Genomic DNA, 144,179 nt, shown 5'->3' on the forward strand with positions numbered 1-144,179 from the left:
TTCTCTTCAAATCTCTTTACTCATATGATGGGTGTATTTGTTGTGAGAGAGAAAACACAGATTAAAAAAAAAAAAAAAACAACAACATTCAGAGAAATGAGTGTTTTGGCAGGTTTCCCAAGATAACTCCAAGGGAAGAACCAGGATGTGGCCAAGGGCAGTAAGTAGACGGTCAGACAGCATGGAAATGGTGTTCTGCCAACACCATCCCGCGTACTCCTCGGTGATTGATATTAAATCTCCCAATGTCAGTTTCCCATTGGTAATAATGAAGGTAGAAAATTATGCTAAGCTTGGAAAGTAAGTACCTGGCACAGGGGCCTGAGATAGACATCAAGAATCAATCATGGTACTTTTTTCCCATTGAGCCAGTGATGGGTCCCATGTTCTAAGCACTCTCTCAAGGCAGATTTAAATGATTACAATTGGCACATTATCTAGAATATATGTTTCATTGCTGCACCAAAAATAATCTCTAACATCCCTTTTGGATCTAATATTTTAGCAATAGATTGTTACTGTGGGAAGAATAATGAACTTAGGATCAGAAGACCAGGTTTAAATTCTGGTTTTGACATTTATTACTTCTGTGACCTTAAGCAAGTCAATTCATATTTTAGCCTGTTATTTTTAATCTGAAAAATGGGAATAAAGTATCAGTTTCCTGGGGTCAGCATAAAGGTCCAATAAGGTATAGAAGAATACACTCAAGAGCATATAGCGCATATTAGTACATTGTGAAGAGCCAATCACCCCTTAAACTAAACATCAGGGGGAGAAATGCAGGTGATGGTTGTGGAGGGAATGTGAAGGAGGAAGGGAAGTTCCTTAATCCTGTGCTATGTAACGCCTCTTCCCTTATTTCTCTACTACTAGTGATGATCCCCATATCCTGGTCCTGGGGTTAAAATCAGCAGCCCACCCACCCACATCCCATTTATTCCACCCCATGAAGAGGCATGTCCTCATCTCTCAGCTTTGGATATCTGCCTCATAAATCACCTTCTGGATGGCCTGTCGAGGGACAGCCAGAATCTATCAGATCCCTTTTAGTTTTTCCCCTACCCTTACTCCCATGTTTTGTGTAATGAATTAAATCTATTTATAATATCGTATCTCCCTTGCTTCTCCTGCAAAGGCTGTGAACTTCTGCATTGGTCAAGGACTGGAGAAAAGTATGTCTAGTCAGAAACAGCAGGGAAGGGCATAAACTGTGAAAATATGTGCAGAAAATCCATTGTCTGCAGATAAAAATAAATGACTAGCCAAAAATTGTGGACTACAAGGACAAAGTAGAGGTTTTCTGCCAGAAAACCAGAGCCTCCATTCTGCTCTCTGCACCTAAATGGTGGCATCTCTCCTTCCGTTTCTTCTATCCTTTCTTCTCCAACCATGTGCTGTTGGAACTCTAGACAAAATCTGAAGTCTTCATTCCCCATAGCCTGGAGTTCTTGAGATTCACTTCTGTGGTAGAAAGAAGTGGTCAGATGGAGTTTCAGGTGCCACCACAGTGGAGAGAGAGGGTCCTTGTTGAAGCCCAAGTTGGACAAAAACATTGCTTCTCAATGACTGTAGTAATCTATGGTCGAGATCAAATATCACATGTTAGGCTCTCTACAGGTTCAATAGGTTTGGGTAGATTGGAAGGGACTAAGAAAATAATGTACAATGAAAGTTCTATGTTGGAAACACCACTGAGTTTTAATTGAACAGCATACGAATAAATTTTGAGAACTTCTTTAATCTTTTAAGTCTCTTTTCCTCAGAAACAGAGTTAAATTGTTAAATTGTCCCCTGTCCCTACTCTCAAGCCCTAGGGAGCTTCCATACCACCCTGAGTGTTCATTGGACATAATTGTTTTAAATCAATTTCATTCTCAGGGATGTTTATGGAAACTCTCTGTCCCTCCTTATTCTAATTTGGCCACGGGAAGATGTTCAAATTGATTGTTCAAAATCAATTTAAGGGACCATTAGTCATCCAGAAGCTAATTGCTGTTATTATCTTATTATTCATCATAATCCCAATAACACAAGAATAATGTAAAACTGAAAAGGTAAATCCAATTTGCTATGCAGTCATCAGAAAAGATCATAGTGATTTCTGAAGCCCTTGGGAGTGTGTTTCAGGTCTCTTTGCTCTAGTCTATTTGGTAACCATAACTAGGCCCTGTCCTACTGTCCCAGGCCTAACCTTGATCCTTGAGATGGGAGCAATACATGGGGTGAAGCTGTGGTGGTAGGAGGACACTATAGAAAGGTTGTGGTTCTTGTTTTGATAGAACTTGAGATCTGAAAGAGATGATGTGTCTCTTTACTACCATGTCAAAGACAGAGACAAATAAGTATAAGAGCAATTCACCATTTGATATAGATGCACTAAATAGGGGTACATAGGTTTATTTTTCAAAGGCCTTGGTGACTTTAAAGCTAGGTCCCGAATGATATTCAGCACTTCATTATTTCAGCAAAGAGAACGGAACACATTCTACCCAAAGGGAATTGCATGACCAAGGCACAGGGCTGGGGGTGTTTCTAAGGAGTGGTGCCACTCCCAAAGTTCTGAGCAAAGAAAGCTTGGATCAGAAGGAATATATATTTAGAGATCAAACTAGAAAGGAATAGTGACCTGTACCTGCAATGGGCCAGTAAAACAAGCTTAGCAGCTTGGATTTTATATTGGGGACAAGAAACCTTTTTACTGTGGAAAGGTATTAATAGAATTCTCTGACATGTAATCAGGGAGAGAACTCTGGTGCTAATCTTGCAAGCTGGTTTAGACGTGGAGGAGTTTAAAATAAAGAAATGGCAAGATATGAGTCTTTGCAAGTATTAGGGGAGATGAATAAACTGAGCTATGCTCCTAGAACCTTGTTGCCATGAATTTTCTTTTACATGATTTTTCCATGGTGAAATCCTATATAGAAATAAAAATGAATGCATTGCATCTACAAATGATATAGATAAATTTTGATATAGAAATTGAGTCTGTCTACAAAACAACAGGACTTTTTAAGCTTTAAAATATTAATTTTGTTAAGAAAAAATATATAGCATGGCAGGTCAGAAATAAAATATTTTAAGTTACAGTTACCAGAACTTGATGAATGAGATCCCTTTCTTAGAGACAATTGCTAAAGATGGTGGAATGTGATGGTCATCATCACCCTAAGTACATGTATGAAGACATGAGGATGTGACTCTACTTTGTGTACAGCCAGAGATATGAAAAATGGTGCTTTATATTTGTAATATGAATTTTAACAAATTAAAATTTTTAAAAAATTAAAAAATAAAAAGCTCTTTTAATACAGGAGTTTTGTCCCACTCATCTTCCAATCCCCACTATCATTTGGAATAACATTTTATTTAAATGAAGTACCAAATATTGGTTGAATTCAAATTCCAAGAGTAAGAAAATATTTTAATATATTATGTACCATCAGGATATTGATTATATCATCCAACTTGGACTTCAATTCATAGCATCTGGTTCACAGTTGATGATTATTAATGTTAACAACAGGATTTTTTTTAAAAGCTCAACAACTAGAAAACTGTAGAATACACTTAGGGGTATGTAACAGTATTCAAACTATATTTTAAAAATACAAAAATTATAGACAGATTAAAAAGTGTTTTTAATCATTATGCTTCTTAACATACATATTTTTACATATCTCTGTGTGTTTTAATATTATATTAATAAAAATAATTTGTTCTCCCGTAAATACTCATTTTAGGGAGTCATTTTCCCTTAAGCAATAAGCAAGTACGTAATTGAGTGAAAAATACTTCTAACCTCTGATCTCTTCCTCTCTCAATTTTCCAGATTATTCAAAAGAATTATTCTGCTTTATTTTTATCATTTCATCAACATTATTTTTAGACAGATATTATTTATAATAGCTACTACAGTCCTCTGGCATTTTGTATGAGTTAACTCTTACAGATATTTGTTGTGGGAATTTCACAGAATATATCACTGTGGGTTTGAAAGGTTTCCATGCTCCAGTTAAATGCTCAACCCACTGCTCCAAGCTTCAGAGACTCCAGCAGTTGGTCTTGGTCTCTGACTACCCAGATCTGGTCCGTTAACATATACATCATTGATGTTAAAGAGCTGGCATGAGTCAGACTAATATGTGAAGCATTTTGCAAAGTATAATTCATTGCATTTCTGTTGCAACTCTATTAGACATCACAATCTTGACTTTGCAGATAAGGGTCCTAGGGCTCATGGTGATAAAATGTCCTATCTTTTTCAGGCAAGTGGTAAATGGCAGGACCTAAGTTTGAACTCAGGTAATCTGAATCCAATGCCATGTTTATACTTACTTTGGTAAGTATAAGAGAGTTTATACCACTCTGATAAATGTACATATCTGATTAATTTTGCAAGCTAAAATCATTCCTTTGATTTTGATGCACCTTCATCATTTTCAGGGAGAGCAATCTATTCACCAGTTCACTGATGAGTCTGAACTCCTGTGGAAGGAAGAGAAGAATCAGATAACATCAGTCAAAAAATGTGAAGGCAAAATCATAAACTGACCTATCCCAGCTTGTCAAACACATTTTATGTCCAAATTCATGAGGGAATATCATAGCACAGGGACTAGAAGAGAAAGTTAAGATACGATATGGATCATAATGTGAGCTGTTAAATAAGATAAGGATGTGGAAATGAGAGGGGGCTGTCCAAATCATAGGGTTCACATGAACACTGTAATCTAGGTCTCTGTTGGAATAGGCATTTGTCTCTGAGAAGGTAAATTATCTTGAGTCTTGGCAAAAGAACACTGAAGAACCCAAATTATGGGTAATCTGTTTCCCGTGGAATAAAGACTCAGTTGTCATGCTGTTTTAAGAGCAGAGCTTCACAGAAGTAAACAAGGTTCATTAAGAACAAACACATAGGTCATGGATTTAGCCAAGCCAACAGAGTTCCTTGCTCTAATCTAATTCTGGTGACCAAGAAGTTAGACTCTTGGGTGGACAGCCTAATCCACAGGTCAGGCTCAATACTATCAGGTAGATACCTGTCTCACTACCACGAGTTTAAATAAAATAAAATGATCAAAGCTTCACAGAACAATTAGCACAAGGTAAGTGTTCAATATGTAGTAAGCTAAAGGTAAAAAAAAAAAATGCATAAGTTATAAGGCACAGAGAAGATTCCAGACCTAACAAAATATTATTTTTAACCCGGTTTGCTTGGGGTCATGGGATGACGTCCACTCTCTAACCTTGCTGGGTTAGGACTAATTCTGTCCTCCTTGGCTTCTGTAGGGCAAGATTACTGGTTGAGATCTCACTGGGTCTTAACACCTTGGTAGGGTTGGGGAGGGCAGAGGTAAATGCAGGCGAAAATTGGAAGTTCTCACCAAGGAGAACACAACAAGGTCTGGAAATGAGCACCTGGATAGGCCTCTCTTCAGCCTGAATTATAATTGCTGGGTTTGTTTTAGTAGTCATGTGTTTATTTGTTTAATCTCTCCAAGTTGACATATCTGGTATAAATACTTCCTGGGTTTTGGTGGATGGACCCTTAAAAGTCGATGAAGGGAGATTTTGTTTCTGTTTCATCCTACTGATCACCTTTAGTTCAATGACATTAGAAAAAGTCAGGGCAAATTATAGTTAGCAGAAATTATATTACATTTGTCCACCATTTAGAAGAGCATCAATGCACTTGGAAACTCTCAACAATAATAGGAATACTGGCAAGAGAGGGACAGCCCTAGATTCTGGTCCTTCCTCTTTAACAGTTTTGTGTAAATTTGACTTCTCTCACTAGGACTGTCCTGATTGCAACCCTCCTGATTGGGATAATTATAGCAATAAGGTACTGTAGTGCCAAAGAAGCTAGCCAAAGATAGGAGTTAATAACAAGGGATGAAGAGAGTAGAAGGGTTTGTGAGAAAAGTGTTATTTAACTTGGGATGCAGAGGCAGAATGTCTCAGAAGATGTTCAGGTCACTGAATATCTCGAGAATGAACCAAGACTTAAATTTTATCTTCTTTATTTTAAAATATTTTTTAGTTGTAGAGGGACCTTTGTTTATTTATTTAGTTAGTTTATTGATATGTGGTGCTGAGAATGGAACCCAGTGACTCATACATGCTAGGTAAGTGCTCTGCCACTGATCCACAACCCCAGCCCTTAAGTTTTATCTTCTAAAGTATAGGAGCAACGTACTGCCGGGAAAAGAACAATTGAGAGGATTAGAAAACATGGGATCCTGATTATCTGTGCACCCTCAGGCAAGCCATTTATATTAGCTGATATGAGTTTGAAGAATGAGGAAGTCCAGGGCGATTTTTGTGTAATTTTTTTGAAAGATGTATTTTTTTATATATATAGAGAGATAGATTTTTGTGCTCAGAAGACAGGTAGCTACCCTTTCCTTTAAGTCATAAATCATCCCTTTAATTGATAATCAACTGTCCATCAAAACTGGAAGGATGCTTTTGCCTGTCAGGTGTCTGTTTCATTCTTTTGTATTTGGTTTCTGAGCATTCTGATATATTGGCAGCCCTGACCCTGCCAGTTACTTACAGGAAGGCATAGGGTGGGGCAGAAAAACAAAATGCCATCTTCAGTAGATAAGAGGAAGAAAAATATTTATCTTTCCCTAATCTTTCCATCAAAAATTAAGGCATCACCTTAAATGTTTTTAGGAGGTCATGTCAGGTGAGGGCATATAAATTGAATGAGTTGAAGAATAGTAGCCATGATGCATATAAGCAATTATGTGTTTGTACCCCTGGAAACATAAGGCTTCCTAGAAAACCATGAAAAGTCCATGGTCTTAGGGTCAGAATGTCTGCTTTTGAATCCCAAACCAGTTCCAACACCATGTGTGGCTCTGACAAATGACTACTCTTCCTGGAGATGTGGCTTCTTGTAAGATGGTCATAAGAATGTTTCTGATGCAAATTTCTAGGAAGAGTCAAGGAGATAATATAGGTGAAGATGCCAGATCAAACATTTGTCAAATAAAAAGAAATTAGTAATGTTGAGAAATAATGGTTTATTGTTCTTTATTGTATTTTGAGTTCTCAAAATACAAGAACAAAGACTGAATCTAAGGTAGGTTGTTGATCCAGCTGAAGGTTAATAAGGCCATCTCTAAGTGAGCTGAGTCTTCATGACATTGCAGAAAAGGAAGTCCAGGGTGGATCACACTGAAACCAGAGTGTAAGGTGTTTGTTTGGCTCTTAGAGCAAGTGTTTGTGGTTCCTCCCTCCAGGACATGCAGTTCTTCCAAATTTTGTACTTGCTTCCCTATTCTGTACTTCAGGTTTATTCTCTGCACCCATAGCTGCCTGCTTAATTCTATTTACTCAACTCTAGAGCTGCGTGGTAGCCTGTGATGACTGTTGTTTGGGCTTCCAGTTGCACATTATTTATTCATTCAGTTATCCAAACAATACTCAACACATATTTATTGTGTGCAATAACATCTTCCATGCTAGTGATGCAGCATGGTGAACACTCCAGCCGCTGGAGACCTGGAATTCTACTTAGGAGACATGGGCAACAGCTAACCTGTTGGATCAGAGGATGATTTGTACAATGTAGGCAAATCAAGCAATAGCAGGGGATAAGAAATATTGTCCAGAGTGGGTACTTTCCATTTTTAACACAATAGTCATAGAAGCTATCACTGAGGAGGTGAAATTTGATCAAAGTTGTGCAGATACCTAAGAGAAGAAAATGTGAAGAACTTTGCATGGCAGCAAGTGTTAAAACATGAAGGAAGACAAAAAAGTTAGAATAGATGGAATGAGATGAGCAATAGGTGAGGTTGTAGAGGTAAGGCAGGGCCCCGAGTTTTAGAGAGTCTTGCAAACCATATTAAATACTGTGGTTTACTTGGAGTGGAATGGGAAGGTGCTGAACAGAAGAGTTATTTATGGTTCCTGCATTAAGCATAAACCTAGTTGAGGCAAAGGTAGCAGATAAGGGAATAATTCTAATTAGAGATACATGGCTACAATGAAAGAAGTGGCAGAGAAGGTAACAGGTGGGCAGATTTGGAGTCGGAGCTGCAACTGTCCATGATAAGATTGACTGTGAGGTGATAAAGGTGTCAACTGCTGAATTGAAACGGAATTCCCAAGACACGTTTTGACAAGTGAAGTCTGGGTGTGTGGGTAGACCTTTTCCTACAAAGTTCTCTCATACCCCACAAGATTATGGTGGTAATAGCTCTCCTCTACAGAACAATGGTGGCAGCCAACCATGGGGACAGTGTGTGACCCTGTTACATGATGGAGTTCAGGACTATGGGGCTCTCGTTTCAGCAGAGGGGAAGGAGACGGATAGTTATCCATAGAAGTGACAGGGGACATCCCACAGAAGGAATTGAGTTGTCACTATTATTACCATGCCTTGTTACTAAAAGTCCTCTTGTGTTCCTTATTTCCCTGATCAGGATAGGATCTCTAGAGAAATTACATAATAAATTCAAATTTACAGGGCCATGTAATGGTTGAAATAAGACCTGGTCCTAAGCTGTCCACTTCTATGTTTCTTTCTCTGCTGTGTTCCAATATTCTCCTTGGAGTGCAGATTCCTCCCTACACCTTTAATTTTCATATTAAAAAATCTCCAAGTGATAGTCTCTGTCCTTGATGTGAGAACAAGGCAAATGAGTGTGCAACGATTTTGAGTGTGTCTCCTGTGTCTTCCCAGTAGAGTTCAGACCAAAGACCTGCCAATTTGTAATTACATGTTTTTGGTCCAGTTACTTAATAGCTCTGAGCCCTGGGATTATACAGGACTCTTGCTTAAAGTCACCAACAACATGTTTGTGACATGCTCAGCATATTACCAATGCCCATATTATATTTCTTTTAAAATGTATTAATACCATTTGCTATTATTAGTGGTAATTTCCCTATCTTGGCTGGGTCAATGAATAGACATGCAAATGGACAAAGGAATATTCTGTGACAACATTTTTTTTAATTTTTGGAAAAGCCACTTTATTAAGGATTTCTGGTTCTTTGATCTGCTTTGGCAGCCATCTAAAAGGGTGGGGATTCCAGTTTCAAACTATACCTAACACATGCTGGGTTGTCTGAATAGAATGGCTGTAGAGAGGAAATGGCCAATAATGTTAAGAACAGAGTCTAACAAAAATGTCTCCAGCTGCAAGATCATCAGGCCCGGAAATTATTTATGCTATTGTTGATCTAGAATCCACTACTACAATTTTAAAATTAATTTAGTCTAATTACCCCCACTTAATAAGATAACTTGTCAGTTATCACCACTCCCATAATCTCCTGAATTTCCATCTCTTTTTAGCCTGAATTATCCTCTTATAAGATTGTTTTTAATGTATTGCCAAAAAAAAATATCCTTGGAGGTATAATTAACTTTTTCATTCAGAATCCTAATTTCCTCTCCAGCTCTGTTGCTGCAGTATTTAAACTATTTATTATGCAAACTTGCATAACTTAAACTATGAATTATGTACAAACCTATGAATGCAAGCTCTGTCCTAATCATGGCATTTTGGTGCCTTTCTAGTTCAAGGTAAGCAAATGTGTGGGAAATGAATGCTGCAATTCACAAATGGACTTACATCCAAGATGAGGCTTTTTAAAGGATGATTTATCTATGCCAGTTAGTATTTTTTAATCATTTAAAAATGTGCATTACTTAACTCATATCAATTTTAATTGTTCCTCTTGCAAATGATGGAGATTTTGGTATGAATTTTTGTATACGTGTCTTATGATTAACCTATTTCTCCAATCGTTCATTCACTCATGCACTCCTTCTCCAGCTAATCGAATATTTATTGAAGAACAACTGAGGGTTGACTACACTAGGCATAGAAAGGTAACAGTCAATATAATGTACTCAGTTCAGAGGGCAGGAAAAGTGTTCCAGAGAATTTCATGCTAACTTTAAGAATAAGAACTAGATGGGCAAAAAGTGGGTGCAAGCATTTATATCTATGAACTTCTACATATGTTGGAAGGGGTGGACAAAAATTGAAGTGGACAGAGGGCAAGAATGTGCACAAGCTAGAACCTCCAATAAAGCATAACCTATTCAAGGATGATAAAAAAATGTATGATTAAAACTGAGAGATTTAAGAGAAGCAAGATTTAAGGCTGTAGAATAAGCAATTGAGAAACATATGCTTATATCATTAACATTAACTATCCTTTAACTTGTCTTTCTAGAGATAATATTTTAAAATGTCACTTAATACATGCTAGAAATAGACTTAATAATTTTTAATTATCAGGTGACACATAAGCAACAAATAGAATCTCAGCAGCAGAAAACCTGAAAAAAAAATCTCCATTTTTTTTTTAATTTAATTGGTGTGTCCTCTGCAAGTTGTGTAACTTTTTGAGCCTTGGTATTCTCATTTGCCTAACAACGTAACAGGGTTGGCATCCCATAGACATTGTAGGCAGTTCAAGAAGCTACTACATTTTGTCATTAAAGTTCAAATGTGGGACATCTGATTCTCCCAAATACACATTCATTGCCATCTTCAATCATCTTCTAGTCATTTGTCTCTAAAGTGGAAGAAGACAAAGCACAGAATAAACAACAGCTCATCTTTACTATTCTAGAACACACTCTAGACTCTGCTCTGAATGATCACTTATGTCTAAACAATGGAGCAGTAATTCCTGTTCTTCCCACTTTACATAGGAGGAATGGAAACACAGAAATTTTTAAGTAATGTGCCTGATATTTGTTAGTGGTGGATCTAACACTTGAACCCAGGCCATCTGGACTGCAGCATCCTTCCTTCACTAATCCCCAATAGTCCCTCGCTAGAGGTAAATGAAGTAAATACACAAAAGACAGCAAGCACCTTGCCATCTTTGCTGCTGGACGCTGACTTCATTTTCATGTGATTCCTAATGATTTCAGAAGAGAAAACGTACCCTGGTTCCAACAATGCAGTGACCTAGAACATGACACAGAGAAAAACCTCATGAATATTTTGCCAAGGAGAACAACACATGAATGAAGGAATAAAGGCTAGTGAAGAGGATCCCAGCAAAATAGGAAATAGGCTGGGCTGAAGGTCACGAATCAGTCCTCTATCACTTATGGAAAGCTACTTTCTCTATCCAGAAAATTTGTATGCCCTGAAAAACAAAATAAGGTGATAAAATTAACCACTCAGGTAGCCGTCATGATGGATATTTTGTTCTAAGATCTCAAAATGAGTAGTCCAACTTTTAAAATGATATTCCTGAGATAAAACTTGATATTGAAGAAAACATTTCTTGGCAACTTGCCTAATAACATCGAAGGCAATTAAAACTAAAGTATTTTTTTTTTCCTGGAATCACATTCTATTGCACCAGCTGTGGAGTTTATTTGTTTGCTCAAGTTCGCCCAGTTGGAGTTAATATCTTTGCTTTATATCCCTATTGCACTTTCTCAGTCCCTTTGTTGCAACACTTGTAACAGTATGGCTAATATTAAGATTGTTTGTGTATATGCCTGTCTCTCCTATTGAATTAGAGCCCGCTAAAGGCAGTGACTGCTCTTATGATGTCTCTGTCCCCCACTGTGCCTAACATTGTGCCCAGCATGTCATAAAGACTCAGTGAATATTCATTGACTCCAGTGTACTCACATCTCTGCAACTTGACTCAATTTAAATTTTTGAAATTATTTCAATTTCTTTTCTGTTGACATTTTCTTTATAATAGTAAAAACCAGATTGCTGTTTATAAGAAGCTTTGCAACCGAATTTACTTTTGGTAGTTGTCAAAATCTATAATGAAAAAATAGACAAAAATTTAAAATGAAATCAAAAGGTAATAGTGAAAAATAAGATTAATCTACACTGGTAGCAGAGGTTAAAACAATAAGAGATGTTTATACTCCAAATTGTGTTAAGAAATACATATAAGAATATCTCAAGTTAAATCATGGCTAATTTAAACTATACTATAATATCTCCAAATGCTTCTACATGCTTGCACACAGATTAGTTTCTAAAATGGGATGAGTTATATTAGTTACACATTATATTTGGAAAAGAAACATATGTGAAAATGTAGACGACTTAATTTCTATTCTCTGCTTCGCCCTTTACTTGCTGAGTTATCAGGAGAAAGCAAGTCCATCCTTATGGTTTAGATATGAGGTGTCCCCAAAAAAACTCATTCATGAGACAAAGCAAAAAAAAAAATTTAGAGGTGAAATCATTGTTTTTTTGAGAATTTTAACCTAATCAGTGCATTAATGCCTGATATTGATTGACTGGGTGGTAACTGTGGGCATTAGTGTAGGCAGTCACTGGGATCTTCCCCTTAGGATTTGTATTTTGTCCATGGTAAGGGGAGTCTCTCTCTCCCTGTCTACTTCCTGGTGGCCATGTCCTGAGCCACTTTTCCTTCACACACTCTTCTGCCATCATTTCTGCCTCACCTGGGTCCCAGAGTAATGGAGCTAGCCATGTATGGACTAAGACCTCTGAAACTATGAGACCCTAAATTGTTCTTGTCAGGTCTTTTGTTTTTAGCAGCAAAAAAGTTGACTAAACCATCACCCTATGTTACTCATGTCCCCGTTTATCAATATGAAAGGTAACAGTTATCCTGAATGATTACATGGTAGGGAAGAGTATACACTCTTTAATTTGATTTTAAGGATGAAAAACTCTGGGTTCCACCACTAATTGGATACATGACTTTGGGCAATTCTTTAATATTTGTATATTTTATTTTTTCATGAGATTTAGATGATAATAATACCTTTTCAAAAAGTTAGTGTAGAGTTTAAATACAATAATTGTTAGTATAAAGTCTACTAAGTAATAAGTTGTTCATGAATTTTAACTATTTTTATACCTCTACTTCATTGTAGTAAGAATCAAAATAATTTTGCCAGGAATTTTACCAGTGACAGACAAATATTTGCAAATTTGAAAGTATGCAAATGGAAAGATATTGATAAAGTCTTTACATGCAATAATTAATTCACCCTTTTTTCTCCTCTCAAAAGAAAATGAGTCTCTTATCTCTTGAATGAGCTGGAAGTTATCCATAAGTATATGTAATGGACATAGGGTATAACTGTAATACTATAAAAATCAAACAATAACAATATAATCATGAGTAACATATGAAAAGCAGGCACATGCTGTTTCTATAAAATGTCCAAGTTCCATTATGCATTATTGCCTCCAATACCAAGCCTTGAGAAGATTCTGGGGAACTGGGCACATGAATATGTTTTATACTGAACAGATCTGGGACCGGTAAATATGCAGGATTAGGACAGTGTTATCAAGTTTCAGCTTCTGTCCCAATCCTTAAAAAAAGAATATAATAAGTAGCTTCTTTTTTAAGTCAAATAAAAAGCCAAGAACCAGTAGGCAATTCTAGTGAATGCTCTTCATCAATATTTAGGGACCTCAAGATATCAAAGATCTCACAGGTCATAGTAAATGTTCTCTATCTTTTACTACACTTAGGAGTGGGAGATTCACAGTAGGAAGACAGAAAGGACTGCATTCTGCTGCCTGCTGGACTCCCAGGTGCAACCATGTTTTGATCTAGAGTCCAGATATTTCTGCACTTCCCAACAACCCTCATTGAGGTTTCTCCTGGAGGTCAGAACTTCAGTGATCAATCAACCAAAACAAGACAAACAAGGGGGCTGACAACTAGAGGAAGGAGAAAAGTGGAGGAAACAAACAGGGATCTGAAGGAGAAATTAACTCAGTCAAAACAAATGAAAATTCATATATATATATTAACCTTACTGAAATATAAGGGCATGACAGACAAACTGTATAACATATTATACAATGTTAACAAAAAGAGCCATGCACTAGACATAAATACATTTAATATATTTAATATCATGAAGTGTCATTTTTTCAGAAATTAAGATGAGAAAGAGAAACATCAAAAGATGATATATGAAAGAATGATCAAGAATGCAGATATAAGTGATTTTGACCCAAAATACAGGATATTTAGAAGTCTCAAAAAGAAAGAAAAAATGAGTGGACATTAAAAAAGCAATTAAACAAAAAATGGAAAACATTAAGAAAACCATTTTGTCATAATATTAATTTTTCATTTTAGTGTTTTTGTTGGTATGTTATAGTTATACTTAATAGTGGGGTTTGTTGTAATGTATTCATAGATGCATACAGAAATTTAACTTTGATATAAGATTTCTTTAAATATATCAACATAATTCTCTATATCAACATAGTAACGGGGAAAACTTGATGGCTTCTATATTAAAATATTTTAAAAAGGCATCCAAGAAATTCACAAATCACACTTAATAAAATATAGTTATACCAGAATTGAACAAAATTATTTAATGTTATATCAGGAAGATGAAAGAAATGACTGCTACCTACATTAGCACTCAAAGATCTCTTGATGTTCTAGCAAATACCAAAAAGCATAAAGTCCAATATTTTGTGCATTTAATACTTGAGGACGAATGATTTAAATCTCTGTTTTTCAATAAGGTCATATATCTAGAGAACCTAAAGTTTCAGATAGAAGAAGCTTATAGAAATAGTAAAACAATTTCATAAGGTAGCTAGGTATAAAAAATTATATGGTGTGTGTGTGTGTGTGTGTGTGTGTGTATTCATTCTAGCAATAAGCAACTAAAAGGAGCAATGGAGAAATAATAAAGCTAGCTTCAAAGTATAAAATGAATACAAATCACATTAACATGAAAGGAACAAACCCATAAGTATAAAAAGCCCACAAAATGTTATCAAACAACACAAAGAAAACAAAAGCCCACTAGGGAAAATGATATTCCTTTGAATGGAATTACGTAATATTGAAATAGGTCAATTTCCATTAGTACTTAATATAAAATAAATTATGAGAGTATAATATAAAATTAAATAATTTCTAATTAGATTAAAACTATATGCTTTACCTTTCTATAAATATCTATCTCTTACCAATTTATTAGCCACAGAAGACTTTCAGAAATGATATTATAGTTCACATACTATCAAATTAATATACATCAAAAGTATCAAAAGGTTGTCTTGCCTTGCCTTGCTAATATTGGAACAGGTTATAACAACCTTGTGTTCAACTCAAAGTCACATTGGAATAAGAACAGAAAATACATCAGTCTCTGCAGGCTAATAATAGCTTATCTATTCTGACACATTATCCAATCATGATAGCTTTGCCATATTTTAGATAAACATGCCAAGTGTACTACTATTTAAGGACCTTTACATGTGCTATTCCCTCCAGTTCGAATGCTACCCATTAGATACATGCACAATATGCTCTTCAGCATCCTCCAATGTTGAAATGTTATTTTATGATAAAAGACATCTCTGGATCCTCAACCTCAAAGAGCACCCCCTGCCCTTTGTTCCCTATGTCACCCTGTCATCATCCTCAAACAGTTAGTTACAAATTTAGTTAGTTAGCCTGTTGTTGTTTTCTGCTTTCCCCTACTAGACTATAAACTCAATGAGAATGGGTTCTTAAGTGGTTTTTGTTTCACATTATAAATCCAGGACTTAGAAAATTCCATGTCACAAAATATACATTCAAAATTCTAAAATAAGTCACAATATTTATATGAGAATTTAAAATGGAACAAAGGCAGCATTTCTATATGGGGGAAAGGGATGGTTGGACTAAATAGAGCTGGCACAACTGGCTACCCATCTGGAAGAAAATTAAGTTGGAGCCTGTCTTACATCATAGAAAAATAAATTCCAGATGGTTCTGAAGCTTAAATACAAAAATAAATGATTAAATAAATAAAACAAAAGTATCACAATATAGTCTAAGCATAGGGGTAAACTTTATAATTGAGAAAAGAAAGAGATGATTAAAAAGACCATACTTGTCTGTTAAAAAAAGAACATATATGTAATAACTGTTATCTTATATAGATGATATATCTATTATTTATATACTACACAGAAGTATATATGCCCATATATAAACGTAATAAATAGCTTTAAAAAAGACTACAGGAAATAAAATATTTACCAACTTGGCAGCAAGGAATGAAGATTTGAGATCATTTATTAAAAATTTATTACAAATATAAAGAAAACAACTAAGAATAAAAGTATATCATTTTCAATATCAAGTCTCATCATTTTCAATAGTCAATGACAATATGAAAGATTTAATATCAGCTAAGAAAGTACAACTTGCAGTTATTATGAAGTACACTTTCACATCCACCAAATCAGTGAACTTTATCCATATGTCTCATTTTCTTATATGTAGGTCATCTATAAAAACCTAGAAAGTTTTATAGGACACCCATAAATTTGCTGAATTTAAGTTTTTATAAAGGTATCCTATAGATAAGATGATGGGATATAATGAGTGAATGATGTCATATTTTGTAGTGGCATTACAGTATAAAAATGCTATCATCCATTATATAAATTTGCATTTCAATAGAACTTCTGGAGAGCAATGTGGCATTATCAATAAAAATTAATATTATTTATACTGTATGTGTCAATCAACTTTGGTTGCAATAACAAAGAATCCCCCAAATAACAATGACTTGGAAAAATGATAGTTATTTACAAGTATGAGATTCATCTGTGATTCTGGTGTAGTTGGTTAGAGTTTGTCTGTATGGGAACCAGGTTCAAGGCAGTCACTGTTGAGGGACTGTTCTTCTTTTGAGATAGCACAAAACTCAGGAAAGTGTTAAGATTTTACCCTTCAATGTAACCCCTTTGATTCTAGCAAGTTCAAATTCTCTGAGGTAGGAAGGTGCATTTAAACCTAAGGCATGAAGAACAAGAGAGTGAATACTCTAATAAGTAATAGTAATACTTAATTAATACTTAGTAATACTCTAATAGGTAAAATTAATAGTAATAAAGTATCTATCATCTATCAAATCAGAATGTTCACTCTACTCACCTATCCTATGGAAATCACACATGAATATTTATCTATGCAGAAAGCTGAATAGTGTTCCCCAAAATATCTAAGACCTAATCTCCTGAACCTCTGAATATGTAATCTTACATGGTGAAAGGGAGTTTGTATATGAAATTAAATTAAGGGTTTTGAGATTGTGAAATCATCCTGGCTTGTCAGTGTGAACCTGGTCATCACAAGTATACTTATGAGTGGGAAGAAGGAGGATCAGTTGGTGAGAGATTTGTGTTGATGGAAGGAACAGGTTGAAGTGATGTCAGCAAGGTGCTAATGCACCGGAAATGGGAAGCTTCGAGAAATGAAAGATAAATAGGGAGCAGTTTTTACCCTAGACCCTCCAAAAGGAACTGACAATAGACTTTAGGACTTCTAATCCCTAGTATTGTAAGAAAACTATTATTTAAACTACTAAATCTGTGATAATTTTCTTTTTTTTAGGTGGACATGATACCTTTATTGTATTTATTTGTTTTTATATAGTGCTGAGGATTGAATCCAGTGCCACACACATGCTAGCTAAGCACTCTACCACTGAGTTACAACCCAGCTCTGTGATAATTTTTTTTTATAATGACAATAGAAAAGTAATTCTTCCTCACATGTGCCTTACCAGTCCATTATTTTTTGTGCAAACATCAGAAAGTATTTACACAAATTAAGATGTCTATGACATCACTAGATGACATAATCTTATGAACCATAGTTGTATATTGTTGTTAACTAAAAGGTCATTATTGTTGTTAACTGAAATGTCATTATGCGCGCGTGCGCGCGCGCGCACACACACACACACACACACACACACACACAAGGATGCTAATTACAACATAGTTGATAATGCCAAAATATAGAGACAAAGCAGATTCCATTCATTATTAGAGTGAAGTTAAAAATCACAGCACACCACGGAATATGTCTAAATCATAGAATATGATCTACTAAAAATATGAATTATATCTGTAATGATTTATTTGGAGGATATTTTGAGTGATATTATTGAAAAAAGGCATATCAAAAACATGTAATATGATCCTATTTTTATAATGAACCAGGGTGATGATATTCATTTTTATGAAATAGAATGGTATTTACATTACTCTACATGTCTGCATTATATATATGTACATATACACATATGTAATTGTAAATATTTTTGGTATATACTGCATATATAATTTAATTGTAGCAAAAATATATAATGATATACATCCATATGTTGCCTTGGTTACCTGGGGAGCACACAATGATGATGATTTGGTTGGAGGGAAAAGAAGAGCAATTAGAAAGCCTAACTTAAAAGAAAATAAAAACCTGTATGATGTGATTTGAATAATATAAAATTACATATATAATCATAAATGCAAAAACAGTTAAGTGCCATACACATCTACATTGCCTCATAAGATTATCTATGGTTTATTTTTAATTGGTGGGGATGGGGGAAATTTAGAGATGCAGTATAATGTAAATAGCATTATAATGATAATGTATTAACACACATATATGCATACATACATCTGAGCCCTATGTACTATTCTTGTAAACATAAACAAACTTCTGTGAATCTATAATTATTTCCAAATAAAAAGTTTAACAAAGTGAAAAACGAGGGCTAAGTATATAATTCAGTGGTGGAGCGTGTGCTTAGCCTACTTACAGCTCTGAGTCAGCATAAAAACAAAACAAAACATTTTTTCTAAGTGTTTTTTGTTCCTTTTATTTTAACTATAGGATTATTATTATTACTATTTTTCTAACAAGAGTTGATGACCCATGTTAGTATAATCTCAGGATTATTTGGCATTACTTAGTGTAAGAACTGTTTACTGATAACCTATTTGAGCCAACTATCATAACAGGCAATGTTTATACAGTGTAGATTTCATCTCTTTCACTTGAAGAGCTTAAATTCGACTAGGGGTGCAAGACTAGAGAGACAGGACAGTTACTACCAATAGATTTCCAGCCACAGCCCACTAGAGCCCAGCTTTAGAGGAGATATCACAAGCTCTCCTCCAAAGTATAGTCAGAAAGAGCAGATGTAGTTTATCATAACTTATATTTTATATTTTGTTAATCACAGAAGTAACAAAGTCTCGTGTTTTTTAAGAAACTAGAATGATTGAGAAAAGTTGACAGAGGAAATCATAAACATTCTGAGTTCTTTCCTTTTGGTTTTTCATATAACATAAATAAAATTACATTTATACAGTAAATTGAACCTTATCTTTATATTTTTCCTATATTTAAATTAGAACATTAAATTTCATGTTAATACAAATTAACAGTAACTTGTTTTCTTATAGCACTCTCAAAATCACCTTTTATTTCTATTTTTTTGTTGAAGTAAAATTAATATACAAAGCACTGCACATATTTAATGTATACAAATGATGAGCTTGGACACATGCATACATCCATGAAACCATCACCATCATCTGGGTAATAAACATACCTATCACCTCTAAACATCCGTAACTCCATTTGTTTCAGTTCATGTGATATAAACTTTTGTTTAGCACCAATTCTCTTCACACGTTTTTGGTATGCAGTACAGTGTCATTAACAATGGTAAGCTATAGGCACTATGTTGTATGGCTGGTTTCTAACACGTATTCATCCTGCCTAAGTGAAACTTCAAACTCATTGAACAGATCCCTATTTCATCCACCCCCTATGCCTGGTAACCTCTGATGTAGTCTTGTCTTTTCTGAATTTGACTATTTCCATATCTCATTTAAATGAAATGAGGCAGGATTTGTCCTTCTGTGACTAGTTTATTCCACTTAACATAGTATCACAATGTATAGCATTGTGAAATTATTCAATTTCACAGATGTATAGTGTATGTCCACCTTTGCTGTGCCAAGGGGCTGCTGGTGGTGCCCAGGAAGAGGGAGCAGCAGAGTCATTGCTGGCCTTCACCTTGACTGAACCATCCTTCTACTGTCCTCTATGAAATGTCTTTCCACGTTTTCATTGTTGTGAATGAGGTTCTGATAAACATCTTACTGAAAAATACTTTCATTGAATCTAAGAATGTTACTTTATGATATATTCCCTGAAGTAGAATTATTTGGTCAAAGTGGAAAAATTATTTTTAAGAACTTTGATACCTTTCACCTGCCACACAAATTAGATGAAGAAGGTTGCTGAACTCCAGGATTCACAATCAATCATTGTGACCTTGATGCTAAGCATATGCCATATAAGAGGCTAACAACCTTGCAGATTTTTTTCAAGTATTTTATCCCAGTAGATAAGACTCAAGTGAAGCTAACCTATCACTAAAAGGAGATGATGTATAACATTTATTTACTTGGGGTTTATTCTACATCAATACTACTATATATTTGCTATTTTTTATCATATATAGAAAATCCTCCACAAATCAATACTTGACCAAAAAACTTCTGCACACATAAAAGACTGTAGTTTAGGTAATGCTTTGATTTGCACGATTTCATTTATGACCAACAAGTTTTATCACTCTAAAAATATGTTTCCATTTGTCTGTTTTGCCCCTGAGTTCTCTCATTCAATAAATGTGTGGTAGCTGATTTTTCAGAATAATGTCAAAAAATAACTTCACGTGTGATTTACATTTGAAAAAGGAGGGAAGGAAAGAAAGTCAGTGGAGATGTTTTAAAGGAACTTTATGAAAGTGTTTGAAGCTTTGAAAGATGATTTCCCCTCCTCCTCAACAATTTCCGACAAAAGCTCAATTTGGTACTTTGCCCTCCAGCTGGTGATGTCCCTTTAATTTTACAGGACCTTAGTTTGCCTTCTTTTCTGATATCCCAATGAAAGAGGAAACCAGACAATGTGACTGTACTGATCTGAAATGCTTCCTTCTCTTGTTTCTCCCCCACCACCTCCTCACCACTAGACTTTCCTTGGAGAAATGCCATTCTTTCTGACAATGGAATTCTGTTGTTACAGTATTACATGTTACTACATGATTACAATAATGTAGCTATTCTATGAGGAGGGTACAAAATAAAACAATTCCTGAACTTAAAAGACCCACAGAGAATGTAGACAAGAGGGAGGGAGGGAGGGAGGGAGGGAGAGAGAGAGAGAGAGAGAGAGAGAGAGAGAGAGAGAGAGAGAGAGAGAGAGAGAGAGAGAGAAAGAGAGAGAGCGAGGGAGCGAGGGAGGGAGGAAGAAAGGATGAATTAAGGAATGAGAAAGGGAAGGGAGGAGCATCTTAAGGATTAATATTCACTCAAGGAAACCATTGAGATGCATCTTCAAGACATACAAATTAGAGTCAGCATATTGTTCAGGGTCTGAGTTTGTGGAACACAACACAGTAGAAATCTGGTTAATACCAGATGTTTGGTGTTATGTTCTATAGTGATAATAGCAATAATTATAGCTTCCTACTTTTTATGAAATACACCACTTTGCTGGCTTTGAAGTGCATCCTCACAAAACCCCTGTATGGCAGGCAACTGAGCTATTTATTACTAATCCAGCTTGCAAATGACCAAGCCTTGAGGAGTCAATGGTGGCTCAGAATGGTTCAGTCACTTAACACTGGAGCCTGTATTAGGTCCAGATTTTGTGAATCCAGATCCATTTTTTCTTTTTTCTCATTGTACCCTTTAAAATTGCAAAGGAGGAGACCATTTATATATGACTCTGTTATCCCTGAACCAGTCATCGTGATCTTTGCTGAATCAGGGAAAAATACAGCAAGAGGTCTAGAGAGAGGATGAGATATTAGAGAAAAACAAATGTCCTTCTTATTTTTCAAAACGTGGAAATAAGTTAAGTTTGACAAACTACAGATTGTTGATTTTGACACCCACCCAAAACACAATTTTAGAACAATGAATTGATGGAAAGATTGGAAGGTCCCTGGGAGCTGGGATGACTTATCCATCTTGAAATCTTTTGTTGTCTGGGCCTTGGCATGGCAATAATTGACTCACTGTAGTTTCTCTAGGCAAAAATCCCACTGGAGAGTGTCTTCTGATACGTGGACGGACCATAGCTGCTTTGATTTCTTAAAATCTATAGCAACCTCATCCAGTTATTTATGTGAATACATATAAGATGCTTGCTCTAAGAACAGTCCTTGCAAATTAATGGCTACCTCCATGTAGAATTTTTGGAGCTGCCTCTGTGTTAAGCCAACCTCATTTTCTCTTATATTAAGTTTACTAGACCAGAAAAAGTTAGTAGATAAGATGTGTCTGGACTAGATCAAGACATTTGTCAAATGTCTTTCCTTATATCCATGTGGAAAAGGCTAGTTGTAATTAGAAGAACTAGTGACCGGCTGAATGATTTTATCCAAATGGATTCATATGAGTCGAGAGTGAAATTTCTAGTTGGCTGCTTTGAGAGGAGGTAGAAAGTAAATTAATCTCTTTTGTTTTCATTTTCATTTCACAATGATAATAACGATTTTTAATAAATATTGTTTCTGGGTTTTTGTTGTTGTTGTCGTTATTCTTGTTTATTTGTCTGATTAGGAAAGATTTCCCCCAGCCCCCATCTTTTTTGGGGAAGGGTCCTTTCCTTCAACCCATGTGATCCTGGGAGCACAGTCAACATTTTTATTTCTGTTCATCTGACTAGAAAAATAGGTATGTGATCCACCCTGACCAATTAGAAAATCCCATCTTCCCTGGACCCAGGGATGAGTGACCTTACACTGTATTCAAAGCCTGTTCTCTATTAACTACTACCCTCACAGTCTAGCAAAGTCAGGCCTTGTTCTCCTCTAGCTTGCTGGGAAAGAAACTGAGGTGCAGGAGAGCTCTTTACATTTGCTCAAGGTCACCCATCTAAAATTTCTGCGTGCCGACTCATATCCTGTGACATTTTGTTTTCCAAGCTCTTCACCCAGGGTCAGTGTTTCCATTAGGCACAGTAGGCACAAAGGCACCTTTAGGGGACCATAAAAATGTTTTTATTTTGATTGCTTTTTAAATCAGAAGAAATCTAGTAATACTGAATGTGTGATAATGAATTCAGCCTCGATCCTATCCATCTTTTCACCAACGGAGCCTCAAAATGCATTTAAACATTTTTAGGGGAGAACGGGCTCCCTTTGGCAAAGTACATAGGATATGCACAAGGCCTAACATAGCCCTCCCTCCATGCCAACCCCACTTCCTCCTCACACCATGTCAGGTGTGAGAGGAGCTTACATGTGGCGAGTGTGTGGGCAGCAGGGAAGAAGGTTAGGACAGCAGACATGTATAGGGACAGCTTCATGGAGAATGAAGCAGACCCTGTGCAGAAGGAACAGCTGTCATGGTTAAGCTGTACCTTGCGCTCCCTCTGCTTCCTTTGTCTCTGTGTCCTCAAGGATGTCACAAGGGGAATTTCTATCTTTGCTGCCTTCCACATGGGACATAAGGTGCTTTCAAAAAGTTTCTTTGAAAATGATGAGGAGGCCAAGGAGATGAACATTTCCCTTTTAAAATTCCAGGAAATCTGAATGTAGCAACAAGAGCAGCCACAGCTGATATTTGTGTTATTCTTCATGGCTGAAAATTATAGGTTTTGGATTCTACTGACTTTTTTTTTTTGTCCAAATCTAAGCCCCATTCTTTCTCAGCTGACTCACAGCCTGGATTTCACCTGTCTTTATGTCAATAAAATTTAAAAATATGTACTTTAGTCATTTTTTTTTAATGGAAGAAGTTTAAGAAGTTACATAGGCACCCTAAGCTCAGTATCCTCAGTGGAGACACACAGATTAATCATCAGGAGTTATGAAACACCTTGCAGGTGTTCAGCTCCCATTGTCTGTATGAGAAAACAGTTTCACAAGGCAAAAACAAATTGCTCAAGATCACAATCAGCACAGTTCAAATTTGGTAAAGAATCACTGAAATGGCAGAGGCTTCTATGAAGATGAGACCATCAGCAGTTACGTTAGGTTTCAAGTTGCTGTGAGAAGGCAAGGATTAACATAAATTCAAGAGAAATGCTCTGCTACCTCCCAGTCCCATCCTTGTCTCCACTATTATTTCTGAGCAGCCAACTTGTAATATTTAGCATCCCTTGTTTCTGGCTTTGGTAGCATCTTGGGTATTTCACACTTGATTTCTTGGCTCATTGGGACATTTCTAAGGAGACCAAGAGACAGTCACTTTTTTATTTTTAATGCAAATATTTCTCCCTTACCATTTCTACCAAAAAAAATCCACCAATTCAATGATTATGGTTACTTAGAGTACAGGAGACTTTAGTTATGAGGTAGCAATAATAATTACTATATTAATAAAAAAGACTATTTATTCTTTTTATTTTTTAAGAGAGAGTGAGAGAGAGAGAGAGAATTTTTTAATCTTTTTTTTTCTTTTTTTTAGTTTTCGGCTGACCCAACATCTTTGTTTGTATGTGGTGCTGAGGGTCGGCAGCACGCATGCAAGGCGAGCGCGCTACCACTTGAGCCACATCCCCAGCCCTATTTATTCTTGATCTATCCATCATGTTATATAGTTTGTAAAATGCTTTTTAATGTAGTTTCATTTAATCCCTGTGATACTGGGAGGAAGGTAAGACAGGGTATTATCCTACCTAATTTACAGATGAGAACATTGAGGCTCAATAAAGTGAATTAATTGCCTAATATCACACAGTCCTGAACTCAGCTTTATATCCAAGACTTTTGCATGATGTCCTTGGTGACAATATGGTAAACTTCCAAAGATTTCCACAACCATTTACTTAATGAGCAATTGGATAGCCACATTTTTTAGGCCTCACTTTGAAGACGCATGTAGTTTTTATGCTCACGATATAATCTAGTTCAGCCAATGTTGAATAAATATATTGAATAAGATGTGATTCTGCTGGAAGAAATAGGAATAGTCAAAATATAGATTTTTCCCAGAACATTAAGAACTTTGTAATGTAGTAGAGGGGTAGATGTACTGAGAGAAAACTGTGCTGAAATCAGGGCTATGCCAAATAGATACAGAAAACGTATGGGTGATGAAACGGAAGAGAAATTACCTCCTTTTGGGAGATTGGTGAAAGATTACAAAAGAAGACTATTGTTAGGTTTTGAGGATAAGAAAAATGTTGATGGTCAGAGAAAGAAGAAAGAGAGCAGACTAAAGAAATTACTGTGAGAATGTATATACAGTTCCTAATGTGCTTATAGATTAGCAAATATTGTAATTTTCATTTTGTGCATTGATCATCATGAGCAGAGAATTTATCAGCTTCCCTAAAATTTTAGCTCGTGGAATTAAGAGAGGAAACTTGATTCTGATCTTCTGTTCTTCCATCTACATGGCTCAGACCATGAGGGGCCTGATCTCTCCTTATACAGGGCTCACCAACTAGATTTTCAGATGCCTCCTCCAATCTGTCACAACAGGACAACAGGGGGGCTGCTTCTTTTTTTAATGTAAATTTTTTATTTATATATGACAGCAGAATGCATTACACTTCTTATTACATATATAGAGCACAATTTTTCATATCTCTGGTTGTATACATAGTATATTCAAACCAATTTGTGTCTTCATACATGTACTTTGGATAGTAATGATCATCATATTCCACCATTATTAATTACCCCATGCCCCCTCCTTTTCCCTCCAACCCCTCTGCCCTATCTAGAGTTTGTCTATTCCTCCCATGCTCCTGTTCCCTATCCCACTAGGGATCCGCCTCCTTATATCAAAGAAATTCAGGTTTTAATTTTGGGGGATTGACTAACTTCACTTAGCATTATCTTCTCTAACTCCATTCATTTACCTGCAAATGCCATGATTTTATTCTCTTTTATTGCTGCATAATATTCCATTGTGTATATATGCCACATTTTTTTTTATCCATTCATCTTTTGAAGGGCATCTAGGTTGGTCCCACAGTTGGGAATTGTGCTATTGGGAATTAGCTATTGGGAATTGTGCTGCTATAAACATTGACGTAGCCAGTATCCATTTCTCATTTTAAGTCATCTATCTGTCCATATCAGTGAGGGAAAGAATCCTCTGCTTGCTTCCACCTGACTCCAGTACCAAGACACAGGTCAAATGGCTTGTTAATTTGTGGCAATAGGCAATAAAAAATGCATTGTGTTTGGTATTTGGAGTATTTTACAACTAAAAACTACACGGAATGGTAAAAATATTCATCCTATTTAACACTGTTTAATTCTGAGTTGACTTGTGGATAAAGAACACTGGCTGTGGGGTAAGGAGAACTGCATTCTGGTCTCAGTTCTGCAGTGTGGCCTTTACTAAGCCCTTCCTTATGAAGCTTAACTCCCCATCATTAAAAACATTACTCGTGAATTAACATTCCTGGACTTTAACATTCCGTGTTAATTGTCTAACAAAAGGGATTCCAAGGGTGATCCCATCCAAAGATTCCTTGGCTGGTTCAGAATAAGTGATCATTTTCTTTTTCAAAAGAAAAATTGTTGTATCTTTTGTCCTAGTGACCCTTTGGGGAAATGTGTGAAGAAACAGAGACAAAAAAAAAAAAATCTGCCTTTGAAGTATTTTGTCCTTATCAAAGTCCAAAACTCATTTATGTCTCTAATCTCTGTGTGGAGCCAGTTCTCTCTCTTTCTGGCTCTCTCCCCTGCCCCCTTCCTCCTTATGCCTTTTTGCAACATAGTGAACAATGCTAGACACTGAAGCCAGACAACCATAGAGACACAGGATTTCATCCAGCATCCAATACTTCTCACCATATGGCCTTTCCTGAATTATCTTGCCTCTTTCTAAGACTTAATTTTCATACCAATTAAATGGAACAAGTAATATTTATTTGCAATATTGTTCTGTGAATTATATAGAATGAAGTACTGACTAAAAAAAAGTAAAGGAAAAAAAAAAGAGTGAAAAGCCCAATAAAATAGAAACTATAATGAGAAAATCAAGTTCAGCATCTTCTCTATTTTTGGAGGCAATCAGTAGAACCACTAAAAGTGTAGTCAGACCAGATTCACATCATGGCCGTAGCATCCACTTAACACCTCTAAATCTGAGCTTATCTGTTATATGGATATCATTCTCTCTGACGGGACTGTTGTGGGTGTGATATGAGGTAATGTCTGTATAACAATTTGTGTATAAAAAAGATTAAAGGATTGTTATCATTGTCATTGATAATTCATTAATTAACTCATCTATCCACTCCATCATCATTATTTCGGTTCTATAAAATATTTCCTGAGCTCTGTAGACATACTAGGTTCTATTCTGTTCTGGGCAGATAACCACAACTATGCTTCATTTATTTTCTTCCCCAATATGAGTTTATACTTTAGAAAGTTAATAAAATAAGAGACGTAGATATTTCCAATCCAACGTTTCATAGTATGCACAAGAACCAATGAAATGTCAGAGAAAAACATTTCGCTTGGCTAAGGGAGTATGTTCAGAGAGGGTTTCCTCAGGGGGATGATGAATCTGTTGAGTCAGGAAGGATTAGCAGCTACAGTTCAATCAAAGTAGGCCTAGGAAGGATGTGGAAGGCACTGATGGCACAAAGGTAATTCTCCAGTTTTGGGTTCTCTTAGAAATCACCTGGGGAGCTTTCGGATACCTCAATCTCCGAGCTCTTTCAGGTCAATATAAACTGTATTTCTGAGAAAGCAAACAGACTTTAGTGTTCTTCGAGCTCTGTGAGTGATTTCAGTGTGCAGAGAAGTGGGGAAGCAATGGCTTAAAGTTTGGTGGCATAATTAATATGTGGATAGAAAACAAAAGTTCTGAAATGAACAGGGGCCTGTGAGGAAGAACATAAGAAAAAGGGCAACAAGGAATTGACTTTAACATAATAATTAGCCATCACAGAGTTTAAGAGGAGAGGTCAGTGGCCATTTTTGAATTTTAGAAAGATCTCTTGAAATATAACTCAGTGCTGAATTCCAGAGGAAGCAAAATTGAAAAATAATGTGATGTGAAATCTTCAGAAAACATATAATTCTTCAACTAGTCCAGGAAGTAGGCTTTCTAGATATACCTAAGGGACATGTGGTATTTATAGATATACTGATCCCTTGGGTTTTCCTTAGAAATCCAGAAAAAGATCTTGGTATATTGAAACTTTCGTACTTGCAGTTTTAAGATTTTCTTAAAATATTGAAAACACATACCAATGAACCTGAGTGACCATTCTTTAAAGGGTATTCTATCCTTGAGGTGTATGAAGCCCGTGTTATACTGTAGATCAGGCCAGGTTATTAACAGGCTGGTTCTCAGACAAGAGGTCTCCAGGCTTCCCAACCTTCTTGTTCTTCATCCTTCTCTCTTCTGGTTAATTGTTCTCTTTGCCCTTCAAAGCACTGGTGTGTATAATTCCACCTGTCGTTACTAAAATCAGTGCTCCTATTAAAAATTATTTTAAAATGAAATGTACCACTGACTTCTGGCTCAGACTGGAATCATTGTGGATCTGGAAAAAACTCTGGGAATGGAATGAATGACATGTTGTGAAGAGAGCTGTGAGGCTCAGCAAGTCCTGGGTGTGGGAGGGAGATATCTTTTGACAGGGTGGAGGGCACTTACTGCAAGGGTACCTAAAAGCAGACTCCTATCATGACACCAGCAGGCAGAGCAAGGACAGATGGGGTCATTAAGCAGCAGCTGAGGCAGCAAAGACCCACACTGACAAGGGGGCATCTGACTAGCTTCTTCTCCAAGGGAAGGATGGAAAGAGATGATCCTTCTGGACTCTAAGGAAGAGACTCAGAATGCACAGGCAGCTACCCCAAACTTCCTGCTTCTTGCTCCTTGAAGGAGCCAGACCTTCACAAGAAAGCTGAGAGTTACATTTTTATGACTCAACAGTGACACCCAGTGACTCTCTCCGTCAATCCCAGGTGGCTGTTCCCGGAGGATCTTCCAGAAAACACATTTCAGTCTCCATTACCTTGTACTCAGGCTGCAGCAGCAATCACGTCAAATTCAGTCCTGAAACAGACAAACATAATAATAAATCCAAATTTGTATTAACATAATCATCTGGCTGTTGAAGTATATTCCTATCCCCTGAGGGGCCGCGTCAGACTCCAGACATACGCCATGTGTGCTTAACTTTGGAATCACAGGAAGAGAGTATCTCCCTCATATCCTGGGCCTGAATTTCATGGGATCTTATTGACTGTCAATTTGGAACATGGGTGCACATACTCATGTGTCCCACATACACGTTTGGGTTCACAAGATCTAGAATTTGATGATGGAAACATGACCCCAGAAACAGGATAAATAGGCACACATCCTTATATATTAGGCCCCCAAACCTGGACGTGGAGAGAAAGATTAACAATTTACAGTGTAACCAGAGGGAAGGAACCAGCATTCCAAGTGGGATTCCAAACTATATAATATAAAAAAATAAGCTGATCTCAGGACACAGTCTAGGATTCAAAACCTCCCTAGGGACTAGGGCCAATAGCAGGAATGCTTTCCTTCCAATTCTGAAGGGTCTTGTGGTAACACAGGGATTTTGCTGGTTTCATCTGGTTTGAAGAGATAGAAATACAGCTAATGAGTGGAAGTTACAGGGAACTGCCTTTCCCTCAATAAGGACACACTTTATAATGACAAGATCTACTGGGGAAGGAAGGAATTCCATATCATCAAAACATAACCTAGCGTATTTGTAGTGATAATTTCAGTCTGAAAACAAAAACATAGGAGGAGTGGATACAGAAAATTTCTTGAGCAATTTCTTAAGTAAAAGGGATTTGGGTGGTCAAGAATACAGGAAGAAATGATTTAGATGAGTGATATTTTTTTTCTCTAAGTTTTTTTTTTAATCTAATAATAATGTGTTCCTTTCCTTTCCTTATCAGACCAGCACTCTTTGTGTCTCAATCTACATAGTGAGTAGAAGGTGCACACTCTATCCACCTATGTTCAGATATCTTGACATATGAAAAAAAAAGATATTCCTGAACACACACACACATTTTAGTTTTCTTCTTTTCTATTCCTTCATGCCCGCCCCTCCCCCCAGAACAATTTAATTAGAATCAGGGTCTGACCTCAGGTACCCTTAGCATTGACCCAGGAGGAGAGCCCTGCTTTGCATAGATCTACCTTCCCAGGGAGCAAAGGGGCACATAAGCTATGATTGTCCTCTGCCCTGGATGATGTACATACAGTATGACCTTGACCAGGGAAGGACACGTGGAGGAAGGAAATGGTGACACAGAAAGGCTATGCCTCAATCTAAATGGGCCACTCCAAAATTCATGTTAAAATCTAATTCCTTTCTTGGGGATATGAAGAGGTAAAACCTTTAGGATGTTGTTAGTTCATGAGGGCTCTGCCTTTTATAAAAGAAATGTCGGGGATCACTTTTACTTTTCTAGCATGTGAGGCCACATAGAAAGTACCATGTCTGAGGACAAGAACTCATCAGACCATATCTATTGGCACCTTAATCTTGATCTTCCTAGCCTCCAGACTATGAGAAATAAATTTCTATTATTTATGAATTATGCAGTCTAAGATATGTCTTTATAGTGGGCCCAAAGCTCCAAGGTTGTCTAGGAGATGAAAACATGCCATTTCCCCTTTAAATTATTAGATTTACTAATTCCTTAATTGTTTCTAAATTATGCAAAATACATTTCCCATTTTCACCATTGCTATTATTCCCTGCTGTGTCTATTTACCTCAATCTGCCAATGGATTATGGATTATGGAAAGAGAGAATGTAAAGAGAATAATGAAAACAGAGAAGGAAAAATGCAACAGAGAAACTGTAAAGTATAAAAGGATCCATTTGGGATATTGATTCAGATGTAGATTGTTGCTCAATGAGAAGCAGTAAATAAAAATGAGTCTTGAAACACTGATCTGGGCTAGGATCAGTATCAAATATATTTGGAGTAAAGGATGAGGTCAGAGAAGTTGGTAAGTAAATATGAAGGATATCAAAACTCTAGCCACACAAACTGAAATGGATTAGTCATGACATTCAGCAGGAATGTCAACTTGGAATTGAGACCCAAGCCCAGTCCTAAACCTGTGTGTCCGCTGAGAAAGTCTCAACTATCAGGAATTAACTGGGCTTTTGTATATGAATTTGAATTCCATTTTTGACATTTTTAGTGATGTGAATTGAGGTAAGTCACTTCCCATTCTTAATCCATGTTGCCCTTGTTTGTAAAATAATAACTGATGAAGTCCTGTTGATCTGAGGGTTAGCAGACTGTGTATGAAGTTCCTAAGACAATACCTGACATACTATAACTGTTACTTATTAATAATCATCAATATGATAAATCTAGGCAAGAAATGGGCAATGGCATCCAGTCACATGACAATTGTGTGCAACTGTGGATATGTTGATTCAGATTTTCTGACATCGTTTTGATATATTTATTGCCCTCTTAAAGCTGATTCAACATGTTAAAAGTTCTCCATCCCAGCACTCCACCAGTATGGAGGAAGGCAAGTCTACCCTTCCTTCCATCTCATCCCACCATGTTTTCTCCTATCTTTGCTATAGCAACTGGCCATACTTAGGTGTAGCCTAACAGAACCTGATTTCAGTGCCACATTCATAGATCCCTACAGGAACCTGATGAGCTGTTCTGGATCCTGGACAAACTAGGAACTGAGAGGTAATTGTCACTTCCTGGTAACTATTGAGACACATTCCATATGGTATCTCAGAACAGCACTAGAGTAAGCTCCAGTATCTCCTAAAAGCAATCAATTGAATGATCTCTGGGAAGTCCACACTCCCTCTTTCCCCTTCTGCATTTCCCTAATCCTCCAAGTCTGGGGCTTTTCCTCTTTAGCTGTTTCTCTTTTCAGACACTTGGCTCATCCAGTGATCTAAAATAAACTACTAACACAAAACCCATTGTCTCAGACTCTGATTTTCCGGGGGGCATCAAGCTATCTAGGCTAAGAGAAGTATGGAGAATGCCACACTGTTAGCACTAAAAGGCTGAAAAGGTATCAAGGATAATGTAGTTGATTCCCACTTCTCATGAATGAGTATGCAGAAACAGATTTAGTGACATCTTCAATGCCATACAGCTAGGCAGCTTTTGCAATGGGAGATCAAATATGTGAAAGGAGAACAACTTGGGGTTGAGAGAAAGGGACCGAAGAGGAAAGAGAAGCAAAGTTGCCTGGGTGATGAGAAAAAAAGAATTGCGAGCAAGCCATTAAAACATCTTAGCACAGTGGGGATGACATGTATTGAATCTACCCTGTCAGCAGAGCAGAGCGCCGTACCTACCCTGATAAATGCCAGGTTCTCTTGCTGACACTTGATAAAGGTTCCATGCAGCAGCAGAGCAGCACGCAGCAATGGGGTGAGAGTGTACTGGCTGTTTTAACTTCCACTGTTCTCCAGCATACCATAGAATAGAAGCTAAATGAGTGTGGAATAATGAGTGAATGAGAGAAAACCCCACCTCTTCATCATGAATGTACGCGTACAGGCTTTTCCCTGAACATTTGGGTCTTAGCTATATATGAGCATGCATCTTTTTTTTTTCTTTATTTCTGCTTTTTAATATTGTCTGTATATTAAAACAGAGCTTCAAGTGTTCATGTTCCAGTGAGGGTAGCAGCCTTAAGTCACTGTATAGCTCTGTGTGTGTTTGTGTGTATACACACAAATTATTTTTCATATGTGTTTGGGAAGTATGAATGAATGTACACACAGGAATGTATACATATGCCTATATATATTCCGTTTCTTTTTTTCTTTACCTATCCACTATATATGCGTTTCATGTCAGTTTACTCAGACCTCTGACAACGCTGTCACTTCTCACACCCATAGATTACAACATGCTAGTGATCCCTTAACTTTCTTAGGTCAAGGAGTTAGGGATTTGGAACTCTTTATATGCACATTGATGTAAACATGCTATCTTTACTTCTCTCTCTCTCTCTGTCTCTCTCTCTCTCTGTGTGTGTGTGTGTGTGTGTGTGTGTGAGAGAGAGAGAGAGAGAGAGAGATTAGGATAAATCCAGGGGAACACTAACACTGTGCCACATCCCCAGTCCTTTTTATTTTTATTTTGAGAAAAGGTCTCACTAAGTTTCCCAGGCTGACCTTGAACCTGCAATCCTCCTGCCTCAGCCTTCTGAGTAGTGGGGATTACAGGCATGCACCACTGCACCCAGTTCATAGAATTATTTTATTACATCAATACTATTTTTTCATTTGCAAATTCTCAAAATATTTCTTTTATTCATTTAAAGAAAAAAACAGAAACAAAAAATAACCTACTAATTACCTTGTGCAGATAATTAAACAGGTAAGGGTAGTGCTTGAATATAGATTATTAAGATAAAAACTTGTCTTTAGCATTAATTTGCATGAGATTTTTTTAAAAACTCAAAAAAAATCTTACAAAAAAATCAAATAACCCAATTAATAAATGGGCAAAGGAACTAAACACACACTTCACAGAAGAAATATGAACAAATATACAAAAAAATGTTCAGTATCTTTAGCAATTAGAGAAATGCAAATTAAAACTACACTGAGATTTTATTCCACTTCAGTCAGAATGGAAACCCTCAAAAATACAAGTAATAATAAATGTTGGCAAGGATGTGGGGAAAGGGTGTATCATACATTGTTAATGGGACTGCAAATGGGTTCAACTACTCTGGAAAGCAGTATGAAGATTCTTCAGTGCCGCAGTCCGGCTGCAGCAAAATGACGGGGGGGGGGGGGGGGTGACGAGCAACTTGTGTAGATTGATACAGCAGGAGTGGGAGCCGTTTATTGTAGGACAGGAGGGGTATATATACATTCCACACAGCTTATCTTAATTAACATAAACTAGATACAGAAGTCAACCAATAAGGAATCTCCACACTTAATGGCTCACTGGCGTTACTTCACAAACCACTCCCTCTGCAAAATGCCAGGCGCCATCTTGACTTGTTTACAGACTCTAACACTTCAGAAAACTTGGAATGGAACTACCATTTGACCCATTATCCTACTCCTCAGTATATATCCAAAGGAGTTACAATCAGCAAACCACATAAACACAGTCACTTTAATTTATAGCCACTCAATACACAATAGCTAAGCTATGGAACCAACGTAGGTGACTTTCAACAGATGAATGAATAAAGAAAATTTGGTATATACACACAAAGGAATATTATTCAGCCATCAAGAAGAATGGAATTATGGTATTTGCTGGTAAATGGATGGAACTGGAGAACATCTTGCTGAATGGAATAAGCCAGTCCCCAAAATCCAAAGGTCGAAAATTCTCTCTATTTATGGATGCTAACATACAAAAAGAGGTGTGGGGAGAATTTCAGTGGATTAGACAAAGGGGAATGAAAGGAGGGTATGGGGAATAGGAATAGGAAAGACAGTAGAATAAGTAGGACATAACTTTCCTATGTTCATATGTGAATATATAACCAGTGAAACTTCACATCATTTACAACCACAAGGATAGGATCCTAAGTTATATTCCATGTACGTACAACATGTCAAAATACAATCTACTATCACATATATGTAAACAGAACAAATAAAAAGAAGAATAAAACTGTAAAACAAAACAAAACACAAAAAATTTGTCCTTATTTGACGTCCATCTCCAGGGAGTAGATGTTATTAGGCCTGACAGTAATCTGAATATATATATATATATTTGTCTTGAATACTGCCAGGCATAGTACATGTCAGGTGCTTCTTACTTTAATAACAGAGACAGGAATCTTACACAGCTGAACCTAAAGTTATTCTGGTTAAAATTGTATACACATTTTTTAGCCTATATTAGATACAGTATGATATAAAAAGTGTCCAGATTTTTATAGCTCTTAACACACTATTAAATTACTTGGCTACTGTTTTATTTTCATATTGTAACACAGGAATATAAGGATTACTTCTGTCTCTTTTACAACTTTAACCCTCGCTACCATTTGGCATAAGGTTCAAAATATTTAGGGGAGATCTGTGCAATATGCAGTTTATTTCCTGATCAAATCAGTAAACACAATACATACTGTGGATTTATTTTTCAGTGGTGGTTAAACATATAATTCTTTATGAAGTAATTACCCACGATATTTACCAATGCTTTTCTAATCCCATGTCTTTGGACATGACATTGAAGTTCTTCCAGTATGTCTAAGAGAAGTAAGAACTCTCCCTTCAACCTGCCAACTCCAGTTTTATTCATTGATGAAATAGGGTCTGGGTAATATCTTATTGACAAAATTAAGGTGATAAATTGCTATAAAAACATTGAAAGAGACTGATTCTAATAAGCTTCTGACTTATGGAATAATGAAGTTGGACGGGATACACTGACTTGCCCAGAGCTTCCTTCTTCAGAGTAGACATGTCCGTCTTAAACCAAGATCCTGGATCGATTGGGTTCTTTTGATAATAGCTTGCAATTTCTGCTAGTGATGCCTTAGTTTTCTTGGTCATTGCATATCTACTACATGACTAGTATAGTAATTCTATAGACCAGGAATTTTTGGTATATTTATAGACTCTTCTTTATTTTTTGACTCAATTTTTCCTACTTGTATTTTAGCAATATTATTTTGCATGAGTTTTTTTTTTAACTGGATGCTTTCAGATTCACAGATAATAAATCAGATATAAATACATTTTATCCACTTAAACTTTTTTTTCAGAAAAAAACCTTAATTTATTTTATTTATAGACTTTATTATTTTTTTCCTTTTTCCCAACCTCTCAGTCTTTATCTGTTGAAAGCTATTAGTAATTTTCAAGTCCCTCTGGTCAAGTGCCACCCTTAAACATAAGATCAGTTATACCACAAAAGAATCAAACTGAGCAGAAACTCATGATGGGGCCACAGTGTCACCAAGAGGAAGGGAAGAACACAGCAAGGGCTGCCCACACTGAAGGTCCGTGGAATGACTGTGAACCCCAAGAGACGAAGGACACTATACAGCAAGTATCTATTAAGTGCTTACAGTGGACAGTGCACCAAGGAGGCCACTGAGTGCTGAAGGAAATATCGCTGAGCCTTCACGTGAAGCAGGAAATACTGGGGACTCTTGTCTTAAAGGTGAGGAAAATGAACTTTCAGAAAGGCCACAGGGCTCATAGTGTCAGAGCTGTGACTGGAATCCAGGCTTTCTGATCCCAAAACCCTTGTGACACAACAGTGAACTACAAGCTTACTTATCAAAGTCCTAGAAATCATCTGTCCACAGTCATTGTCCTTGCAATCATCCACTTCTGTCAACATACTCACTTCTTCAAATGATATTGACTGAAACAGTGAATAAAAATAATAGGTGGGGCATTTTCATAGACCCAGAAACGCTGAGAATGTGAAATCTACACTCCAATCTATGTCACCTGAATAAATAACATGGCGAGTAGGAATACAGGCAATGATCAAAATCATGTTGATGTGGTTCATAAATGGTGACTATGGTGTGCACTATATGCCAGACACTTCTCCACGACGTAATTTAGATTATCTCATTTAATCCTGGTTGCAGATAATTATCTATGGTCCACCCCATATCTCCTTGTCCCAACTAAATCCATCTGCATCTAAGATGGATAATTTCCATATTAAGAGATTCTTCCCTCAAGTGCCTGCAACTCTTTGCTCTCCCAGTGACCTTTACCCAGAATCCCAGGAGTTCCCTAGTCTGTAGCCAAATGTCAGGGAGTTAGCGCTCCCACAGACAACCCTTAACCGAGGTCAGACAGGAGTTGGTTGATGAGTACCCCAGTCTTCTGACCTCTTGTTCAGACATCTCTGAGACACCTTCCACAAACTTACTCAGAAGTCTACAAGGGAAATCTATTAATTATAAAATTCTTTATATCTATCTTATAATTTCAAACCCATCCTTCTTACCAATACTTTATGATACAGTCTACTAAAGAAACTTCCTGATCCCCAGTTTCTGTCTCAGAATTTGCTATTGGATAGAAATAGTTCTATAACCCATTTCTCCTTAAGACAAGATTTGGAATGGAAGCAATCACTGGTCAGTTTAAGAAAGTAAGCAGATGATTGTTCCTTTCTGGGATGATGATGGCATATGTCATGTTGTAGACTCATAATCACTAAGAGTTTCATGTTGAGGCTAACTGAAATGAGATGTAAGTGGAAGTAGAAAAGACTGGCTTATGTAACAGCTCTGGCATTTAAAGATATAGAGACAATGATAATTACAAAGTGATAGAATTTGATGGATTTGGATAAATTCCCTAGAGGCCTAGATGGCAAAAACATAGGCTTAGTTTAATCACTATCAACACAAGGATCCTGTGAAAGCCAGAAACCCTCAAGGCAACAGTTCTAATCCAGACAAGGTTGGTTCATTATCAACTCAGAAGTTGGACTCAAACTCTCTTAAAAGAGAATAGTAGGGAAGAAGAGTAACATGGATTTGCTCATCTCCAACAACCAGGGAGAAGAGCATCCTGAAGATCAGATCCAACATTAAATATAAAGCTGCTCTAAGGAACTACCAAGATGAGGGATTATTTAAGCAAGCCCAGTAAACATGTCTTCAATAATTTATTGTCTTAATGTAGGACAGAATTCAAGGACTCAGAAAGCAGGTATCAGGGTAAATGCCTCTTATAAATGAATAGATTTCTTGAACCCTCCAGACTGACAAATATACCTTTATTCCTTTGCTAAGAAATTACAGACTCTCAGTGCCTAGAAATCAAGCATGGACATTTTTGAAAGCAGCTCTCTCTTAGCATATTGATCAAAATGAGGGTTTTTGTCCATCTTCTCTCATTAACTGCACACAGGCCACACAGATGTGTGACTTAGAATGGCCTCAAATGAGGAGGAAATGACTTATTCCATGAAGAGGAATAGGGCGAGCTGGCTAGTTCACCTGAGATGTAGGGACTAGGAGTAAATCTCAAATTTGGGATAGAGGCCATGGAAGGGTGGCTTTGAGCTTATGAGGATGGGAGATTTCACATGCCTCAGGATCTAGTCTCCTGGACAGGGAACTTAGAGCTGATCTTTGTCACTACAAGGATGGGTCATTGAAGCATGGTTATGGCAGATATAATGGATATACCAGGATTGCCTTTGCAAAGTGAAGAGAAAAATCAGAAAGCCATGTAATTGGACATATTAGCAAGGATACATCAGGTGAGGAAAGAAAAGCTGACACGTGACTGTGCTCTCAAGGAGAGCCCAGGAGATCCTCCCTTCAGTAAATAAATATAGCAAAACATAACAAACATATACGATTGTATTTGTCAATTAAAAATTCATCATCGTATTTTTTAAAGAAATCAATAAGGAATAAGGGGTATGTCATTAAAGCAGTGTGTTAACATTAAAAAAAAGGCTCAGTTTTGTTGTTGTTGTTGTTGGTTGCTCTCTGTAGATGAGTCGATTAGGAGGTACTGGCATAGAATTGGAATCCAGAGTCTAATAAGCAATAGAATTTTAGGGCAGAAAATATGAAATCACAGCACCACTAGACAAATATAGTCTTGTAATTGGAAACAAGGAGGTCAAGTTGACATGCAGAAGGCCTTCAGTCCCCAGGAATCTGTGGCAATGGCTAGCCACCCATGGTGTCGCTAGGACTAATATAAGTGGGAAACTCACAATCATAGTTCTTGATTATATAATCAAGAAAACTTCAAGAGCTGGTCATCAGGAATCTGTTAGCTTTTGCAATGGGAGAAAATGAGATCACTTATTCCATTTTCCATGTGTGGCCAATAATAAAAGGGAAGGTAGGATAACCAGGACAGAGAAGTCTGTAGCGCTCTTCAAATAGATACAATAAATCTTTCCCCATGACTTCTTCCCAGGACACATAACTTGTGTTGTGCAAGAGTGAGTTTGTAACATAACCAAGAGTAAAGTGTGCATACCTGTTCCTAATTCCTAATTCTGGGTCTAATGGCCTATTCTTATACCCATGGGAGAACTTTTTTATATCATGGAAATTGGAAATTCTATATAACATGTTTTATTGTTTTTGTTTACTTTTTTCTTGAAGATCTAATTGTTGAACATTTGCTAGGCCATTACTGACTATTATCATATACTAGAAAATATATATATGAAAAAGGTAGACTGTACAGAATTTTCTAGAAATCTTGTGCGTAGATTATGAATTGACATTGATATCAAGGGATTCAAGATGCCCTCTTTTAAATTCAGGGCATATGGTGGCAGAGAAAATAGAATTTTAACTAAAGTACACATCACAATGGCTTCTTTGGGTATTTAGACTCACCCTGTGGTAATTACCTCATCTCTTGATTATAGTCATGATGACATTTTTTTTCCTGTTTTGTGCTACTCTAACAGAATACTTGAGATTGAGCAATTTATAAAAAGCAGGTATCTATCTCTGAGAGTTTGGGAAGCTTAGAAGCCCAAAGTCAAGAAGCTCATGAGGGTTTCTTTCTGCATCAACCATGGCAGGAAGTGGAACAGCAAGGGGACACACGAAATGAAGAGCAAGAAGAAGGAAAATGAATTCATCCTTTTATTGGTAACCCAATCCTGTGATGACTAGCTCTCTCCAACAGTAAGGGCATTGATCCGTTCAGGAAGACAAAGCCTTCATAACCTAATCACTTCTTAAAGGACCAACTCTTAACACATTTCCATTGGGGACTATTTTCCAACACACAGATTTCAGGGGATACATTCAAACTAGAGCAGATGCAATTGAACGCTGAAATAAAAGTCATGAAGGTGTGAAAGGCCAAACAGATATTATCCCCAAGACAGTTATCCTGAAGGAATGCCAGATAGCAACTGAAATTGTGACAACTAGTGCCACCCAAAATGACTTAAAGGATGGAGTGTGGATTCATCATAATATAATTTAGTTCATTGGAATGGGTTTTGTGAGACTCTGATGAATTATGGCAGTGGTTGATGTTAACATAAACTTCATCAGATGACATTCTCCAATTACAAATCTCCTACATAAATTGTAGTATATAGAAGACACCAACAAATAATTGAGCTTCTCAGCAAAGTTAATGTGCCCCTATGAATTGACATTCCTTGTCAATTCAGTGAAAGGACTACACAAGGGGGGGGGGAGGGAGGAGATGCGGGGGAGGAGCTGGGGAGGGCGTAAGGATAATTCTTTCAATGATCAAGAGAATATGAGTTTGGTACTCTAAAATAGGTGAAGGGATGAATATGTTTGGAACATAGGGAATGTTTCTAGGGTTTTTTAGGGTTTCCCTTAGTGCTTCCATATCTGCAATTCCATTCCAACGATAAATTAAGAATTAGAGCAACCATGGTGTGATGTGTATAATCTGATGGAAACCCTAACACTTCAAAAATACACTCTAGAATAACTTTATTGGGCAATATATACCAACAGTAGGAAAAAAAATCCACAATGGGTGACAGAGGAGAAAGTTGATGAAGATCAGTTGAGTTCCTGGGACTCGAATACATGGGAAAGAAATTTTCATATTTTAAGTTTTTTAAAAGACTGTGGTTGTCTTTCATTTTGAAGTCAACAGAGTGGACCCAAAATGTGGCATTAATGAATCTGTTTGGTGTAGATGGAGAGTGGGTGTTATTTATAGTCTGTGCCATGGTCTATCAGTCCTCCTCTGTCTTTAAGTACAGATTTAGTGCATGTTTCTTGAACTCTGAAACCTTAAGTTTCTGCATCTCTCTGCTCCTCTGTCTGAGGTTTTCGTCTGCTTATATGAAATGGTTTAAACTTTAATCAAATTATAAATGGGAATTAGAATATACCCACCCAAGTTTTCCACATTTTTGGGGGGATAATTGTTAGACAACTTCTACATAATTCTTGAAGGTGTTCTCAGCAAAATTGAACATTTTGCTATAGCAGTTTCATTCATTAATCAAAATTATTGTTTTTTTTTCTTATCCCTGTATTACCTCCCTTGGTCCCTTACTTATGCTTTTATGAATTATTTCACATAAAACTAACTGTACCCAACTTTATCCCAGTGAATATCTTGAGGGCAAATAGTCCTCCTCTCTAAAGATCACAAGGTAACAGACAGAAGATGATAACAGGCATACCATCTTGTCAGGAGCGGGACACCTGCCCTTCGTGTTTCTTATCATCTCTACAAGACCACCTTGCCTTCCTTTCCTAAACTTTCTAGCTTTGAATTTCATTTTCAATTCACATCTCTAGTCTAGGTGATTTCAACATGTGGAAGATGATCCTTTTTCAAGTTGACATAGCAATTTTTTAATTCCTTCTATGTGATCTTGGTATTATTCTATCAATAATAGTATTATTCATGGCAAAGCTTCCATAATCTCAAATCCCCCACTCTGTGGGTACCATCTGGTAAGTAACAATTTATCCTCTCAAGTACCCCAACCCCATCCATCTTTGAACCCTATCACACCATAAAATTTAATGATCCAATAATCTCACCACATTTCTATCTTCCTGTACATCCTCAATCTCTTTTTTAGCAGTTTAACTTATTTGATTTAGCATATCATTTCCTTTCTCACTCTTTTATCCTTTCATTGTCCTCCTATGTCAGGGCACTAAGCCTGGTAAACTGTAATCTTCAGTTCCTTCTTTCTTGCACTGAGCAACTAACTATGGCTGGAACCAAACATTCATGCTGACACAATGAATTTTAAACCCATGGTAATATATCTCACATAGGTCTCTATTGATGTCTTGTGACCCTCTTATGTTTTCCTATCACACTGACATGACTAATTAGATGCTTTTAATTTTCCCCTCGACACTCTAAAACCTCCTTATTCATCTTCACACTCAGCTATTGACCTCATATCCAATGTCACCCAAAAAAGTCTAAGCAGATAAGAAATCCCATAGGTATCTGCCACTCTGTCTTTGTGCCTCCCTGTTTCTGTTCTACATTCTGGGATTTTAGTTCAGCTTTTTATAAAGGATCAGATTCCTTTCTATAGCAAAAACCTCATCTTGGCAGTAGACATCATCTCCTTACCTATTCAAGTTAGTTGATGTAGAAACAACGCCCCCTCCTTTCTTTCCCTCGTCATGAATCATTCCTTCTTCACTAAATTATCCATTTTAGCATACAGACATTTTTCTCCCATCTGTGTATGTAAATATGTTTATATGTATGAGTGATTATGTATATGCATATGTAGACATGCATATAGATGGATGGATAAATATGAATATACTTATGATAAATAAACTTTTCCTTATCCATAGTTCTTCCCATTGCTGCATCATTTATGTTTTCCAAATTAAAAAAAAAAATTTCTATAAAAACATGTCTGTACTCATTATTTCTAGTTCTTCTAATCAAAACATCTCTTTAACAAACCCAATTAAGATTTCTCCCCTTCCATTCATAAATGCCTTCCACACTGATATATTCAATCGCTACTTCCAACTCTCCAAATTTATTTCACTGTAAACCCCATCTAACATCTACCCTCCCTCCCTTGACTTCCAGGACACCACATTCTGTGTATTTCCATCTTACTCCATCACACACTTCTCATTTTCTCACTTTCTTAACACCAGATGCATGGTTTGTAGTCTTTAGCCGTTGTTATAATAATTTTCTTACTAAACTTGTTTCATCTGAGGGTTTTATGTTCCATTTAAATATGGACTGTTAACAACCTAATATTTAAACTCTACACATAACTCTGAAAGCTGTATATGTTTATCCACTGGCCTGCATATTTTTATTTAGAGATCTAGTAGGCATTTCTATATATATATATGTGTGTGTGTGTGTGTGTGTGTGTGTGCATTTGTGTGTGTGTGTATATATATATATATATATATATATATATATATATATATATATATATATACCATGTGAGCCAGGTAAGATGGCGCACACCTGTAAACCCAGAAGCTCTGGAGACTGAGACAGGAGGATCATGAGTTCAAAGCCAACCTCAGCAATGGCAAGGCGCTGAGAAACTAAGTGAGACCTATCTCTAGATTCTAGATAAAATACAAAATAGGGCCGAGGATGTCTCAGTGTTTGAGTACCCACAAGTTCAATTGGGGGTGGGGTATGGAAAACTACATCCCTACTTATCTCAATTCAATTTGCAAAAGTTACTTAAGACAGAAAATATTGGAGTACTCCTTGATCTCTTTCTGCAGATCCAATCTATTAGGAAATCTCATAACCACTATGTTCAAAATTTGTCAGGAACCTGAAGCTCTCAGCATCCATATCCCCACCACTCTGTTAGTCTATATTTTTTTCTAGATTTGCTTTCAAGATTTAGATCTAAGCCTGGAATATGATTATTGCTTTAAAAACATTCTTAAATTTAAGTTAATTTTCACATTGAAAAGAAACAACAATAAGGAAGACATTTGACCCTTGAAAGAAAAAGTCAATGTACTGAATGATAATCAAAATTGTATATTTTTATTACTGAGGGCACTGACCAGTCCACATATTATGTGGTAATCAGAGCTAAAACAGAAACCTGCAGTCCAATTGGCTAAAGAGTAATAAGTTGTAGTTTGCACAGGGACTGATATTAAGGGGAAATGCCAGAAAAATGGTGGTGAATAGAAAGAAGACCCAAAACAAGTTTTAAAAAGAAAGAAAGAAAGAAAAAGAGGGAGGAAAGGAGTGAGGGAGAAAGAAAATTAGCCTGGCACAGTGGTGCACATCTGTAATACCAATGGCTCAGGAGGCTGAGGCAGGGGGATGGCGAGTTCAGCAGCAGCCTTAGGTGCTAAGCAGCTCAGTGAGAATCTGTCTCTTAAAAAAAAAAAAAAAAATAGAACTGAGAATGTGGCTCAGTGATCGAGTGCCCCAGAGTTTAATCACCAGAATCAAAAGAAAAGAAAAAAGAAAATTCCTTCAAGCCTTTACTTTGCACACCTAAACGGTATAAGGAGCTGAATGTTAACAACAGGTTAAATACCACACCGGAAGAGCACGGTTTTCACCTGTTGCCCATTGCCTGGAAGACAAAGATTACAGTTCAGTTCTACATGTATAAAGTGCCCTGGTAAATGCCTAGGGCTTTCTACTGAGACTCTAGAAGAACCACGTAATAGTAGCACAATATTCATCCAAGACGTACTTTGAGACTAACCAAAATTAAACTTGACCATCACTAAAAGAGAATAAAGCAAAATATAAAGCCAAGACTCCACAAACATAAGGTGATATGGCAGCCATTCCAATGTCAAATAAACCTATTCATTAAAAGAAAACACCAGAATCTAGGATACCTGAGTTTTTCACAATATTACTGGTTATACAGAAAGTTACTAGGCATGTGAAAAAATAGGCTGATGAAAGAAGTAATCATGATTCTACCAATGTGATTCTATATCATGTACAACCAGAAGAATGAGAGATAATACTCCATCTATGTTGGATGTATCAAAGTGCATTCTACTGTCATGTGTAACTAATAAAAACAAATTTAATTTTTTTTTTTTAAAGAGAGAGTGAGGGAGGGGGGAGAGAGAGAGAGAGAGAGAGAGAGAGAGAGAGAGAGAATTTTTTTTGAATATTTATTTTTTAGTTCTCGGCGGACACAACATCTTTGTTGGTATGTGGTGCTGAGGATCGAACCCGGGCCGCACGCATGCCAGGCGAGCGCGCTACCACTTGAGCCACATCCCCAGCCCCTAAAAATTTTTAAAAATAAATCAAAAGAAACAAAACCAGAGGTTACCAAATATCTTCAGAAAAATAATTTCTATAAATGTGAAATTCATTTGTGTGCGTGTGTGTTAGGGATTGAGCCCAGGGGCTCATTTTTTAAATTTATTTTATTTTTTTGTTGTTTTTATATAGAGATGACAGTAGAATGTATTTTTGACATATTATACATACATGGAGTATGACTTAGTATTCTATTCTTGTGGTTGTACATGAGGTAGAGTGACCCTAGTCATGTATTCATATATAAGGATAGAAAAGTTATGCCTTATTCATACTACTGTCTTGCCTATTCTCACCCCCCGTTGCTTCCCTTCATCCCCCTTTCCTAATCAAATGGACTTTTATTCTTCCCCTCCCCACCCTCCCTTTTTTTAAATTATTTATTCTTTTCAGATATACATGACAGTAGAATATATTTTGACATACATACAAGGAGTATAACTTCCCATTTTGTGGTCATGTATTCATATATGAGTGTAGGAAAGTTATGTCCGATTCATTTTACTGATTTTCCTAGTCCTGCCCCTCTTCCCTTCACTCACCTTTGTCTAATCCAATAAACTTCTATTTTTCCTCCCCCACCTTATCATGTGTTAGCATCCACATATCAGAGTGAACATTTGTCATTTTGTTTTTGAGGATTGGCTTATTTCACTTAGCATGAGAGTCTCCAGTTCCATCCATTCACCAGCAAATGCCATAATTTCATTCTTCTTATGGCTGAGTAATATTCCATTGTGTATACCACATTTTCTTCATCCATTCATCTGTTAAAGGACACCTAGGTTGGTTCCATAGCTTAGCTATTGTGAATTGAGCTGCTATAAACATTGATGTGGCTGCATTACTATAGTATACTGATTTTAAGTCCTTCAGGTATATATTGAAGAGTGGGATAACTTGGTCAAACGTTGGTTTCATTCCAAGTTTTCTGAGGAATCTCCATACTTCTTTCCAGAGTGGTTACATCAATTTGCTGTCCTATGAGCAATGTATGAGTGTACCTTTTTCCCCACATCCTTACCAACATTTATTGTTCCTTGTGTTCTTGGTAATTGCTATTCTGACTGGAGTGAGATGGAATCTCGGTATAATTTTAATTTTCATTTTTTCTAATAGCTAGAAATGGTGAACATTTTTTCCAGGTATTTCTTGATTGTTCGTATATCTTCTGTGAAGTGCTTGTTCAGTTCCTTTGCCCATTTATTGATTGTTTTTTTATTAAATTTTTTGAGTTCTTTATAGGATATATAGCTCTTTGGCATAACTTTTCTACCACCTGTAATAAGGCTCTTCAGAGACCAAAGCTGTGGCCAAGAGTTGGTTTAGATGAGGGCTTCAGAGTGGGTGTGGAGTGGTGGAAGAGATGGTGAATGGCTGTATTATAGTTTAAGCTTCGAAGGAGAAAGGAAAGAAGCATGCTTGAATATGTTCTTCCCCAGCTGGGATCCTCCTCAGAGCCAGAGGAAGGCCAAGCAACAGTGATAATTTTTTTTAAAGATACAATTCCTTTGGCCATTTTTAGTTTTTTTTTGGATTAGCCATCCACATATCAGAGAAAAATTTAGCATTTGGTTATTTGGGACTGGCTTAATTCACTTAGAATGATATTCTCCAGTTCCACCCATTTATTGCCAGATGCCATGATTTCATTGTTCTTATGGCTGGGTAATATTTATATATATATATATATATATATATATATGTGTGTGTGTGTGTGTGTGTGTGTGTGTGTGTGTGTGTGTGTGTGTGTTTATATGCCAATTTTCTTTATTCACTCATGTTTTGAAAGGCACCTAGGACCTCATTAATGTTAAGTAGGCCAAGAATCCACAGACATAGATGGGTATAGTGGATTTTAAAACAATCAGGAGATGTATGTGAAGTCAAACTTACATGTGTGAGTAGAAATTGTTAAAGTGAAATATATGTTTTCACAACTGTGTTAAATGCATGTTGGACATTGCTGAGTCATAATAAGTGAAAGTGGATAAAGATTAATATAAATAATTCATAGCAAATCAGAGAAAGAGAAAAATTATCAGAGACTCAGCATAGTGGGGGCACATTTACCTATTATGACCAGAGACACACAAAGGGCAGACAGAGATAATGACACAGAAAAATTAAATATTTGAAGAAAGATTATCTGAATATTTTCCAAATTTCATTTAAATAGGAACTTGTATGCCAAAGTATCTCAGTAAATTATAAGAGGAATAAATAGAAAACCAACCCTATACACATTATGGTGAGACTTCTTGAAATTAAAGATCAATGTGAAAGAAAATGAAGAAACTTTGTATGGGAGGCAATAATGATCATCAAAAAAAAATCAATGTTAATGCAGGTATGCAAAACCATGTTTTAAAGAATTAAAAGAAAAAAAAAAAACAGAGCAAAACAGAAAACCAACATCTTTTAACCAAGTGTTTTCTCTCCAGTGAAAACATTTTTTTGAATTAAATAATACACATTTTTAGACAAATCAACTCTGAGAGAATTTATCACCAAACCACAAGGAAAACTAGAGAAATTTCTTCTGCTGATAGGAAAAATAATACCATCTGGAACTTTGAATCACCAAGGAACAAAGAGCATTGGTAATAGAAAGCATGTGGGGAAATATATAGGATATGTATCTCTCATTCTCTGAATCTCTAAAGATCAGTTGAATGTTTCAAGTAAAAATAAAATAATGATATGGTAGGATTTGTAACATGGGTAGATGTAAAATAAATGACAATGATAGTACAACGGCTGAGAAATAACATGGGTGAGAATATTTGGTTATAGATTTCCTCTATTATACATGAAATTTTTAACATTAACTCAGACAAAACTGTTTTAAGATGAGTATCTTAATTCCTAGGGCACCTGTTAGGGAAAAAAATACAAAGGAATATAGCTCAGTAATTCATACTCTATTCTCCCTTCAAAACACAAACAAAACATATTGAGACAGGGTAAAAAGCCAACAAAGAATGAGGTAATTGGTGGAAAATAAAAAACAAAAAGCAAGATAAACAATACCAAATAAAGAAAAATATTAAGAGCACCAATGTCATTAATTACTTTAAGTCCAAATGGACTATGGATGTTCATGAAATCGCTGAACAAGTGGAAATTTAGATAACAGAAGCCTACAAAGCTGTTTATAATAGGCAGACTTCAATTGAGACAGGCAGAGTGGAAAGAAAAGGGTGGTTATACCATGTTCCCTAAAAGCATGAGGTCTATGAAAGGAGATGTAGCTCTATTCACAACATAAAACAGACTGCATGACAGTATCAGAAATGATCATTTTATGACTACGAAAAATCAATTCATCAAGAAAATGCAATAATCACTGAAAACATAGGCAAATAAAAACAGAATTTTAAAATATATGACAACAAAAAATGTACAATTTAAATATTAACCTTAGTTTCACTTTTCATTAATTAATACAAAATATTATTCCCCAGTAAAGATATAACAGACAAGAACAGCATCTATCAACCTAATTTAATGGTGTTTAAAGAACATTAATTCAATATCTGTACAATATTCATTTGTTTCATGAGCATATAAAATATTCGTAAAGGTACAGCTTGTACTGGACCATAAAATATATATCAATAAATTCCTATAATGGAAGTCACACCAAGGATATTTCTTGAAAATGAGGAGTTAACATAAAAACCAATAACAATCTTATCTCAAAATATCCTAAATATTTAGAAATCTGGAAAAAATGTTTAAATTACATGCAGATCAGAGGAAAAAAATTAAAAGACTATAACATATTTGAAAGTGCATGACATTGGAAGTACAATATATAAATATTCTAAATATATAAAGTGCACATGAAGCCTTTCTCAAAGGAAAATAGTATTGATGTTGTTATAAGAAATACTTAAAATTGATTATATGTATTAACACTACAAGTAGCCAGAAAGGGAAGAGAATATCAACTGTGAGTAAACAGAAAAAGAAATTAATTTGAAAGCTGAATTTTATTTAACTAAATAGATTATTGATGATAAATATTGATAAGATTCCATTTTAAAAATTTATTAAAATTAATTTCTAGTTAGAGTTAATATTAAAACAAAGAGGAAAAGATACAAATTTCCAATTTGAGAAATGAAAGAAGGGGAATAACTATGGATTCTACATACATTTAAAAAATCATAAGGAGGTATTTTGAAGGATTGCACACCATTAGTTTGGTAACACATACAAGGCATATTCTTTTAAAAATACAGAATTGAAAAACATTTCACTTTGAAACCTTCAATCTATGAAATCAAATGTAGATATTGATAACCTAAAGTAGAACGAATACTCCTAATAACAGAATTCTAAAGGAATTCTTCTAAGAGATAGATTAAAAGAAAAAAAAAACAGAATTGCAAATTTTTTACATCAAAAACTTCAGGCTTAAATTGAATCACTGGTAATTTCCAACAAACATTTAGGTAATTCATAACATCAATATTATTCAAACTGAGGAAGAAAGAAAAACACTCTTACTTATCTTATGCACCTAGCTAAACCCTGTCACTAAAACTTGACAAGAAAATTATTCCAGCATTCATCATGAATAAAACTGCAAATGTCCTCAAAAAAATATTAGCTAAAAGAATCCAGAAATATACATCATATCCCAATATGTTTTATTCCAAAATGAATGTCTGGATTAATGTTCAAAATTCAATAATGTAAATAATTACACTAAAAGAATGAAAGAAAATATATATGGTCATTTCAACAGAGAAAAGGAAATCATTTAGAAAATTCAAAATATACCAAGGAAAAACTGTCAACAAAATTGTATACAAGAGGCAGCAGCTCAAGTGTGGCTCAGTGGTAGAGCGCTTGCCACCCACCTGTGAGGCACCATGTTCTATCCTCAGCACCACATAAAAGTAAATAAACAAACTAAAGATACTGCGCCCATGTATAACAAAAAAAAAAATAGTTTTAGAAAATTGTATACAAGGCCTCTCTCAAATTGATAAAGTGAATATTGTAAAAATTGAATTGTATCATAAATGATGGTAATATACCGAATGCTTTTCTCTTAAGTTTTAGGAAGAATCAAAAAAAATGCTGCTACTATTTATTTTGAATATTACAGAATATGTAGGATAAGGTAAGATAAAGAAGCAAAAAAATAAAATTTGGAAAGGAAGAAGGAAAACAAAATGTGTGCACTGACAATGTAATGATATAGAAAATCACACACACACACACACACACACACACACACAGTAGAGACTTTACTATGGTCACAGGAAACAAGACCAATGTTTACAATAATCAACTGTATCATTATAAAATTTCAAGAAAGAAGTGGAGAATTAAGTTGACACAAAGTACTTCTATTTAAAATATTATAAAAAATTTTAATGCTTATGTAACAATGTCAGGAAAGATGTACAGGGTTTCTATGGTGAATTCTGTTTCTACATAATATTTAGAGGACATTTTAAGCCAGACAAGGAGAAATACACCTGATTCGAGGGCTGCCTAAATGTTGTTAGGATGTCAGTTCTCTTCAAATTGATCTGGGTTTCAGTACAGTCCCAATCAAAATCCCAGCAGGATTTTCATGGAAATTAATAGCCAAACTTACACATACACTGTCAACTTATTTCCAAGAAAATGTGCCAAGGTAATTTAGTAGGGAAGAACATTTTTTTCAAATATTGGTGTTCATGAGAGCTGGACTGATTTACACACATATGTATGCACAGTTCTAGCTCATACCATATATAAAAATCAATTGGATATTATTATAAACCTAAAATTTAAAAAAAAAAGTTTAAATTATAACATTTTTCAAAGAAAAAACATAGGAAAAATATCTTGATAATTAAATTATTTAAATTAAATTATTTTCTGAGTGAAAGTACTTATTTATAGCAAGAAACACCACAGAAAGGAAAAAAAAAGTAAATTGGACTTCAGCAAAAATAACTGCTTCTATTATTTTAAAAGATACTGGTAAACAAAAAGGCAAACTGAAGACTCAAAAAATATAATGTACATTTGTAGCACAGGATTATATTGAGAAAACTTAATGGTCATTCATGAAGTATTAAATAATAAATCTAATTTTAATGGAAATATTATTTTGATCAGAAATCCAAAGAGCATGCACAAATAGCCCACAAGAGTTAAATTCACAATTGTATTTTATAGCCACTAGAATAGCTGATACTAGAAAGTTTTACAAAACCAAATGCTGATGAGGATATGGAACAATTAGATTTTCACACATTGGTAGAAGGGTACATAGTGGAATAAGCATTTTGAAATGCAGCTCAGAACTTTTAACCAGGGTAAATACCCAACAACCCTATAGCTCAAGAATATCCCCTCAGTGTGCTGATCCATTAAAATGTGTTGAATTTATTAGCATTATTTACACGAGTGAAACACTGAAAAGAAACTCAAATTTTATCAACAGGTGATTAAATAAAACAATTGTGAACTATTCCTACAGTGGAGTGCTATTCAGAAATAAACATTGACTTTTGATACAAATACTGTGGGTGAATCTCAAAGACATTGTTCTAATAAAAGGCTGATAACACAGTAACACACAGTGTATGATTCCATTCAAATGGATTTCTAAAGATGGCAGAAATTGGCAATGCTAAAAGAAATTGGCTAGGTGGCTGCCTGTGGGAGAGATGGAGCTCCTGAAAAGGACATAAGAAAAATGTTTGGAAAATTAAAAAAAAAATAGATTGATTTTTCATGGAGTTGTACATTCTCAAAACTCATCAAACTGCACACTTAAAAATGTGTACTTTATAAAAATCTGCCCCAATAAAGCGCTTTAAATGAAATAGGTCATATTTCCCTCCCTAGAGCTTCCAAATGTGCCAAATCATTATTCTAAGCGCTCAACATGAACCACGTAACTGATTTCTCAGAGCCATCTTATAGGTGCTCATTCTCAGTTTCCAGCAAGAACATGGGGCACTGACAAAATTGGTCAAGGTCACAGCAGACACTTTCTAGAGCTGAGTCTGTTTCAGGGAGTGCTAAATCAGAGCAATGCCTTGTCTATGCTAAGATAAATGCTTCCAGAAGTCCACAGCCTTTAATAGTAGCATTTGCTCAGAAAGGTCCATGTTCATAGTCCATCTGCCTTTCCTAGAAAGTTGTCATCATCTAATGGTTGCTTAGAACAGTGATAGATTCTGAAAGATTCCTAAAACAAATGGTGACAGAAGATATTCCAAGCATAAAGGCGACTAGAGTCTCTAAACAGCTTCCCTTCAACTTCAGGCAGCGAAGCAGGCTGTCAAGAACCATCACGAGGATAAAGCTGCTCTGAGATGCAGATGAGACAGCACCTAGAATCCTGTAAACAGTTCTGGGCCTCTCAACACCAGAGAGAGCTGTCAAGAAATTGGAAGAGATTCAAAGAACACCAGGGAGCATGATTAAAGAACTGAAGGGACTGACTTATGAGAAAAGATAAAAAGAAATACTGTCTACATCAATGGAGCATAACTAAGGGGGGGTTACGCACTAACAATATAAATATTTGAAGGGCACACACAGAAGAAGGGGAGAGATTGTTAACATTGCCCCAGAGGCTTTCAATGGAAATTAGAGGATGGAACACAAGAATGAACATGTTGCCCAAATAGCAAGAAACATGTCCCAACAATGAAGTCAATTAGACTTTGAAGGAGCTCCCTAGAAGACAAGTATCAATCCAGTTGTCCAAGCCATCGACAATCAATCCTGACACAGGATAATCAACCTCTGAATACTCTCAGGTTGAGAAGTAGAACAGTGTAAAGTCAAGGAAAGAATTTTCCCTACCATTTTATTTGGCCCTTTAGAAGAGATAATCAACACCTGTTTGTAGCAAAGGAGGTAGAATGGGCCAGTGTCTGACTTGACTGAAGGAATGAATGTACATCTGACACACGGCAATCTTAAGAAGCAGCTGGATATCAGAATAGAAGATATTATCAAATGCATTATTAAGCCTCCAACACTTTGCTATTGTGTTGTGAAATTGTAAGCCTTCACAAAACATTATGTCTACTTTGGATCATAAATTTATTGACTCATAATCCATTTATTTGTTTATTAAGTATAGAATGTGTTTAATATGCATTAAACATAACACTGAGAATACAGTTGTGAACATATCAAAATTCCTGCCCCTAAAAAGCTTACATTCTAGTTAAGGAAAAAGAAAATTAGGAAATAAAGAGTTGGGGAACAGATAGTGTTGACATAGTGTTAGGAGAAATTATAAAAAGTAAAACAGTATGAGCAAATGGACTAAGATGGGGGTTGTGATTTGCAAGTTTAGATCTGCAGGTCCAGGAGGCTGGTAGAGAAGGAACATTTGAACAGAGACCTGATTAAAGTTAAGAAAGTAAGCTCTGTAAAAATCTAAGAAAGGAACGATCAGGTGGAGGATCAAGCGCAATTTCCAGGGTGGGGTACATTTTCTGGCTGAGACTGTAGTCAATAATGCCCCAGGGTTAAGTACAATGAGGGAATCCTAAGGACTGAGATAGGAAGTGTACGGGAGGATCAGAGTCCAAAGGATGTTACTGTGATTAAGCTCTCCTTACTCTGACTACTCTCAGAAGCTATGAAAGGGTGAGCACAGAAGTAACATGATCTCTCTAATGTTTAAAAGAATCCTTCTGGGTACTATGTAGAACAAAGACCATAGGTAAGCAAGAATGAAAGCAAAAAGACCAGTGAATGGTGAGAGATATGATAGCTTGGACCAGGTGGTCTCCGTGGATGGAGGAAGAAATGATCAGATTTTGATTGTATGCTTAGGAAAACTGGCTAGAGTTGAGATGTGAGATAAAAAACATGTTTTTATAAAGCAGCCAATGTTCCATTGCAACGACTTGACTTTGTCTTCACTTCTAGATCACAAATCCCTTAGAGACAAATATTACTCAACTTGTTACAGTACTTAGATATGTCTAGAACATATTATCATGTGTTAAAGGTAAATTGGTTGAACTAAGTGCTTATCTTCTTTTATTGCTGAGTAGCATAAAATACAAACTGAGAGATCTTGTTTATGTCATTTTGCAAAACATATACTGGTTTCTTCCTCTGTATTTTGAAGATCTCTACTTAGATCATCGGTTTTTGTCAACTATTTTCAATTTAAGCTTATAAACTTAAGAAAGTTTGATTACAGTTTAGTCAATAAGAGTTATTGTTCAGGACTAAAGCTGCCTAAAATTGAATTTCAGGTCTGCAATTTATTTATTGTCAGACTAGACTAATGTTCTAGTCCCTCTACTTCACCTGCAGGAATGAGGAATTCCTCCTGAAGCTCCACACAGGTTTATGAGGGAGGGGAGAGTAGACTGAGAATCTAGGCTTTCACTCACTCCAGTACTTCTCAGAATAGTTCCATTGTTTTCAGTTTATTTGTTGATTATCTATGTAAGATTTCACTGGAGGAAAGTGTTTCTGGGTAGAAAGCAAACGAGAAAGTGAAGAGTGGAATAACATCTACAGTCTCTTCTAATGGACTGGTCATTGGGTCACTGTAAAGCTTATGGGACATTGAATTGGGGGAGGAGCAGAGGTGGATGCTTCAGAAGGTACTGAACACAATGGGCAGAGCTCCTTGCTCATGACACCTGTGTTGTGGGATTGTGTTTTTTGATGGAGATTCAGGGATCCCTAGAAGGTTATGTATTTTTTCAAAACTTTGATGTCATACATGATATTTTGTAAGCTTATATGTATGGTTGGTTTCCCTGGGGGAAACCACATTCTGTTTTCATTAATGTTTTTCAAAACAGATCCATATATTTTTATAATATATAATTAATTAAATCCCTAAGGTAAGTTTTCATCCCCAAATTTAAGACCACTAGACATAATAATTGTAATGTTTTGCAGCATTCTTCTCCTATGTTTTCTATTTTACCTCTGCAATTTTGCTAAGCTAGAAGGTCCATTGATAAAATGCAATATGTACTGTTACTTCCTTTATGCCTACTAACATGAATTGCCCTAAATGTTTTTCTAAAAATTCAGGTAAAATACACTACAGATATCTCAGAGTTCCCCCATCTACACATACAAATTGATAAAAAGTAAAGAAGAATATGACTTATACTAGAATATATTTATTCAATTATGTGCATATTTCAAGTGCTTATTTCCTTTTCTTTCTTTCTTTTTATTTTTTTGATACCAGAGGTTGAACTCAGGGGCAATCAATCATTGAGCCACATCCAGAGCCCTATTTTGTGTTTCATTTAGAGACAGTGTCTCACTGAGTTGCTTAGTGTCTCTCAATCCTCCTGCCTTAGCCTCCCAAACCATTGGGATTACAGGCATGCACCACCAGGCCCAGCTCCCATTTTTTTAATATAAAAGCTTGCTGATCCCTTTGAAAGGGGAGTCTGCGTATATGAAGAATTTACTCAAAACAAGAAAGAGTTAAATCCATTCAGACTCTTTTAATGGTGTCCTTGTTGCTAAATTCAGGGCTTCTGTTCATTGGAAGTCAATCAGAAGTGAAGATAAAGCATTTCTACCAAGTTAGTAGAAGTCAGTAGGAAATAAGATTCCATTTATGCAATTTTGATTTGTAATTTTTTTTATTATTGAAAGACCTTAGGTTTATTCCCAGCTCCTTTAGAAATTGATTTTGTGACCAAAACAAAATAAAACAAAACAAAAAAAACAATATTTTCATTATTCTAAGCCTTAGTTTCCTCATCTGTAAAACTAAATTTAAAGCTCTAAGATCATTGGAAGTGTATCTGTTTTTCAAAACTACATTTCTAATGCCTACAACATAATAAAAATGCAAGGATTCTCAAATGAATGAATGAATGACTAAATGAATGAAGTGTTTTAAAGCCATGTGCTATAGTGGAAAGAGCTAAAGGATTAGAGGAATAAAATGCATGAATGGTTTAGACTGCTTTCCATGATTGCAATATTCATGATCTTGGGAAATATATTTACCATTTCTGATATTCGGTTTCCTCATATGTAAAATTAGCCTCGCTGAGACATGTGAAAAAAAAAGAAAATATATTTTGCCAACAAGAAAATATTTATGTCATCCCACCCATTTAATTATGATCTCTGAAACAGATTCCAAGCTCTAATGTTCTCAAAAGACCCATCACCAATCAGGAGAGTCCAAGGACAAGCCTAGTAATCTTTTGCATTATCAGTTAGCCACCTACTAGAGAATGAGTTTCACATAATAAAATTCAGAACAAATACTTGGAAGATACAACTACTGCTGAAGCTAAATTCTTCTTCTTTATTTTTATCATTTTTTGCTCATTCAACTCTCCGATCACATTAAAAAAAAATCCTAAAGAAAAAAAATAAACAAAACATTCCTCCAAACAAAGAGTGAATGTACCTGAATTATGTTAAAATATATTAAATATAATAAATGTGTATTGCCTATTTCATGAAATTTGCCAGAGCTATTTTGGGACTTAATTCAACTCCAGCCTCCCACTGAGACATAAAGATTTTTAAAATGCACTTTTACAAGAGGAAAGGATTTGATTTTATATAGTTTACTTCATACTCTAGGTTTTCAAAAGAACATCATAAAGTGGCATGTTAGATCCTTGCCTTGTAGGGACTGCAGCTGATTTCTGAGGCTCCTCAATCCAGTAATGCACCATGCTGAGCTCTGACCAGTTGACTTTATTTCACAAGGTGACAATGGGGAACATTTCGCAGGGGCTGGGGCTACAGAGAAGGCTCAGAAAGTGCAGCCAAAAATTCACAGAAGGTGTGAATGGTGTAAAGTGGGGGATTGAGATTAAATCAGCCAGAGACCACAGGAAAATGTTGTGGTTCCTTAGAAATAAAAAATATGCTAAGAGTAGTTAAGTGAACTGACTCAGCACTGAATTTCTTCTTTTGCTCTAGCCTAAGCTAAGTGGATAGACTAGGACTCACCAGCTGTTTAGATTCAGCTGTTTTGTGGAATGCTCCTGTTTCTATGTGGAGCATACCTAAAGCATACAATGCAGTTATGGTTCTTTTAATGGTGTCCTTGTTGCTAAATTCATAAAACACAGATAACAGGATCATGCTAATCATACCACTCTCCAGCAAAGTGTATTGTGTCTTCCCCAAACAGTATTAAGTAGTATTATGATCCTCATTTTATGAATGAAAGAACAACTTTTTTTTTTAAATAAAGGGGATAATGGATTCTCCCTATTGTGTTTTTTTTTTTGCAGTTTTCTGTTCCCATATTATTGTATTTACTATATTATTTTATGATTTATCAATGCAAACATGCATTTTCTAAAACAGCCCATGAACTCCCTAAGGACAGAGATCCTACCCCATTCATCTTTATATAGCCAGTACTTGAAGAAATACTAGTCAAAATTTTGAATGATTATATAAATGCATGCATTCAAGAATGAATAAATGAATCAAAATATAAATAATACAAAAGGATATTTATAGTCCTTTGAAGGATGGAGTGCATTATTTCCCCAAAGTATTTCCATTAAGTTCTAACATGATGATGTATGGAAAACAAACTCTTGGATTTTTTAACATGATAAAATTTGGAGAATCTCCATCACACTATTCTCAAAGAATATTCTTATTCAACAAACTGTCACAAAGTATAGACTTTTCTTTTCCACTTAGTGAAAAGTTTTTGAAATTTATTTGACCACAGAACCTGTCCCCTCTTCTCTATTTTCCTCATCCTTTCCATCCTTCTCTTTTTTCTTCTTTCTGTTGTTATTGGTCTTCTCCTTTTCACAAAAGAGGAATGAATGTTTTCCCCAATCCTCAAATAATTACTGCACAAATATAAACTGAGAATCACTGAACCTGAATGCTATTTGTCCTCAGTCTTTTCAATACTGTCTGCAGGAGATATCTTAGAACTGGGAGAGTTCATGGAACTAGACAGAAGATGCATCACATGTTCAGAGGTTCAGCCCCCTGGCAGCTCTGCTCTGAGTCATTTGTCACGTTCTTGAGAGTTTAATATAAGCTTTTGATAGTGTGCTTTTCTCCAATGGCTAGAAGCTTCCAGAGAATGTTTAAAACAACTGAGCTGAGGGATCAGAATGCAGGTAAGACATGGTCTCTGAAGCTGCATCAAACACTAGGAATGTTTTATTTCAGAACAGAGACAGACGCAGAGCTATGTGCATTTTCCAGTCTGAGCAAAGCTGAAGAAATCACAAGTCTGTTCTCAGCACTGACTCACCGTCCCTGAAATGGTGAGGATGAAAAATCTCTGCACAGAGTGGCAACACAATGAAATATTTCTGAACACCTTTTCCTGACAGGTTTAAAAAAGAAAAGGAAGCTAAGGAAGGTGGGGTGGCTGGCTGTGAAAGTCATGTGTGAAGGTATTGAGAGAAGTTATTTTAGTGGCGCTCGTGATAAAACTTAAATGGGAGCCTTATGGGTCTGTATATTTCCTCGGATAATGTTGGGACAAATGGAAGTTTTAAAATGCATTTCCAGAGTCTGGAAAGAGAGGAAAAGGAACACCATCAGAACAGGATGGAGTGGGGAGATGGGAGACCCAAAAGGACACAGTTTGCAAAATCCTTTAGGGACATTTCAGGGAACTTGTACAATGCTCACTTCTAGCAAAAGGGCTGGGAGCAGAGACAGGAAAGGAGAACCTTAAAGGAATGGGAAGGAGAGAGAAAAAGAGAGAGAGAGAGAGAGATCAACAAAGGTAAGATTTAAGAAAGAAAATGAGGTAATGGGGAGGGAGAGGAAAAAGGCATGGGAATATATCATTGCTAATTAATGAGACACAGTTTAATAAAAGTGCAAAAATTCTGGGGTCAAACTGAATTGAGCTAGGAAGTCACCTCTGCCATTTAGTAGCTGTAGTTCTTAAACAAGTCATATAAATTCTATGAACACTTTTCTTCCCTTCATTTTAAAGTGGAAATAAGAATTCAACTCACTGGGTTTCAAATAATGTTCATGAAGAATCTAGCACCATACCTGACATTTTGCTAGCATTTTAACCTTGGTCACTTTCTTAAAAATTTAGTAACATAAATACCTAGACAAAAAGAGGAGAAAAAACAATGTTCTTGGAATATTAAATTTAAGTATATGTTAGCTTACGTTATTATTGTCCTAGTATCATTATGAAGTATTTCATCTAAAGACCAATCAAGTTTTCATCTCTAACTAAATTTAAGATGTTTTCAATTTGGATACTTTTATGTAAAATTTGCATAGAAATAGTATATATTTCTTCAGGTTTTTATGAAAACAAAATATTCTATTTGTAAAAAAAAATAAAAAATAAAGATAATATTAAGTCTTCCACCTTTGCTTCTAAAAGTGCATTCTTTACATTAATCCTAATGATTGTTTATGGAAAGAAAAGAATGTATTAACTATATCATCTTTATCTACATCTGAACAGTAGATTCAAGAGGCAAAGACCTTTCCTTCTAGCTCTATTAAAAGGGATATGGTTATGATGGGAGGTTGGTAAAGAACCAAGTTTAAAGTGGGTGCTGAGTCTGCCATGGTACAGTACTAGGCACTCAAAGGGGCCTCCGTAGAGCTGTCTTTGCCTCTCTAGGTGGGCACATCCTCCCAGATCTGATTTTCTTTGTGCACACCTAACTTTGTCCCTAAACCATAGACATTCTCATGGCTCCAATGGGTTAATCTGCTCCATTCTATGAAGATGACAGGTTAAGTTCCAGTTTCCTACAGTCAAGAGAGAACGTATACCCTTTGAAGCATGAAGCAAGAAACTTCTATGTTCTAACCAATTGAGAATGGAGGACTAAGAGAAATGTCTCCAAGGAAGGAGGAGAAATCTAGAGAGAATAATGCAACAAAATTTTTTTTCTCTGTGTCATTGATGAGTCATCATGGGTGTTACCATATTAAGGACACCAAAACATACACATAGTGAAAAAGTGTTCTTAGCTTTATTTAACAAAATTTTTACAGAACTTACATGCCATGGAGTTGTGTGTGATCCAGGGATAGATGGAATCTCAGGACTAAGGGGAAAGGCATAGAAATCATAAATGTAAGCAGACTGTAAAGATCGGTGATTTTACACAGTTCCATTTCAAAAGTGGAAAATTGAGACTCAGAGAAATGAAAATATCCAAGGTCAGACTAATTCTCTGAATTCCCATTTTAGGAATTGTCTTTCACACTGTGACAATTCCCAAGGGTTGCTGATGTCCATGTATTATGCAGCTGACTACTCCACAAAACCTAACCCATTAAACCCTCAGGTATTGGCATGTTGAATTTGGGTTTCTAAAAAAGAGTCTAAAAAGTCTAAAGTCATTAGGCTGGGATGCAACAATCCCACAACATGAAAAAATGCCAGAAAAGATGCCAAAATAATGCTTTCCCCAAAGTCCTATAGCTCTTTTATTCATTAAAAACTTTTAATTCCTGTGAGACAAGTTGGTAGCAATGATCAATCACCAGTGACCTTTTCTCACATGGATTTAAAGATGAGCAAGTGAGAAGTTGTGGCATGTGGCTGACCTCACTACCCAAACCACCCCTTTTTCTAGTCAGCTTATCTACTGCACATCCCCCACATCCACATAATTCCATCTTCTGGCTTCTTAATTTTGTTGTGAGTTTTGATCATAAATCTTTAAATACCCTCCAAGATCAGCCCATAAAAGGCAATTAGATGTTTAATTTGCAGCCAAAGTATAGCTATTTTTGCAGGATTTGGCTGTTGAGCACGGGACATTTTGAGATACAGGATTAAGACAACAATGGAATAATCTTTACATGCTCAATTACTTCATGTGATGCTTAGGTTGGCTCCTACTACCTTCCACTGTTCTTCCTTTTGATGACTAACTTACCTCCTAAAGATATATGCTCAGCCCCATGCAGGGAACTTTAGTTCAAAGGAATGTTACTTCAATCATTTGCAAGACTGAATATAAAGCTAGTTTCACTGGGATCCACCTCAGATGTGTCTCACTTTTACTGATGGAGTTTCTCCTCCATTTTGTGATTGCATATTCAACTTATATTTTGGTTTCAGTAAGTCCATCTCTTTTGGGCCCTATTTGCCTGGGTCCCAGGTTAGAAAACATGTTGGGCAGTGATTGATTATGACTCTTGTGGTTTGGATGTGGTGGCCCCCAAAAGCTCAAGTGTGAGAAAATGCAAGAAGATTTGGAGGAAAAAATATTGGATTATAGCCTTCACTTTTCAGTGAATTAGTCCCCTGATAAGGATTAACTGAGTGGTAACTGAAGTGGTAGGCTATGGATGAAGGAGGTGGAAATTTGAGGAATGACACTGGGGTATATATTTGTATCGGGGCAGGTGGAAACCTCTTTCTCTGCTTCTGATCCTCATGTGAGCTGCTTCCCTCAGCCACACTCTTCTGCCATGATGTTCAGCCTCACCTTCATCCTTTAGGAATGAAGTTGCTATCTATGGATTGAGACTTCTGAAAAGGTGAGCCCTCAAATAAACTTTCTCCCCTAAAATTGTTCTGGTCAGATATTTTAGTCACAGCAGCAAAAAAGCTAACCTAAAACAATGACCTTGAAACCAGACATTTGGATTTGAATTCTATGCCAATACTTACTAACAGTATGACTTACCTAGACTTATTTATTTATTTTTCTTTTTGAAAAACGTGGATGATTCTATTTACAGCATAAAATTGAAAAATCAGTAATGTGTTTGAAATGCCTGGTATTTAGAATGAGATTTACTTATTCTATTATTTTCCTAGGTCTTTCATAATTGAAAATGTGTTTATTCTTGTATTCCTTCTATTTTTCACTATCATAACCCCCTCTATTCTTTGGTAAGTGTCTACCACCTCTACGTCAATATCCCAGGTGCCCTACCATCACAGGTTCTATGGAAGTGGGTTTATTTATACTCCATACTTCTTGAGATTTGTCTTTAATTTCCTTCCAGTGACATAAATGTGTACTTCTGATACCACTGAGTATGTCTACATTTTTAATCTTAAAACTATCTAATCTTCTCCTGTATCAAGCATTTGGCTGCTATTCTTATACTTGATGTTTAATATGTACCAACAAAACCATATACCATTGTCTGAGTTCACAAAAATTTTGAAATTGGTAGTCTCATAAACCCATATCAAGATTTTAAAAAGTGAATAAATACATTATCTGCCATCTATTTTCTTTAGATATTTCAATTGGTAAAATATATGTATATTCTATAAATTCCTCAGCAATTGAATTCAACTTGATGATTCTCTCATAATCATGGTCAGGGACCAAACAACACACAAGTCATTTGAACAAGCTTTGAAATAATAAATAAGTAAAATATATGAACTTTAGTGATGATGGAAATATCAATTAGGTATCCTATCATTTATTTGCTTTTCATTTATTTCATAAATATTTGAGCACCTCATATGAGTGAGATTCCTTGATGGTTGATGAGGAGTACATGAAAATGGGCCTCATAATTAACAAAACTTTCATTTTGGTGAAGGAGACAAGATCATATGGTTAGAAAATCCAATTGTTAAATAGAAGATGAAGAATATCGAAGATGTAAAAGTAATTAATCTGAGAATTTCAACTTAAACATTGCCATTTTGATGGAAAGAAGTCAAGGGAAAAACAAGAGAAATGAAGTCAGTAAGTCTCTTAAATCTCACAGCATTTAGATGACATGAGACACAGCAGAACTAAAAAGTTAATTATTAATTGATAACATGATAGAAGAAAGAAGAATGATTCAATATTTTGACCCAGGACCTTATGATGGAAAGACTCGATGTTTTTGTGATTGAGGTCAATATCATGAAGGCATTGCTCTCGTGTAACTGGTATTGTTCTAAGCATTAGAACTATGAAAAGAAATCAGTGAAAAGAAGATGAAAAATCAGGTGAAATAGAAATGAGTTAGAGGAATCATAGAGGTAAGAGGAATAGTAGTAGTCAATAATAATCTTCATAAGATAGAAAGAAGATGCTTTGAGAAGAGCAGACAATTTTAAGAATAAAGGAAAGCTCAGCAAGGTAATATAAAAAAAAGTAAGTCAAATTTACATCTATCTACAAAATAAATTTTGTTATTTAGGAAATAAATTTCTTATTACCAAAACTTTATTCACACTGCCTGAAACCAATATTTAGATTAATGCTATGAAAGCCATTTGAGATGTGGTATAAGCTAAAAATACAAATTATCTCAATAAATGTTAGGAAGAAAAGAACCATAGACTATTAAGAAAAATCAGACATAGTTTGAAAAACAAACTAGTCTTTGAAATAGATGTGAAAAGATGGACATATTGTTTTATAAACTATTTGTTGGTGTGCCTTGGGATAAAACATCCTTGAAGACTGGAGGTTGCCACTTTACATTGGTCACTCTTCTTCTACCCTTCCACTCTTGGGAAGACCAGTCACTTATGATACTTTTTTTTGACAGTTGTGAAATGCCATTTTATAAAAAATATTTAAAACATCTAAACTTGCTCATAATGCTATGCATAAAAAAGCAAGCTACAAAACTATACATCTGTTCCTCTATATATGAATATATGTATTATGTGTACTTTTTAAAATTTTTTCTAATTAGTTATACATGTCAGCAGAAAGCATCTTGTTTCATTGTACACAAATAGAGCGTAATGTGACTTCTTAACCATTGAACTGAGGCTGTGATCTTTGAGCCACTGAATATGACACTGAGCAATGTTTGAGTGCAAGTATGAAATCTCTGCACATATATTCCAACAACTGGGGTCCTAAAATATCATTGGCTTTCATCCTTACCACTCTCCTTAAGTGGCTCTCCTAATGAAGAACCCCACTCTCGTAAAGACTTGGGAAAGACCAAGGTTTGGGGAAATCTGGTTTCCCTGCCACACTTTAACTCGCTGCAAGATTTTACATATGCAATCACATTTCTCTCCTTGATTCATTCCCTTGGCTTCTCTGCTGGAACACAATACACTCCTCATTCCTTCCACAGTCACTGACTTCTCAGTCTCCTTTGCTAACTTTCTTCATCCCTCTGATTAATTAAAATGATTACATGTTCAGGATTACTATTAAAGCTTAATAATTTTAGTTCATGTTTAACTCAAACCATGTTTCCTCAAACTGAATATCTTGAAACACTTTTGACTCCTCTCATTATTTCAATCCCATTTGTAATCTTCTAGTTAATTTTCTTCACCTAATGTTCAAAAACATCCAGAATTTGGTCAGGTCTCTCCAACTCCACTGCTAGAACAATGGTCCTAGCCATGATTTCTTCTTATTTGGACTATAACCTGCTGCCTGCTCTCCTTCCTTACTCCCTAACCAGCCCACTCCAAGATGTCAATTCTAAACATAGAACCCAGATTAACCCTATTAAAATGCAATTCATAAAATGTCCATCCTCTACTCATATTCTTCCAACAATTGAATCCCCAACTTAAAAAGAATACCATCTTCTACAAGGTCTCACATGGCCTGAGGTTCAAAATCTCTAATCCCAGTCAATTCTCCTCCCTAGTCACAGTGCCCTCTTTGTTGTTTATTAAACATATAGTCACACATACATTTTAATCCCTTGAATTTGTTTCCTTTGTTTAATTACTCTTCTCTCAGTTATGTAACATTTACTTCCACAGTGTATTTGCTTAAATGTCACCTTCTCTTTGGGCCTACCTCGGTCACCATACTTTAAACTTTGTTCTTCACTACCTAACATTTTTCTTTTCTATTTTTGTCTTATGCCATATATTACCTTCAATATACTATGTCTTTGATTCTCTTCATACTGTGCTTTCCCAATGAAACACACATTTCATAAGTGTAAAATCTTTGTGGGTTTTTTTATTGGTAGAAATTTATTTCCACTACTAAAAACTCAATAGAGAAGATATATATCAGAAACTTAATAAATTTTTATTTAATTAATGAATAAATGAGTGGAATATCTTAAGGCCAGAAGAAGACTAATAATAGAAATCACCTAGAGTCACTCCTTTACTTTTTACTAATGAAGAATCTGAACTTTTGAGAAAAAAAAACCTGACATACAACAGAAATCTACTCTTCTAATGGTTTGGGCTATTATTTTTATTGTTCTAGCTATAGAGGTGAGTACAATGTCTGATTTGGAGATGTTCTCAATGTCTTTTCTTTGGATGAATGTGTCCAGTGTTATTTTCACTGCACCATATTGCCAATCTTGTAATTTGGTGGAATAGTGGGAAGTGGATGAATGGAATTTCCCAAGTTTATTTTAATTGTAATATTCTATTGCTCAGGCATCCTAAATGTCCTAGATGTTGCTATAACCATAGCTTTCTGTGATTCCCTATATACTTACTGAGTGTTAGCCCAACAGGAGCACAAATACCCTGCAAAAGGAACATATAAAAATAATCTTCCTTTAGAATAACAAAATACATAATCTCTGAATAAAACCAGAGGATTATCCATCCCTACCTATCTGACAGAGTCTTGACTAGAGTTGATATATTGTGGGATGACAGCATGACCAGTTTAATATAGAACTCTTCATGGGAATGGGAGTCAGTGTCAGGGTGGTTTATGTTGACTAAAATACACAAGGAATATTTTATTTTTTGAAATTGTATATTTAATAATTTTTCCACATTGTCTTCTCTAGTTTTATCTTCCATGTAAAACATAGACACTGTATTTTTCAATATATATTTTTAAATTTCTAATATTCTTTGTGTGATGAGGTGGAACACACCAGACAGAATGTCTTCATGAAGTGTTCGGCCATGAAAGGGGAAATCTTTAATGAAATAATCACACCACAATATAACTAATCATAAACTGTAGTAGATATAATGAATGAATATTGCTGGTTTTCTTAGTAATATATGATTACCGTGGGGGTGGAAGATCATGGATAAGCCGCAGTTGAGCTGGAACACCAAAGATGAACATTATTAGCAGGCCTTTTGGAGAGTGAAGAGAGGAAGAGGATTCCAAACAGAGGTGAACATCCATGTAAAGGGTTTTGGGAGGTGACACCTTGGTCTACTGAGTAATGAAAGATCAGTTTTGCTGGAGTAGAGAACAAAGAGAAGACATAGCTACATAAGTTGTAAGACTTTGCTTTGAGAGTAATAAGGAAAAGTTTGGGTACTCCAAACTCAATAGCATGCATGAATTAACATATCTAGGCTTTTAGGTAGAAAGTGTCATAAAGAGGATACTGTTTTAGGAACTAAAATGAGAAACTGCTTTTGTACATTAATTTTTATTATATAGTTTAAGGGCCATTCTGAGTCTGTGCATTCTAAGTCTCCCTGCCTTGGTGTTTGTTAGGATGGCCAAAACATACACACATATTTTACTTTTATTTGCCTTCTATACAATCTCAGTTTAAGCAGGTTTCTCTGCTGTTATTTTCCAGAAAGCTATTCTAGTATATCAGGGTTTTTGTTATTGTTGTTGTTGTTGTTTGTTTGTTTTTAAATGAGTTCAATCTTAGTTTAGTTTGAGGTTTCAGTTACAGTGCAAGCCAGGTCTTGATTTGCCTGAACCAATTTCTCTTCCCTGGGCAATATTAGCCTTGCCTAGATCTGCTCTTTAGATGAAATAGAGTTGATAGTTTCAATTTCACAAGAACTTATATTAGAAGCTATTTCTCTTTTAAATAATAACAGAATTCCAGGCAAAGATGGTCAGGCGCAAAGTTTCATAAAGCCATGAATGATAGGCTAGTACCGGAATTGATTCAAATGTTTAATTATTTGTTGAGAGAAGGTTGTCTGGAGGCTTCACACAAGAAGAGACTTTATTGATTTTATTATTCAGGGAAGGTAATAATTTTGATATATATAAAAAAACAAAAAACAAAGACCAATTTCTCTGTTAAGCAATAATGACAAAATGTTTGTCAAAATATTGCTAGGGACTGAGAAACGAAGGGGCCAAAAAGCCCCTCTTCTTTATTTCATGTCATCAATCTTGTGGTCTCCAAACCTGCAGGGAATGTCACAATAATGTAGGTTGCATTCAAGATATTTTTGAAGTTGAGAAAAGATACACCAATTTCTTTTGTATTTATGTCAGTTTCAGACTAATGCCTTTGACTGACTGCACTGTAATAACAAACCCAGCAACTTCAGATATCAACCTATATTTTTAAAGACTCTTGCAGTCATTTAGCATAGCAGATAATGGCTATCTGAGGTCCAAGGTAGGGAGGTCAGGCAGTAAAAAAAAAGATAAATATATTTCATATGTTGGGAATGAGCAAAAGCAGATGAAATTTCAAGGGGCATTAAGAATAGGTAAACTATGAAACAGTAAGGTAACAAATAAACCAAAGTATTCAGAAGCATCAGAATATAGGAAAGGGCATTCAATGAGTTGAATTTAGAAACCTGAATTTTAGGCCTATTCCCACTCCTAAACAATAACCTATTTTTGGTGAAAGAACCCTAGGCTTTGGGTTTTAGCTTCTGTATCTGTATGTGATTTTATACATGATCAATGTGGAAATAATAGTAAAGGGTTTCAGAACCACGAGTAACATTGCCTAGAGGGAAATCAGAAGAAGGAATATAAAAGGAAACATATTTTCCAGAAATAAAAATAAATTAAGGAGAATGTAGAATGAAGGAATAGAAATGATGACCATGAAAATAAATGAGGGTTTTTATAGGCATAGGTGGGGAGGAGATTTTTTTTTTATTTTTTAAAATATTTATTTTTTAGTTGAAGTTAGACACAATAGCTTTATTTTATTTATTTATCTTCATGTGGTGCTGAGAATCAAACCCAGGACCTCACACATGCTAGGTGAGTGCTCTACCACTGAGCCACAACTCCAGCCCCTCAGGAGTTTTTTCTTAATGAGCTTGTTTTAAGATTGGAGTCATTCATGTAAGAATCTCTAATTCTAGGATTAAAGTAAATACAATCTCAAAATACTAAGTCTACAGAGTGAATTTAGTTGTGTAAGAATTTAGGTTGTTAACACATTGACGAAAAATCATTTACGGATTTTTTGTTTTTTTTCCATAAGATTTATTTTTATTTAAAAAAAATGCTCAGAGAATAACAACTATCAATGCCTTAAGTTTTATTTATCTGCCCCTCCTTGCAAAAAATAAAAATGAATCAAATTTGGAAATGGTATAAGCTGTCCTCCATATCTATTGAACATTCAATATAGGCCAATATGCCAAAATCTCCTCCTATGGAATCCTGAGACAAGTTTTAAAATTCTAACTTTATACAACTATAGGTGAAGTGCCAAGATATTAAGCTTGTGATACAGTTGAGATGCCAACAAATATGATAAGAAATAAATGCACTGCTGTTTCAAGAGCTAGGAATTACCTCCAAAGTACTTTGCCCCTCTAATTGTTCTGCACTCATTCTAGAATCACTAACTACTTCAGGCATGGAATTGGTATGTCTTCAGTGAATGATATGTATCCCAAAATTACTGAGGTGATAGAGAAATGTTAAGGGAACTGTATCTTTTATGCTGAGCAGACCGATTTCTTAAACAGCTTTTCCTGAAATAACTTTCTCGTGAAATTTATAGGAAAGAGATATTGGAGAGACCACTGAGCCATATCCCTGCCCTTTTTATATTTTATTTTGAGATAGGGTCTCACTAAGTTGCTAAGGATGGCTTTAAACTCGCAGTCCTCCTGCCTTGCTTTCCAAGCTGCTGGGATTACAGGTGTGTGACACAGCACTAGGCTTCCAAGGATCTCTTGATTTGGAATCTGGGCTGGGTAGTATTTATAAACGGGATGGATTCTGTGGTAGAGGGAGTGATCTCTCCCTTACCAGCCCATCAGCCAGACTAAGGTGTCCATGCTTATGTGCTAGTTTCAGCCTTCTGATGATGTACATATTATGGCTGCCCTCCTTTCTAGTAAGTCTAGTAGCTCCAGGCTACATTTGTTCGTGGGTATGCCTCAAACTCTTATTGAACCCAGAGAGTTACCTTCTTTAATTTTTTAGTAAGGAAGGCACAGAAGTTTATGCTTTGAGAACTGAGCTACATCTATCCCTTTCAGTATGAAAGAAATCTCAGAGATGTCTCCATATATTATCAGCTCAAAAAGTAGACTATTCAGTTTCACTTAATTGGAGTAAACTAAGACTTTTAGACACATGATTTAAGCTTGTTTGACTCACTTAGGAATGTATGTTTCTCATACTTCAGTTTTCTGTAGGTTGTATGAGATGATGTTTTCTGTTAGGGTCTCTCAGCTCATTTCCTGAGACTGTCAGCTTTAATCACTTGTGACTAGGCAGGTGGGGATGGTTTAGTCATTTCTCCAGGGCATCAGAATCTGTTTCTGCACTCCAAGGACTAGAGTATATTTCTTTCCAGGGCTTCTCCTCCCTCCAAACTGCCTAGAAATCACCATAGTGGTACTGATACATTACAGAGAGGTGTCTGGCTCTGTTTATTCATTCTTCAGCAGGGTGACAATGCCCAAGAATTGAAAAACAATTTTCCCATTACCATTGCACACTGATATGGCATCAGGGCTTATGGTAGGTAATGGCTTAAAGGAGGAAGGCATAGAAATAAAGAAAATCATAATAATAAGGGCTCATAAGCTTTGGGAGAATGTAAACAGTGTGAATTATTAAACTGTCAAGTTGTCGGGACAGAGACAAACTCAAGTCTGGAGCTAAATCCCTCTGTGGCCCTAGCCCTAGCTGTGCAAAGCACAGAAGGAAGGGTGGAAAAAAGATTTTAAAATTCAAATGCCTCTTGTCCCGATTGTGAGTTTCTATTGTCATTCCCCAAGAGCCAGATAGCTAGTCTGTCTCTTTCAGTCATAGGTGTATTTACTTATTCTCAGAGTAGTCCTTTGGGAGAAAAAGAACTAAACAAGATTGGAATTATGTTCTGGAAGAGAGGAGGAAGAAAGGAAGATATTGTGGCAGTGTAGAAAGTTAAAAAAATAACATCCTTTTCTTTCTTTTTCATTTTCTGTTTTGGCTTCTACACAATAAGAAGTGTTTACTTAAATACACATGGGTTCATAACATATAGTCTCATAATAACATCTATCATTATGTTTTATAAAATGCAGTTTGAAAACTTTGGAAACTAAGACTTAGCCATAGTGTGTGGCTTACTTAAGTTCTCATGACATCTTATTCTATAAGTAGTGCATGGGCACACACACATGAATGATCTCTGTCTCTGTCTCTCTTTCTCTTTATCTCTCTCTGTATATCCCTCTCTCTCACACACACACACACACACACACACACACACACACACACACACACACCTAAAGCTTGTAAAGCTTCCTTGGTGAATAGATATCCATATTCTGAGTCATACAATAGCATAGGGATACAGGTCGGAGCTTACCAGCTACCTTCTCCCATGAGAGAAGCCCTCATGCAAAGTCTTGGTGATTTGAGGAATTAATGTGTCAGAGCTGGAATACCTGTTGGTATCTGGATCATCCTGTGAGAGTTCTTGGAAAACTTTCTCCTCCCTAAAAAGTAAGACAGAGAAAGACAGGCATGTGGGGAGGACATCAGTTTTTTTTTTTTTTTTTTTTTTAGATTGACACCAAGACCTTGCAATGTCATCTTTATATATTGTTTAAAACTTACCAAGAATAATGGTTTTTCTGAACTTGGTAACAGTTCACATATGAGTGTCCTCTATTTTTTACCTGACCTTTTGGTAAAACCAAAATGAATGAATGAATGAATCAGTTGATGTTTTGAAATTTCCACATTTAAGGATTGTGTCTCATGTGAGCAAAAATACCACAATGATATATAAACCAACAATTTAGCATCACAGCTTTTTAAATTAAATTTCTCAAAGCTATTTTTAAAAGGAAGGCACATCACCTGCTTGTTTATTTTATTTTCCACAACATCCCCCATGTTAATGCAGTAAACTTGTGGGCAAATTTTACATTTGATCTGAACTTTCATCCAACCAACACATGAACCTTGAGTCTTGAGGTTGTAATAGGTTCTGGCGACTTTGTGTTTATGGGTCTGATTTTTTATATTTCTCTTCAGAGTTTTCATCGAAGCAGATTTGCCAGGATAATCAGATATCCCCCTTTTTATTCTTTGATTGTTTGCTGTACAGAGCTTTTCATCCCTGTGTTATCATTTTTTGGTAGAAATGTAATTACCTGTCTTGTATTATTGTCAAAATGTAATCAAGAAAGTTTGATCCAGAAAAAGGGAGAATTCACCCTCAGTTTTGACATGAAGATTTTCTTTTTAAAAATAATGTGCTCCCTTCCTTTATCTTTGTTTCCTTGTCTCTATCAGTTGAGTTTATCTTTCCTATTTTTTTTTGCTCTTATCTCTTTTTTTCTTATCTGATCTTTTCTGTTTATTCTGATTTGTCTTGTTGTTTTCTTTCATTGTCTACTGCATAAGAATTAAGAATTATAACTAGCTATTTACTTGTCTATCTCCTCTGTTAGATTTTAGAGCCTTTAAAAGCCAAAATTTAGTATATCCATAAAAAATCAAGATTGACACCTTTCAATCATTAGTTTCCACTAAGAACTGATTAACTAAAAGGCATCCCTCAATGTCAAATTGAATAAGTGCTTCTGATGGTATATGCACATATATGAGCTTTAGTCCATTTATGCCAAATTATTTTCAGTTCACTGCATGATATAAAATGACAAATATGCATATATATTCACATATACATTCATATATGTGATCATACATACATACATATATGTGTAATATTATACAACATTTGCACTTATATATGTCATATACATTAAAGAATAACATATACATTAAAGTATATGTTTAATTTTAAGTGTATCTTCATATATATATATGTATATTTATTTATATTAAAACTTATTTATAGCTGTTACAGTTAGAAACCTGCTTAGTTCACATAGCCTTCTGAACTTTCATCACCATTAGTTTTCTTTATCTCCCACAACAATATATAAACTTCCTGTGACTATAGGTGTCGAAGGGGATAGTGGTGGTTATGTTTGCTCACAAAAGTCAGCCCATAATCTATCATTGTGTTTATCCTATGGAGGGCTTTCATGGAATATTGGTAAAAGGAATGATTTTCTTGCTAAAATACCAATGCTTGTGAACAGATTGCTTTCCAGTCTATCTACAAACACATATTAGACTAAATGCTAACTTGTTAATTTGCCTGAATCTCGTTCATTTGCCTTTGGATAAAAAGTCTTGTATGAACAAAAAAAAAAATTTAGTTTCTAAAAATTGTGCATAAATTTCTACACATCTATGGAAGTGCGTAATGCACTTGATTATCCATTGTTAGGTGCATCTATTTAAAAAAAAAGAATTAAGAATTATTAGATTAGGCAATATGTGTGAGAATGGTTTATGAATCCTTAATTCTCTATAAAAGAGCAAATGTAGTTATTATTTTATATGAGGTCAAGTGATTAAAATTGTCTAAAATGTTCCTGGGATAATTAGACCTGAGTTTCTAGGACTCATACATGAAACATTCCCAAGTGAAAGTGCTCTATGAGACTTTATCACCTATTATTCAGACTTGAATCCTTCACCTTTCACAAATATGTTGATGCCTAGCACATACAAGTAGGCAGACTGATTCTTAGGAGCATACAGATATCATCACTGTGGGTTCTGAATAATGACTGACCACATCACTTCTGCTAATCAAGCTCACTTAATTCAAAGACTATGACTGATTCAGTTCAAATCACCCAAGACCCTAAAAGGAAGCACCACAGAATAAAATTTCAAACCATAATAAAGTGGCCTTCTAATTCAGAGGGTCAAAACAAAGAAGAAGAAATAGAAAGTGAGGGGAAATATTGTACATGAGCATGTAACTAACGGAAGGAATCAATGAAATGAAATAATACAACCAATACACACCTTGAAATTGCTGAAGATCAGCAAAGAAATGAACCTTGAAAAAGCAAATAACAAAGTGCATTTAACCTTCCTTGATGTAAGAATCTGTTCTGTCTAAGGATGTCATCCTCCCAACATTATGCCATTAGTTGGTTGAGGTGTGGACAGCCTGAATTAAAGTTCAAACACACAATCAGAAAAAGATGAGTAATTGTAGCATTTTATTTATTTATTTATTTATTTTTTATTGGTTGTTCACAATAATTGTAGCATTTTAAAATACTTTGTTGATAATTGAATAAATACAGTTGGTCTTGTTCCTTTCAAAGTCTTGATGGAGTGAGGACCAGTGTAGAAAAAAAATGTATTTAGAATAAAAGAGAGAAAAAAATCAGGGAGAGAAAAAGGAAAAAAAATACTACTCTTATAAAACAAACATGGGACATTTGGGGTGTTCTACATATCTCTTCTGTTTGTACTTTGAAACACCCTCATGAAATTGTTTTATTTTTCATATTTTATAAAAGAGAAAGACACAGAGAAGTTTCCAGTATAGGACTGTGGGAACTGGTAAATATAAGTAGAATATAGTATTGAATCTGAGAGAAAAAAAAAAAAGCATGAGTGGGTATAGAAAGGGATCTGTAGAAAACAAAATTTCTCATGTAAATGGACACCAAGATTCATATTTTACTACAGAGAACATTTCAATAATTAAGTCACCTAAAACATATTTCAAAAGCTCCATTTCTCAACTATGAGAATAGCAAGACAAATCAAACAATTCTGTATAAATCAGAACATGGATTTCAAATTGCTTTTCCACTAGTTGAATCCAGACCACTGTGGCCTGCTTACTGCTCCTAAAAACTGGGACGCATAAATGAAAAACTTAATTACTGGATTTTTTAGAAGACCCAACAATACTTGTTCCATTTGCCCACCTGGTAACAATTGCCTGGGTAGGAATATTTGACCAAATCAGATGGAGCATACACCCTCTGTTTGTCACTATCTCTGCAAACCTGGAAACATTTATCTTACTTGCATGGCTCCTAGATTTTGAGTTTGTGACCACTGGCTAAGAAATACACCTTTCTGGACTTGTGAGGATGTTTGAAGACCTGTGCATAATGTCCTGTAACAGGCATTGACTGACAGGTGAGTAAAGATGTTGAAGATACCACATACTCTCCCAGGATTCAGAGTTCACCAGGATAGACTGAATGATGAAAAATATGAAATATAGAGGAGCTAGTGAAAAGTGCTATGGAACTACAGAGAAGAGAACAATAACTTTTGATTTTTACTTTGTTTTGTTCTTGGGGAAGTAGGGCAGCATCATTTGAACTAGGTCTTTTTTTATTGAATTAAAAAAAATAAATGACAATGGAATGCATTACAATTCTTATTATACTATATACCACAATTTTTCATATCTCCGTTTGTATATAAAGTATGTTGACACTCAATTTCAATTTACGTGTCTTCATACATGTACTTTGGATAATGGTGTCCATCACATTCCACCATCCTTGCTCATCCCCTGCCCCCTCCCTATCCCTCCTTCCCCTCTTCCCTATTTAGAACTCATCTATTCCTCCCATGCTCCCCCTCCCTACCCCACTATGAGTCAGCCTCCTTATATCAGAGAAAACATTCGGCATTTGTTTTGGGGGGAATTGGCTAACTTCACTTAGCATCATCTTCTCCAACGCCATTCATTTACCTGCAAATGCCATAATTTTATTCTCTTTTATTGCTGAGTATGTATGCCACATTTTTTTTATCCATTCATCCACTGAAGGGCATCTAGGTAGGCTCCACAGTGTAGCTATTGTGAATTGTGCTGCTATAAACATTGATGTAGTCTTAAAGGAGGAGCAGAGGTTTCCAAGTTGCAGATTAGAAAGTTATTACAGGAAAGAAAGAGAAAACACAAGGCATATAAAATATATAATATGTATATGAAAATATATAGCATATATAGCATGTAGAGACATGAAAAAATATAGCATGTTGAAGATGAAAATGCACTTTAATGTTTCTAGAATATTAAGTAAAAATCTAGAGGGAGAATTTTGTTACAAATGAGTCAATAAATGAAGGTGGAACAAAGACTTCAAAAGATGCAAATAGTCAGTAAAGTCCATACTAACTCATTTGACATCATTCTATGTGTAGTGGTAGCCATTGTATGTGTAGTGGTTTGGGAAGGGAGATAGTTGATTTAAATGATATACTAGAAGTCATTTGAAATTAAGAGAAGGAAATGAGAGATAAGTATGAATCTATGAGTCTACTAAAGTTAGTGATGATGAAGTCAGAGAACACAGATTGAAAAGTCATTTTTTTCAATTTAATTTAACATCAGATTCACTTTATTTAGCATTGATCAGTTCAATGCAACATTTGTTAATCACATTGCATGTGTAAGTAATCATAGTGAATACTATTAGTAGAATTCTGGAAAAGACTGGACCACACCTGCCAACATGTTGTTGAGACTCTAGCATAAAAATAAATGAAAACAATAGAAATAGTAGAGAATGAAAAACAAGAAAGGTTTACAAAGAAGTTTGCTTTACAAAAGTAAATACTATTGAGATTCTTTTAAGTAATAATATCTATCTCTAATTTCATTGATAATCAAGTCTTAAAATAAAAGTGATAAAAGATTGCATGTTGGTTTAATTGGCACTAGGACCAAGCTGGAAATGCAACCACAGGTATATCCTGGGATTTTTCCCAGAACATCTGTTCATTCAGTCTTCTCTGCCACAATTTTCCTATCTCCAGTCCTTTGCTCCAACCAGAAATGCATGTGACTGTGACTTTATAACCTCGGAGGGCCCCTAGTACCCAGTCCCCTCACACCTGGGTGATGGTAAGTTACCTGATGACTTATGTATAGATGAATGCATGGTTTCACAGCCACTTTTCTTTTATGCTGTATTTTATTGTCCAATCTTATAATAATACAGTTCTTTACTAAGATTAAAGACTCAACTCTGAGAGCAATGTCTTCTTATCTTGAGAACTTTGGCTGATTATAGGGAGGCAAAGTACAGGGGAAGAAAAAAGAAAAGAAAAAATTGTTTTAATTTTTCATATTGGGCCTGATTCTTTTGATTAGTTTGTCAGACACATCTCTCAGATCCCTGCCCTTGCAGTGTTTTTCTTGAAACCTCTTTGCTTTTGAAAGAGTATTGTAGGGAAACAAGGACTGGACATGTGGGATGGAAACTTGTGCATCAGTCAAAAAATTGTAGTCCTCTCTTGCCTAGACCTTTGGATACAAAATAATTGAACTGATATTGACTTTCCATCACCTGATGTAGGCTGATGTGGGTGTTAGAAGCCCTGAATATGGTCAGCTTTATGGTGCCAGCCAGTCCTTTCCTTCCCAAGGTGGCAATTTCCTCAGTTGTTAGCCGAGGGGACGAGATGACCTGAAAGGCAACTCTGAGCTCATGGATTAGAGTAATTTAAGACTCACAAGTCATGTGATGCCAAACAAAATTGATGATTCCCAGGTCATTTTTAATAGGTTATTTTTATCTATATATGTAAAATGAAGATTCATTCTGACATAATTATAAAAGCATGGAATATAATTTGCTTCATTCATTCCCTAATATTTTCATTTTCTCTCCTCTCCTCCCTCCCCTTGTTCCCATCCCTCTATTATGCTGATCATTTTACTCTTTACATTACTCTTTACATTTGTTGTTGTTGTTGTTGTTGTTGTTTTGTTTTGTTTTATATTTAGTGTCTTGTAGGAAGACACTGCTGTTCAAAAGATCTGTTTAGAAATGATTTCCTAGTCACCTATGTTGAATTTACTCTTAACTCTATTAGATTAATCATTTTTTCTTTTAAAATGTATTTAATTGGAACTAAAGACATTAGATGGTCTCACTTTATATTTTCTTATGATCAATGCACTAAAGTGTAAAGATTTCTGGATCCATTCCTTTCCACCTCAATTTTCTCTTTTGTAAAATGGATTTAATTTATAGTTGGTATAAGCATTGGATGGGTTATTTTATGAAAAAGTCTAGAGCAGTGTCTATCACATAATATGTACTTATTTACTACTATAGTTTTTGCACCAAAGTATAAAATTCCCACAGAATAGAGGATTTAAAGTGGGCCAGTTCCATGCACCAGGTGTGAGATGCAGGTAGGTGATGGGCATAGGTACTGCAATATGAAATTGTTAGTAGTCAAACTGGGAGTTTGAAAGTTGATTCTTCAGGGTGGTGTAGATTTGATAATGTTAATAAAAGAAATTTAAAATGAGGAAGAAAATTTTGACTGAATAAAAACCTTAATGTGAAGTTCAAAAGACCCTTGGCCATGCCTGCATTTCCAGAGTGTTCTAGCAGTGCAGATAAGCACTACTCAAGGAGCAGGGCCTGAACTGGAAGATCAACAGTGCTGGATGACCAAAGACTTCCTCAGAATTTAGTTTGGAGAATGCCTTTCTGCCTTAACTTCGATTGTTCTTTCCATGCCAAATTTATTTCTCCTCCCAGTTCAATTTTAAGTTCATCTCCAGTCATGCAAATTTCTGACTAGTTCAGACAACCTAAATCTACTTTTTCTTCTCAAAATTTCAAAGAACACTCTGTAGAAGGGAATTCTGCACAAAATATATATTACCATTTTCTTCATTGTGCAAATGTCTCTCCTAGTGAAAAACAGGAATAACCAGGGAACTGGATATATATATATATATATATATATATATATATATATATAGTGTGTGTGTGTGTATAACATTTATATTATATATATCAGTTTTATATATATGTATATATATAGACAGAGTTATGTATTTATCAGATAAGATACAGAAATTTTAAGAAGTTAGTCCTTTCATTTAAAAAAACACAGAGCTTCAATTGAAATCTAAATGTCTGATATAAGAACCAGTTTAGTTTGTTGGAGTATGTTCTGGTTTTATGAAAGTTGCCCAAGATTAGAATACACCTAAGTATTGTTAGCTAGAAACACAAATTCTTGGCTTGGACCTAGTTAGCCAGAGTACATATAGGAGAAGTCTTCTAGAACATTCAATGAAACACTGCTTCCAGGTGATTATTATTATCAAAAAGTTTGAAAATACCAGCTGAATAGATAGAGAAGGAGAAAATGAAGAATATGCATGTATTGAAAGAGAAACAGATGTTTTTGATCTATGTGGATGCATTTCCAAATAAGCAAAATGTGGGAACTAAATTAAGTTTAAATCATAGCAGAAAGTATAATAATCCATTACTGGAAGGGAAAAACAACAAGTCAGTCACACAGAGATGACCAAGGACATGTATGCCAGGCAATCTTGGAAGGGTAAATGCTCACCAAGGGTTGGGGGTTGCCTGGATGTTTGTGATACGATCATCCAGTTCAGAAGACACAGTCCCTCGCTAGGGACATATAAGGCCTTAGGCATCAGGGGTACAACTGAAATGATGCTTACAGAGAAGAAAATATAAAAAAAAAAAATATGTCCCCAGGTAATTTACCAAGCTGATGATGGGGATTCAAGGGAGGGGAGAAAGTCATTTTCAAGCCCATATTTCCCATTGCATAGCCGCTGTGCGCTGTGTGAATCACTGAGCACACTTCAAGGAATGGCTGTCATGTGTCACTAACCGATTCTCACTGCAGATGGGCTCCAGGGTACTCAGGATCTATTTTGAGGAGGCTGCAAGCAGCGGAAGCCTGCTGGTTCCACTGTAAGGAAACCTCAGCCACCCTTGAAAATGTGGGGAAATAAAACCTTCAGCCCAAGCACATTTTCTCCTTGTTATGATTCACATTGCCCACACTTCCTCTCCTCCATTCCCCCATTCTCACCCCCCTTCCCTGTGCCCCTTTTCAAGAAATTTATTCATTTTTCTTTCCTCTAAGTTTGTGGGATAAGTATGCAAGTTGGAGTTTTATCCATGCCCTGGTAGAAGAGCGAAACAAGAGTTAGTTCACAAATTATATATTTTTGTCAGTCTAGAAGCGTTCATAAAAGATCCCCAAAATGCAATGATTTCTCTCTTTTGCCATTTCCCAGCTGGATGTTGATACCCAAAGCTATCTTAGAAATCTTCTGTGGTGGTTGTCAAATCCTCTGCAGACATGGGCCTTGTCGTAGTTGGCAGGGTATTGGCACACAAAAACCATGGGTGTCTGTGTCTTGATCCCAGAGACTTCTGAATGCATTCTCTTTCTTGGCAAAGAGGGTTTGTAGATGTGATTAAAGAAAGAATCTTGAGATGCAAGGATGATCCTAGGTTCTTTGAGTGAGCCCAATGTAATCACAAAGGTCCTTAAGAGGAAAGAGTCTGGGAAGCAAGTTTAACAACAGAAACAGGTCGTAGCAAGATTGATGCAGGTTCACAAATCAAGCAGTGAGGACAGTCTTTACATCCTGGGGAAGGCTCGCCAATGACTTTAGATTTTCAAACTTTAGAACCAAAAGTTAATAAATTGGTGCTTTTTTAGAACATGAAGTTTATGTTGACTTGTTATATCAGCAATAAGAAACTAATACAGTCTTGGAATGACTGAGAAGAACAGCATCCTCAGCCCCACTGACAACACCACTCAATTGGACCCTTATTTAAGTGGGGAATAAAGTTGTTTTGTATGTCACCCAAAATATTACAGACTTTAGGGCACCACCAAGTTGGATGTTGTCCAATCTATTTTTATCTTCCCTTACTCTATTTCTCTATTTTCCTCAAACTGTGTTCATAGTGTTGGTTTCATTGTATTTTTGTATCCTCTTCCAATGCCTTTTGTGACAGTGTCAGCCTCAGAATAAGTTTTGCCAAAGCCTTTAAACAGTTACGCATTTTTTTCCATGCAAAATAAATAAAGTGGATAAATATGGTAAAACAAATGGAACATTTCAAAAAGAAATTACCAAAAAGACGATTTTAAGACACAATCATCTGCAGTGCATCTGTTCAAATACCCTCACTACCATTTTTCTCTTTAAATTTTGACTTCCCCTTCTGGTGGCCCAGTTTTATCAGGCTCTGAGTAGGTTTCATTGGAAAAGAGTCTGAGATTCAAGCAAGACAATAGGATTTGTTTACATGCCAATATCATCTTCCTAAGGTTGTCCTGCTTTTATGCACATGGAGATCGATGAACTCAGTGCAGAAATCAGGATGTTTTTTCAAAAGAGCTTTACAATTGTTCTTATCCAGTTTTCATGCCCTGTTTTTATACTACCTTCTGTGGTTATCTGTTTTAGTGAAGGAAGGTTGAAAGCAATATATGCCAAGGCTCTATGTAACAGCAGAGTTGCAAAGATAGGAAGAGCCTGGGTATCTGAGTCTCCCAGGAATTGACTGGAGGAGTGTTATTTGATGCAAAACCCACTTTTGAATATTTGTGAGAGTGACAGCTAAACTTTCACATGCCAAGTCACCAAATTTTAGAGTTGTCTATTATAACAGTTATCCTGTTTCTTCCCCACAGAGATGGGAAAAAGGTTCAGAGGACTGCCCAGGGAGAGTTTTAGAGAACAATCGTGGACATAGGAGACATCTCCTCTCCTCACACACTGTTGCATCAAGTTAGGATAAACAAAAAACAGGCACAGGAAACTTATATCACTTACCATGATTCCTGGTGCACAGTACATCGAGAGATTTTTGATATTAGAAAATGTAGGCCACTGGGAAAAGAAGAGAAATAGTAAAGTGAAGACAACATCAGGCATTCCTCATTCCTTGGCTCAAATAAATATAAGGTAGGCACTACCAGATAAGAACTCAAATAAATATGGTGATCTATACTGTTTCCTGTTCAACCAAGAGATTTTCTGAGAGTGGTAGTGTTTAGGATTATAATTTAAAAACCAAGAACAAGAATGGAGTCTGCACCCAACAGCTCCATGGATGTGAATTGTTTGACTAATTAGCAGCATTATTCCAGTGAATGACTCAACAGTGAGTAGGAAGATTGGAGCCAGATACAGAAAGCAAGAAATAAATTATTTAGGATCCAGGACTAGAAAGAATCCATAGCAATAGCATTTGAAATTCAGAGAAAGACTCTCATCTCAAAGGAAAGACAGACTTGGGCTAGGACAGTTGCCCTCTTCTTTCTCTCTCTCTCTCTCTCTCTCTCTCTCTCTCTCTCTCTCTCTCTCTCTCTCTCTCATCACTTTCTATGGAAAAAGCATGGCTAAATTCTAAGATTAAAGTTGCTTTTCAGATTTAGTGGGGAGGCATGCTAGTCTAAGGTAGTGACTTTAAGTCCCTCTGCCTGCAACAGAAAAGAATGGACTGAATATTAATGTAAAATCACAGTGTATACCAGATGGTCTAAGGAGCCATGGGAATTATACCACATGAGTTTCACCCATGCCATTGTCAATAAATTAGCTGGGAAAATAACATAAGTTCATCCCAAACCTTGCTCTGCTATAGAAATAATAGCTAGTATAACTAAGTGGGCACCATAGGCCAGTCACTGTATTGCCTTAAAAGATTAAAAAAATAGAATTTAATTCAATTTCTTCACAGAAGGGGGGAATAAGTTTTAAAGAGTAATCCTGGTGCCATGATGCTTGCCTGTAATCCCAGCAACCCAGGAGGCTGAAGCAAGAGGATTGCAAATTTGAGACCAGCTTAGATAACTTAAAACAAAAAATTTAAAAAGGGCTAACAGTGTAGCTGAGTCATAGAGTATCCCTGGATTCAATCCCAAGTACTGCAAAGAAAAAAAATTACATAACTTTTTCATGTTTCTATTATGGTTAAGTGGTAGAGAAGGAATACAAGTACTAAACAAGTACTAATCTTCGTATTTCCAGGTTTATGCTCTTTTTAAATATCAAGATATATGATCTTCTTCACAATATTAAGGGGAGAAAAAAGAGATGTTCAAGCAACCAAGTGTTCTCAATTGTTGAGAATAAGATTGTGAGGACCAGAAAGTACATTAGTTTTTTTGGCCTAGCTTTGTCATTATAGCACTTAAAAGGATCAGCATGAAGTGATTTCTATAAGGTTATATACCACAGTGGCCAACAGAGAGTTCCCTTGTCTGTTGACTCCTGTAGGCACTTTATGTACATGCTCAGTGTCTGAGTTCTCCATACAATCATTTTCTAATCCTTCCCATTCTCTATTTTTTTTTTTTGAGTGAGTGCTGAGCACCCAGCCCTGAAACAGCCAGGAAAATGTCTTCAAGTAGAGCTCAGAACATTTTGTGTTGCATTGATTTTCTAAGAGATTTATGGCGTTGACCTGATCTCAATGAAGAAACTAAATCCAATTCGCTAAGGAATTACAAGCCTGTTGGATCAATAATCTATTTATCTCCTTCACTTTGCCATCTTTAGACACTCCAAACTTGTCATGGGAAATTGAAAGCATTTTAAAACTATAATTATGCAGCCTCAGGAAAGGTCTTCAACATTTCTGAAGAGTTTCAATTGCCTTTGAGGAAATACTACCCTGGTTTGTGTAATAAAGATCACGCTCTGGTCACCAGCCAGGTGCTTAGCCTGGGCTCATTAATAGAAATACAGTGTCAGGATAATAGGAGCCCACAATCATGCTATTTTCCATACTGGTTGATAAGATTCTCTAAGGGAGACTGGGCTCAGTTCTGGGAGTCTCATTTAAGAGCTCCCTAATTGAAATGAATCACATCTAAAGAAAAGTGGGAAAGAAAGTAAAATATTTTGAAAAACAAATGAAGAATATTGAGTAAGGTAGATATTCTGCTGGTATAGAATGAAACAAACAAACTTAAAAGGAACCTTAAATAATTGTAGACAGATACATAGGAAAAGAATTTGCTCCATGTAGATCCAGATGGTAACTACAGAGTGGAAGCAGATAGGGAGAAAGTGATTGTCTATAGGAACAATCTTTCCTGTGACTGTTACTCTGGTAAAATGAAACACCCTTTCCTAGAAGTAGTCATCTTGACTCCAGGGAAGAGATTGAACCAAACAACAACACCTCAGGAAGAGTCTATGGATGAAGTGGGAAGCAGTGGGGTCAAGATTAGCATAAATGTTCCAGATGCTCATGTCCCCCATTACAGATGGAGGCATGTACTCTGCTGAGCCCATCACTAACTCCCCATTATAGTTGCCCACTTGTCCTTTCTCTGTTCATTCTGAGTCTTAGCTTCCTGGTTGCATACTATTGCTTTTAGACTAACTTTAGCCCTTTCAGACCTATGACGTTTAAGTTCCTCTTTTGAGCTCTGTAATTTAATACTTGGTCCTGGTTTCTTATATAGTTGTATGTGTGTGACTGTATGATCATACACATGTGTCTTGCAACCTTGGGTTACAAAGTCACTGTTTGCCCAAAAAAGTTGTGTAAATACTTGTATAATATTTCCTAGAAAGAAAGAGAAAAAAATTGGCCAATATTACTACTAGGTTTATTCTATATAGATTCTACCACCATACTTCATTTATTTCTCTTTTTCATGTTTCTTTATATATGGTTACAGTTTTCTTGATTTGTAAGAGTTTTATCTTACTGCTAGATGAATCATCCTATAATAAAGTAGATCAGCAATTTCTTCTGATTAAAACTTTTAAATACATAACCTGTTTGCCCTCAGCTTTGTCCATTTAAATATTGTCACTCTTCTTGATTTATCAATTCCTTAAAATTATCATTCGTTGAAAATCTTCCACTGTCTACAATCTATTGTCTTTGAACAGGGAGCATTTATCAACTCACCAATATGGGAAAATGCTATGCTTATGGTATCCTACCATCCTGACTCTGTGCTGATGTTAATGATATTTCCTTCCTCATTACATTCCAACCAAGTGACCTAGTGTCCATCTCCAAATCTCTGCTGAAAAACCACTCTCTCTGAAACATGAATGACTCCTGGTTCCATATTATTTTTTTTAGGGAGCTTCTCTCACCTAATTTTGGAGTAATGACGTGTGTGTGTGTGTGTGTGTGTGTGTGTGTGTTTCAATTATTTTACTGGATCCTAGAACAGTGGTTCTCAGATTTGAACATGTATCAGAATCACATGCAGAAATTACTAAAATAGATTTTTAAGTGAGATTCTGGCATTCTGATTCAATAAGCCTTCACTGAGGACCAAGAATTTGTATTTCTGAAAATTCCAAGCAGATGCCAAGATTGATATTTTAGAGACTACACTTTAAGAAGCTAGACTGGTCTAGACTATAATTGCTGGGTAATTAGAGTGCATAACATCTGTTAGGGATGGTGGTAAGGTTACTGTGCTAACTGATGACAGTATTGGCATTTTGAACTATGTAATTCTCTATTTGGGAGAGTGTATCCTATGAATTATAGGCAGTTTAGCAAAATCTCTGGTCTCTACCCAACAGATGCCACTAGCAACACCCATTCAGCTGCAATAATCAAAATATTGCACATTGGTAAATGGCAACCCTGCCCTCAAATTGAAAGAAAAAAATATGTTAGAGGACCCAAAAGATACCTGATTCTTTTTGTTGTCCATTAGTTTTCATTGACCAAAGTTAATATCAATCAAATTAATATAAGAGATGATTTTTTAAGCAAGTATCCATGGCATATTCATCCCAATGTGGGACCCCTGTAGAGTTCAGGTGAAACAGACAAGATCTGCCACACGGTAAGCCAATTTCTGGATCTTTAAGTCTTATATGACTAGCTTTATGGTATAGAATTCTGAGCTAAAGTGAGACCACTTGTATGTTCTTACTAAAAGTGAACAACCAGCTTCTCTGCAACAATCTAAGATTCTCTGGATTCTGTACATCAATAGCACAGATTTATTTGGAGGGAGTAGCAGCAAATTTGAGTATGAAACAAAAAGAATTGAATGTAATATAGAAGAATTTTGCCCAGCTATAAATAGGACCCTGTGTGCTTCTTGCAATATGAAACATTGATATTTCCTTTCCTTGGGGAAGCATGAAAGCATAAAGGTAGTAAATTCTCCCTTCCCTGGTTTTCTCTTCTCTTGTATTTTGTATAGTACAGGTTTTTTGTTTGTTGAATAAATAATTGAATGAACAGACACAGCTGAATAAAAGCAATGGAGGAAACTTAGATAGCATCTCACAAGTGCTGCTCAAGTTGAAAATTCTACTTTTCTATCATCCTACTATCTGTCTTTCCAAAAATGTCCCACAAGGACTACTAATCGTCATCTGATATGTAGAGAACATGGTAGTGATACCCAGGACAATTTCAAACTGAGGAGCAAGCACATGAGTATGTTGACCAAGACATTGTTAAGCTGGCTCCCCACCCCACTTCTGCTAGAATGGTGCTCTATCAATTTTTTTTAAAACAGGGCAAGAATACATTCAAAAAGTATTCAGTGGCTTTCACACAAATAAAAGACTAAAAGTGGACTCTACATCAAAACATCTTAAATTACTGTGTGCCAAGCTCTACATTAACAGTCTTCTCATTGATTCTTAGGAAAGCCTTATGAAATTGGTATTAGTACTAACACATTACACATGAGAAATCAAAGTTCAAAGATGTTGAGGCATTTTCCTAAGACTGGGTATTTGGTTAGCATAAGAAACAAAATTTGGTCCAAAGGTTTCTCATTCCATGTCCTAATTTCACCCACCACAGAATCCCCAGTGATCAATACCACTGAGTACTTCACGCTTCCCAACATGGTGGGCTTTCTCTGCTCTGAAAATTTGTTAGTCAGCCTAGATGATGGCTTTTGTGATTTTTGATGCAAGCTCAATTTCTTTAGGCTTAGAGGTATAGCTCTCTTCTACCTCTGAAAATCTCTAGAAAATATAAGTCCTGCCAGTCCCCTGAAGTACATAGAAGAACATAAAATCAAAGGTTCTACTGGAAGTTTCAGAGCATGATTGCAGAATTACTACTAATAATAGTTATGACCTATTCATTGAACTCTTCTCATCCTCAGTCTCACCAGAAAAACTTAGATGATCCTTATGACATGTCCATAAGAGAGGCACTACTACAATCCTATTTAAAGGAAAAGTGTGATGCTTTGATTAATGGGACCAACTACACTTTACAGAGACTTATGTGGGTGCATCAAGGTCACAGCCAAAGCTCAAACCCAAGTCATGTGATTCCAACTCTTATCTCCTATTTCCCCTCCTCCACAGGTGGTTAAAGCTATTCATTAACTTCTGGGTCTTCCATCTTCCTTCATGAGATGATGGGATCAATCTACTAAAGGTTATTTACATGAGATGCTCACTCTGTGCTTTTAGGGGTGATAGGATAGTGGATATCCACTTAGGAATTATAGTCTTTTAAGTCAGACAAATGTTCTGGGCCTGAATCCTAGATGCAATTTATTATTTGAAAAATCTTCAGGGAGATACTTCTATCATCAAACTTCACCTCCTCATTTAAAGACTGGAAGATTGTAATGTTCCCTTAGGTCACTCAGCATTAAATCCCATACCCAGTTGTACACATACTAAATGATCATATTATAATAGCCAAGATAATCCAAACAATATATAGGAAGATATGAAAGCATATTCAAATCAATATGAATGATCGTATACTTCAATATAAAGAGCACAGGAGAGAGATTTTATGATGAACTTGAATATAATTGAAACATTTTTTAAGCCTCACAGGGTGTCTTGGGGGTAGATATGTTGCCCAGTTTAAGATGAGTAAACCAGGGCTTAGACAGAGGAAATGACTTTGCTAAATATTTTATGCAAACTGGAGACTTGTGGTATTTAAATCCTGCCTCACTTGTTTCTAGTTTAGTGGAATGATGGTCAGTAAAGTCTTTACAGATTCTGTGTGCCCTAAAAGATGAGAAATTCCCTGGATACATGGGTGAGTGACTCTGTGTAAGGGCAGGCTACACATTGATAGCCTTGGATTCAGTCTGCCCTTTTCTAATTTTTTTTCCTACTCATAAATAGGACTTAATGTTTTCTGAACAACCAATCTGTATCAAGAGAATGGTATGTGATTGGCTAGTTAATTATCACCTCTGTGAGGTGGATATTTTCTTCTTTTTAAAGCCACAGAAAGTGAGGCTCATACACATTTAAACACTTGGCTAAGAATATACAATAAATAACTGCTGGATTCTATGTTTCTCTAAAACTGGATTCTGCATTCTATATTGGATTCTGTTTTTCTTTAAAATTCATGCCCTTCTGATTCATTATCTCGTTCACACTACAGATGTCTACTGGAATTTTCCATGGTACCTACTTTCCAAGGCCGACCTTACTATCTCATGTTTCTTTTATTTTTTTTTCTTGCTCTGTGGGGTCCTTAGCTATGTCACATTTTAATCTTAGGGAGAAGAGAAAGCAACCCTGGAGAATTGACAACTAGTCAGGGGGGGGGGGGGGGCGCAGGGAGACTGGCCTCATTCTTCCGACCACTCCACTCCATTCCATTTCTTTTTTTCTTTTTTCTTTCTTTCTTTTTTTTTTTTTTACATCTAATAACATTCACCACAGAGGCTTGTTCTGTAGGTTGTTGTTATATGCATTGGCACATATGGGAGAAACTAACTCCACTCTGAAAAAAAAAAAAAAAAACAATTGGAAAACATATAACAGCCTATTTGGAGCTGCACAGAGAAATTCTGATTCATAATGCTCCATATGTCCCCAAATATGCTCCTCTGGGCATCCTAAGTGCTGGAGTCCTTGTGCAATGTAATTCTCAGCATAGATCACCTGGCTCTTGCATTATCGTCTTTTTGTAAAAGATAATCTCCCCTTTGCATGTGTCAAAGAAACCTCTTAAAATCCAATTGCTGTTTTTCATTCAAACACATACTACATTTGTAATATGATTTTCCCAAATAAAAGTTTGATATGTTTCTTAAGCACATAATTTTAAGTCTTCCAACTGTTTGGTCTCCAACTAACTCAATATTTCTACTTCCATAGTCCCAAACACCACATTCCTAATCCTTTACCCTTCTCCCTATGTAAACTCCATCAATTTCTCCAGTCTCAGATCATGCATCACTGGGAATGAGAGGGGCTTTAGATATGTTCTTAATCTATGTTTATGGTTGGGCATAATCTCATAATCGTATATAAAGCTATGTTCAACACCCATCTAAAAGTTCATAGTCATTTTCAGAATCTAAAAAAAAAAAAAAAATGTTGGTCACCATCAAATCACTAAACACTTATTGTGTGGTTTACCAGTTAGTAATCAATCTGCAGATGTGGATGGATGGTGATTCTCAGAGAACATGGAGCCTTTCCCATACTCACTGCATTAGGAAACCACTTGCATTAGTCTCTATGGCCCATGAAAATCACCATATGTTCAAGGGTTAAAACAAGAACAAATTTATCTTGTCATTTTCCTGAAGCCAAAAGTCTGAAAGCAAGGTGTCAGCAGGTTTGGGGCCCTCTGGAGTTTCTGAGGAAGAGTCAGTCCCATCGCTCTGTCCAGGCTTTGGTGGCTGCTGGAAAGCCTTGGCCTTCATTGGCGTGTATTCACATCACTCTCATGTGTACCTCCATCTCTACATGTCTCCCCCACCAGTGTCTCCATGTCTCAAGTCTCACTCTGCCTTTTGTCATCATATCCAAGCAGCATAATCTTGTTTAAGTTCCTTCACTACCTTATATCTGAAAAGATTCTTTTTCCAAATAAGGCTATAGTCACACATTCTGTGTATAGACATATTTTAAGGGGTCTTTAATTCAATCCACTCTGCCATTTATCAAAAATCATATGAAGAAGCTAAAATTCTCTAAAATTGTTTTCATCTTATAGAACTAAACTCTTTACACAATGAACCTTGCCCTACCCACCCCTTCTTCTCAGTCCCTGCCAAACATCTTTTGACTTTCTAATTCTATGATATGACTACTTCAGGTAATTCATATGAATAGAACCATGTATTTGCCTTTTGTTACTGACTTATTTGAATTTAGCATAATGTCTTTGAAGTCCATCCATGTTGTAGCACATGACACGGTTCCCTTCCTTTTTAAGGCTTCATAATATTCCAGTGTGTGTGTGTATATATATATATATATATATATATATATATATATATATATATATATATATCATGTTTTCTTTATCTGTTCCCAAAATAACCTCTATATTCATTGTAAGAAACCTCTATATTCATTGTCTTCTTAGAGATTGAATCATGGTGGGTCTAAGCTAACCTGGTTGTCACATTCTCCTTTATAGTTACTTACATTGAAAAAATTTAATTTGATTCAGATCAAGAAAACCATAAGGAAAAATATGTTGCAGAGTATTTAAAAAAAAAACCTTGTTTTAAAAAAGAAATATTTGAAAAACATCTCTTTTCTGGCTCTGGATGTGGTCAGTCAGTGTGATTTCTAGAACAACACACATTCACCAGGTGAAATTTTTAGGAGAATAAACTTGCACACTAAGATGGTCAAGATGTAAGACATTAAGAAATTGGTCCTTGATAAATGTGTTGAACCATTAAAATGAATAAGCAAAGACCTATCTTGAGAGCCTTTTAGGTGGAAAAATGTTCTACTTAACTTGTTTTGAATTGGGTCTTTAGTTACATAGAGTCCATGTTGTATCAATCTATATATGATGTAATGATATATTGAACTAATCCTATTTATTAACATAATAGACAAGTCTGGTTCTAATTCAAGTCTTTCTTTAATCTTGATCCTCCAAGACTAAAGAAATTAAAACCTACCCTCTCATATCTGATTCATCCACATTCTGAACCCTTAAAATCTGTCTTCTTAAGTACTAAGTGTTATAGTTGTCAAATTATTTCCATTTGGTTCCTCCCTCTGCTTTTTAATACTGCAGTTTAATGGTAAAAATTTCTCTTTCCACTATTCCTTTATTTATTAGAGTTCTCTTTACCTCTCTTAGTAGTTACCACCTATTTGCTGGCTAATATTTCTTTATACTAAGTATTCCCTGCTAGAAATGATTTATGTGTATCTCCCTCCCATCACTCTTCCTGACATAAATGGAGTTGCACACTAATTCAAGATTTCAGGTAACATACGCACCTATAAGCCCTATGCTGGATATTGGATATTAAGTGATACACAAGCAGACACCATCTTTCCACACCAAGTCCATAGTCAAATCATTCTTCCATTTGATCAATCCATCAATGTTTGAGTGACTGTTGTGTACAAGGTAGTATTGGGGATAAAGTGGTGAAAAAGAAAGTCAACTTTACAGCTATGGTGGAGTTTAAAATAGATATATAAGTAAATATGTGTTTTAAAATAACAGGGAAAAATAACAATGAGAAAGATCTGATTACCCAAACAGAAAATATCATGAAAAACATAGGTGAGGAAAGTCCTCATGAAGACTGGGAAAGACATTGCTGAACAAAACTTGAAGCTGCGATTTGAAGAACCGGGAGAATTTAGACAAGTAAGGAAGGAAAAAGGACACTTCAAATAAAGCAAAGAGGGTGAGAGAAGGCACTGAGAATGAAATATTTTATATTTCCTAGGGTTTAAAAGAAAGTTGGAGGAAATGAGAATGGGAAATGATTTCATGAGATAGAGTTGAAGATAGGGCAGGTTGCCAATAAAGCCATGGTATGTTGTGGAGAAAAGTCTAAAATTTATTTGAAATACAGTGAGAAATCACTGACTTTAAAAAAAAAATAGTTTTAATTTTTTAATGGTGCATTAGAGTTATACATAGTTGTGGGAGTCCCCTCCACAGATTTATCCCAAATAAACTTGTGTTACTGTTGAAACACTTCTCCTGTATCCATTATTCCCTCTGTGCCCTTCTTTCCTTATAGGATTCATTATGCCATATCTGTACATGCACACAACCTAATTTGATCAATCTTACAGCACAGTACCTTCCCTTTCCTCTCCTCCTCCTTCCTTACCCACTTTCTACTCTACAGGTCTCCCTTTATTATTATTATTGTTATTATTATTATTATTTTAACTAGTGCATTTTAATGATATAAATTCATATATATGCAGAATTCATTGTAGTATATTAGTATATAGATTTCTAATTTAAACGATTGATAATTTTTAGAAATTAGGAGCTGGTAACGTAATTTGATAGAATGTGCTTTTTAAAACACCACTCGTTGCTTTTACAGTGAATGGACTGGCAGAGGTAAGAGTTGAAAAAAAAAAAAAAAGAAGAGAAATCAGAGAGCTACTGGAGTGGCCTTGAAGAGAGTAGACAGAGGGGAGGGGAAGATGTTCAGCACACATTTCTAGAACATGCACAGGCTCTATTCTAAAGAAGTGTGTGCAAGCTTAATTATGCAATGCAGGCTGGCTGTGTAACCGCTCAGAGAATGGGCAACAGGATCAAGATTCACATCAGAGAGAGGGCCTCCGGAAGAGGGGGAGAGCAGCTTGTTCGCACACTGTGGGAGGGAGTCAGTCTCCACACACCAGGGAGATGCAAGCAGGCTCTGCTCTGTGTTTTTCCTTTGCAATTGCTGGGTTCCCTACAGGAGAGAGATTGCTTAATATGACTACCTTCCCTTTATTCACGATTGTTTGTGGTTCTGATTAAACAGCCTCCTGGCAGGAGGAAAGGCTTTCTGGGAAGGGCAGTGAGAGGTTTGCCATTTCCCAGAAAAACCTGGCAGTCATTAGGCCCTGCTAATAGTAGCTGATGAGTTAATTGTCCTTCCTAACAAGACTTCCTCCAAGAGGTAGAAATAAACACTGGCAGGGGGTTGCATGAAAATAGCCAGGTGCTCTGCTCTAGCCCTCCCAGGTCAGCACAAGATGTGCAATTTACTGTTTTTGCTCAGGGTGAATTTGCTGGTCCAGGTCAGAAAGTTCAAGATGGTGAGGGGGACAATTTAAAAGCAAATGAAAAGCCACAGTTTTCTCTCTACATGGTACAAGTGCACCCTGGTTAAAATTACTCCTGCCTTGTCATTTAAGCATCAGGTTTTCCCCCTCATGTGCTCACCTGGTAGCTGGCTTCAGCAACAGAGAGCAACGGCACAGGAGCCCTGCTCAGTTCATCTGACCCATTCTGCTGAGCCTGGCTTCTGCTGCCCCCTTTTGGCTGACACACACTGCAGTCTGCACCCTTAACACTGCCTCTGGATCTCCCAGACCTTCTGACAAAGCTTTCTCCTGATATCTCAGGACCACCTTCTTTATTTCTGGATTTCTTTTTCCAGTCATGATTTGGAAACTACCCTACCACTATTTGCTCTCTGATATTTTGGGTCTAGTGGAAGCTAAGAGGGATTTTTCTCAGAAGTTTCCTTAAAGTGTATATCTAGTCCCCAAACTGAAAATATAACTTTTGTGTTTATCACCTTTGCCACGTTCTCTGCACAGAGCTAATCAATCATACTGTGTGTTCTTGCTGATACCAGATGTGGCCTCCGTCTTCTAACATGACCACCATGTTTATTTTCATCACTAATGTTTATAATTGTGTTATGGATACAAACTAGTTGGTTTTTAGTATTACTTTTTCTCACAGATAGGAAACAGAGATGAAAGGAAGGTATAATAATTTGATATTATATGAGATGCCGTTATTAGAGCCAAAACTAAGATCCAGGCCTCCAGAGTTCCGGAATAGATCTCTTGTTCACTGAACATTACCGTATTCTTTAGAAAAAGGAATCTTTCCAGAGCATTATCACAGCCCGGATTCAAGGCAATATTTGCTATTTTCCTGGTCATTCATTTATTGAAATACATTTTACTTTAACATTGAGATTGTTTTAGTCAACTTTTTCACTGCTGTGACGAAAAGGACCCAACTGGCACAATTATAGAGGAGGAAAACTTTAGAGAGAGGCTCATGGTTTCAGAGGTCTTAGTCCATAGCGGCTGGCTCCATTTCTCAGGGCTCGAGGTGAGGCTGAACATCATGGTAGGAGAGAGGGGGTGGAGAGAAGCAGCTTACATAATGGTGACCAGGAAGGGGAGAGAGAGAGAGAGAGAGAGAGAGAGAGAGAGAGAGAGAGAGAGAGAGAGACCTCACTCTCTAGATATAAATATATACAGCAAAGCCACAACCTAATTCCCACCACCTCCAGACACATGCTACCACTTCAGTTACCACTCAGTTAATCCCTATCAGGGCATTAATTCACTAATTGGGTTAAGACCCTCATGGCCCAATCATTTCTCCTCTGAACCTTCTTGCACTGTCTCACCCATGAACTTTTGGGGGACACCTCACATCCAAACCATAACAGAGATGCATGGTAGACTCCTCAAATGAGAAAACATAACTCTTTTCACTATTGAAATTAGATTTCTTCCAATGAAATAATATCTAAGCCAACTGTTGGTTGACAGAGTTGACAGCTTTTCTGAAGGAAACTCATGGGTAGCCAGAGCCTATTAGAGGGCAGAAGAAGGCCTTGAGATAATATAATTCAACCCTGTAACCTTCTAGAGAAAAAAAAAAAAAAACTCAGCAACTTGTCCACAATCCCATAATCATCAGTATGGAAATCAAGACTACAACTTTGCTATCTGGTCCAATCCAGACAAAGCACTGTCCTCACATTCCATCTTTATCATACACAAGAAATCAAATTTGTCATATTCAGATAAATGTATTCATTGCTTAAAGACATCTACTGTACACATCATTTCAAACTCCACCAAAATCTTATGGGAAAGTATTAGTCCCTTATATATCTAGAAAGGCAAGACAAAGAGCTCATAAGTTTGTTCAAGATAATAATGGTGCTCATTTAAATATGCAATATCCTTTCTTTTTCAGGAATATGAAAGACTTCAAAATTGTTTGCTCTTGGGCAAAACTATCCCATTAACTTTGGAGAGCGAGCTGTGAACAGAAATGACACACTTAGACTGAGATATGGAAAACCCATTATTATCGTTTGAATATGAAGTATCCCTAAAAATTATGTGATGTAGGTTGGGTCCCCTTTGCAGCAACGTTCACAGGGTGGGGTGTTTAGGAAATGATTGCAACATGGAGGCTGTAACCTCAGAAGTGAATTAATCCACTTTATAGATTACCAATTTGGATGGACTATTGGGAGGTGATTGAAAGTAAAGGAGATAGGACCTCACTGGAGGAAGTGGGTCACTACAGAGCATGCCCTCGAAGGATATTTCTTGTGCCCCTCCCTGACTGCTTTCACCTCCACCCCCCACTTCCTGGCTGCCATGAGCTGAGCATCTTTCCTCCACCACATCCTTTCAACATGTCATTCTGCCTCATCTCAAGCCCAAGGTTATGGAGCCAGCTGACCAGGGACTGGAACAAGTCCAAAATAAATTTTTCCTTCTTTAGTTTGTTTATGTCAGGTATTTTGGTCATAGCAATGAACATTTTACTAATACACCCTTACAGGAACTTCGAGTTCTCTCCTCTCTTTTCAATGGTCATTGTGGAAACCTCTTCCTATAATGATTAAGTCTCTAGACTGAACCCACTAGAGTGAGTGGTCACTTCTTATCAGGTCTCTGACCTGGAGATTGCTGAACCACTGTGCCTTCTCCAGCTGATGATGTATCAGAATGTACAAGACGTTATTTATTCTCTCTTGATGAACGTAAACAAATATCACTGATTTGCTTTTTCCTTCTGCTTATTTCCTTTGTTTTACTGTTTTCCTTCTACTGTATCAAGATTATACCTAAGTTCTGCCAATTAGGCTACTTCTTGGTCCTCATTTTCCTCAAAGGTGAAGGAGCCTATGAGATCCACCTTCTTATCACAGTTATGGCAAGAATAAGTTGATAAAACACAGTTGGCACTTGGGTTCTAGTTTAGCATTTCCCCAGCTCCCTTCACTATTGAGATTAATCATTTCTTTCCCTGGACACTTTTGTTATGGGTCACTAATTTAGGGGTCTGTGGCCCCCAGGTCATGCAGAAGGCAGGTAAGTATGACAAACAGTGTTTCAGGCTGACTGTGGTGAGCTAGAGAGCCCTGGTGTGTGGTAGAGGAGATGGTCACTGCTCACATGCAGCAGATGATTGCCACCTGGGGATTCAAGACCCATGTGAGAGAAACACCAGAAGCCATGTCCATGTGAGTATGGGACCTGAAACCGTGAATCCCTAGAGGAGAGGGGCCTCATCTTTCATTTCTGTATTTTCTATTGTTCAATAACAAACATGAAACAAAACAGAATGAGGGGCTGAATTGGATTGAACCAGCAATGCCTTAGGAATGGTAGACTTTAAGAAGTCAGAGATTTGATTTAAGCAATTTAAAAGTAATCTTTTTCAAACCAAGGAAATAGTTGTCTCAGGTTGTTCATTCCCAATAAGAAGGCAAGAATTACCTTTAGTGTGGTTCCAATTAAACTGTGCCCTTCTCTTTCTGCATTCTTATGTCAGAGGGCTGATAACTGGCCTGCCTTTGAAGGAAATACAAAATCAAAGGGACATGGGGATGTTAGGCCAAAGTTCTCAACTGAAAAAATACAGTCTCTCAAAGGGTCGGAGTTGCACAGTTAATAGACATTCATTCTAAAATGTCTATTACTTAAACTTTTACTCTGACATAACCATCACTTTAACATGTAAAGTCATATTAGAAGGAGGTGTTGAATGTGAAAGCATGGTGTCTGGAAATAATGACGATAATGGTAATCAATATCAGGTTCTATTTACTGATCGCCACATATCAGACACAGTGCTAAATGCTTTGCCAGTCTACTTTAGCAGTCACTCAGCAAGAAGTCCACCATTGTTCCAGAACAATATCTTTTTGGAACTCTGATGAGGGGCATTGATGAAAATATACACATCACACAGAGACTTCACAGACAAGTCACAGTGACATATCCTGAGGTTGATATAGCATTTTCTTTCCTGAACTTCTTAAATCTCATGTGACTTTAATAATATTATATTTTTATAATATTATTTTTATACCTTTTATCATTGTGTGTATCTTGCTTTTAGGGAATATTTTTATAATATTATTATATTTTTGGAGTGGCAAATTCATGTACAGGGCAGTTAACTATCCTATCCATGATCTAATTCATGAGCACTACAAAAAACTTAAACCTAGAATCTTTTTTTCTATATTTTTTTCATCAAATAAACTCTTTATTTTGATAATAAATTTATTTATATATTTCTGGGATGCAAATGGTTCCCCACATGATTTCTAGTTTTTTGTTGTTGTTGCTGTTGTTGGTTGTTCAAAACATTACATAGTTCTTGACATATCATATTTCACATTTTGATTCAAGTGGGTTATGAACTCCAATTTTTACCCCGTATACAGATTGCAGAATCACATCAGTTACACTTCCATTGATTTACATATTGCCATACTAGTGTCTGTTGTATTCTGCTGCCTTTCCTATCCTCTACTATCCCCCCTCCCCTCCCCTCCCCTCCCCTCTTCTCTCTCTACCCCCTCTACTGTAATTCATTTCTCCCCCTTGTATTATTTTTCCCTTTCCCCTCACTTCCTCTTGTATGTAATTTTGTATAACCATGAGGGTCTCCTTCCATTTCCATGCAATTTCCCTTCCCTCTCGCTTTCCCTCCTTCAACTCTATTTTGGACAAATGGTTTGGGGCAGGTTAATCTCTATATTTATACCTGTTTCCTTATTTGTAAAATGGGCAAAAATAATATAATCTGTCAGAAGTTTGCTTTTATGAGTAAATAAGATAAACAAAAACACTCATTAAAAATCTTATAAGCAGTTGACAGATGGTAGATAAATGCTGAATGCTGGTAATTCTTACTATTATTTTTATTATTGCCAACATTCTTGCTACTTGAGTATTTTCACATCTATTCCTGTACAGAAACAACATCTAATCTAACAAACGTCATAGATGATTAGTTATAGGATTGGAGATATAGAGAAGATTATGTGTCTTCTTCAGAAATGTTAGGGCAGAATATTATACAATGAAACAATTATATTTCAAATGTAGGAAAATATCATGGAAGATTTTGTAACAGGCTCACTCATCAGGTTTATTTCTGCCTCTTATTGTCTTCTTTTTCCTATCTTTTTTTAATTGTTTTTGTTTTTGCTTTTTTGTACTAAAGATTGAACCTAGCGACTCTTTATCACAGAGCTACATTCACCAACCATTTTGATTCTAAGACAAGGACTTGCAAAGTGCCTGTAAGTTGCTGAGGCTGGCCTCAAACTTGTGATCCTGTGCCAGCCTCCTGAGTCATTGGGCTCTCATTGTCTTTGAGATACCCTATAACCCTGCAAGTTGTAGAGAATTGAAATTAATGCAAAAATTTTTATTCATAGTTTTGGAGGCCAGAAAATTCCATTCCAAAATATGAAAGATGGTTGACCTGCCTATAATTAAGAATTAGAGAAAAGCTCTCTGCCTTTCCTAAAAGCAAGATATACACAAGGATGAAAGGTATCCTGCTGCTCACACACCTTCTTCCAGGCAGAAGTAAGTTACCCACTAAAATAACTTCAGAACTTTATCAGCCACAACTTCACTAACTACTTTACCCACTGTTTGTCTTTCCCCTGATTGTAGCCCTTACAGAACCAAAGTCCATTTTCTTGTTTTGTCACTTCTCTAAAAAATCTGCTCTTCTTTCTTGACAATAGTATGAAAGCTGGAACTCAAAGTTACCTTTCTGAGAACTACTCATTCCCTGGATTTCTCCTACATACACATGTTAATAAACGTGTTTGGTTTTTGTTTGTTAATCTCTGATCATGGGGTTGGCTCACATATAAATATGTGGGCATTGGAGGAAAATCCTGAAAATAGAAATGAAAATTATTCCATTGGATGCAAGGTCTTTCTTTACCTTTTCTATACTGAAGAGATATTTACAAATTCATTTGTAGATTCATTTCAGGATTCCTTATTTGACTACAAATCTGGGAAACTTTTGAGTCTTCCTTTTGAACAACTGTAACTTCTGTGTAGTTTCTTTGTTAACAAATATGCTAACTAAAATGTATTGCATGCTCATTTTATATTTGTATGGGGCATGCCTTTAAGAGTCAAAACTTTTGAGTTCCAAGATATTTCTTCATTTATTGCAGTTCAATCTTAAGCAATGGCTTAACTTACTTCCCTGTGGGTTTCCTCTTTGCCAAATGTTTTTGGGAAAAATATATGGCACTCTACCCTCCTTATGGGGGCAATTCTGAGAATCTAATGAAAACAAACAAAAAAATGGATATGGAAGTGATTCGAAACTGTGGGTCTCTACATGGATGCTACAAATTGGAACTATTCTATTTGGTGGATGAAGGTGGCCCAGCAATTTGGTACTGGAAATAGAATTACAGACAGGCTGGTTGCTGTCTAGTGTAGTATCCTCTGTGGGTCACTACTTTTTTTCCCTAAATATCAGAACATGCCATCCTGGAACAAGAGAAAGATGGTAGCAGAGTGATTGCATGTTATCCACAAGATGATGCTGTCAATAAAAGAGTCCATTAGAGTCCAGCCCACAAGTCTAGTGTGTTTTCTTTTTCAACAATCCCGCGGCAGCCGCAGATGTAGCTCTTTCCTTCTTCGCGGCACTGGACCACAGCAAGTCCGATGGAAGAGCCAATTACGACGGAATGAAGATACTGAATTCAGAGCTCACACATGTAATTTTCAAGTTTAAAAAAAGCTTACCTTATCTTCCGTTTCTCTTCAAGTTAACAGCTTGGAGCTGCTAAATTTAGTGAAATTACTTTCCCAGAGCAGTGAACTCTTCAGGTCAGAAGGAACTTTCAAATCATCATAGCCAGCCCCTTTCTGATGAATATCACCTTCAATTCCTCAGCTCGGCCTTCATTGGGGCTAATGTTTGCATCAGATGCTTTTTATTTAGCTTTTCTTTTTCTCACTAAGATACGTCATATTTTAGATTCATATGGAACACACTGTTGGTAGAGATCTGGGTTCTTATAACCTGAGGAGGTGTTATGCAGGACCACAGTTAGACCATCACATCTCAATCACAGAGCAAGAAAATTTTTGTGCATGCTTCTTATTGAACACTGTCTTAATCTGATTTTGTAGTTCTACTTATCTGACATCAGGAAAATTTCACCAACAGTGAAATCATGAAGGGAGACAGGCAGAGACAGCATTGGGAAAGGAGGACAGTGGGAAGGAAGTTAAAAATATAAAATGGATCAAGCACTCACCTGGCCTGAAGAGCTCACCCAAGACAACTAGCTGAGGAAGGATACTGAGAAGCAATGGCTGCACTTGGCTCTAGTTTCCCCACTGACCAGAAGGGTCCTCTCAGGTGGCATGTGGCTCTCAAGTTCTAGTCTAGAACATGAACAGATTTTTGTTCACAGGAATGCACTTTAGAGTATCAGAATGCAGAGACACTCTCTGCAAGTGCCGTCTGGAGAGGGATATTTACTACCTCTGGGTGTGGGGAGAGACCAGAGCTCTACAGAACTCACCAAATACTAAATGGCTTACTGAAGCTCCTCGTAGGCCTCCTTCCTGGCTGCTAATTTATCAGCCCTGAATTACCCTTTACATTACATGACTGTGTACATAAAGCAAAATGCTACGTGGAATGAAAAATGGAGCTGCATTTAGGGAGTCTTTTTAGAGTGGAGTTAAAGGGCTGCTGTGTATCTATTTTGGAGGAAATATTCAAAGGACCCAGGGGAGTGCAGTGAGAAGTTGAAATTGAGAGAAAGACTCTACATCTGCTTTCACCATACACAGTCTTGAAATCTCTAGAGTTAAGAGATTATAGAGGTGGGGTGAGGCTCAAGGTTAAGAGAAGTGGTATCATCACCACCACCAGGATAGTCTTCTACTACAATGAACCCCTTTCCCCTCAGTGTTCCCATCTTTGCTAATGGAATTGTCACTCTAATCAAACTCCGGGTGAACATTAAGCTCAAACCTATCCTTCCCCTCCATCTTGTCAGCTGCAATGATGGTATGGGTTATTTTCTTCTCATGCTTTTTCTTCTTATGCCCACCATTTTATTCCCAGCGCTCCCATTAGGTTCTTATATAAGTTCCTCAAACCTAGTGTATAGGCAGACCTATTTTAAGACTAAAGTCATACCCCTGATTTTCCCAGGTGAATCCCTCTCTTGTGGAGTATTCTCTGATCATACAAGACAAAATCAACTCTTCCGTCCTCTATCTTTTCTCCTCTGTTCCAGATTTCTCTAACGTTAACATGGGCACAAACTTCCAAGGGTTAAAATATAGATTCTGATCAGATAGGACTGGGGTTCAAGTTGGGTATTTGCATTTCAGTCATCTAGAGAATGAATAAAACATGAGATTAGCTATGGAAGGGTTGCTCTTGATAATGGTGAGAACTTTTAGAGTTGGATCAGGTACCCGTCCCAATCCCTGTGATCCATCCTTTAAAGGAAATTGCAGACCTTTCTGAAGCAGGGGAAGCTATTGGAGACAAGTCCCAAGAACCAGAGAAGCAGAGAGACAGAGTATGTTGAAGTGGAAAAGAAATATGATTAAGATTTCAGTGTCCTGGCGTCGGATACTAGCTGTTTTTATTAACTGTGTGATTAGCAGAGCATCACTTAACCTCTAAGGACCTTCTTTTACTCATCTGCTAAATGATCACTTTGGACTCCATTAGGTCTCATCCAACTGAAACCATCACTGGTCCTCCAGTGTTTCTTGTTGTAGGGACAAAAAGGACAGGAAGACGGGGCAGAGTGCACTACAGTGGTTCATTCTGTCTCTTTCATTCTCAAAAGGGGTAAAAAGGGCATCCTGTGCTCTGGGCTTCAAGGCAGCTGCAATTGCTGTGCTCTTTTTGGACTTAATCTGTCACAGCTGCCTGTAAACTGCAACTGAGTGGTGGATGAGGGGGGCTGTGTGAATGAGCTCCATCAGTGATCAATTTACTATCCTCCAGCTATTCAAGATTGCACCTCATTTACTCAAAGAATGAACTGTTGCAAGACAAAATCTCTGCTGACATGACTGAACTAGGTCATGTTTTTACTGTAACTTGAGCAGCAGATATTGTTGGGCTTCCAGGCACCACAAACTTGTGTTAAAGGAGAGGGTATGGAAGATATATGGGACTTAGTTAAATTATTTCTAGCTCCCATGGGTACCTGATTAGGATAGAGACTCCTGATATGGACCAAATAAAAGTTAGTGAATTATAGTTGGATGAATCCTAAACATTACAAGTAAATGCTATCATATTATGCAAATCAAGGAAGTGATTTCATTTTATTTTTCTCAAGACATGCGGCAGTATGCCACAATATTAAGCACAGTGCTAAGTGTACAAGAATATAGATTGAATGGATGAAAAACAAATGTTTTTTCAGTGCTAAGCAAGGAATTTTGTATATAAACTTTCTGGTTATTTATTACGTATTAACGAGCACCCCAAAACTTAATGGTTTAAAACACCATTATCTCTCGAGGTTGTGGATGGAGTGAATTCTGCTGGATGGTTCATTTGGTAGAGTCTGGTCATCTGGCAACTTGTCCAGATGGGAATGTCTGAAATGGCTCAAATACAGTACTCGCTGTTGGATCTCCTAAAGCACATTTAGGGCTATCAACCAGGATGTTTCTGTTCTTGGACTATCTTCCCCATGTACTTTGGGTTTCCAATGGCGTAATGTATAGATTACTAATGTAAGGGTTATGGAAGTTGTCAGTTATCCTACTCTTGGCCGTCTGTAACATTTTATGGGTCAAATGCTGTAAGATATCATCTCATATGTAAAAGGAAGAGAAATAAATTATATCTCTTGATGTAAAGAATGACATGTGCATATAAGGAGGGGAATGACAGTTGGGAACATCTATAGAGACTTAATCAAATCTTTTATTACCTGAGCTATTTTCTTTCATTTGAATAAGGTACTAGATTTAAAGGTACAAGACATATAACCACTAGAATGACATAAATTAAGAAGAATGACAGTAACAAGTATTGATAAATTGGTGGAGTAATTGGAATTTTTATGCATTCTGATGAGAATATTAAATGGCACAATCTCCTTAGAAAACTGACAGGTGCTTAGAAATTCAAATGAAAAAGACCTCTAATCTATAGTGACACAAAGCCAACCAGTGGTGCTTGGAGTCATGCGTGGGTGGAGTGAAGTGATTGACAAGGAATATCATAAGGGGATCTTTGAAATGAAAAATATCTTTCTTTGATTATTCTGGTGACGTATGTATCGATTTATTAAGACTCATCAAACTGCACACCTAAAATTGGTTCATTTTATTGCATGCAAATTATAACTCAATAAAATTGATCTTCAAAATAAGATGCTAGATCTGCTCTTGGTGTCCTCAGTTTTCAATGTCACCCATGGATTTGAGGCAGGGCAGATCATCTTTGTCCTGAGTCAATCTTCATATCACCTGAGTTCTTCAAATTTACCTGACACTTCACTGCTTCTTTTAGTGGTCACATCTCCTACTCTTGTGCTATCCTGACTTCTAATATTCTGTATATGACTCCACTTACTTTATTTCTCCAAAGCAATGGTACCTGAGTTACTGTGTATAGTAGGCATTTTTTAAGGGTTTTAGTGCTGGGGCTTGGGTGGCAACAGATATATCGAAACACAACATGACTGATATCTAAATATTGGGCACTACTTTTCTGAAATCTCTCTCCTAGGCTACTATAGAAAATTATCATCAGCTAAAATTTACCCAGACTGCACCTGCAGACATGATCTATGGGACCTTCAAACTTCTGCCAAATCATGCCCATAAATGTCCCCTATCATCCTTCAGGTCACTTTAAGTGTCACACATTTAGACATGCTCATTGAAGTGTTAATATTTTCCCTCTTTGAAGTAGTATTTCTCCTAAAAATTAATTATGATTTATTATTAAATGAAATTATTCTCAGATTCAAATTAAAGTAGTTTGAGTCCCTCCTCCCCATATTATACAATATGGACAAAAAAAATCTTAGCCTGCAGGAAACTCACAGTACAGAGGAAATGACAGTGGCAAGAAAACAAGGTTTGTGCAATAAGAGACACATGCACAAGTTCTTGCAAAGCAAGAAGAGATGCACACCATGCACACAAGCAGAGCAGGGAAAGGGGAGGGTGGGCAGGAAAACTTGCAGAAGCAATGAAATGCAACTATTGATCACGCACAAAGCTCAATATATACATTTACTTATGAGGAAGAATCCCCTGACCTATATAAAGAGTAATCCAAAGATGGACTTGGATTTACATGTAGATTAAATCCAGTAGATCAGCAATATTTTCCTTGACTTGCTGATTTCTTCTTCAGGTGGTTCCTACTATGAAAACAATAGTGACTACTGCAATTCTAGATTATATTCTTTGTCTGCACCACCCTAAGAGATGGTTTACACTATTGGCTGTGTATTAAAATCCCCAGGATATTTCTTTTCCCCCATGAGAAACTCAGTTTTTAACATGTATTATTAATATTTTATTAATTCATGTACACATCTTTATGGATGTCAGACTGTTCCATTTTAGGTTTGAAAGGTGTTGCCTAAGGAGCTTTAAAAATAAAAAAGCCACTAGGTTAGAAGACAAATGGGTCTGTGTATGAGGACACACAGAACATAGTAACACACACCATTCAAACCTGATGTGCATTCACAGTTTAGAACCACTGACACAGAGGAAAAAAATGCCAAAAGTATGTATTCATTCTCATTTATAATTAGAAGCACACAACTTAAAATTCTTCCCTATTGTTACTGACATACAGCATGAGAGTATATCCCATTGGCCACAGTGTGGAAAAGCTGTTTCTCTCATACATTGTTGATGGAAATTTGGATTAATACAAGTAGGAGAGAATCAGTCATTAGATGGGACTTTGGAAATGTGTAATCAAAATTCATTTACCTTTTGACCCAATAATCTCCTGTAGAAATTAATCCTGCTTCTTTATTTCATAGAAATAAAAAATAATATTTATGTACAAGGTCATTCATTTTTGAAGTATGTGTTTGTAATTTTAAAATATGGGAAGAAACTGTCTGAAAAGCCATATGGTAAAATGGTTGAATAAACTGTGATGCATCTGCAAATGGAGTGATGTAGTATGCGACTGAAAAAGAATAAGAGAGACTTTGTGCACTGAAGAGATTTCCAAGCTATCTTGTAAACTGAAAAAAGCAAAATGCAAAAAAAAAAAAAAATCTCTAGAAATTATATTCTGTATAAGAAAAAAGGCAAAAAAAGAAAAGAAAAAGAAAACACACATATTATCTGCTCAATTGTACATTAAGAAAATCAAAGAAAGGAAATCTCCAAGGCTCATGCTGTCTGTTACCAGTGAGGTTGAGTGGGAAGGAGTTTGGTGAACATTATCTGGATGTAGTAATATTTTACCATGGATGGTTTTCTGTATAATTTCACCTTTGTTACCAACATATCCTCTAACCAAGGAGTATAATGTTTTAGCAAAGGTAGGGAAAAATGGCCTTTCCTGAGTTTCAAACAAGTAGCATAAACACAGTGAAGGCAGAAAAGCAGTTAACCAACTCTCTTTTGAATAAAGTAGTCTAAGATGATCAGATGATTTTTAATGTTCAGAAAAGAGTGTGAACCATGGACCTAGAAAATTAGTATATCTTCTCATCATTTCCAAAAACAAAGCTTAAACTACTTGAAGTCAGTATCTTCCCATTCTCATGGTTTCTATTCCTCTTTAAGCAGATTAGACACATAGCCATTCTTATGCCATTTTCTGTGGACAGGGAAATGTACATATTGATCAACTTAAACTACTCAGGTTATCTCAAAGGCCAAAGATGAGTCACATCCTACCCAGAATTTATGGAATCTAATGGAGCATAGATAATCCTCAAAAATATCACACAATAAAGAAGGGAAATTAAGAATATACTCACAGACAAGAGGAGAAAGATACTGACATACCCTGCTTGAAACACTGAGAGGCAGGGCCAGCATGTGCTATTTGAAGTGAATGACAATAATCAATCATAGAATCAGGAGACATGTGCCACAGTCTGGCTGGGCACAAATCACGAGCCACTGAAGCAGGAACAAACTTTAGTTTTAAACTCTACCAGCACACTTCACACACGCTCCTGGGAAATCTGTCGACTGCCATGCGGCTCCTCCAGAAACCAGCAACTGGAAATATCTCCTCCGGAAAACCCTCCTCCTGCACTTCCCCAACCAATGGGAACTCTCGGGGAATCCCCGGGAATCCCCACAAGAACTCCAAAGTAGCACGAGAACTCAAAAGTAGCGGCCGAGGCGGATAGTAATGCCTCGCCTGTCAACCAATACTGTTGGCAAAATGCCAGGGGCCATACCAACTCAGCTGTGGCTCTCAGCATCTCCCCCCTTCTGTTTAATTAAACAACAAGCATGTGGCTTAGGGACCGTGCCTGTTAGGTTGTCCAATACAACATATGGACCTTACCCGTCATCAGATGAGCTGACCCCTAGGCATCAGCCTCCTGTCTTAGGTTGGTACCACTGCAATTGGATCATACCCGTCACTGACTACCGGTCCAGCATACAGCCATACTTGTGGATAGGCCTTTGCACCAGTGGGGGGGTGAGGTTCTTTGCCTCACCTCTGTTGGCCCCCAAATTTGGCCTTGGTGCCAGTGGGGGGTTGAGGTTCTTTGCCTCACCTCTGTTGGCCCCCAAATTTTAGACCATCACTAGTAGAAGGGAGGAGGATGCAAAATGCCACGACACCAAGCCAATTGACGGCTCCTTTGAAAAATTGTACCACTGGTGAGACCATCAGCAAAGATACGCCAGCACTACCATAATCCGCTACATTAACAGATAGTTCACAATGCATGTAATTGGTACATAGCCCAGGCAAGTTCTGCAAGCAGTTCAAAGCAGAGGAATCCATCAATATGTCCATTTCCTCCCAAAGTAAATCGACTTCTTGATTGAGCATCACTTGTTGAGTTATAATTAATTGATGCATCAGTTTATACAGTTTGTTGTGATAACTATCGAAGAAGCTGTAGTTTGGTTTTATCTTTGTCTTCACTGGCCCTGGGATGAAGATAGGAATTCTGGCAATGATGCTAAAAAAAAATTATGTAACATTCCAACATGTACTAAGAAAACAATTTTCTGAAAAATTTACATTATCCTGAACAGAATTATTAAATATAATGAAAAGGAAAGGTGAAAGTAAACAAACAGATCTGTTAACCTCCTTATTTGTTCACATATTAAAATAATCCTCAAGAGCTTTTTACCCAATTTAAATTAAACCATTTAAATCACGTGAATAAAAAAAAATTCAGATCCATTTTTTCATGAGCGCTCCTCATATATGAATATATGAACATACGCACACATGGACATACAACACAAAACACAAGTGTGCACACAAACGTACAACACATAAGACAATAGTAAAGGCCTTGTAGCTTTACACAGGTGAAATTTCCATTGCAATGTTTAAAAACTCCACAGTCAAAAAATAAAACTGATCAGAAAAACATTAGCCTAGGTCTATATGAGCTCAAAAAATAAAATAGAACTTTATGATGTGGGAAAAGGCAATAATAAAATAGATACTGAAAAAAGCATCCTGGTTAATCACCGTCGCAGATGTAAGAATGGCCAAGCTGGAGCTCTGGATATCAGCTGTTATGGATTTGAGTCAAATCATCTTCTTTTTGGTCTGTAGAAATCACTTTGGTTAGTCTCTCTGGAATCCAAATCGACTGTTGTTCTCCCTGTGGAAACACACAAACAGAATCCCGACTCCAGACAATCACTGGGTCAGGACCTTAGTTAATCTCTCTGGAATCCAAATCTGCTGTTGTTCTCTCTGTGGAAACACACAAACAGAACCCCGACTCCAGACAATCACTGGGTCAGAACCTTTCCATTGTCCTGTTAGAATATCCTTCCAAAGTACCTTGGGCTCATGTACATTTTTTGGACACATATACCTTTTTGCAGCACTAAGCTTTGGAGAATCCAAATTTAAAAAGTTTAGAGTAAAAATGGTTGTTTTAAGTTTATCTTTGGGGGATATATACCCCTTTCCAATTCTGTCTTTTTGCTTTAATAAGTACATTTTAATAGTTTGATGAGCTCTTTCAACTATGCCTTCTCCCTGAGGATTGTATGGGATTCCTGTTATGTGAATAATGCCAAATGATGAGCAAAATTGGTTAAAAGAGGTAGAAGTATAACAAGGACCATTATCTGTTTTTAACTGTTTTGAAACACCCAAGGTGGCAAAATTTTGTAAGCAATGAGCTATAACATCTTTAGTTTTTTCTCCGGCATGAAGAGAGCCCATCAAAAATCAGGAAGAAGTATCAACTGTAACATGCAAATATTTTAATTTTCCAAATTCTGGCAAGTGTGTGACGTCCATCTGCCAAATATGGTTAGGTATCAGTCCTCTAGGATTGACTCCAAGATTAACTTGTGGTAAAAAGGTCACACAATTTTGACATTGTTTTATTATTTGTTTAGCTTGTTCCTTAGTTATTTTAAAACACTTTTGTAAAGTATTAGCATTGACATGGAACTTTTAATGAAAATTTGTTGCTTCTTCTAGTGTAGAGAAAATATGTATGTCATGCGTAGTTTTATCTGCTAAATCATTGCCCAAACTAAGGGCTCCAGGCAATGCTGTATGTGCCCTGATATGTCCTATAAAGAATGGATCTTTTCTGTCCCAGATTAGACTTTTTATAGTGGAAAACAAAGAGAAAACAGTAGAGGAAGGAGAAATCCTACCAGCATCTTCAAGGGATACTATAGCATTAACTATATACTGACTATCAGAAAATAAATTAAATACAGAATCTTTAAACATCACAAAAGCTTGTAATACTGCATTAAGCTCTACCTTTTGAGCTGATTGTTTGGGTACTAAAAATGTAAAAGTTTGATCAGGGGTAACTACTGCTGCTGTACCATTATTTGACCCATCAGTGAATACATTTGGAGCATTCAGGATAGGGGTTTTTCTTGTTATTTTTGGAAAAACTACAGGATGTGAAGACCAAAAAGACAACAAAGGATTAGATGGTAAGTGATTATCAAATGAAACATTAGATTTACACATGATTATTGCCCAAGTATTTAACTCATAAGCTAACTCATCAATTTGATCCATAGTATATGGAGTAATAATTTTATTGGGAGAAATTCCAAACACTCCCTTTGCTGCTTTTATTCCTTTGAGTCTTAATTGTCCTACAGCCTCAGGATACCTAGTAAGAATAGTGTTAGGGGAATAAGATAAATGACAATAATGGACCTTCTTGCCAAAATACTCCTGTAGGAATATTTTTTGTTGATAGTACAATAAATAATAAAGGAAAACTTATATCAATTCTATCCAAATGCATATTTTCCATATATGTTTCAATAATTTTTAATGCCTTTCTTGCTTCAGGCATTAACATGCAGGGTGAATTTGGATCTGATGGACCGTTTAGGATATCAAATAAAGGTCCCAACTCTCCTGGTGGTATGCCTAGATAAGGCCTTATCCAATTTATGTCTCCTAATAACTTTTGAAAGTCGTTAAGTGATTTGAGTTGATCTACTCGTATTTGAATTTTTGGTGGATGGACCATGGTTAAGGATAATAGAACTCCTAAATAATTAATTGGAAAATTTAATTGTACTTTATCTATTGCTATCTCTAGATTATAATTTTTTAATACATTTGTAAGTGTGGCATACCATTCCAGCAATGTGTTTTTATCTTTGTGTGCTAAAAATACATCATCCATATAGTGAAATATTTGTAGTTCAGGATTTTGATTTCTAAGTGGCTGGATTGCTTTGTTAACATAAATTTGACACATAGTTGGGCTGTTAGCCATCCCTTGAGGGAGTACTTTCCATTCATATCTCTGATCAGGACCTTCATGATTCAGTGCAGGGATAGTAAATGCAAAACGTGGACTATCCTCAGGATGAATTGGAATTGAAAAAAAAACAATCTTTAATATCTATAGCTAAAACTACCAGGTTTTTGGCAAAGCAGACAATTGCGGAATCCCCGATTGAGCAGGTCCTGTAATAACCATCTCATTATTAATGGCTCTTAAATCTTGCAATAATCTCCACTTACCAGATTTCTTTTTAATGACAAAAATGGGAGTATTATAGGGAGATATGGAAGGTTGTATATGTCCCTCCGCTAATTGTTGTTTGACCGGGTCATGGGCTGCTTGTATCTTTTCTTTAGTCAGGGGCCACTGAGGAACCCATACTGGTCTATCTGATTTCCAAGTAATTTTTATTGCCTCAGTGACCCCTTCTGAAAACCCAGTCCATGTCTATTTATTCCTTGATCTATTTGAATTGGTGCTGCTATACCTTGTTCTCCTAATCTTTTTTCTTTCCTGAAACCTTGTCTAGCCCTAATAGTGGGCGCATTTGGATTGATGTTATTTGTTAATGTCAAACCTAATTGATCTAGGACATCTTGTCCCCATAAATTTATAGGAAGATGATCCAATACATATGGCTGTATAGTTCCTTCACATCCTTCAGGATCCTTCCAATCTAATACCATTGCACTTCTATGGGGATTAGTTGCCACTCCTAGGCCTCGAAGCGTTTGAGTGGCTTGTTGTAATGGCCAATGTTTTGGCCATTCTTGATGAGATATGATGCTAAGGTCTGCACCTGTATCCAGTAGCCCATTAAATTCATGTCCTTGAATATTTAGTTCTAGCATTGGGCAAGAATCTAAAGTTAAAGACAGCATAGCCCAATCTACACCTGTGGAGCCTAATCCCCTGGAACCTCTTTCCATAGTACTACTGGAAAATTTATCATGTAGGCTGGGTATTATTAATAACTGTGCTATTCTATCTCCTGGTGAAATTAGTGATATACCCTTTGAAGAACTAGCTATAATTTTTATTTCACCTTCATAATCAGGATCAATTACCCCAGGACTTACCATAAGTCCTTTTAGAGTAGAAGAACTATGTCCTAACAATAAGCCTACTGTTCCTTGGGGAAGAGGCCCTTTTACTCCTGTGGGAATGATTTGAACTCCCATCTCTGGAGTTAGTACTGCTCTAGCGGAGGCACAGATGTCCAACCCTGCGCTCCCTCTGGTTTGTCTGATGAGGGATCTGATGGATAATGTGTCCTGGGCACTACCCTGATGGTGTTGCTGGGTTCCTCCATGGTGTTTCTGGGTTCCTCCAGTGCCCCATATATTTGTGGTCATGGGCCCTGGAGCATTGGGCCCCCCTGTCCGTTTTTTGGCAATGGAGCCCGATGCCTTTCTTCACGATATCGTGGGTAAACACCTGGTACTTGTCCATTTTTTGATAATGGAGTGAGTACCCTCTATGGTGGTTTGAGAATGGCATTCATTAGCCCAATGTCTCCCTCTATGGCATCGTGGGCAAATACCCGGTATTCTACTCCTTTGATACCTAGATTTGTTAAACCCTCCTCCTATGGGGCAATTCCTTTTAAAATGTCCTGTTTGTTCACAATTGTAGCATGTTTTTGGCCTGGAATCTAAAGCCTGTTGTACTGCAGCTGCCAAGACTTGCCCTTGTTCATTAATGTCTCTACATAATTTAATATATGTGTTTAAATCTTCATGTCTCCATGGTCTAATGACCTCTCTGCAGCAACAATTTGCTTGCTCATAAGCCAGTTGTTTAATTAATGGCATTGTTTGTTCTGTATCCCCCAAAACTCTGGTAGCTGTTTGAATAAGCCTATCTACAAATTCAGCATAAGGTTCATTAGCTCCCTGTATTACCTTAGATAACTGACCTTGTAAATCTCCATGTCCTTGTAAAGTCTTCCATGCCCTAACTGCATCTGCAGCAATTTGTGCATATATAGCAGGATCATATTCAATTTGTTGCCGTTTACCCTCATAAAGTCCTTTTCCTAACAACATATGTTGATTTCTTTGATGGTAACCGGCTGCTGCATTTCATCTAGCCGTCTCCATGCAAAATTCCTCATTGGCAACCTTCCATAACAAATATTGTCCTCCATTTAGCACAGATTTACACATGCTAGCCCAATCTGCTGTCGTCATTTCCAAGTTGGTAATGGATTCGACCATGCTTACAGTGAAGGGTCCTTGAGGACCATAGGTTGTTACAGCCTCCTTTAACTGCTTCACTGTTTTGAAATCTAAAGCACGGTGAATTCGCTGTCCTCCTGCCTGCTCAAGTACAGGGCATGCTAATCTTTGAGGTCCTGTCTCAGGATCCCATCTATCAACTACAGGGGTTGAGGGCCACTAAGCTGTCTCCATATGTGGAGCTGTTGGTTGAATTATGCCCTCTGGTGATAGAACGGTGTTAAGTAGCAGCCTCCTGTTGTAGCTTTTTCCCTAATTGCTGTTTCTCCTCTAAGCTTTCTTCCTTTAAATTTTCTTCCTCTGTCTGGCTAGCTCGAGAGACCTTCTCTTTTGCTTGATCTAAAATGTCTTTCTCCATGGTCTGAACCTCTAACAATTTACTTAACACTCTTTCAGTTTGTTTTTTTTTTACTAATTTCTAATCTACTATAAAGATAACGCAACCCAATAAGATAACCCAAAACAAAACCGAAACAGAATGAAACAAAAATGGAACAAAAAATTGTTGTATAAATTTTCCTATTTTCTTGACATGTGCATTTGTGGTCTATTTCTATGTCTTCCTCAGGGGTGAACAACTTCAAACTTTGAGCCAACCATTTTTCCCCGTTTGCCTGAGAAAGTTCTAGGGATAGGCAGCTTGAAACAAAAACATAACAAATCAAAACAAGAACACATTGTTTTGTAAAATGGTCACCCATTCTCTCGCCTTTCCTTAGGGGCGAGCACTTTCACTTACCCCCAAGCTTCAGACATTCCCTGCACAGGCCGCCAAATGCTGCAGTCTGGCTGGGCACAAATCACTAGACACTGAAGCAGGAACAAACTTTAGTTTTAAACTCTACCAGCACACTTCACACACGCTCCTGAGAAATCTGCAGACCGCCATGCGGCTCCTTCAGGAACCAGCAACCGGAAATATCTCCTCTGGAAATCCCTCCTCCTGCACTTCCCCAACCAATGGGAACTCTCGGGGAATCCCCGGGAATCCCCACAAGAACTCCAAAGTAGCTCGAGAACTCAAAAGTACCGGCCAGCAGAGGCGGATAGTAATGCCTTGCCTGTCAACTAATACTGTTGGCAAAATGCCAGGGGCCATACCGCCTGGGCTGTGGCTCTCACAATACATATCTGCTTTGGAGATTCTAATTTTAAGGTCTGTTTTTAGGGGGAATGCAAAAGAAAATAAAAGGCAGGGGATTTTCAGAGATCCAGGCAGTAATTGAAACAGTCCCACTAAATAAATGGGAGGGATAAGATGTCTTGAGAGATCATGACAGGTAGTCCTGGAGCAGGATAGGATTCTCAAACCTTCTTGTTGGGAGCTTGTAACAATGAAAATGCCTGAGTTACACCACAGAAATTCAGTAGGACAGCAAGAGTCCCAGAGATATGATTTTAAACAAACTTCTGAGAAGATTCAGAGCTAGGTGGTCTGACCACATTTTGAGAAACTCCTGTAATAGAAAACAAGGATGCCAGTTAGCTAGTTACTTTCTGGTAGTTAAAAGAAAATAAAGATTCAATTGAGAGAGTTCAGGCTCAGGTAAAAGCTTGACTACTGGACTGGTAATTACATCTCTCCTAATATTAATCATTCCTATCATTAAAAATGTACCCATTATTATATTCCTACCTTGTCTTGGGCCATTTAAATACATATCGAGCCCATAAGGAAATCAAAGCCTAATGGCTCAATAACACATTTACCTTTACCTCAGCACCTGTAGGAGATGGAGATTCTTCCTGAGTACGAAAACTGAGAGATTTGCCATTGTGCTACCTGCTACATCGTTGAGAGCACACAGTATAAAGGTAAGAGTAGAACTGATGGCAGCTCTACTTTAAAAATATGGGCAATATACAATATTATGGAATCTTGACTGATATCATTAATGGACTCAGAGACAAGTGGGGATGGGAATGGTGGTAAGAACTGATCTTCCAGGAAGAAAGGATAAACAATGGCAAAGAAAGAAACAAGAAAGATACTCCCCAGAGGCACCTTTTAATTGGGTGACAGATGATAGTCATTCCTAAGCAAAGATTGTTATCATGGACCTTGAATTCTGGTTTTAACACAGATAACTCGTCATATTGGGTATATTGATATTTATGGTCCTCAGACTTTCTATTTACAAAGTAAGAGTGCCAACCTACATAGTTCATAGTGGAACATGGAATAAAAAGGAGATGGGAAACACTCATTTACTTAAAAAAAATGAATTAAAACTATTCAGAAGCTGGGAGTGGTGGTGCATACATGTAATCCCATCTACTTGGGAGGCTAAGGCAGGAGGATCACAAGTTTGAGGCTAGCCTTGACAATTTAGTGAGATAATTTTTTAAAACAGAAAAGAAAACAAACTACACAGGATATAGTCCTACAAATTCATAATCCTATTGGGTTAGAATATATCCTAATTGCATAATTCTATGCAAATTGCAAAACACATTTAGGGCAATTTATCAATAAGTTATATTTCAAAAGATGAAAGATGATCTGAAAACAATATAGTCAAAAGGTCAGCATTTTTTTTGTGTGTGTAAGACTTCACATCTAAAACTTCTTCCTGAAGGAAAAATCCCGAAGAAGAAATATATTGCAAACCACCTACTTGAAAATGCGCCTAGGCTGCCCTTTCATTTCAAGAGAAAACAGTGATCCAAAAATCAGTGATGAGAAATGTTTTGAACACATGTCAGCAATGCTGAAATCAGCTCATGCCCACTCAACCTTTCCTGGACGTCTTTGGGGAAGCATCAGCCCGAGTGAGAAAGGTCTCTGGGTGGTCTCTGTTCAGTGCCATTGACCCTCTCCCTTCTTATGTGTTAAGAATGTGACCAGGTCCTGGACAGTGATAAGGAAGAATCTTGACTCTCCAAACAAGCAAAGAGACAAGGACCCACAAAAGACACCCACGGGGACCCACGTTTTCTTCCTGTTCCTGCTGAAGCTTCTGAGGGTCTAAACTTCTACTTGGAGGAAGGAATTCATCCTGTAAAAATGTGCCATTGTGGTGCCAGAGGCCAGGCCCTAGTACCACTGATATCACTGCCAGTCACCACACAGATCCTGTCATTCTCATTTCTGTGCATTATTCTATTTACAAAAATCAGCTCTGCCGTTTGTTGTTTTTCTAGTTTCCTTGACTACCAATTAGTAAATTCTTCATTAACTGTGATAATGATGAAATTTATCAAGTTTTTGGTCCTCCAGCACTGACTGGCTTTTGCTTGACTTTTGCTCTTAAACAACTTGAAAGCAAAAAAAAAAAAAAAAAAAAAAAGAAAGAAGAAAGACAAAACCAGATGTTTAGTGAAATGGTGTAATGGGTTTTTATAAGGGCTATAACAGGAAAGGTTCAATGTGCCATGAAAACAGTTGCAACTCATTTTACAAGCTGGAAGAAGCTTTCCAGAGGGGAGATGATAAGAAATGACACTGTCCAAAAGTCTATTTTCTGCTCACACCTGAATCCCACCATCATTCGCTAGGCTGTGTACAGCAGCCCAGTGGTTTTAAGCAGGAGATATTTAGAGGCCCCCCATCTTCTCACCTCCCCATTTCTCAGTCTTGGAAGAAACCAATGCACATTTATCACATTTCCAGTACCAGGCACTGTTCCATTTCTACCAAATATAATGTAGTTTTCTAAAGATGATAAGATAATCACAACATCCCAGATATGACACCAATCCTTCTTAAGCTACCAGTGAAAGAATTGGGGGTTACTCCAATATCAAGCCATTGCTTCTGGAATTCAATTTCTCCTCTGGACATCTAATTTTTTTTCTTTTTCTTTTTTTGTTTCAGGCAGAGGGTAATTTGTATAGTAGCTGAAATAAAAGAAGCTTAACAGATGAAATCCATGGTCCAACCCTGTGGACATCATTGAGGAGTTAATGAAATTTCTGAGCCTGGAACAGATTATTAGGCAACTGCTGAGATTGGAAAAAGATTAAGCTACTGAATTGCAGCAGAACCAAAGGCAGGAGTCTAAAGTCAGCATTCATCATGTTCCATGGAAGATGAACAATTCAGGAAATAGAAGTAGGTAAGCTGCTCTGAACTCTTAAGCCATTGTGTCCTGTCCCTACCCAACCCCGATGGATTGACATTGTTTCTTTTGCCCAGTTCTGTCACTCCCCCTGCTCAAAAAATATTAAGTAGTTCCCCCAGTGTCCCACACACTTATTGCCTGGCATTCTAGGACATCCAAGACTCTCCTTCCAATTCCTTCATGCAATTTATACCATTGCTTCCCTACATAAATTATATTGGGGGGGCACATTAGGCAGGTTTTTCAGAGTAAATATTCACTGTTTTATTCATTAATCTTTGTTGCCATACCTTTGTTTATACTGTTGCCCTAACTGGAAATGATCCTTCCACATGCTTAGTTGAAAGGTCAATAATAAAATTGGGATTTTCCCCAAATACCAATAAAGAGAATTGCCTGGGTGCCTCCTTCTTCATGGTACTGCACAGGCCTGTAGTTGATACCTGGATGAATTAGAAATGTTTTTTTTTTTTTTTTTGCTCATAAGGAAACTGAAATCTTGGGAGAACATTAGGGAAAAAAAAAGTCTTTTTTTTCAAAAAATTCTTATGGTATCCTAATATTAGCTTCCATATATTGAGTATTTGCTAGGTGCTAGGCATCACACTGAATACTTTCCATAGACTACCATTTTTATGTGTCATATATATTTTGGATAAGGATTATAATTAACCCCACTTTAACAATGAGTAGACTGTTGCTCTGAAAGATTTAATGGTTTATCCAAAACAATAGCTCAGTAGAGATGCCAAATGGAGTCTCTCTGACACTAAAGCATACAATTCTTTGACCATGTCCTAAGGAAGACCTGCTCAGCTTTGGTGTATGCCATGAAACAGAGACAAGAGTAGGGACGGACAAAGAATGCTTGATGCATAGCCCTGCAGTGTTCTGGGCAAGAGATAATGAGCACATGAATGGAAGGGTGGTGATCTAACAGGTGAAAAGTGACTAACTCATAAAGACAGCCCTGTTAGATATTCTCATATGCTCAGATGTGGGGTACTGAGAAAGAGAACCATCAGAGAGGACACTAAGACCCAACCCCAGTTAACAAAGCATATGTAGAGAGAAAGAATGCACTCTTGGAAGCAATGGTTTCCCTGCAACATAAATCCACGGATCCAACATTCTTCTTGAGAAAAGTCCTCTGAATCACCAAAACAGCAAGAATACCACAGGTCTTGAATGTTCCAGGCAAATGATTTTCAGCCACATTGCTTGTTAGTCACACATCAGATTTCTAGCCTCTTGTTCCCACCGGACTCTGCTTCTTCTCTCAGGTACAGGTGGCAAAGGATTAGAAGAGATCAACAAGGAAAGGATCCTCTTCCCTCAGTTTCAGCCATAGTAGGGAAAAAGTCAATTGGCCTGCACTTGATTTTTTTTTTTTTTATTTAACTTGTTTGTGTAGTAAAATGCTTTGGATACAGATTAACTTTCCCCGCTCAATACTGCCTAATTGATTCACCCACCTTAAAGCAGAAGCTTGCAAGACCCTTGATAAATAAATTGAAAGGCTTTCTTTGCTTCATAACTCCCTCTGTTAAGTAGCAGTTCAAATAGGTTGGGGAATCCTAAATATTCTCCAGTGACAAAGTCCTCCAGAGTTGGGTCAGAAGGAACAAAAATCTTCCTATATCACTAGTGCTGTACTCATTGCATTGGGTGTCTTGATCCATTTGTAGTGCTATGACAAAATGCCCAAGACAGGATAATTTATAAAGAGCTGAGATCTAGTTCTCACAGTAAGTGTGGCGATGAGTCCAAGATCAAAGTGTCAGAGGTTTCTGGCCTGGTAGGAGCCTAGTCTCTCTTTTCAAGTGAGTTCCTTGCTGAGGCATGCTGAGTAGAGCATGAACATTGTGCCCTCACATAATGGAAATGGTGGAAGGGCAAGAAAGTGCTCTCTTTAATTTCAAGTCATATTATGAGTGCTAGTCCCATTCATGAGGACAGAGCCCTCCTGATTTAATCTTTTCCCAAAGGCCACAAGTCCTGAAACTATTGCACCGACTATGAAGTCTCAATAGGAATTTTGCAAGGGGTAGTATTATTTAAACTTTAGCACTGGGTGGACTTGGGGAAGTTCATCCAGAGGTAGCACAGAAATGACTCCATTGAGCATAGTACAAGCCAGAAAATATAAAAGCACATAATATCATGTTTATCCATCAAGAAAAATCGATATGATAGGTATTACAGTTCAAACTCTGGGAATATATGAAACGATACACAGAGGCGCAAAGTAACTAACCCAAGTAGCACAGCTAGAAAATGGTGGACCTACAATTTTAAGCCAGACTTCTCAAAAACCTCATTCCATGCTTTCAACATTCTGCTTCCTTTCCAGCCAGCAAAGAGCCCTGGTATGTGTCCTTTTTGAAAATATAAAACCCAACATTTGCTAAATCAGTGATTTCAACCAAGAAGAAATTTCAAAAATGATTATGACAAGATTAATTCTCAACAATGAAGTTCACCTGCTCCTTCTGATGCTAGGAAATAGCATCAGACTAAAAATTTGGGAGGGGCCTTCTCCAGGGGTGTATGACAAATGCGGCATTGAAGTGAGGACCATCCATGGAAGGGACCTTTGATCACTGAACAAAGGAGTTGCTCTCACAAGAAAGGGTTCGGGAACAATCAGCCCCTGTCCCTGGCCCCTGATCAGGCAGTAGCCTTGGGGCCTGTCCCCAGTACAAAGCAAACACCAGGTTTCCTCCCCAAACCTGACAGTGCTGTTCCTATTTGATCACCAAATGGATACACCTCCTGCAAAGAGAAAAGGAATCTAGTTGACTTTGCTCTCAGTTGTTCTGGAGGCTGCCTGGGCTCAAGCCCGTCTCCCTGCCTTCCTGCTGGGTCTCTCTCACAGTCGGATATAGACTCAAATGCACATTATGCTGCCCCAGCCCAGAAGCTGTCATGCACACGAGATGGCACTTATTTAGGAAGCTGCATATATATTGGAATTTTTCTGCTGCTTATCAGTATTCACCTGTTGAGTATCTGATGCACTGTTGAGGTACAGCACTGGCTCCGGTACATTAAGGCATCGAGATATATAATGTGGGAGATCAGTGAGTGTCTTGGGTGATGTAAGGGAGTAGAATCCACCATGAGTGATAGAATGAAGAGAAAATAGCCTCAATAATAACAATGGTTTTAGTGCACTCCAACCCCTGTTGACATTACTTTTATCCTGCTATGCCAGAATTTGTGACAGAATAGAGAACAACTCAGAGTAGAAAACTGTACTAACAGGGTGGGGAAGACAAACACTCAAATTCATAAGTCAGAGAGTAATCCAGACTGTGAGAAAAATACATCAGGGTAATATGATAAGGAGTTACTCAAGGGCAAATGTAACATTGACTGATGTCACTGGAGAAAATCATCTAAGCAGCTGACATTTTAATAAAGAGTTAATGAAGAAAAAGAAGTAAGCGTAAGGGTGAACTCACATAGGAAATGTCAGAAGGAAAAATCATGGGTCAAAAATATCTTCAATGATGATGTCTAAAAATCCCACGATTACTCATTGCTGTGGCAACCCAGAAAAACCAATTTTTTCAGTCATCTGCCACAAAAGGCATAGCTGACTGTTGTCACCAGCTGCTGTTCCTATGGATCCACCAAGAACATGCTTCCAATGAACTCATCCCAGTCAATGCCTGAGCACAATAGTGCAATTAAAGAAGGTCCAATCAACTGAGATGAAAACTAGTATTAATGGGTGATTTTGTCTCCAGGTCTCCCCATTAGTATGACTGCATCCTTCCTGGAACTGAGGGATAGTCTCAAATGTCTCCTACTTGAGTCATTCTTCTTTCCCTCTAGCCTTCCCAGGAGACCCATTAGAACTATGTCACAGTCTGAAGATTGTCTTCTCTGTTCTCAACACAAATAAACCTCTTAAACATCTTATTTTTTCGTGGTTTCTGCCTTTCAGTGGATCCTTAGGAACATACAATGAGCCGAAGTCACACAGTAGGAATTCTGCTTTATAAGAACCAAACGGGAAAAGGACAAGTTACATGATAAACACTTCAGGGCTTCCAGAAATGGAGTTAGTGTTATGTGCAGCAATTAATAGTAATACATACTTAGATGGAAAAAATGAAAGTTCCAGGAGATAGGATAACTGTGAGGTCAAGAGACAAGTAAATTCAAAAATGCAGTAGCTCACACTTAAGAAGAAGGCAGAGGTCAGTGCTAATGGTTAAACTCAGAATTCAGTGGGAGACTCATACTTTGGAAAATGGATTTATTAAGCTCAGCTTCTCTAAATAATTAAAAGCACTACTCTAAATATATTGCTTAAGCACATGAGAATTGAATAAAATCCTGCCTAATATTTCTTCTACTTTCATCTGCAGCATGAAGTTCTACTACCACTTATTTTAAATTTTTTCCCTTATTTTGCAAGGAGGGACCTCAGTAAGATCATAGTCTCTTTAATGCTTTCTGTCACTTGACTCATAGGGTTTAGGGAACTCTATAGAAGATGCTAGATAGATGTTGCATGGAAGACTCACAAGATAACCTAAGGAGTGATGGGCTGAGCTCAACAAGATCCAGAAATCATTAGAATCACAAGGTAGAGGTCCTAAGTCTCAGTGAAGTCTCCTAGACAATAGGAACATGGGTGTTGTATCAAAGAATCCTTCTCTACCAGTGCCTCTTGGTTATCTTTTCTCTGATTTCCTTTAGATGGAGACTCTTTTGGTAATGGTGGTGAGGGAAGAGGAAAGAGAGAAGTGGCTGGCAGAAGTGGTTATTAGGCATAGAAGGTTTATTCAAATTGCATTTTTGGACCAACTCTCAAGTTGTTCAAAGTCTTGCTTCACAATGTTATGGCAAAAATGGCATGAAAAAGTATTAATATGCTGACAGACAAATTAGGTTTACTTTTTTGGAATTGTCTATAAGGGACCACAAGTGAAAGAGACAGTGTAAGTTTCTAATTCCAGTAATTAACAGGACAAGGAGAAGCTGTCTCAACTGAGGACATGATGAACACCTGCTAGGCAGGCAGAGCACTCTGTGAAGAATATGTCCAGAATGCTTAGCAGATCATTGAATTCAGAGCTCAGTTAAAAAGTAGGACACAATGATCTAGACAGGCAGTTTATACCAGAAACGAGGTCCCAAGTCTTTAGAAATGTATCTGATCACCATGCATGAATGAGGTTCTACTCATTCAAGTTTTGCAGAGTTCTGGTACATGATGTACTATATAGAACTTGTGATTACAGTGACAGTCTAATTGTATGAGATTATGTAATTACAGTCATTAAAGAAAAAATATAATTTAGTAAATAAAGAAGAGATAAAGAAAGTAAGAAGCAAATAAGAGGGAAAGAATTGCCACGCACACATGAAAATTATCAGAAAGAAGCTCATTGAGAAAATTATTAGATAGTAACTATATGTGTGTGTGTGTGTATTTGTGTATACAAAGAGAGAGAGAGAGAGAGAGAGAGAGAGAGAGAGAGAGAGAGAGAGAGACTCACAAAATTTCTTTAGAATAAAACAACAGACACCAAATGATAAAATTCTGCTTATACAACATCTCTAAATTGCATCCAGATTCCCAATCAATGAAGAACATTTCATTGATAATGGAGCCCTGGGTAAAATGCGTGGTATAAATAAAGGCACATTCTTTATTGACTTTAAGATATAAAACCCTAAAACAAAGGGATGTTCCCCCAGCAGAAGTAGACCTTTATGATACCATGACCATCTTACCCACCCTACCCACTAGAGAATGCTGACTAAATGTCCAGACAAACTCATACCACCACCTGACTGTCTCACTAAATAATGCATGACCATAGTATTAGACCCAAGAGTTCACCCAGCCAGGGAACCAGATCCAGGAATGTGAGATGTCAGCTCGGAGGTGGAAGGTAATGGGTAAAATTTGAATTGAACACAGAAACAGAGCTTAGGTAACTGAATAAAAAAGAAGAATTTTTTCACAGAATAGAGAACTTGAAAAGTAGTTGAGAGGAAAAGATTCATAGCAATTAGAAGGCAAAGGCTAGACTTGACTCCCTTCCACACTCAAGATTCCTGTGAGTTATTTTGTTTTTACTTTCATTCCCCCCCCCTTTTTTTTTTACCAGAAACCACTTGTTAGGATTATCCTTCTTTGTGGATCAAATTCTATAATTAGGTTACTCTGTGATAAAAATTTCCCTTCAATTTCATATGGCTACAGTATTTTCTGTTTATTACCTTGACACATTTGTTTTTTCTTTTAGGTCCCAAAGACCTTCCCTCAACTATTGTTATCTCTGGAACAGTCTAACCTTGTCAGATCTTCCTTCATGATATGTGACAGAAGCCTTGTTCTGCACAATGGTTCTCAGCAGCAGCCTGGTGTACAAAAGCCCAGCCCAGTGACATCTACAGATGTTTGTGTCCCATTTCCTTGGTCACAACTGCAAAGAGATCATGATATCATGAGGGTGATGCTGGTGTGATGGAGCCCGGAGCTGAGAAGGCTGTGTAACACCAACCCCTACCAGGAAGAAACAAGAAGTGCAAATATATATATATATACATACATATACATATATGTGTGTGTATATATATATATATATATATATATATATATATATATCTCAGACAAGCAAATACTTAAAGGGCATTTACTGAAACACTTGACTACTTAGTCTCATGAGAGTGTAAGAAAGTTCTACAGGGCAGTAAACAGTTCTCTTCAAATAGCCAAGAAGTGCCAACGGGTGACCGAGCAAATGGCGTAATAACTCAAGATGTTTTTATAGACTCTGTGAGGCTTTGTTATACCATGGGAGTGATTATGTTGTAATTGCTACTGGCTTGTATAGTATTATTTTGAGTCCTTTTGAGCCTGTAAGTGGAACAACATAAATTCTAGTATTTGGATGTGTATTGCAAACCACAAATTTTTCTCACCACTGCTCTATGGATTTGGACAGAATTGTCTGTTCCTCAAAACTGTAATTCACATATGTCAAAAGGTGCATGCATGAGTGAGTGTCACAGATGATATTGTCTGGCCAGAGAAACTTGAAAACTGGTAAGCTGGGTTTGTTAAGGCTATTCATTGGGGTCTAGAGGCTTTGCAGAATAAAGGCTGTAATGAATCATTTACATAAAACTAAGTATTGAAAACAATTCTGAAGATGTACCCCAACTCTACAGGAAGCTATATAGGAACAAATGTTAGGACCTACCTTTGGTGACAAGTAGGGAATGGTGACATTTATGCTGTGTGCTTATCTTCAATTAAATAGTACTAAGAGAACTCTTATCCCAATGCTTCCATGAACTTCCCACAAACTTCCATATCCAGGTGGTCGCTGAATTAGATTATTATATTCATTGAATCATCACAAGAATTGGAAACTTTACACCACTGAATTCTGTAGCTTGCCACTCCCTTCATCTAGTTTGAAGACAATAGCTTAGCATGATTTTTAGATTCTAGCTAATGAGCCTCCTTTGCATCAGCTACCATCCTCTGTATATTCCAGGCAATGTGCTAACATAATCACATAAATCTGCTGAATCCTCAAAATAGCCACCTAGTTTCCGTATCATTGTGTCATAATTTTAAGTGAAAATAAATGGAGAAACTGAGACAGAGATGCTTTATATTATGGCAAAATTCTCTTTATTTTTATAAGGTGAAAAACATGGATTTGAGCTCCAAATTGAAACTTGGACTTTTCATTTTCCCTTAATTTTTTTCCCTGTTATCTCATTTGCAAAATGATATTAGGCTTGTTTGCATATGTTGATTTAATTTTGGATTTTTTCACCATTTTCTTTAGGAGTTAAGGGATACGATCATACTTTATGTCTGGGGATGGGTGTGGGTGGGGGTGGGGCTGGAGTGATTAAGAGTCCCAGTCTAAATGGGACTAGGGAATTGAGCCGTTTATTAAGACTCCCTGCACATAGGAGCCCCTAAGGAAGAGACCTAGTTATTGGAATTAGTATAAGGTTAAGGATCAGTCAGTTGCAAGAAAGAATTCTAGGTAGAATACTTGGTGCATATTTGTACATATTTGGCTGAGAGGAGTGTATTCGTGAGGATAGGGAAGCTTTCACCTGAGGCAGGTGTGTAATGTCAGAACAGCAGTAAGGTGAACTGGTGTCTGTCTGTGTTTGATTCTCAGGTCTGATGAAACAATGCCAGATAAGCACGTTTGGCATTTTGCTGAAAACGTTTTACAACTTCCAGATAAAGAAAGTGGTGATAGAGACTGATGTCAAAGTTTATTTCCTTGGAAGAAGAAAGAGAAAAAATGGGAAAAGGAAGAGATATTGAAAAGGGGGGATTCGAATGAAGCATCGTGATGATTGAATCACTGCAAAGATGGGAAGGCCAGGAGAGGCCTCAAGGGGAAGACTCTGGAACCTCTCCAGCTCCATCCTACTCTCTATCCATCAAGTGATGGACAGTTGTTGAACATGACACCTGGCTTCTGGGCATTAAGGTTTTGAATGGAGAGACAAAAGGGAGAGCTAATTGTGTTCTTTGCATTCCCGTTTAATTTGGTACACTTTTAATTAGGACTCTGGTGGGACTGGGAATCACTTGCTTTTGCACAGGCAGCACCTGACAGCAGGTGACTGTAGAGGAAAGGGATTATTATGGAAGCCTCTAAGGTCATATGGACATCAATGTACCAGTCACACAGAAAGCACTGGAAAGTGTCAGCCCCAATGGCAAAAGTGACCCGTTCAAGATCAATAGCACTGCACAGGATGCAATACCTTGGGGCCCAGGCAACATGTAAATACAGCCAGGTTCAGAAGGGGAAGAAGAGGTTCACAAATGAAATCATCACTGGGAGAGAAAAGAACTCACATTTATTGAGCACTTTTACAAAGCACAGGCACACTGAGGCATAGACTAAAACTCCATACATTTTAACACACACAATTTCCTCTTTTGTTCACAACCATTTCCAAACATGAAAATTAAGTTTGTGTAGTGCTAAGTGACTTTACCAACTTTTTGAAGCTGGTAAATACTACAGGCAGACATCAGACTTAATGCAATCCCACTCCCAAGTGCATATTTCCTTCCCTGTGCTCCCAGGTACCCATCAGTCCCTAACACCTTCTATCATTTCTGCCTTTTATAGTAACCATATGCAAATATTTCACTTACAGAGAAAAATTGTGTGTGTGTGTAATGGGTAAATTACCAATACAATTTATTTGTAAAAATTATTCTTGTTATACACTTATTTATTTATTGCACCTAAGTTTGGATGCAGCTTATCAAGTGCTTGCACAAGTGCCTGCACAAGTATCTCTTGCACAAGACAAGCTAGATGCTGTAGCAAGGGACCCACCAGTAAATAAGACAAGGTTCTTTTCTAGGAGCTAAGAACTGTTGACATTTGCTGTATTAACGGATATGGAAAGACTGTAGGCAATACCTTGTTGAGCCATTTTCCTAATATTTAAATGGGTTTTCTCAATATAAACTAATATGTACTAATACAAAATAGACCAAGTAATATCGAGTGCTAAATACAAGATGGCCATTAAGACTTCTCAAATGCCCTAGTAAGTCAATGCCCATGGAAGAAATTGGGTAGTTATTAATGAATTTGATTGTGTTTATTCACTTAAAAATAAAAGTATCTGTCTTGTGTGAAAAATCTGAAGTAGTACTGAGTTTGCTGCCTCCATCACGTTGGGAGGGGTTTAGCTTAAGTCAGAACATTCATAGTGGCACATCTGTCTCCATATCACTCATAATGACTCCAGTGTTTCTCTACAAGCAAGAAGAATGAAGCCCAAATTATTTTCTTCTTTCTTTGAAGAGCAACAGGGAATCCTGCCATCATGCTGGGACCATGGCAGCAGCCCCCCACTCTGATTCCCTGTTCTTGCCCATACTCCCCTTGAAACTAATCTCATTTCAGAAGATGGAATAATGTATGCAAATATTTAATTGTAAAGTAAAACAGATACAAAATGCAGAAAATAAATAGAGGTTAATGAATCATTCCAAGGCAAACATCTTTGAAACTGCTGGAAAGGATAAAAACAGAACTCTGCCACCCATCTGAGAAGGTTCTCTGTGTCTAATTTTATTTTCCTTCAAATTCTTCCCAGTGCCAAAAGCACCGCTCTCACAGATCTTACAGCAATCACTTAAAGTTCTTTAAATAATCTCGTCACCTGATTTTATTGATCATTTTTGCCTATATTTTGACATGTACCTGTTAAGTATCTCCCAATCTATAACCACCAATACTCTCTTCCTGTTTATTTCTTTACTATTTATCTGTTGAATAGCCCAGGGCTGTTGTTGGGCTTTTGTTGATGGGGCAGTCAAAGTGCCAATCAACACATCCCTCCCACCTGTGTATTGGCAGCTAGACCCAGGCTCACACAGTTGCTCCATCCTGCTGGTGCAGTGTGTTTCTGCAGGGGACGCTGGGGTCTGCTTGCCTCTCCTTTTGAGATATTGTCACTTGTTGCAGCATGGTCCCTGAATTTGTTAATTCATTTAACAAAATGACATTCAAATTATTTCATTTCTGTTTTCATTTAATAGAAGGAATGTTTTTATAAAGAGCTCCTTCTCTCATCTACTGCTTCATTAGCCAGTGGTACAATTCTTTTGGGAAAGGCTGGTACGTGTTTGAATTTTTCCCTTTAATTATCAGCTTTATAGACAGAGATTTGATTCCCTATCATCTTCCAAATGTGACCAATTAATTTTTAATGTTGTTTTGCTTTAAAGACCATCAGACACTCATGGATTTAAGCATGTTTGATAGATTTCAATCAATTATAATTATTATTCATTTTGAAGCTCAATTGTCTCATTCTTGGCCAATGAACAATGTCTTAGGAGAGACTCTGGGATCTACGTGGCATGTCTTTATAATCTGTAAATGCTTCTCCAATATTTGGAGTGACAGAATGTTCTTGGTTCACCTTAAACATTTCTAAACCTGATAGTAGCCATTTATAGAAGTCTTCTTGCTGTCTTTCTATTTGTTTTTCAATTTGGAAAATGGAAAATGTTATTTATTTGCAGACCCCAATCTGTGCACTACCTTTGATTCTCACTGGTGGCCTAGTCATTGTCTGTGCCTCTTTTTTTTTTTTTTTCTTGGTACCAGGGATTGAACCCAGGGGCACTTAACCACTGAGCCACATCCTCAGCCCTATTTTATATTTTCTTTAGAGACAGGGTCTCACTGAGTTGCTTAGTGCCTCCCTGTTGCTGAGGCTGGCTTTGAACTTGTGATCCTCCTGCCTCAGCCTCCTGAGGGATTACAGGCATGCACCACTGCACCCACTGCTTGCTTCCTGTTAAAAGCTTTACTTCTGCTATATAAGATCTGCATTATTCTTCTGGGACTTTAATCAGTGCAGTCCATACACTTTTAGTTTATACCACACTATGTACAATGTTTTTTTTTTTTTTTTGTGTGTGTGTGTGTGTGTGAGTGAGAGAGAGAGAGAGAGAGAGAGATTCTGAGATCAAACCCAGATTGTCATGCACACTGGGCAAGTGCTTGACCACTGAGGTAAACCCCCAATCCTGTATAGTATGCCTTAAATAACTATGCTATCACCACTCAGAGAAGGGGGAAAAAGAGGGGGTTGGTATTGCTCTTCTCATTTCTCCTCCTAATTTTTACATCTGTATCCTCACCATCTGGGCCTTCAGTTCTTGCATATTATATTTCATAGTTTCAAACCTTATATAATTTTATTTTTATGACTTATAATTATGTGTTTTTTGCTGGAAACTAGTCCTTTTGCCAATGTGCTTCTAGTTATTTTGGTTGTCAGAAACTTGTTCCCTAGCAAATTCCTTAAGAAGAGCTTATCAGAAAAAGATTTCCTTCGTTCTAACGGGCTGAAAGCAGTTCATCTTTGCCTAGACGCCTAGAGGATTGTTCTTATATAAAGTCTAGCAATTTTATAAGAGTATGACTTGGTGGGGCCTTCCCAATTCAATATTCTCATGTATCTAATATACATTTTTCAATATGTAGTTGTAAGTCTTTTTTATTTCAAGGAAGTTTTATTGAATTACCACTTTCATTATTTGTTCTGTTCTGGTGATTCTCTTTCTACTTAGTGATTCTAATGTGTATCATAGATCTTTGCCTGTCTTCAACATCTGTCACTATTTGTTGATTTAAAAATTTTTTTGTATTAATCTCTTTCTTTTACTTTCTTTATTTTTTGAAAGCCTTGTCTATCATGTTCACTGATTTGTATGTTTCATCTAGTTAAGTTTTCATATATCAAATTCATTACTTTTAATTTTTCTCCATTTCATTGGCTCATTTTTGTGATTTTTTTCCTAGTTCTGACTTCCTTGTGTTTGAGTTCTTGTATCATTTATAAATCTCTTTTATCTTGTTGTTTGCAGAGATGGTTCACAGTTTTGCTCTGTTCTTTCTGAAATGCTTTCATTTTCCAAAGGGATGTTATAGTCCCTTATTCTCTTAACTTGAACACTGTTCCGTGGTTTATAGTTATGTGAATTTAGTTTTCCTGAACTTTTAAATGGAGATGTGATTTAGCACAGCTTTTCCTAACTTATGTGAGCTCTTTCAACTGTTACAATTACATAATATTCAAAAGTAGGGCGCTTACTCTCCTAGATTCTCTGGCTCCATTTCCTGCTCCAGCTTTTCTGCAATGTTGTCCTCTTGGTCTCTGTTGTCATAGATCCTCACAGTTTCCATAGAGTCCCAGCCATTTTTCCTGTGTCCTAGAAGGGGTCCTGGTTCACTGTGGATTACCTGCTCAAGCCCTTTGTCCTGACCACAGATCCTGTGCCATCATCTGGCTCAAATTCCCGCATCTGTTTTGCTCAAATTGCCCCCCTGGGTTTCTAATGAATAGATATACATAGATATTCTGCTGACTGTTATGGGTTTTCATTTCTTGTTGCTCCCCTCTGTTTGTTTTTTTTTTAATATAACACAAATATTAATATGATGCAGTTTCTATGGAGGCTGGCGGTTTTCTTAAGGTTTGGTGTTTCTGAGAACATCTTTCCACCTTCTTTTCTTGTGAATGTAATCCTGTGAGTTTTTTTGGTTTTGTTTTTGTTTTGTTTTGAGAGACTAGGACAGAATGAAAACTGGCAGCCCAGCCATCTTCTCAGTGTCCCCTACAGTAACATTTTGATACAAAACAAAATAATTCATGTCTTTCTATGCTTTTTCAACTCATTTATAAGGATATTAAAACTTATTAACTGAGTTGATAAGTTTCTGTAATGTATGTCCAGTGCCATACCTCCAACCTTATCTGTCCCATTCTCCTTCCTTGGTAAGTTCTAGAAGTTTCTACTAACATCTGCATTCTCCCTGTATGTTTTTTCTTCTGATTTTCCAAATGTCTGTCTTCTTCATTAAAATTTCATTTGAAGTGAATTTTCCTTCAAGAGGTCTTCTTAATCACCATGACCTAAAGAAATTACTACCAAGTTACTGTTATGTTATTTGTATTATTTAGTCAGCATTTACTACTAACTAATATCACTGTGGTTTGGGATTCATTTATTTGTTAATTCAGGAGTCTGAAAACTGTAGTATGGAAGCCAAATCTGGACAGCCACTTATTTTTATACAAACAGTTTCACTGGAACACAAACACTTATTTAAATATTACCTATGATATTTTTGTACTATGTGAGAGTTGAGTAGTTGTGCCAGAGACCATATGGCCCTCAGAGCATAAAATATTTACAGTCTGGCCATTTAAAGAAAAAAAATGTTTTCTAACCTGCTAGTTTATTTTTTTGTTTCCTTCCACTAGAGTATAAATTTCATAACTTGGGTCTTGTATGCATTTTTATTATTTATCTTCCTCATCAAGATTAGTACTCAGCATATGGTAGAAATCACTGAATATTTGTACATAAATTAACCCAGATCTTGAATTGACAGCATCTTTTTTAGGCTATCACATATCATCTTTAATAGATTAATAGAACTTTAGCGATAATCATATTCAATTCTCCACTCAAATAGCCAGATAACAAAATTAAGACGAGATTCTTAAAGGAAATGATTCTAAAATAAGAGCTTCAGGGAATTTATATTTTTGTAATAATTAGCAAATACATGAATGTGTAAATGTTTGAGAGTGCACAGCATCTCTGAAGTCAAGACGCCCAGATCTAAACTCAGTTCCACCACTAAGTTGCATGAATTTCTCTAGTTACCTTACTTATCTGTGTCTCCACTTATTAATCTTCAAGATAATATTGATGGAATATTTTTGGAGGATTATGGTATGTATTAATTAGGAAGAATGCTTGGCTCATTATAAGGCGTCTATAGATATTAGATAATGGTTAAGAAGGATGACATGATGATAATAACAGCAATGTTGAAAGAAAGACAAAGACGATACAATCATGCTGGTATTATTAAATTCAGTAAACTCTACTTGTTGAGCTCATACTATGTCCCAGGCACTACAATCTGTGGTTTCCATAATTTGCATAATTTAATCCTTAAAACAACTCATTAAGAAATGTATGTTATTATTTCATATGCCAGATGAGGACTGCACACCTACTTTAGTCCAAATTTATTTTAAAAAACATATTTATGATTTAAGACTGGATCTATGTTCTTGACTTATGGAAGTCTTTCCTTCCAATTATGAATGCATTCCTAAGATCTATCCAGTTTTTATTTTAGGTGAAATGCATAGATTTTTGCCTATAAAAGTCTTCCACCTCTCCTCTCTTAACATATTTTAAATATACCCAGTTTTATACTTTTCCATCTTCAATTACTACTCTAGATTCTGAAATCATCCCTGCCTCCTTCCCCTGCAAAGTCTCCAGACCATAGCCCGCTGTCAGAAGAAATCAATTGGAGAGACTGATTTCCACTGAGGTGTTCACAATGAAACCTTTTTAATTGCTGTTAATTCTCTGCTCAGAAATAAGCTCTTGTAAGTTTGGATTTCGTAACTTCAAGCTTGTTGGCATAGGAAAGGTGCCAACATAGTGTCAGGAGCTATCAATTTTATTGCTTTGAAATAAAAGGAATATTGACTGCTCTGAGCCGGAAATAGTCATAGCCTCCACATCCTCAGGTCTCCCAGCCCCCTGCTGTGCTCCTGGTAAAGTTCTTCACTAGTAACAGCAGTAACTTTAGCAGTAGTGATGATAATAGTACTAGCAGCAGCAACAGCAGGAACAGCAGTAAACTAAGCAAAACAAGGATTGACTACTTAGGTGACAGGAAATAAGCTAAGCATATAACATCCATATCTAAAAAATTATCTCTTCACACCAAACCATAATACCTTGTACATAGGAACATGAGAACTAAGACCCATTAAATGACGGCCTTAGGTCAATTAGTAAATTGCTATTGCTATTAAATCACTGTGCTTAGTCCTAGATGATTGTTTTTCTATGTGTTTCAACATTCTGCACTATCTCTTCAGAAGTCTCTACATACAGAAAGTCAGAACTAATTTGAAGAGTGGATATTTCATCCCATTTTACAGATAGGAGAGTTGTGATTCATCAGGGGTAAGCATTTTTCTCACTGTTTTTCAACATCATGGTATATTGATGATCCACTCTAACATACTTGCATTATACATACATTATACAATCCTTAAATCAAAGACACACTATGTTATATATATATATATATATATATATATATATATATATATATATACACATGTACACACACATACACACACACAAAAAAATCACTGGCCAAACTGTGTTCAGCTGTGTTCCAGAAAATGTATAATAAGAGGCTGTCCAGGAAGAGGGTGACCCTAATAATTCTATTTTCCAACATACTGATTTCAAGCCAGTGATGTGACTCCTCATCGTAGGGTTGTACAACTAAGTTCAAGGAACATGCATCATTCTCTTTCTCCATATTCATACCATTTTCTTTAACATACCACATTATCAGAATGCTAGAGTCTTAGAATAAAGGTAGACCTAGAAAATCCTTCAAGCCATCACTGACATGAAAACACCATTATTTGTGTATGTGTTTTTTTGTTTTGTTTTGTTTTCTGTACTGGGGATTGAACTCAGGGGCACTCAACTACTGAGCCAGGTCTCCAGAATTAATTTGTATTTTATTTAGAGACAGGGTCTCACTGAGATGCTTAGCATTAGCTTTTGCTGAGGATGGTTGGCTTTGAACTGATGATCCTCCTGCCTCAGCCTCCAGAGCTTCTGGGATTATTGGTGAGTGCCATGGCCTCTGGGGAACATACCATTCTTAAATGCACCATAATGTATAATGATACAAAACTACCTGCAATGAAGCTTCCCATCTCCTACAAAGGCTATCTTTTCAATATCAATATGAGAATAATATTTGCATCTACTGTGGACTGAATATTTGTGCCCTTTTAAATTCCCATGTTGAAGCTTTAATCCCCACTGTGGCTATGCTTTGAGATAGTACTTCTGTGGAAGTAATCACAGTTAAATGAGATCAAAATGGGGAGGATTAATTTTCTTTTAAGAAGAGAACAGAGAGAATTCATTCTCCCCTGGCCAACAGTCCATACACTGTTTAAAGATACAGTAAAAAACAAGCCTTCTCTAAGCAAGTGCTCTTACCAAAAACAAAATTTTCTAGCAACTTGATCATGGACTGCTACCTTCCAGAACCATAAGAATGCAAATATCGATTTTCTAAGCCACCAAACCAATGGTATTTTTTTATAGAAACTCTAGTAGATGAATACTACAGTTGACCGTATCAATATGTGATTTTGAGAAAGTCTATGTATTTTCTCTAAGCCACAAGCCAAAGAAATGATTGAGCTAAAATATTTATAAGATGTCTTGTTTATTTAATTTTCATGATATCATGTTTCTAGCATTTCTACTTGGCTTTTCTAGCTATAGTCTTTTTAGGTAGTGCCAAGCATTTGACACTAACACTCTAAGTGTTTTGAATACTGACACTGGCACACTAGAGGGTCATTATTTTTAAGTTATAATGAAAAAAAATAGAATTTCCAAAGAGGATCAAAACATTCCATCTATGATGAGAAAGAGTGGGGATGGTATTTCCCAGCAGTGGTAGAGCTCCTGCATCAGATCAGGTACATTAAAATCCCCTTGGATAACTTATTAGAATACAAATTATGTAATGAACCATGAGACTAAACCTTGTGAATTTATGAGGCCATTTATTATCATTAGTGCAAAACAGCTATAAATTAACAATAACAGAAAGTTGGTGAGTAGCTAGTGGAAACTGATGATAAAACAGGAGTCAGCTTAAAGCTAAATTGTAGCTTGAACTCATGATCAAAAACTCAGTGATATTGGATAAGCCATCTCCTTTATCTGAGTCTCAGTTTCCCCATCTATAAAATATATGATCAGTGTTAGATTGTTTTCAGTCTTCCATGTAGCCCTAACCACTTTGCCTACTGATAAATTAAATATCAAATGTCAAATGCTTGGCACTACCTAAAAAGACTATAGCTAGAAAAGCTAAGTAGAAATGCTAGAAACATGATATCATGAAAATTAAATAAAATTAAATATCAGGACCTTATACTTTTCTTCAATGTTCATGTAGAATATAATTCAGCAGAGCATGGAATAGTGAAGAGTTTTAAAACCAACAAATCATTGACAACCCTAATTTCTGGCTAATTGTATTCAAAGAAAATGTTTGCTTGCCTACATTGCTATCTCCCTGATTGCTACAATGAGATAGGTAGCCTCTTACTTGCATAAAATAAAAATTTTTAAAAAAATAAGGAACCAAGAGAAAATGTGACTTTCAAAGCCATGATCCAGTTCCCTAAAGATCTGCTTTTATTTCATGATAAAATCAATTATAAAAATTCTCTAGATTATTTTGTTGTCGTAATATAAGTCTCTCAAGAGTATCAAATATCAAGCTTAAGAAAATTCTATTTACTACCAGAACTCAGTATGATTACTGGCACGTATTAAGTAGTTAGTGGATGTTTGTGAATGCAATGAATGAATCTTCCTCGGTTGTTAATTTTACTAGCCCTAAGACTATACAATACCTACAGTTTTAAGGAGAGTTTTGTTACTAAATGAAAATATCCATAGAAACTCCAAGAATTCTTTTACAATTAAAATAAGGAGATGACATACTGTAAACTGTAAAACTCTTGATAAATATAATCTGTGTGTTTGGATTCTATAAATTTTCCTCTGAGACATTTTGTCATTTTCTTCTTTTCCTTAGTGCATTACCCTTGCTAGAGAGTGGTCAGAATTTAGTATCTAAAAATAGTTTAAAACATTGATTGCAATGCTGACCAGCTGAATATTAGAAGCTCAACACCCTGAAAGAAGAAAACTTAACAAATTTCCATCAAGTTGCAATAGTTTAGACCAGCTGAGATCTAAGAATGTAAATCCAGTACAAAATTTATCCAGGCAACACTTGGAGTTGAATCAAAGTACCATGAGAAGATGCAATGAAGCCTTTACTTCATACTTTCATTAAAAATTAGCAATCTATGTGTCCACGTGTGTTTCCATGCCCATGTGTGCATGCATACATTATTTTTATAGGTTTTGTTAATGAGAAAGAAAAATGCACTGCTGAGAGATTTATATAGAAGTAGGATTTCTGGCTTAGTAATAATTTTCCAGGTGTTGAAACTTACTGCTTTTATAGAAGACATGGGAACATTCTATTGATTATTTCTATAGGTTAATAGAAAAGTACTTTGATAATGCTGAATAAATGGATTATCTCTGTGTTCTTGCATATTTAACAAGGTAAAGTATACTTCACAAGTATACTTTACCTTGTTAATTCATACACTAGGTTAAAAAAATAGTGAAAGAAATTTCTCTCCAATCCATTACCAATGGAGCTAAGGACCCCTTGTATTCTCACAGGTCTTTGAATCTCTTAATACCCACCTAGTGTTGTGAATGGTTTTATTTATATGAAAATTTATAAGCTTCCTTGAGAGCACTGGGGTCATTGGTATGAGCCAGCATGGAATGGTGGTGTGAGCAGGAGTCAAATGCCAGCCCATTTTTATCAGATTGCTGAACAAACTGAGATGAGAAAGAGCCCTTTTTGAGAGTACTCTGATATCTTGAAATATAGCAGCTTGGATTGGGTGAGCAATTACAAATAGTGGTCTTCAGACTGACTATATCAAATTATCTTTAAAATTGTCTTTAAGATACAGAAGCCACTAAATGTTCTACTATGGCATTCTAGCTTGATTCCGGCAGCAGGAAAAGAATATTCATGAATACATTGTTGATATCTGAATACAGTCTATAGTTAATAGTAATGCACCTGTCTTATTCTGCTAGGTTTTTTTTCAAATATGCCATGATTATGAAAAATAATAAGATTTTGGAAAGTTGAGGTAAAAGACATAGGGGAACTCCTTGGAAAATTTTTTTGATAATGTGAAATTATAACAATGTGGGAACTTTATTTAGAAATGTAGAATTTGTGTTCTTGTACCAAGTGAGCATGAGACTTACAAATGTATTCTTGGAAAAAAATTCATACAACTGTAATATAGAGCCAAAGATAGGACTCATGGAATTAGAACAATCTCAACTTCAAAAAATACAATTAATTCATGAACCACATTGAATAAAATTGGAATATTATCAACTTTAATATTTGGCAACACTCTTATACTAGAATTGTCAAGGAAGAATTTTCAAACTTCAGATTCTGTAGCTCCTGACATCTAGTAAATCATAAGCTCAGTGGGTGAGACCCTGGTCTATATAGTTTTAGAGAAGCATCTATGAATAATTTTGATGTGTGACCAGAATTAAATTATGCAAATATAAGTTTTAATTAAGTAGCAAAAGGAAAGTTGTATCAGTCAGCTTCTCTAATGATACTGATACCCATTGGTTCAAGTCCATCAACAGCTGCAACTAAGAATTATGTGAACTGTAACCAAAATTTGCATTTCCTGAATATCCCAAAGCCTCTATAATTTTATCAAAACACTTTGATTTAATAACTAAAAAGTGGCTCAAATTCTTGTGCCATCCTATTGGAATCCCAACATCTGTTTCATTGCTCCTTACAGATCTAGTTGGGAGGTATATTTGGTATATTATTGGTAAATACTCAATAATGATCTATTTCTGTATTTCTCTATCTTTTTATATTTCTGCATTCAATGCTTTGGACCTAAATTTAAAATTAATACCTAATATTTATAGAGCACTTCACATTTCATGAACTCTTCTAACAATCTGAAATATGTATTCAAACACAGTTTTATCGATGAAAAAGGTGATGAGATCCTCAAAAGTTAAATACCTTATGCAGGCCACAGGATTTATGGAAAGTCTGCTGACAAAGCCTGGCTCTTTTTGCCAGGTTCTTTCCATGATGTTATGAGACATGTTGTGTAACTTGATTGCAATGATTCATTTGTCCATTATCAAGGGGTCACATTTTACATGAAGAGATCTCAGCTAAGCATTCAGGGTACAACATTGGGTATGGAACTTAAATTTTTTCCTTGTGAAACCTAGTAACTAGCAAGTAAGCATAGCTAGTATGAATGGAGTCATCTAGATTGAGCCCTAACTCTTTCCTGGCTAATTCTGCCCAGGGAGCATTACTATATGGAGTAACCTGAGTCAGCAACATGTCCGAAGGCCTGGCCCTCTATGATTAGCTGTGCTCACTGAGCATGTGAGTGTCAGGCCTGAAATGAATTTACCTGATGTCCATTAAACCAGCAAACTCATCCTTATTAGCACATGTCAGAAATTTCCAGAAGCTACGCACTATACCAAGACATTGCTACAATTATAGAAATAATCATCATTAGCTCTTTCTTCTTCTTCATAGGAAAGTGATCCTTTGGCACACAGACAGACAGACCTTCTGTCATATACTCTCACATTCCCTCAGGCAAAAAGTTCATCCAGACCTAGAAATGTCCTCTCCTGTGGTTGTCATCTTGTGACAAAGTGGTTCTAAAAGACCCACGGCTATAGATGTCATAGACCACCTCATCTCTACTACTTGGGTATTAGGTTCCAGCCTGTGTTGTGCCTTGGAAAGATGTGGAGATGGACATTTGATAGTGCCCCTCCTCCGTCCTACCCAACCCCTAAATCTGGTACAATTGTGCTCCACCAAGGACCAGGGCTTATGTGCAGCTTCTCTGCAGTTTTCCACCACTCTACTGGTTAAAGTCTCACTAATCCTAATGCAGGGGATCTCAGATACCTGTCTTCAAGCACTTTTATCACCTGCCCATTTTTTCTCAGTTTTCATCAGCATATATATATATATATATATATATATATATATATATATATATATAATGTTTATATATTTTATATATATATATATATATATATATATATATATATATATATTATGTTTAGGGAGTGGTGAAAATCCCTCTTACCTTTAAAGAAACTATCAATGCATTCAATATGTTTTCCTACCATAGGTTTTTTTTCTTTTGACATAGACTGATTCCTCAGGCACTAAGTCTAGCAAGTTAGTAGAAAACCAGTATGAGTTTCAGTTTTATTAACAGGTGACCTTAGGCAAAATATTTGTCCTTTTACGATCTTAGTACTCTCAAGAGCAAAATGATATGATTAAACAAAATATTCTGTATTTCTGAAGCTATTCAATCAATAGTAACCATGGAAGAAGTGACTACAAAGTACATAGGCTTTGTGAGACCATAAATTTTAGGTGGGGACAGAGGTGCATGCTAATAACCCCAGAGACTTTAGGGGTTGAGGAAGGAGAATAGCAAGGAGGATTGCTGAGGCCAGCCTCAGACTAAGACCCTGTCTCAAAATGTAAAAGTACAAGGATCTAGGGATATTGTTCAGTGGTAAAGTGCCCCTGGGTTCAATCTCTAGTAGCAAGAGGAAAACCAACCAACAAACAAAACCAAGAAAATAAATTCTGACAATTTAAAAGTTACCATAACAAAAAAAGATATTATATTATTTATATAGCCCATTCTCAATAATTTTGTGTGGTGTTGCTATAATTAACTTAAAAACTTCTATGCATTTTGTTGGGTGCAATTTGACTCCTCTAGGCTCTCTTCTGAATTTAAGTTCATGCATAGTAGTTTGTCTGTGAATTAATCCTATAATTATATAAAAGAAAAACACATAAATGAAATACCTAGCAAAGATTATAATAATATACCAGGATCAGCTGTTATTTTTCAAGACTTGAATTTATATATGAAGTCATATATATGATTTCTTTTATTGTTTAGACCCAGATCAAATTTCCCTATCCAAACACTGACTTTGTAAGTTAGCCCAGTTGGATTATTCCTTTAAGGAGAATGTTTGAGGATGTTCAGAGACAAAAATGACCCAATTATTGAGTCATTGGTGAATACGGGGTGTTTTTGGTCAAAGGTATCATTAATTGTAAATTGACAGTGGAGGTCACATATGCATCTGAGGCAGATTGAAAACATAATCTAGGTTGGGATGGAGGTGCATTTGCAACCAATTATTACTGAGAGTAGTCTAAAAATGATGGGGTGGGGCCACCACAAGGCTCTAAGCAACAATAAAAACTGTTTACCCAGCTGAGTCAGTGCCATAGCAGCACAGAGCCCCTGGAGAACGATGAGCGTATGGTTTGATCAGCACACTTGGAGACATGGCACATGAATGGGCCCCACACAGCTGGTGTGCTCAGCACCACACTGAGATGGAGCGAAGTAATCATTTTGTATACCACTTTATTCTTCCCAACATCGCTTCCCCATAACAACCATCTAGGCCAGTGAAGTTTGGAGAACACAGGAATCATCTATATGATTCCCAGGGACAGAGCCAATTGCCTTCAGGAAATCAGAGTGCATCATCAGATGCCACATATGGCACTATTTGTGAGACCCATCCTCTACTAATGCAATAGGGATAGATGATAGGTAAACAGGACAATTTGTAAAACTAGACCATTTTTCTGTTTTGATCAGTAAATCTGCATCTGCAACAGCTTCTGTAAGCCTCATGTTTAACATAAATAAAATTAAACTAGTAACATTTTGTCACAGCCCTGGTTTTTGCTCCCGTGTTCCTGACACAGCAAATGACATTCTCCTTTTTTTTTCCAAGTCTAAACTTCACTCTTTCCCTTCACTGTGTAAACTTTTAAGGGGAAAGAAGCATGTTTGTTTTGTTCACTATCATATCATCGGAAACCCAAAAACGTACTATGGAATGAATAAATAACTATCAGAACACAAAAAATATATATATACTTAATGGATAATAGGGGACTTCTGCATGCAATTCCATTTAAAAAAAGCTGAAAAAACAAACATCTATGTTTAACTAGATAAAAAGTATGCAAACCAAAATAAAGTCACCCTCTTCTATGGGTCAGTCTCCTATTGCTTTGTATAGGTCTATTTTAACCATGCAAAGAACTTGTTTTGATCATATACTTTCCTATTGTTGGTGTAATAAATTACCACAACATAGTGGCCTAAACCAGCACATGTGTATTATGTCATAGTTCTGGAGTCAGAAGTCTGAAATGGGTCTTACTGAGCTAAACTGTTGTTGCAGCTGCATCCCTTTATGGAGGCTTAAAGGGAGAGCCTTTTCATTGCTTTTCTTTCTAAAGTTGGCCTATATTCTTTGACTCATGATACTCATCCAACTTCAAAGTCTGTATGGCCAGGCAGGTCTTTCCCGTGCCTCTAACTTTCTGGTACTAATACCTCCTCCTCCTCCCTGTTCCTCTTCAGGGATCCTTGTGATTACACTGGATATATCCATCCAAATAATCCAGGACTGTATTTCCTTAACAACAACTGAGTAGCAACCTTAAGATGATCATAAGCATCTTAATTATTTGCCATGCAACAACACATTCACACATTCCAGGGATTTAAACATCTTTATGAGGGCTTTATTCTCGTTATTAACAGCACATAAGACTGATAACCACAAATCGCAGATTGTCATATGAGAGGAAGTCATCCTGGTCATGAGAAAATTCATGAAATCTGAGTCTTAGCAAGTCTTATCTTTCTTTTAGGGTTATCTTAAATGTCTTCTCCTCTCTAATGATTTCAGTGATTGTGTTCAAAAGCACCTATCACATCCTCCTTAAATTTCCATTGAATTTTATTTATATGAAGACTAGTTTAAAGTTTGCTTAATAAGTAAATAGGCTCACATAATGTAACTTTTTTTTTAATTTAAGCTTATTGAGAAAAAAAAAAAACAATTTCTGAACCAACATTAAGGTTGAACTTTGGCATAATTCCTTTGTTATTTTGGGATTTCAATTTCTTCCTGTATTTATCAAGCTTTCTTAATACATTATCAAGCACAATCATAATCCAAGTGTGCAAAGGCTCTTCAATGTATGTTATTGCTCTTTCCCAAATACCAGGTTGATAAACTTGCATATATTTGTCTGAGATGCAACTCTAAGTCAGAGAGCCTACACAAATATTTTTCCCAAATTACTATGGCTTCTGAGAAGCAGGAACCCTATGTTTCCTATTCAGTGCTGTATCCACGGTCCCAGTGCCCCTTTCAACAATAAACATTTGCTGAATTGATGAATAATTCTCAGTGAAATCAACAAGAAGGGCTTTCTGTCTTCCAGTTGTATATTCTCTTAACTATATATCTTTTCACAAATTTATCTGATTCATTTGGCTTGTTTTATATTCCCAAACTATCCACTCCCCTACACCAAATAAGCCTTGGCAAAGTTAAACATTTTTGCATAGTTGAAGCTTCAAACACCTTCAATCTTCCTGCCTACTGCTTCCACCACCCCTGCCTGAAGATAGGCACTTTTTCCCCCTCAGAGTAATGCAAAGACAAAAAGAAGTATAATTTTTTAAAATGAATAATTAATATTTCCTCATAGCAGCCTACCCTATTCTCCTTGTTCTCTTAATTTACTCACTTTATACCAACTGATGACAGAAGCCCATTGTTTTGCTGAAACATTAACTTCACAAAGTCATTCCGCTCCCATCTGCAGCACTAAAATTAATGATTCCCTCTGCAACATCTGTTTAATTAACTATCGGCACCATAGAAGAGGCATCCAAATACCCCAGTGACTAAATCAGGCTCAAATTAGGGAAATACGATGTTAAATTGTATCAGGGAGAAGCTGAGTTTATCCTTCCGAGCACTGGCATTCATTAGCTAGCAGCCACCACATGCATCTTTATAATGAAGTAGTGTCAGCAGAGTCTGGCTGTGAAGTTCTCATTTAGGGGCTGCCCAAGTCCCTCCAGTCATGGTCACCATAGGGGAGTAAGCAAGAGGGACTCAGAGAACCTCAGAGGCAACAAATCATTTCATCATTTTTGTTCCTTGAAAGAGCTGGGCATGTGCAGTCTGAGGGATTCTGGGAAATAGTAATAGTGTGGAAAGGTGACGTTTGTGAGTCATTTCTATTAGTAGTGCTTCATCTTCTCTGAATCCTTTTAGCTGCACTTGCATAATTATGTGCATGGGTCTCCATAAGCAGGAAATGTGCCTGGCCTCTTCAGATGCACTGGAGAATCTCTGTCGTGGCTATTACTGAGAACAATCATTTAACAATGATCTGTAAAGAACCTACTGTGTTCGAAGCATTGTAGTAAGTACCAGTGAAAATAAAATTACCTACAGACCTTGCCCATCAACATTTTACACTAGAGAGAGAGACACTATAAACATTAGTATAAGTTTGTGTGCACTCAACTGTGCACATAAAAATAAAACTAGCACTATGCTAGTTTGTGGAATGAGAGTGAACAATTTGAATATGGTCTCATAGAATGTAGGGTCACATTTGTCTGCACACACAGTAATGAGAATACTAATTAAAATATAATAAGTAGAGCAAGAAATATTATAAAAGAAATAGAGACCAATGGTTATAGAAATTGCAAACAGGAAGACATTATTTTTAATTCTGTGTTGTATAAAAAGAGTTGAAAAGTCAATGTTCTATTAACTGATTTTTGTCCAAGTGGTGGTAGTTGTTTTTAGGGATGGTAGGATTTGCACATTCATCTATATAGAGAAAGTCAATTTGGAGGCAGAGCAAGGAAGAAAATTATGGCAAAATCCAGGAGTAGTGTATTATTTAGCTGGGTGGATGTCAAAACTGTTTGAGGAGAAAAACTTCTACTTTATTCTACTCTGTACTGTATGGCCTGAAATTGGCTTAAAATAATAACAGCTAGCGGCCAGTCTAGAGGAAGAACTTTTCTCAACCATAGGTGCCTGAAGCCTCCATACTTTGAGTCTGACACCCTATACTGATATGTGTACCTGGTCTTGCAATGAGAACCTGGCATTTCAAGCTTCTGTGTCTCAGACTCTGGACCTTATTTTTCACTTGCACTCTACCTTGAAACGCAAAACTTTGACCTTGAAATGCAGCTTCATTAGTTGACCCTTGACATTCAATTTCAGGTCTTGTCTGACTAAAATTCAAACACAAGTCTCCCTTCAATTACAGAATTGGAGTTAGGATGAGATTTTCTCCACATTGTTTAATCAACATACAGGATTATGATCAACACAATTTTTTCAACTTTGGGTAATTCCAAAAATGTTTTTTTTTTTCTGTACCAGGGGAAGATCTATTTAAAATAGAATTTGAAATGGGGAAAGAGGTCCAAGTTTTCTTTCTCAGAATCCAAGTCTGGGAATAGAAGGAACAAGGCCAGGAAAGAGGGACGTAATGGTTTACATATGGTATCCCCCAAAATCTCACATTGGGACAGTGCAAGAAGGTTTGGAGGATAAATGATTGAGTTATATCATTAACCTAATCAGTGAATTAATCCCTGGTGGGGTTAACTGAGTAGTAGCTGGAGGCAGGTAGGGTGTGGCTGAAGGAAATGTTTCACTGAAGCTGCGGCTATGGGGTATACATTTTGTATCTGGAGAGTGGAGTCTGTCCCTGCTTTCTAATCATGATGTGAGCACTTCTCTCTGCCACTTCAAATTTAATGTCCCACCATTTGATGGCTAAATAATTTTGAGCAAATGCTTTAACCAATTTTAGTCTTAATTCTATTTCCACTGGTCTTCTCGCAGCTTTTGGCTTTGCTCAGTCACTGGTTTCAGGAGCTCTCTGACTGCAGTTTGTAAACTTGAAATCTCACATCATGCTTTGTTACCATAGCAACAACAAACAACAACAACAATAAAACCCAAAAGTGAGAAATGTGTTGAAATGGCCACCAGGTTTATGTCTGGCTTGTATCCAGTAAAACACAACATGGTATCTTGGCTTTCTTAAACAAAATGGATCCATTTCTAGGATTGCTCAGTTATTTAATGATCTCAATTAATTTTTATCTCATACAGACTTGCAAAGTACATAAAAATAAAGGATTGATGTTAATACAAAACTTTGTCTTCCATTTCTTGGCCAAGTAACTTATTTTCTGTGCCTCTATGTCCCCATCTCTAAAATGGAAACACTCATACTTACCAAATAAAACAATAGTGAGGATTAAATCAAATAATGTATATGAGGCCAAAACACTGGACATATCCTATCTTAGGAGTATCTTTTCTTAATTTCATTTAATAAAAATTTTAGATAGAAATTTTCAGTTCCAGAACCAATTTGGGAATCCATATATTTGATCTCTTCTCAATACTAGAGACCTTTAATGAATATAATAATCTCAACTGACCTCAGTTTCCCTTTATGAATACTAAAGGCATGACCTCTACTTGACAAGAAATGAGTACTTTATAGAACTTGAGAGAAACAGTTTCACCAAAAGATTCTGAGTTGACATTGAAGCCATTTTCTGGGGGTTGTGTTTTTGAAAGCATGGATTATTCACATTTTGGTACTTGAACCCCTTTTTCTTATTAAACTATTCCAAATATTTTCAGTTGTGTCCCATCGTGATATGCATATTATTTAACGATAGGAATATTTTCAGCACTTTTCTTCTCTCTCGTGGAAATTCAAAGTTAATTTGCACATGCTTGTTAAATAAAATCATGATTGTGAAATGGACTAGCTATTTTGATGAGTCTACTAACAATAATTTGTGTACAGAAACTACCTTTAACATGATAAAATAGGTACTGACTTATAAATCAGACTTCAGATATTGTATGGACTTCTCATAGATTATATGAGTTACCAACAATCACAAGCTTTATTATATAATTAATTAAACCAAAGATTGTGGTAACCAAAATGTGCTTGGGTGTGTCTATGACTAGAGATGACAACAATGTCATACACCATCCTCCACTCCCCAGCTGTGTCTACAGTGGGCTTTGTTAATGCACCAGGGTACACAGGCATTATCACCATTCTTGATATTAACAAACTTCAAGTTTCTCCCTTCCTACACAATACAGATGACACCTGAATTAAAATGTACTTTCTTTTATTAGCCTTGCAGGGAAAAAAAAAAATAGCCTAGATCGTACTAGGGTCACAATATTGGACCACAAACTCTTTTTGCTCAAGGGGCATTTTTAATAAGCAATAAGAATCAGAGGGCATCAGACTCTCATCTCTTCTGCAGAACTGTGTGAAATATCAGGGAAGTCACTGTGAAGAATGTCCACGAGCTAGGTAGCTGCCCACAGCTTAATATTTGCTATTGGTCTCATTTAAGCCATTGGGGACATTTTTCTTCCTGGTGGGAATTATACACCTGGCACATACCAGGAGAGTCATAAAATCCCCTCTCGTATCTTTAATCAATCACGACTAGTATATCTACCATACATTCTCCAAATTTAAAATAGAATAAAGTCACATAATAATCTTTCTCCCAGCAGCTAGACTGCTTTCATCACAATGACCCACACTCTATGGCTGTATTAACAGATACGATCTATTCTTTAATGGAGCTCAGCCATAGGGATTAGCTACCTGTAATGCAGTTTGGGCTGTCAAGCACTCTACCAAACTGCTAACACATTACAAGTTATAGGCATCAATTCTTTCTAAGTGAAAAGGCATTTCACATTCAAAACACTTCAAACCTAATAACGGGAAATTATCATGATGGATCCCCTTCAGCTGCCGAAAGGTAAAGAGATGGAGAGAATAAAGACAGGCACCCAATCAAAAAATTCATATCAATTCTTTTTGATCTACCTGGGGCTGATTAAACCCGAGTAGTGGATAAGAATGTCAAAAAAGATTGTGGGAGCTCAGTGTGGATCAGAAGTGTTTCTGCTTGATGGGAGGAGGCAAATCCTAATAGAATAGGAATAAAGTCTGACAGAAGGGAACCGCTGGTTTGCTTAGACTTGGAGTGGTCTAGCCAGTTCAGGAAGTCGAGGAAACATACATCATTCTCAATTTCCTTCTTGTTCAGCATTATTACAAGACACTGAAAATGCCAGGGATCTGACCCGGATCAGGATCCTGGAAGAGAGATCCAAACAGTCAGGGGAAAGATAAAATGTTCTATCTTCTCTGTCCAGTTTCATGTGACCGCCCAAGTGTGCTCAGAACCTTGGGTGATCAGAAGCTTTACAGACCACGGAAAAACAAGGAGACAGAGATGCTTACATTATGCTACTTTTAGGACTGCACACCAAAATTAAGAGTCATGTTGCTATTATTGTCATATAACTCAATCACATTCATTAT

Source organism: Spermophilus citellus (assembly GCF_964194105.1).
Source record: "Spermophilus citellus genome assembly, chromosome: 2".
Taxonomy (NCBI): domain Eukaryota; kingdom Metazoa; phylum Chordata; class Mammalia; order Rodentia; family Sciuridae; genus Spermophilus; species Spermophilus citellus.